The 144,179-nt window shown below is 38.5% G+C and overlaps 1 protein-coding gene across 5 annotated transcripts; it reads right to left on the reverse strand.

The window, feature by feature from the left end:
• Positions 1–432: 432 nt before the first annotated feature.
• On the reverse strand, positions 433–86,412 carry PTPN2 (protein tyrosine phosphatase non-receptor type 2). 5 transcript variants are annotated; one of them, XM_036102772.2, is made up of 11 exons: positions 86,210–86,410; positions 61,719–61,809; positions 38,367–38,467; positions 33,453–33,551; positions 28,596–28,733; positions 21,336–21,545; positions 19,482–19,634; positions 13,263–13,444; positions 8,161–8,262; positions 7,278–7,369; positions 433–802 (listed from the first exon to the last, which is right to left on the reverse strand). In XM_036102772.2, exons 1-10 carry the CDS (start codon positions 86,276–86,278, stop codon positions 7,282–7,284), a joined length of 1,233 nt encoding a protein of 410 aa, XP_035958665.1. In that variant the 5' UTR covers positions 86,279–86,410; the 3' UTR covers positions 433–802; positions 7,278–7,281. The 5 variants fall into 5 exon arrangements, with proteins under 5 accessions (XP_035958665.1, XP_035958666.1, XP_035958664.1 ...); XM_036102773.2 differs by lacking the exon at positions 7,278–7,369 and having other exon boundaries at positions 86,210–86,408; XM_036102771.2 differs by lacking the exons at positions 433–802; positions 7,278–7,369 and having other exon boundaries at positions 7,377–8,262; positions 86,210–86,409.
• Positions 86,413–144,179: the final 57,767 nt, after the last annotated feature.

Consider the following 144,179-nt stretch of genomic DNA (forward strand, 5'->3'; position numbering starts at 1 on the left):
CTTTTCTAAGTAACAAAAGGAATATTATAACTTTTATTTTGTGCTTGCACCTAACCTATTTTGATAGGAAGACTATTTGAGAGGTAACTTAAAAAGATCTTAAAAAGCAAGTGACCAGCGTTTTGAACCAATTTCAATTTAAATGTCAATTGCGGGGGCACCTGGGTGGCTCAGTCGTTAAGCGTCTGCCTTCGGCTCAGGTCACGATCCCAGGGTCCTGGGATCGAGCCCCGCATCGGGCTCCCTGCTCGGCAGGAAGCCTGCTTCTCCCTCTCCCACTCCCCCTGCTGGTGTTCCCTCTCTTGCTGTGTCTTTGTCAAATAAATAAAAAAAAAATGTCAATTGCGAGTTATAAAAAAGTGAGAGTAAACCCTTTAAGGAAACATTATCTGAAGCAGAGCTGTCCTAAGATAATGCACACAAACCAACATAGTCTATTTAATAAAAATATTTAATGCTGCCAAAAAGTATAAAAATACAGTAGGAATGGCAGTACAATACAAAGTAGTATCTCCTAATTTATTTCTTTTACATCTTTCTACATTTCATACATGTATTAAAAAACTTAACAATACATCAAATTAGAGAGTTCTGCAAATTCTTCTGCTGGTGGTGCTCTTCGTTCCCTGGATGTAAAGTTTACTTTGTAAACAGACAAATGTGAGGCAACCTACAGGTTTATCAAGCCTCACTTTAGTTTCCGGAGTGGGCTTCAGGTCTTGCTTTGCACATCAATGGTTCAAAATTTATAGCTGCAGAATATTCTCAAGTCATGAATATTTAGGTGTCTGTCAATCTTGGCCTAAAACATAAAATAAGAAGTCATCTATTCGATTCATATTTACCAAACACACAGACGAACACAGATACACACAAACATAAAAGGACTAACAATGAACTAAAAAGGCAACTAAAAAACATCCCAACATGTCACATTCAACCACACTAAATGCTTCACTGTTATCTTGGTAAATCTGCTTATGTGCTCAATTTTCAAACAGAATTGGTGGTGTGAGGTAGACTCATGTTAAAGCACCATAACTCATATAGCTTTTTCAAGAATTACTAACTATGAATTTCTCAGGTCATCCTGTATTACTTAAGAAATGACCTCCATGTGAGATACTGACAGACAGACAGGTTTAAAAAAAATGTACCCACAACAGTTTTGCAAGATTATATGGTATGTGCTAGACTTACCAATACTTTGGAATTCAATGCAAAAGTCTAATCCAATTTGGACCTCCACTGTATCATACTGCTAAAAATATTAGGAATGTAATGTTTGAACATAAAGTTGGCTTAAATCTTTAAGTCACGGCCTGTTAGCAGCATGCTTTTTTTGTCCTGAAGGATAATACTACTGATTATAGCAACAGAGAACCAAAGTGACATGATTTAAGTTATTATCAATATAAAAAAAAACCACAGACATAAAATAATTGACCGATTTATTGTATTTTAATGTCAAAAAGTAAAGATTAATGAGAACTTAAGCAACAGACAGATGAAATAGCTATTGTAAGGGCAGTTTTTGATAGTATTTCACAATATTTGCAAATAACTGAACTTTTGAGAGGGTATTTCTTTTCTTCCCGACTTCCCTCACTATGACAAAAAAAACCTCAAATCTAAATACTTGTCATTATTGTCTCCACATAGATAGGAATATAAACCACGTCCACACATTTTCCCAAAACGTTTAGTCAAAAACCCTCAAAATACTGTAAACTGGGCTTCTTCCTGACTACTGACTCTTCCTACTGAAGAATAACAATACCAAGCACCTGGTGTTCTGAATAGCCCTATTCCTTTATTGTCCAGCACTGACACAGAAATGTCAAGTCATCAAGAAAACATTCTCATTAGATGTCTGTGAGTCACAAAACCTACCACAGGTGCTTACTGCAGGGTCCTACTGAACCCTATACCATAGTGGATGGAAGTAAGGAAAGGTACTTCTTACTGACTCAGATTGCTGCAAAATATCTATTTCCCACACATTCAGAAAATCTGCTCATCAGAACAAAGTACCTCAATCTAATCAATCAAGGTGAATGAAATAATGGTGTGGTTTAGAGAATATTCTGATGTTCCAGTATTTCTCTGGTTTGGTGGCAGTTCAAACTGTTCTCACAAATTTTTTTGGAGGTAAAAACTTTGATTTGCTTCACTTAAAAAATAAAAAGAGCATTACTTTGGATTTTAACAGGTAAAAGTAGTTGTCTAATTTTTTCCATTTAGACAGTCCATACAAAACAGAGTCCATGTTTCATAATGGAAGCAGCATGAGGTTTGGAGTTACTGGAATTCTACAGACAGGAGTCTGAATTTCAGTTGTCATGTACTAGCTGTGCAATCATGGGGAAGTTACTTATTCTCTGACTTGGTTTTCTTATCTTAAAATAGGGTAAGATATCTAGAAGAGGTGTTAAGCAGATTATATTTAGATTATGTATTAAGCTGCCTGGCAGAACTGCATGTGTCCAACATACACTGTTTACCCCAGCACAGTGTTAGAGATTCACTTATCAAGGATAAACTATTGTGTGTAACAATAACTAAAAGAACCTGACAGCATTTTTAAAAATTCACTTTTTTTTTTTGTAAATATTATTCTGGGGGATAAGAAAATAAAATCACTGGGAGTGTTAACTGTTTTTAAAGAATGTATTTATTTGCAAGACTGAAGACAAATGGGCTTTATTTTAGGAAAAAATATTCACTTGAATCATTTGTTCAACAAGTCAAAATAAAATGGGTTCAAAGACTAAAGTGGAATAATTAGCCATGCTTGCTGCTTTCTCTGGAGAAAGCAGCCTGCACATACTGCCCACTGCCCTTATTCTGGAACAGGGCCAGGTTTACAGACAGAGAATGATTTTCCCAAGCTGGCTCCATACCTGAAGTAATAGAAAGTCAAACTGCATCCAAAGTATTCTTTGCCACCAGATATTCACACTATTTTTTTTTTTTTTACTGAAAAGAATCACAAAACCTTCTGTAAGGTGAGCAAAGCATTGCCTTATAGAGAAAACAAACTTACCTAGTTTCCCTCTCCTGAATTCACCAAACTCAAAATAACTTGTTTTTTCGACAAAATCTATGTCAAATTAGAGCAACAATAAAGAATTGATGCTTTTCTTTAAAAAATGGTCTCCATAAAGAAAAAGAATTCCCATGCAATTCTCCTTATAGCTCCCCAAATACACTATGTAATGAAAAACCAGATTAGTACTGGACTCCATAAGTAAGGTCGCCTCTATATCCTGTAATTTCCATATTCTACTGTACATTATAAAACCAAAACAGAAAGAGTTCAAAAGACTGAACTTTTCATTCTCCCAGTGGACTTTCACAGAGATGGTCAGAGCTCTTTAAAACTTTTTGTCAGGTTGTCACCGATAAAGACAAAGCCTTTCAACCCAAGTAAAAGCTTCTCGTCTGATACACTGCTTCCACTTAGCAATGCTCTGTGATGGAATAAATGACAGTGAGGAAAAAATTCTCCCCAAAGAAGTTTCCAGAATTTAGTAGCCAAAGGAGATAACCATTTCTCTGAAGAGCACCTGTGCAGAATTGGCTGTTCTTGGAGCAATCTGAATGTGGTAAATATTGAGAAAATTCCTGTGGGTAAGGGAAAAATGAGATGGCCAAACTCACACCACTTTCCTAGAAGTCTTCTTTCAAACACTACCCAAGAAAGTGAGGTAGCTTAAAATTCCTAAATTACATTGTCAAATCTGGATGAACAACGAAATGGCTGTATTATGGTGAGTACACGGAATACAGCCTCAGGTGTGCAGTCTCCGGGCTGGGGATTCCTGGGCAGGGCAGGTGCTGTGTGGCTTACACAACCCGAGTGTCTTCCCACGAAGGCATGTCATCACTTATACGTAACATATCCAATGGAACGAGAGACAACTGGAAGTTCTAAAAGAGTCATTCGCTCTTGTAGGGGCTGTTGGTGATATTGTCCTATAAATACTGCTTTGAAAATAAATGTAAGAGAAAAATGGAATCAAATCCAAACAAATGAACTAGGGAAAAAGATCAAAGAAACACGTCAACTCCAGAATAAACCATCCAGGGAATGACCAAGACCTGCATATTAAGTCAGGAGAACTTAGTTTTGTCATGTGGAAGAATATTACCTTCCAAATTTTATTTGTAAGATTTTGTGCCCCTATCCTCTAAGTAAGTCAAGGCCAAATTAAAGGTTTCTTAAAGTAAGAGAGATTTAATTAGCTACTGAGGTAGAAATAAGAACACAGAGCAAACGCACTTAGCTTCAGGCCAGGATCACTGCACCAAGTCTGACCTCAGCTTCCCCCACCCTGGGGTGCAGCAGACTTGGAGACTCACACCCTTGCTCCTTACTCTCCACCCCCCTAACAAACCCACGTGCACCCCTGGACAAAAAAATAAAATGATGCTGACAGAAGGTGTGATTCCTAGACTTCTGCCTGAACGCAGGAAGAAGTGGATGATATACATAATGGCATTAGGCTTATAATAGACTACATTAAAATAAAACCTCTGTAAATTTTGTGTCTGAAAGTCAAAATTAAGGCAGACTAGCTTTTAAAATCTGTACAATAACCGGGCAGGCACTTTGGAGATGCAGGTACTTGTTGAAATAGAGTACACAAAGGTTAATGACAGTATTTCTAATATAATCAGGTTCTGGCCTGTGTCTATTTACACAGAATCTAGTCGGATGTATGTTTCTAAGAGGGAAATGACTTGCAGAGGGTAAGTCTTTCTTTGAGAATAATCTAATTCTAAAATATATTACATACAGGAGACTTTTCAATGATAGCAGCATAAAACAATGTAGAAATGTCCAGTCTCAGGCTGATTATGGCTTAATAATAACAACACCTACCTCAAAAGCTTGTTGTAAGGATTAAATAGGATAATCTATGAAAATGCTTATTAGCACAGCGCCTGGCACATAGTAAATGATCAATAAATGGTAGCAACCACCACTCTGAATTGACACTGAAAGCAAAGGACTTGATATAAAAAGTAGAGGACTGCTCCGTATCATAAACTACTTTTCAAACCAATACATATTTTTTTGATTCATACCATTAATTCTAGTTTATTTAAAATGAAGGGGACAAGCACAAGTATACATAAAATTAAGAGTTACAGTTCCTTCTTATGACATACCTGTTAAGCAGAGCTATTAAAAAAAAAAAAACACTTTATTTCCTTTCTCTTGTTCATTTCTTGGTAGAAATATTAATACACAGTCAGTATTAATTTGAAGATAGAATAGGAAAAGGACAGAGCACATATATAAAATACCCCTGAACATGAGGAATGGTCTTTATATTGTTCTAAAATTCTCTATACACTTTTACAGATTACTTTTTTTTTAACTTGTAAGAATTCAAGAAAAGGTATTATTTTTATTTTATATATGGATAAACTGAAAAATGGAGAATCACATTTGTACATGTTATATATATGCAAGCATAGATAAAAACTGCTAATAAATAGCACAGCATAAAATACTTAGCTAAACTTGGAGACAAATACACAACCAGCTGGTATAGCCAGAGAAGATGGCATTAAATCAAAGACTGCTGTTAGTTTATCAGCAGAGACAGAGATGAACACGAATACACTATATATTAATATAAATACCTTTTCTTAATAAAGCCTCTGGCTTTTTAAAAAATCTTTTCTTCCTTAACCTATTCAAAAAATAATACTACCTCATTAACATCAAACTACACAACTGACTTTTAAAATCTGTTATGTTTAGAAAATATTAGGAAGACCTAAGGATACACAAATTTTGTAAAATATAGAATCTATTGTGGATTGCTAACTCTGTCCTCTGGCTGTTACCTGAGAAGGCAGGAGCCCTTGTCTGTGTCCTTCCCTCTGACTAGCACACCTCATTTAATAAAGGCTCAGGATGATGACCCTGGGCCCACAGCACATTGCCATGTATTTTTAATAATTAGTAATATGGAACCCACCAAAAATACTATTACTGGTAAAAACTTAACACACTATCCTTCAGGATCTGTTTGAAAGGAGGAAAGATGAGTAACCCTTGCAGAAGTTTATCAACAAATGTTTACTTTACTGAATGTAACTGTTAAGATATATTACAACAAACACCACTTGAAGGACAGAAAGCAGACAAAAAGCAAAGCTAAAATCCTGAATCCAGTGAAGCACATTCACCCTGCAAAGGGGCAATGTGCATCATTAACCAGCATTTGTTTCCTGTAAGAAGTCTTTAGCTTTTTGTTTAAGGCAAGGCTATCTTCAATTGGAAATTTAGTATGATCTATCCATATTTGACTTGCAGAGTAATATACTGTGTTTTAGCAAATATAAACCAAAGCAAATTAGAAAGGTTTGAAACCAATTAAGACGGGTCCTGGTACCTGAACACAGGTTTAATGCAGACAGACATTGGGGGGAAAAAAAAAGTCCCTCTTACCTCCTCTCCATTTAAAGGTTACAGGACACAGTAATACTGAATTAGGACACAGGCACAAGTTACGCAAATCTGATTTAATACGTAGTACCACCTACATCCTGCTTTCAGACTTTCCGCATAATTTAACACATTCAAGAAGGCTACTCAAATCAATTCAAAATACCTATCTATACAAATGGTTTTCAAACTGTTCTTAAAAATTGTAACTGTCCCCTTCAAATAATTACACCTCATACACAAATCATACGTAGTATATAAAGTAGATAAAGCAGAGATGGTCTGGTTGAAAGTAAAGACTGGTAGCTTGGAATCCTTCCAACCACCTCTCAGAGACCCCTCAGAAATCCAATGAGCATAGCCTGAAAACCACTGAAATAAGGTGATTTTATTCTATCAGCAATTAAATTTATAACAACTACTTAAAGTTTAAGTTAAATAAGTCAAACACTGAATGGAATGTTGGGATCTGAAGAAGAACTGCACTCAAATGAGAAATTAAGTTCATCAAACAATATGTTTTAAAAATACCCATTAAGAAGTTAAAGGGACAAGGTCAGGTTTGTACATCATCATACTATTTATTGAAGTAGAAAGAACTTGAAAAAATTTTACTTCAAAACTTCAGTCTAGTAAACTGAAATCATGGATAATAAAATGCTGCTCCTTATTTTTATTTCCTAAGTCACCATTTACCCCAATTATAAATTAGGGTAATTACATTGAAATTTTCATGAAAATTAAACAGTATTCATCATGGGCTTTACAGAAACCAATTTCTTTACACAAAGTCTTGACCAAATGTTACCTGACTATGCCAGTAAGGAGAATTTTCCTTCAAAGATATTTTTAGGGAAAATTTTTGTTTCTTTGTTTTTTTTCTTTTTAAAATTGGGAAAACTGTAAAACATAAAAGAAATGCAAATATATAGTAAAAATTGCTTATTCAGAGTTAGTTCTAACTGCTCGTACCAAACTTCTCTTTAGGAAAATGTATTCAGTACAATTGAATCAACACACAATTTATTTTTTTATGGTAACAGGTTTTTCAAATTGAGTTTTTAAAAAGTACATTTAACTACAAAAGTAAGATTAAATAGATACTTATAAAATATATTTACCCTGAAATGGCTAAGAATATAAAATGTCAATGCCCATGTCAACAGTACATTATACATTACACGCATTATTTAAAGGTCATTTTCTTTCCAGTAATAACGTAGATAAAACCACAATATTTATTGCTGTATCAAGTGCAGGTTAAAATCCAGTTGGCCTCCAAAACCAATCCTTATGGTAAAGGACTTCTCAATCTGGTCAGGTGAAATAGTACGCTTAACATGTATGAATACAGTTGCAAAATGTACCAGTTTTCAACAAGCATTCAAGTTTTTATTTCAGATAGCTGTTTACAGTTTGGGGACAGCGCCCTGAGATGTTGGGCTGGGGACTGAATATATCACTTATCTGGTTGGTGTCTATTCTACCGCACTTTCTGGGGTGCGAGGAATTTGCTAACAAACCCTGCGACTAACGCAACACTGTCAGCTCCTAGACCAGCAGCTTGCTGGGCAGAACTGTTTACTTATAGGACATTCTGCTGAAACAACAGTGTCCAGCCAACAAAAGCACCCACCAAAATGAATGACACAAACCCCATCTTAGCGAGAATAGGTTGCCAATATAACCACCTTTTCCTTTTTCGTTCAGTCTCATTTAGCCTCTGTTTCATCTGCTGCACCTTCTGAGCCGTGTTAGCTTTTCTGTCCTCTCTAATTCGTTTCCGTAGAACGCTAGGAAAAAATAAAAACAAATAAAACAAAGTGCATGGCAGGACTTATTACTCTAATACAGAGGACCGAAGCCCAAATACCCACTCCCCAAGCCCCATATTTTTAAACTCATTAAAACACTGGAATAGGGGCGCCTGGGTGGCTCAGTCGTTAAGCGTCTGCCTTCGGCTCAGGTCATGATCCCAGGGTCCTGGGATCGAGCCCCGCATCGGGCTCCCTGCTCCGCGGGAAGCCTGCTTCTCCCTCTCCCACTCCCCCTGCTTGTGTTCCCTCTCTCGCTGTGTCTCTCTCTGTCAAATAAATAAATAAAATCTTTAAAAAAAAAAAAAAAAAACACTGGAATAAAAAAAGAGGGGGACTTTCAATATTCTAAGTGGTCTAGAGATGTACTCTGATAATTCAGCAACAATTTCTGGTACAATATTCTATTAATAAATACTTTTAGCAGGACCTGAAAATAAGCATGGTGCTTTCTTTGTTGAAATGGGAGCTGGTGGCTGTCAGCTTTCTTTCTTGCTAACCAGCTGGAAGAGGTGGGGGACACGAGTCCCTGGCGTCCGAGCCCCTTTCATGTTTACACATGATTTTTCACAAAGGCCACTGGTAAAAGCTATCTACTTAATACTTCCGTAAAGATTCTATCGTGGGATGCCTATTGCTCTGTTTGTCCACGCTTATTTCTATCTTCCATTTTCCTATTCAATACAGAATGTTTGTTCCAGCGGAAGCTCTCCGACTCCCAAGACGCATGGTCCTAGGACACTGTAAAGAAGAATGGCCAGTGATGATGACATGTACACTATTTCTTCCCTTTAAAAAAATTTCACAAAATCCATTACTCTTTTCACTTATTGCCTGTATTACAGCAAAAACCTAACTTTTGCCTCTGAATTAAACATTATCACCATAGCAATTTTTCTAAAGTATAGTTCTCTGGTTTTGTAGCTTGATCAAAAATCTTGAATGCCTTTTCAGTATACTACACATTAAGAGCCAACTTTTCTGCCAGCCAAAATGTTTAACCTGAATCTAGTAATGAGAAACCATCAGAGGAAAGGCAACTGGTATAGCGGCTGCAAAAATGTCAAGGTCAAGGCAAGGAAAAAAAAGAAAGTGGTGAACAATTTCAGATTAACGGAGACTAAAGAATCACATCAACTAAATACGATGCACGATCCTTGATTAGACCTTGGATTATTTCTTTAAATAACTAAAGAGACTGGGATCATGAAAATATTCTGAAATTAGATTATGGTGATGGCTTCACAACTCTGTAAATATACTAAATCCACTGGAGTGTATGCTTTAAATGTGTGAACCTTATAGTACATAAATTATATCTCAAAGTTATTTTTTTAAAAAGCTATAAGGTAGACTTGTTATACAACCAAAGAAATTCGAACACAAACTATATATTAGGTAATTTTATCAATGTTCAACTTCTTTGGACTACTGGAACCTTCAGACACTGCTGGTGGGAATATACAACGATGCAGCTGCTATGTGAAACTGGCAGGTCCTCAAAATGTGAAATTAGGGTTCCCTTACGTCCCAGCAACTGCACTCCTAGGTATATACTCAAGAGAACTGAAAACACATGTTCACACAAACACTATCCAGTGTTCGCCTACTGTGCACAACTTTGTTCTTGCCCAAATGGTTTTTTGCTATTCTCCAAATTTGTTCCCCTCTAAACTAGAAATCTCTCTGGTCCTCTCATTTCAATTGTTCTTCAATTTCTCCCTCTACTCAACCCCTAGAGCCCCTCTGTTCTTACCTTATAGCATTTAATTTACAGTAAATAATTTATGTTGCTAATTTGGGTTCTTATTTTACCCCCTAAATATATTTGCAACTCAGGGACTTTATTTTGCCTATCTCTGTGTGCCCTATGATTTCCAATGTCTTCTTCACTTTATCTATCATATACCCAGGTATCTTTGACTGTCTGAATTCTCTGAATATTTGCTATAATGACTTGCAAAAATTATTACTCAGAATTCACTTTTTGAATTTAAAAATCACTATTAACAAATACATGTGTACCCATCAGTGAAAAAAATTTAAGTTGTATTCAAGTGCAGGCAAAACATATATAAAATATGTAAAAGAATACAGAGCTCCCATCCAAGGGCCCAGCCTTCCACGGGTCCTTGTATTTGCTTCTGTCAGGAGCCTGAAGCCATCAAACAACCAGGTTCCAATTTAGATGGAATCTTTAACAGATTATTTCATTTAAAATTTTCACTGCAATATAGAAGATAATTACAATTTTTATTCAGTGTAGATATTTACCATGTAAACCCAATATGAGCATACCGAGTGTTATGTGATTATGTAATTAGTGCTTTAACTATTACATAGCAGTTTAAGAGGATTTTTTAAAGAGGATTTTTATATTTAGAGAAACTGGTTATGGTTTTGGTTGGGCTGAGAACACAATTTTTCCCATTTAAAATCATTAATGGAAAAAAAATAAAAAATAAATAAAATCATGCAGGGAATAGAGGTTCTTGCTTTCCAAAAACGTACTGTACAGATGTTTTCAGGAATGGAAAGAAAACAAGTACCAAGAGATGTCATTACTTAGTTTAAGAATGCAATTCCAAAGAAATAAAAACTATTCTCAATTTGTGATACAACAGAATCTTTTTTTACCTAGCTGGGCCTAAAGAAATTACGTCCATGTAATCAAAAGCCACAAACAGGCAGGGAAGGACTCCTGTGGACCCCTGCCTACGGAAGACCACATGGAAGTCCTCCCCGTGGCACACACAGCAGGCTACAGCCGATACACGTTTCAACACGCATACCTCACACTACGCAAACACACAGGAGGAGGAGCCAAATGACCTGACTTCTCATTTATCCAAACTGTTCTCCACTCAGGGATCTGGGTTTAAGGACTGCACTACAATTGAGGACACTGGCTTTTAAACTTTGATGGTAAACCTTAACAGCAAGAAATGTCTTACCATCACAACAAAGTAACTGCACACACAGACACGTTTGTACATGTACACAAAGTATATGTCAATACACAGAATTTATATATTATGTATACATATATAAAAATGTTAAAATAGTTATTATCTGTGATACTCTGATCTATTTTTTCTCTAAACTCTAATTTCTATTTTATTGTACTCTATTATTTTTAAAATGCTTTTTTTTATAACTTACTAAATTGATTTCATGACTGAGAATGTGACCAAAATGAAAAAACTGACTTGAAGGATATTTAATAATGAAAGAAAATAAAGTATTGTGTCCTACTCCCTTGAAGCTGAAATTCTTTCAATAAAATTTTGATTTATTTTATTAGCCTCCCTAATGCAAAGCTATTGATCAGTATTAAAATTAGGACTGAAAAATATACTTTTTCACACAGCAATCTTTATTTTATGCTCTTTTACTTTTCTACAACCTGCTCCCTTAATTAGTTCTCTCTGCTTACAATCCTTACTTTCCTATTGGGGCTTTGCCTCCGCTTTCAAGCATGATCTGCTCTCCTCTCTCCTTGGGGGTGGGCTGGGGGGGCCCCAATAAAACCACCTCTGCAATCACACTCTGTAACTTGAGGGTTTTCCTCATCTCCTTGAAACTGAAATTTGGACAATGAGTGGTTGACCTTGTTGGGTCTGTGTCCTTAAAGATTAAAACTCAACACCTCTGAAATACTAAGGACACCAATTCAATAATCAAGCCTATTTTCCATTTAATTATGCACATGGTAGTAGCCAAAACTACAAGAACATTAGGAACCTGAGAATCTCATTACTGAAAAAGATAAGGTAATTTAAAACATGATTTCTTGATTTCAAAGTATTATATTTAAGGTGAAAGAAGGAATAAGCAAATTAATGCTTTAACTTGTAGTCTCAAACCCCTGGAGCCATAAATAAGGAGTAACACTGCTAAGTCATAATAAACTCTTCAGTATAAATACATAATAACACATAAACTATGTATTTATTGCAATGTTACCTTTCTTTTTTTTTTTTTAAGATTTTATTTATTTGTCAGAGAGTGAGAGAGAGAGAGAGAGAGAGAGAGCACACAAGCAGGGGTAGAAGCAGGCTCCCCGCTGAGCAGGGAGCCTCATGCGGGGCTTGATCCCAGGACCCCGGGATCATGACCTGAGCCAAAGGCAAATGCTCAACCGACTGAGCCACCCAGGCAATTTTTATATTGGGGAAATACAGAAGTGAAGTTACTATAATACACAGGAGACCTCAACGATTTTCTTGGTGCCCCAACATCCCAGTGTAACAAATAGGACTAAAACATAAAATGTGCCATTTAAATAAAAAGCGTATTTGACAAAAAGAGAGAAAACATCACTGAGACGTGCTGAAGAGGGGACTTGAACACGCTCATTCACTCACACCTCAGGATACCAGCTTCCTAATGGATGGGAGATAACTAGAGCCTTAGAAATGTAAATGTTTTAATTTAAAAACTTAAAACGTTTATACTTTCATATAGATTCAAAACTCGAAGTATAAAACGTATTTTGTGTAATTTTTTTGAATTTTTTGAAAAAGACTTCTTCCCTTCCAATAATGTAATTAAATTTAAATATTCATTTAAATATTTTATAATTTCATTAAAGGCACATTATCCATTACATTACTATAGCATGAACACTAATACTTGTACAAATGGCAGGTATTCATACCACTTATTTTCTGTATCGTATTATACGTTTTAGCATCTAATTATATTAACTTTACCACTCAAATTAGTATTGAGTTAAACCATTTTCCAACTGGTTTCTGTCTGTAAGTACTGGCTTCTTAATAGGGCTGAAAGCTCTTTGAGATCAATGATCATATAATCATATAATACTTCATCATATAATACTTCAATACCCTTAGATAATAAATGAATAGCTACATTAATTCAATAAACAAAAGGCCTATATTAGTTCATATCCACTGAACTTATTAAAATAAAAAAGTCTCATCTTTTCAAGCATGTAATTGCCATAAGCTTACCTTTCGCTGTTCTCTTCCGTAGTATCCTGCATTTTAGAGGATAGTCCTGTATATCTGTCACCTGTCAGTTTTTCTTCTTCTAGGCCTATCCTATTACCATTGTATTTTTCAGTCATTATTTTGGTTGGTGAATGATCAAAAGCAGGGCATAAGTCTTCCTTAGAAAGTTCTTTCCACCGTTTCTAAGTAGGGAAGAGAAGTGAAAAACAAATGCAAACACTAAAATTTTACTTTTCTTTAAATAAAAAGGATATACAAATTGAAATTATATATTCAACTTTAAGAGAACCCTGTGATGCTAACAGAAGAATGAAAAAGGTATTTTACAAAACCTCTTCTAGATGTGCCTATTTTAAGCTTAAAATTTATTTTATTTTTATTTTTAAGATTTTATTTATTTGACAGAGAGAGAGAGAGAGAATGCGCACGTGCACCTAAGCAGGGGGAGTGGCAGGCAGGGGAGAGGGAGAAGCAGGCTTCCCGCGGAGCAGGGAGCCCTTAGCGGGCAGATCCCAGGACCCTGGGATCATGACCTGAGCCAAAGGCACACTTGCTTAACCGACTGAGCCGCCCAGGCGCCCCATGGTTCCATTTTTAAAAAGGTATTTGTAGAACAGTAGTTAAGATTAAGCTTAAAATTTAAAAACAAAGTATTTAATATGTATGTACATCTCTAGGCAGTTGAATACAATAATCTTAATGAAATTAAAGTGGACTTTAACCTATTGAGACAAAGTATACTAGGACCTCACCAGAATATTAGTCATAATAAATGAGATTTTAGCCAGAGCCAGATTCTGCTGGACTCCTAACCCACAGGTATGTTAACACTGGAAACAGTGACCAAGATGGCACTTGAATGTGATCTGTTGTTCCTCTGTTAGACCAGATTGGTCTAACAGAGGGACAACAGTGAGATCTCCAGGCAGGTCTCTCTGATGCCAGAGGACCTTACTTTGTTTTTTTCCTACCAGCTATGCTAGCAGCTCCAGGTAAGCTAGCCCACCACCAGGTTAGAAAAAACTCTGCTAGCATGCCTAGACTTCAGGAGGCAGGATTTAGACCAAGACGAAGAGAAATTCCATTTCCTTCCTCTAGGAAACAGGCTGTCATCACCTACCTTGAGAGCCTATTGTGATTAATGACATAACAAGCCTAGCATCATATCTGGCAAATGTTAGATTCCTTTGCCCTCACTGCCACCATCCCTAGGGAGAGAGGAAGAGGTGCAAAGTGTATCTGAGCCCCTGGAAGATGAAGGCAGTGACAAAGTGCTAGCCAGAGAGGGAGAAGGCAAGTATAACCTCAACATGAGGGACCTCTAGCTCCTCAATTCTTCAAGAGCTGCAAACACAACCATCCATCTCCCAGCCAATAACAAGAGTAGGAAAGGTGGCAGTGAGAGCCAATGGTTTTGATTATCCACACTGGTGCAAAATGACCTGGTACGGACAGGGGTTACCCTCTTTGAAGATCATACCACAGAAGCAAGGAGTCTAGAACCTAATGAATAAGAGGCTCTATAACTTATTGCCTGAGGATTGTAATGATTTTGAACACAAATGTAACCCTGCAATTTACACTTGTCTGGAACTTAATGAAACACTCTTTCCCTGGAGTTGCTTTGGTACAAAATGGCATTGTTAAAAACAATGCTTGTATATTACTAAAAAAAAAAAAATCTTTGGAAAATTCATTGATACACTGATAAATTAGTTTCTAACTTATTTCATTATCCTACAACAGAGGAATTAAAAAAGAAAAAGGTATTTTACCACACTCCTCCTTTCCCATATATAGCTATTTTACTAAGATGCGTAATTAATGCATCTTTTTTTTATAGTAGTTGATTCACAAAAAAATTCAGAGAATGCAAAATTCTGTAATTTGCTACATTTGGAGGACAGTGAGTAGGACAGTTTGATCAATCTGACTAGAAGATGAAGAACATGTAGAGCTTGACTCTGAGAGATGAAGCCAGAAAGGAAGTGGACCTCAAGGAAAGAAGTCTCTGAACTTATTTTAAGAAACAATCGGATGGAACCCACTTCTCCTGAGCAAGGACCTAAGAGGATGCAAACCATATCCAGAAAGAGTATTTTGTCAATACTTGAGAAAATGCTATAATGGAACATAAGAGTAAGATGTTTTCACTTTAGAGGACTACATCAGTTTTCTTTCTTCCCGTTCAACATTTTTGTTACTCAGTCCAGACAGCATTTTGTACATTGAAGATGTACGTGGGGAAACTTCTCAAGTGCTTACGATACCCACACTGACCTAATGCTTCAGCTGCACCAGCTCTTAATCCTCAGAAGAACCTCAGGAGGCAGGTGCTACTACTGTTATCATCATCATCCCCCTTCTACAGAACAGAAGCAACTCGCCCAGGCTATGCAGCTAATTAACAAAAGGGCCAAAATTTTAATGCTATAATCCCTCATGATTATTTGTATCTCTGAAAAGTTCATCAATTTCAGATACCAGATAGTTTAAGAAAGTACCCAATAAAAACTGTTAAATTGTCTCCGGAATTTAGGTTTGATTTTTTTTTAATTTTGATTCTTCCCTGGGGACCTAGTTATAACAACTTGGCCTTATACTTGGACAGAACTCAACAATGTCAATAAACAAAAGACAATGACAAAAATCACATCTTACTGGACCACTTCCCAGAATATGCAACAAATTCGGAATCTGTCAACAAGAAAAGGACTCAGCAAAAGGGGTAAGGGAGTGGAGGAAAAGGAGATATTTAATGCTAGTGAATTAAAAAAAAAAAAAAAGGCAGTGTCATTTTGCCACGTGTCTGGGCAGCAAACTCACTCAACTTTGCCTTCCCTGTAACCTGCAAGTAAACAGGCAAAGTCGCCTGCCTTGGCTTGTCACTGCTGACTGGGGAAGCCAAGGAATCAATACCACACTCAGCTACAACTTCATTCAAGCTCTCATCTGCAAGCCTGGAGTACAGCCATCTGGACTGAGAGTTTACCTTCCTAAATCTACACTCGTGCTGAACCACACTCCGCACGTCGCACGCTGCTACGAGCCCTGCCCTGCACACCACCTGCAGCCTCATCCATTTCTCACTGAAGAAAGTCCCTCGGAGGAGCACTTTCAGTGATGTCATTAAACTTGAAACCCACTGTAATTACTCTATTAGTAGTGTCAAATTCCCAGGTAGAGATCTTACATCAGTTCTGAATTGCCAATCTAGATATGCTACTCTGTGAGGTTTTCTGTCATCCCGGGTACTGGGATGTGCCGTAAGTGATAATACCAGTAACTGTAACATCTTTTTATGCCCAATCTTGTGCCAAGAAAGATGTGAGGTAAATGATATATTCTCAGAGACAACGAGAAATTACCTGTATTTATCTAGGTAGGTCAAGACCATTGGAAATTTCCAAAACTAAATACACGCTGTATGATTATAAACACATACATGTATTTACTGATTTCAGAAACAATCGCTTTAGATGTATTAACAGCTCTCCTTTATCCTGACAGGTTCTAAATCACTTTATATCTCTATATTTCAGAGATCTTCACAGGAAATTAACATAAAACTATCCAATAATGAAAATACCACTCACATAATATAAATCCAAATTAAGACTGAAGGTGAAGACAGATGTCCCCTTTAGCAAAAAGTACCAGAAACAAAGAAATACGGCTCGGGTGCTGCTGACCAGACCGTTCTCTGAAGATACACAGGTTCAGGAAGCGTGGTATCACCCTCCCACACCCCTGGCCACAGTGCTCACACCAGAAAGAAGCTTCCTTCTTTCTTCTTACAAATAGTAACTTTTCCCAAAATTCCTCGATAAAGAGGAGGAGGTAGACATATGGAGAGAAAGAAGAGTCTTTTCATAAATTGGCTATCCTATCCTTGTATGTCAAAAGAGATACTTTTATGGGTCAGTTATATTCATGCAGTTTGAGGTTTCTACATTAACTTTAGATCTTATGATTTAGGATTTCAGAGAACTTTACTTCTCTTAGATTTTTATTTTAAGCTAAGGTTCTAGAACAGTACTGTCCAGTGACATATAATGGGAACCACATATACAATTTTCAAATGTCTAGTAGTGTTTAAAAAAAAAAAAAGATGAATTTTAACAATATCTTTTATTTAACTCAATATAAAAAATATTGTCATTTGAACATATAATACTTTAAAAATTATTGAGATATTTTATACTTTATCCCCCTGTATTGAATCTTCGAAATCTGGTGTGTATTTTATACTTCAAGCAGATCTCGATTCAGAATAGCCTAATTTCAATTACTCAATTACATGTATGGTTAATGGCTACAGTATTGGATAGCAAAGTTCCAGGCAGAGAAAACTACCTATGTAAAATAAACAAATCCATATATTTACTCATTAATTATCTTTATAATAAAAAAAAAAGTACAGCACCACATAAATTATAGGAACCCTTAGACCATTTCTGTGGAAACCGACTCCTCCAAACAGGTAACAGGCTTTTCTGATCCTGAGTACCTGAAAAACACAGAGACATTTCCAACGTCCTACCTGAAGAAGGGACAGAGAATGCCTTGGGTTTGCATGGAGTGCTGGATGAAGCTACATGGAAACTCTGATGGCTATAACCTACCAGATAAACGGAGACAGAAAAAAACTCTCCCAAGCCACAAACTATACTGCTATAATAATAATAAAGACCACAAAAAAGTATGTTCATAAAATTCATCTCTGTAGTGAAAAAGATCCTCAAAGTAAGTGAGTATATATTCTGAAACTAAGGAAACTTGAAAAAATTTTAAAGTGGAGGGAGGGATACTATCCAAAGGACAGCACACTTTTTCTACAATTAGTCCATAAGAACGTCCAGGAAATAAGCAATAAACAACTAAGGAAGCCACAAGTGTGTGAAAAAAGTTTGGTTTAACTATTTAACTTTTTTCCAACTCCAGATTGGAGTTTTTCAACTCCAAACTGGAGAGAAGTTCACAGAGATTAAAAAAAAAAGAGAGAGAGAGAGACCTTTTCCTAATCTTAAACATTTGAGATAACTTTTACTTCTTCTGAATCACTGGTTCACTGCCAAGCAAACCCAGTGTTACCAAAGTCTGACTTCTGAAGAAGGGTCTCATGTTTTGTGGGCCTAATCGAAATACTGAGTATTTTATGGACTGATGCAATGTTTCTCTTCATTAAAGATTTATTCTGTTTCTTGGTTTGCCTATTTTTTTCCCCTTTGCTTTATTTGTTTTGTTTCTTAAATTCCACATATGAATGAAGTCATATGGTATTTGTCTTTCTCTGACTTATTTTGCTTAGCATTATACTCTCTAGCTCCATCCATCTTGTTGCAAATGGCAAGATCATAAGACTTTAAATTTTACTGATAATAGTTTGTCTTGAATAGTTACAATAATACTAAAGATCAGAACAACAGTTAGCTGAGAAACAGAATTGCTTAAGAATATTTTAATGTCTTTGAAAGTGTAACTTGTATTTAATTCCATTATCACAGATGGTCTGAGTTATAAAAGAAGGCTTATTCAGTGTATTTCTGACTTGCCTCATAATCACAGAAATTAAAGAGCCAGTATATGTGTTCATAAGAGAAATATGAAGAGTTTTGATCTACTTATGTCCAATACTATGTGACCAGATCAGACAAGAAATAGGGGTCTGTTAGTATATAACACAGATTTCTGATAATCAGTCTTTGAACTTAGTTTTTGCAAATGTGGAACAAAAATGTCTTCATGAGAGCATAGCCAGAAACCAGAGAAACAGAACTTTCTACTGGAATTTCGTATGTCTGCCATAAATACTCGAGTTGCTCACTGTTAACAAAATTAAGCATCTATTACATAAACTAAGTATTCTATAATTGCAGGTCAAGTTTTTAATGTGCTAAAATTACCAAAATTCTTTGGTTTATTTTAATGCTTAAATGCTTAAACTAACCTCCTTATATGAAAATTCCACTTTCTTTAATAAAATCTTATTCCCACTAGGGCTTTTGAGTAACAGGCAAGATTTAACATGAGGCTGAGGTATATATGAGGACGTGAGCTTAAACTTCAGAATTTTAAGATGGCCAGCTGGGTTTTCCACATGAATGTCAATATGCTTTTTGGAAGGAAGGGAGAAAACAAGTGCTTCAATGGAGTGCAGCAGTTATTTGATGCTAATCATATATAATACACAGGTATTATTTCCCTAAAAAAGTTTACCTGTATATTTGAATCTCCCTTTATAAATTTTCCTCCTTCTATTATAGTCATATATGAAAATCTGAGTTGATCTGGTGTCTGAATAAGTCCCATTCGATATTTCCTCATATTCAGTAACAGCTGTTTAATGTTAATATCATCTCCTTTTTCCATCTGCAAGAAAGGTAAAAATTATTCAAGCCTTTTGTTGTTAGAGTCCAGGAAAGAGAAGCAATATAGGATAGCTAGCTGCTAAGCATTTTGCAATGTGCAGTGTGTCTCCCCCAAGAACAAGAAGTGACCATGGCTGTTAACTCTTTCTGTACAAAACATCTACCCCAACCCACCACCTTCCGCACACCTCAACTGTTCAAGCAGTAGATGGAGGCCTTTAGCTGATACACAACTGATTCCAAACCAATCACAGTAATCTTATTTACTTTGGCCAGTATTTGTCTAAGGAAGAATTTATGACCAGTTCTGGCTTAATGTAAAGATAAATCCACTGACATTAGTGTTCTGCCTTTTTTTAAAAGGTCTTGACAGAAGTAAACTTGCCCACTGCCCTTCTGCCTTCATGTCTGTGTCCAGCAGCCATCTTTAAAGATGGTGGAGAAGAAAAACGGTAAGAGCCTAGATTCACAATGACACTGTTAAGTCACTGCACCAGCTCCGGACTATCGATCTTGTATTATAACCAGCACAACCCTCACCCCAACTGAAAAAGAAAAAAGTGGAAGTTATGTCTGGCAGGGAATAGGCACAAACACACAACCCAGTTTTTAATAGTCATTCACCATTAAGTGAATAGACAGAATTTTTTTTAAACATGTCAAAGTTCACTTTAATGTAACAATCAGTTTTAAGATTTTATTTATTTGAGAGAGAGAGAGTGAGTGAGTGTGGGGCAGAAGGGGCAGAAGGAGAGGGAGAGAATCTCAAGCAGACTCTGCACTGAGTGCATGACCTAGATCACGACCTGAGCCAAAACCAAGAGTCAGACGCCTAACTGACTGAGCCACTCGGGTGCCCCAACTCAGTTTTCCTTTAATTTTAATTTTAAATTAAGTATGCTCTATGCCTGATATGGGGCTTCAACTCATGACTCCAAGATCAAGAGTTGCACGCTCTACCGACTAAGCCATCCAGGTGCCCTGTAACAATCCAGTTTTTGACTGAAGTATATCACTTAGAGGCAGAGTAGTAAAGTAATACAGTCGGTATATTAAGACTCAACCATTCCTATACTCTAGAGATGCCCTATGCCCCAACTAAGGAAAAATGAACATTCTAAAAAGAAAAGGCACAGGCCTATATCCAGGCTGGGGCTGGAAATGGGTTGGTGAAGAAAGAATACAGCCCTTGGGGGCAGAGATCGGAATCTCAGGGGAATAATAATACTAGTATTTACTGAGTGCTTAGAAAATACCAGGGACTCTTCTAAGTGCTTTGAATGTATTAATTCACTTAATTCTTGAGGAAAATAGTATCATTACCCTTAGTTTAAATAAGGAAACTCAGGGCAAGAGAAATGTAGTGCTTGTTTGAGTTGGAAGGAATTCAATATTATATATCAATTTATATTTGAAAAACAAGGAAGGGGGAAGACCTATTATTTCTGTAAAATAAAGCTACCAGGGGGAAAAAAAAATTCTTCTTGGAGATGTCTAGAATCATCTTGGACAGAGCCCCACCACTCACAAATAAGAGGCAGTTAAAAGGGTCTAAGTGAAATTTTTTAGGTTTTTCTGAAGAAGGCAGAAGTTTAAGTTTGCAAATCACGGTTCTGGGATACAGACATTAGAGCTTACTTCTGCCAGGGGAAAACAATAAAAAATTAAACAAGACTAAAATTAGATCATAAGAAGCACTTACCAGAACAAGACAGGTATCTACTAGAGAAAAGGTGCCTGACCGCCCAATGCCTGCACTACAGTGGATCACTGCAGGCCCGTGTTCAGGATTCAAGGAACCAGACTCTCTCACTTTAAATAAGAAATTGAGAAATGAAGCTGGTGATTCAGGGACTCCAAAATCTGGCCAGGTAGTATAATGAAAGTGAGATATTGTTCTGGTTTCACCACTCTAAAAAGTGAAAATCAAGGGAAAAGTTAGTTCTAATTTCTTTTCTTTGAAAACACTACTTCAGAAAGAATATGTGTTTTGTGTTAATGCTTTTAATCCTTATGGACTTCTGTACCATGATTTTTTATTTGGTTTTTGATAATCACGCAAGTTTGGAGTTCTTCAGGAGAATCCGGAATTTATTTAATAATAGCTAACATTTCTAAAACATTATTTTGCAGGCCTGTCCTAAGCTTTTTATGTATTAACTCAACCCATACAACAATCCTAATAAAACTCCTTTTCCAGATAACAGAGGCCAAAGGTTAAGTAATTTACCCAAGGTGACACTTTGAGACACTAGCAGAGCCTGAATTTGAAGCAGCAGTCTGGGCTCTTAACCACCGACCTACACCATACATGTTGCCAATATTTTAATTCATACATCATGATGAGTGTTCCTTTTGTTTTTCCTATTTATTTATTTTTAAAATATTTTTATTTATTTTTTGACAGAGAGAGAGACAGCGAGACAGGGAACACGAGCAGGGGCAGTGGGAGAGGGAGAAGCAGGCCCCCCCTGCTGAGCAGGGAGCCCAATGCGGGGCTCGATCCCAGGACCCTGGGACCACCACCTGAACTGAAGGCAGATGCTAAACGACTGAGCCGCCCAGGCGCCCTTTTTTTTCCTATTTAAAAAAAAATCCTACCAGTATAATTTTACATTCTTTAATGGTTTCCTTTTTAAGAATGCCCAACATTTTTAGATATAATTTTTCTCATCAGATGAGTTATCTTGTAGATTCTGCTACACAGGCTCAGAGGAGCAACTCAAGAATTAATTTAAAGACACAATCTTTACATTTTTAATTGAAATTGCTCTTCTAATTGCTGCTTTTCCCCGTGGTAATAATTTCCAATCCTAAAACTGTTTATATGACTTTGCTGATGTGCTAAAATGGTTTACCAATATGCTAAATGCTTCCTGTCTCTTAAAGCCTGCCTGGCATTCACTGTCACTTCCTGGATATTCCTGATGAGCTTTATTTCTGACTAACTCATTATGAAAATGTTCCTAAGCTTTTGCCAGCTGCCTTTTGCCCCAAGAAGCACTTTGGTGCCTTCTAGTCTTCATTTTTGTAAACCGAAGCGGTAACCCTCTAACATATCTCTGCACAATTTCTCAGTTTCATTGTAGGATGTTTTTGGAGGGAGAAGCCATACAAGCAACATTAGAAAAAAAAAACAAAAACAAAAGCAAAACACCATGATAATTTTAATGGTTAAAAGCTAAAGATTATTATTACAGCATCCTGCTTTCGGTACAAGTTTTCAAAATTAACTTTCTTTTTTTAAAAATAAACTTTCCCCTTTTTTTAGCAAAAATTAAGACCCCTAAGTCCCAGACTTGTTATATGAGGTATAACACTGATAAAATACAGTGCAGAAATTCTTTTAAAAATTTCAAATTACCTACTTTCAGTGACTAATTTTCTTAAAATTCGCTTTCATAATTCCAAATACACTCTGATCCATAGATTCTCAATATACTGAAGGTACTAGAAAATATAAATCTATTACTAATTAAAATGATCATTGGGATTCCTAAATTTCAGAACATTTCCTTTCAAAATTATAGCTTACTGTATGTAAAAAAAGGGGGGGGGGTTAAATTTATTGTATTTAAAAAGGCACTGAAAACATTCCAAATTAAGAAGGCTAAACTTTAGTTTCTTCTTACAAAACCAGAAATGGACAGGTAAGAACACAGTATCAGCACAGGAATGGGTTAGAGTGGCTGTTCCTGCCATAGCCCAGGGGCATGGAGAACTCAGAAGTCACACCTTCCTTTAAATAGGGTCTAAGATTCCAGTGGGAATGTTTACTCCCTTTGCACCCCCCCCCCCCCCCCCGACAACTGCCGCGCTGTGGTCATTTGCCACCACGCAGTGCTGACCTCGCAGAGCAGGGCCAGGCTTTGCCATGTAAGCCTAAACCAGGTCCCGCGTGGACGTGCTGGAGCTCCCAGGTCTGGGAGGGGTGGTGCCAGGACCTGGCTCACCTGCAAGCTGTGCTCTGCAGGGTACGGCCCAGTCTTCCCATAACGTTGTATACTCACTTATGCTCATTTACTGCATCACCTCCTGGTTTAAACCTAGAGTTAACCCACAATCCTGAGCAACTGCTTGCTTTTTTTTCGCTTGTATGATTTTGGCTCAAGACTAGAAGTCTCTTGATTTTTTTCAAATTCAGGTCACACTGTCTGGGATACTCAAAGCCAGTTCCCAGAAATGTTCACAACTGTTTGTATAATGCAGTCTTCCCCACTAATAGATTTTTGAGAATCAGTCTTTTTCTTCCCCTAACAGGACCAGACTAAAGAACTTCTTAAGAAGTTAACTTTTATTGTGTCCCTACTGAAACAAGATTCAAAATCACAGCTCACAAAAAAATCATACAATTCCCAACAGACCACTTCATGAAGCAATAAGATCCGTATGTTTAAGACTGAGATAGGAAAGAAATGTTTATATGCTTGACTGGACCTCTTCTCCCTCTTTTTCGTGCTGGAAAAAACATGAGGGAAAAAAGGATTGCCAAAGGCTAGAGAGCTAAAACAAAATTCATCTTTATTCCAAACAAGCTCTACATGTAGACTTCACAATTTTTGACAAACCCCTTATTTCAAAACTGGTGGAAGCCCCCTCTCCTTCTCCCAGGTCATCAAGTCACATCAGTCCTCCCAGTTGGCCTCTCCATCCCCTCTCGCTGCTGACCTCACACCCCACGCACACTTGGTTGCATCTGCAATTACATGGCTGTCCCTGACAAATCTTCTTTGTAAAACACTGCATTATGTATACCACACTCTGCACAAAATGTCAGTGGTTCACTCTTCTTTTTAAGGCAAAATCTTATTTACATATTTTGAAGGAGAATTCTACCCTTGAATAAGGATATCTAATTCATTATATATGGAGGCCAGGAAGATGAGCGAAGAACTGAGTAGGTACAAGACCATGGGCCACAGTCAGGCTTATGGCAATTTAAGTGTATGCCACCTAAAGCCATTCAAATTCAAGTTAACTTATTTTATACAGATAAATAAGATTATAAATTTTCTAATTATTACAAAGAAATCTATGCAGCTCTTTAGTGCTAGGCCCAATTATTTTCACACTTCGGGCATTTATAGAAGTACCAAGATTGTATTTTCAAGACTTTCATCATAAGCCCAATTTTGTCATCTGTAAATGGTTAAAAACAGTACTTACCTTATAAGGCTATTGTGAGGAATAAATGAAACAGTGAATGTAAAGTGCCTAACCTATGCCTGCATATGGTAAATACTTACAGATACCTTTTCTGAAACAATTATATACTAATTGACTCTATTGTAGCCCCTAGTAAGCTCCAATCAATTGTAAACTTCTTCACATTTTCAACTGCTTCACTTAGTATTTCCTCTACACGAAGAAGTAGCAGAGTTTGTGAACCCTATCTCCTAAATACAAACTTATATGAGATCTGTAGCTCACCGTAAGTGCCTTAGTTCAGTCCCTCATCAGTTTTTGCCAGGATCATTATATGGTCTGTGTTAAATATTTAGTTACTGTAATTCATTTTGAAAGATGAACAGACCTCACCAGATCAGGAGAGGAGAGTGACAGAAACAGGGAGGCATGGGGCTTGCATTCTAAGCAGAGAGAAAGCAATACACAGAGGTGTGGGCCTCCAAGAATCAACCCATTTGAGAAGTGTAGGACTGTTAGCAAGAACAAACCCTGAGTGCCTAGACAAGAAGGAAGGACCAGTCCGGGCTGGGTCCTGGACGTCTGCATTAGCCACAGAAAGATTTTTTAGAGCAAGGTGGAAGGATTATGCCTTTATTTTAGAATAACCACTCACTCGGTGCAATGGCAGAAGGAAGCACAAAGGTAACAGCTAAGGACTCTACCCATGGGGAGCCAAAAACCTTGTTATGGGAGTCAAAGTACATACATACACAAGTACTAAATAAGCCAGTAAAATGGAAAATTTAAATTATGGAGAGAAGTGTAAGATTACAGCTATTAGGAATGAATGCGTCATAGATGAATTAAGAAAGACCAAAGTAAGAAATGGGTCACAAGGTGGTCCTGAAGGATGTGCAGGATATAAACAGGCAGAGAAGAGAGGATGACACTCCAGGTGGGATAAACTGTTTAAACTATTTTGAATCAAATCCCAGCTGAGCATGGTAATAATTAGGCACTCATCCTGTTTTGGGCAAATCTACAGGGACAGAGAAATAGAAGGCAGCCAGCATTACAATAGTATTCCTGGAACTTGATAAACATAAAGCTGGCCAACAATATTATGGAAAATAGTGAAGGGCAACTAAAAAGAAAATCCTGAAAGACAAATAAGCACTCTAGATGACCTTGTATTTTAAAAGCCCTACAAAACCTTCCCCTTAGCTTAAGCCACGGGGCTGCTTTAAAAGCAGAGATGGAATCTCTTCATTCATGGGCCAAAGTTCAAACTCTTAGTTCTACTGAAGACACTGGAAAGGGCGGCTGCTGTGCAGCTTTACTGCTCCCTTAGACCAGAGGTCTGTAAAAGAGCAGGGCCCACACAAACCACAGCTTAGGCCCTAGACCTGTTACTACAGACAAGTCAGACTCCTTCAGCAGCAAACTGGTTCTCTGCAGCTCAGGGTGAGGTTGGTGACCACTCCTTAACTGCAGCATCACCTTTCTCGCTCCTTTGGTATTTCTTTCTCCCTCAACTTGTTCTTTCTGCAGTCCTTCCCAATTCATTGATATGACAAAGGAAACAGATGCACACAACTAAAGCTACTAATTGGGAATCCTGCATGGAGTCTTAGGCCTGTTACAGCATTAATTCACTTGATCCTTACAGCAACCCTCTGAGGTACGTGTGTCCTTATCCTCATTCTGTAGATGAGTAACTGAGGCACAGAGGGTAAATAGTGGGACCAGTCACACAACCAGGAGGCATACAGTTGGGATTTAAACTCAGGCAATCTGGATCCAGAGTGTAAATACTTAACCAAATACAATTCTGCTTCTCATGCTGAAATGCTACTTTGTTCTTCTAACATTCCTAGTTCTTACTAAAGATTGTAAGGTAGAATGTAAACATATTGTTGCTATTAATTATGGTGTACTCTGAACCCAGGCCAGTAAGAAATCACACAGTTGCTAGCAACTGAAACAGTGGTTGGGCAGTTCGCATGCTTCAACTCAGAAAGATGCTTTAGAACCAAGAATCTTCCTTTACTAGGACAATTAGCACTTTTTTCAAAAGACTTATTAGCCCCATGTCATTCCAAGTCAGGAGATCGGGATTTGAGTTCTGGCCTGTCACTTACTAGCTGAGTAATCTATTTACAGGAAAAATCATATAACCTTAATGGATTTTCGGTTTTTAAAAAATATAGGAAATATTAAAATATTAAGAATATTTATCACATTATAGGAAGACTGTGGGTCAAATTATATGTAAAAGTGCTTTACAAAATGATACAAAACACATTTTATTTTATTATTAAGGTATAATTAACTCTTAATTAGGTAGGATAGGTTTCAGAAACAGGGAAAAACACCTATGCCCTTCTCCATTCCTATCAGTTTTTAGGCCAGAAGCAGATGAGGTACCTGGGATAAATACCAAGAGAAGATGATTCAAAGCATCATGAGAAGTTTATATAAAAGCAGTTCTGTTTCTGGCAAGAAGTACTGCACAATCTAGGATCAAACAGTTGTTGATGTATCTCAGGGCAGCTTAAGACATATGTAAATGGAATAGTTGGTGCAAAAAACTACAAATAAGGGAAATTTATAAATAAATCTAAGTCTTGTATTTCCCAACCTTGAGACTTCTCAGATAACCTAAGAGATCACATAAAAACTTAATTACGGATGTCATGCGAAGCTGGGCCTGGGCCCTCAACAGTACGCACCTGTGCTTACAGTAGGCGGCAAAAAACAGGCGTTTCAAGAGATCAACCTTAAAATGTATTTCTTCGTATCTAAAAGTGTGTGTGTGTGTGTATGCACTTTATATATCCCTTCTCTATAAAACTTATTTGGTCAATGATCCCATGTTAATAATTTATTTCAGTTAATGGTTAACTAAAACAGTATCTCACTATACAGACTAGATACATTCCTGCAATCATTTTTTGGCCAACAAATATTTTCCTATTTTCTAGTTTTCCTAGCTCCTAAGAGCATCCCAGAATCACTCTCATTTCATATTTTCCAGTTATCCTGATTACAACACAAAGAAGGCAAAACAGGTAGGTGGTGAAAAGGGGAGAAATGTCTTGATCCCCAACTTGAAAATAGCAGGTTCACAAATCCACCATGTACATGTATCTCAACCAAGAAATAAGGAACAATGCTTGTATTTCTGGAAAAGATCCGTATGAATGTTCTTGGGACCATATGCTAAATTTATTTCACCATTTTCCCCAATTCAGTAAGGACAAATTTCTCTGTGGTGAATCATCTGAATTAACAACATTCCAGTAAGTTATTTTCTTGACTAGCCTGCCACTCTCAGAAGCACCAAGTGCTGCCATGTTGACTGGGCACCTATTCTACATCAGCTGCTCTGCGCACACATCTTCATTTGATCTCCACATCAGCCCTGAAAGGGCGCTATCACAATCTCTGCTTTCCAGACGAGGAAAGGATGAGGGACGTTGAGGAACAGGTCCCAGGGATATTTCTACTAAACAACAGAGCTGGGATTTGAATTCAGGTTAGCCTGATTATAAAGCTCTCTCTCTCTTCATCCCCAAGTAATCTTAATAAATTATCTTCAATCCTCATATCTCAACCTGAACTTTAAAATCCTTAGTTTCTAGGTTTTCTCAAGAGTCCTCAGAGAGCTACCGCATGTAGGAAACACAATGTAAACACCATGTTTATGACTATATACTATTATAGATACTATCGAAATGTATATGCAGCCCCAAACTTCAAATCTAATGACATAAAATAATTCTGAAAATCAGCAATATATAAAGTCCAATCTTTTAGGCATGAAAAGTCTTACATTGATATTTTCTAACTGCAGTAGATGTACTGTATAATATGACTTCACATCTTCTGACAAAAACTTCACACTGAATCCTGTTTCTTTAAACAGCATCTCTCGATCATCTTTTGTTGGCCAGTACTGTGCACATTTAACCTAAATTTAAGAATATGTAGATATTAGTTCCTAGACATTATGAAACCCTAAAAAGCTGGGAAAGGAAGACAAACCACACACATACACATGCTATATTTTTTTCAAGTACCCAAATCTATGAACAATTGCACTATATCTGATGCTCAATGTATTTTAGTAAGATTGACATTTTATAAAAGGTTTGTAAAATGTTCCTATAACTTATAGTAAAAAAAAAAAGCCATAAACAGATATGTTCATAAAAGTGAATTTGTCATTTCTAAAGCATGATAACCTATATTTTAACATCATACTGGCATTCACTTTACATTTCTAAAATTATCAACCTCTTGTAAGAATCTTTTCTTCAAACAGTATTGAAAAGGCTTCATTTTACAAGAATTTCCTACAAATACCCATGAATCTGCTACCAAATACTATTTATCTAGAAATAACATTGTATATTCACTTACTAAAATTAAGTCAGGGAAATAAATCAGAAGATAAGCCCCCTCTGGGGTGCCTGGGTGGCTCAGTCAGTTAAGCATCTGACTTCGTCAATCAGAGAAAGACAAGCATCATATGATCTCACTGATATGACGAATTTGAGAAACAAGACAGAGGATCATAGGGGGAGGGAGGGAAAAATGAAACAAGATGAAACCAGAGAGGGAGAAAAACCATGAGACTCTTAATCTCACGAAAAAAACTTGAGGGTTGCTGGAGTGGAGGGGGGTGGGAGGGATGGGGTGGCTGGGTGATGGACATTGGGGAGGGTATGTGCTATGGTGGGCGCTGTGAACTGTGTAAGACTGATGAATCACAGACCTGTACCCCTGAAACAAATAATGCATTATATATTAACAAAATTTAATTAGGAGGAAAAAAAAAAGCATCTGACTTTGGCTTGGGTCATGATCTCAGGGTCCTGGGATCGAGCCCCGTGTTGGGCTCCCCACTCAGCGGATTTTCGGTTTTTAAAAAATATAGGAAATACTGAAATATTTAGAATATTTACTCTATCACATTACAGGACTGTGCCTGGGGAGCCTGCTTATCTCTCTCCCTATGCCCCTCCCCCTGCTTATGTGCGCACGCACTCTCTAATAAACAACATCTTTAAAAAAAGAAGAAGAAAAGCCCTCTTTATCTAGAGTTGGTACATTTTGGCAGAACTACTAATATGGAATTCCTATTTGTGACAATAAAAGGATCTTCCCAAAAGCCAAATTATGAGACCAACAGACTGTGGCAAGGTGAAATAAAGAGCCACTTCATTAGGAAAAAAAACACTACAAAAATATCCTTATAAAATATGGTCATTTCTTTTTTTCCAAATCACAAACAGCTACAAATCACAAACAGTAACACCTCCAAACAAATAATTCCTATGAGCTGATACTTCCAAAGGTGCTAAAAGACACTTTAAATATGATACAATAAGTGAAAGAGTATAAAGGAGAATGAGAACAACTCAGAAATGAGGTGATAGGAGACAGAAAAAAATTAGGAATCAAAGAACACACCATTTCAGAAATGAAGACTAAACTAAAAGGAACAGAGGCATGAATAAACACAGCAGATAATAAAAGAAATGGAGTGACAATAGGATTTAAGAGAAAGTGACAAATATAAAAATAAGCAAAGAAAATCTAACGTGAATAGGATCCAAAGAACACTAAAGCATGCAAACAGTAAATATTAACAAGTATAATCAATACATTCTTCTTTAAAAAATCATAAATTGAAAGAGCATACTATGCATCTAGAAAAACTGACCCAGAATGACCAACACTAAGACATATTTTGGTAAAATTAATGGGATTTGAAGAAAAAAAAAGCCTTTGGGTAACCTAGATAAAAAGAACACATGACTTGCAAAGGAAATAAAATCAGATGTCCAATTGACTTTGTCAGTAATCTCTAAAGCCAAAGGGAAATGGAGTAATGTATTTAAGTTGCTCAAAGAAAAGCAAATGTGAGCCAAGATTTTATATCCTGTCAAAGTGACTTTTAAGCATTAAGACAGCAGATTAAACTCTCATCGACAGGTAAGAAATCAGGAACTATAATGCCCATGAGTCCCTTCCTTAGGATGCACTACAGAATGAGATATCTACAGAACTGGAGAGACATCAATAAGACCGACAATGTAAATTAAATATATATTTACATGTAGAACTAAGATTTTACAAGGGATATAAGAGAAAGACTGTAGTTATGTTATATACTCTGACAATGTAGGTAAAGTACAACTTAAAAACAGAAAGAGATGGGAAAAACATAAAAAATTTAAAACTTTTTCAGTAATTATTTTGGTGATGGAGTTGATACTCTTATTATGAGTCATTCTGGTGTATAACATGGGACAAAGTAAATGAGTCATTGTAAGATATTCTTTATCCATTGTGTCTTTGAAAAGCAGGATTCATGGTATGGAAAAAGAAGCCAACAGATATAAGGTAGAATGCATTAAGCCAACCCCCTCAGTTCTAAATTTAAATTGGAAGTATCAGTATGAATCCTTGAAATGTGTTATCTAACACAAACACATTTTTTCCTTAGCTCTGTTCACCAAAAAGCTCTAAAAACAATGATCAACCCAGCATCAGTAAATATCCCTAATTTTTTTTTTAAAGATTTGATGTATCTGTCAGAGAGAGAGAGAGAGAACATGCACAAGCAGGGAGAGTGGCAGGCAGAGGGAGAAGCAGGCTCCCCACTGAGCAAGGAGCCCAATGCAGGACTCAATCCCAGGACCCTGGGATCATGACCTGAGCCAAAGGCAGACGCTTAACCAACTGAGCCACTCAGGCGTCCCAACATCCCTATTTTTATTGTCATGTTGAAATATCACTGCCCAATAAAAGAAACCAAGGTTCCTTAGAGAAATGACTAATTCTATGAAGAAGAGGTTAAGTAGTCATCCCAGATAGTAAGAAAATTATTAAAGACTCTTTGGTTTTATCTCTTGGATTTCTGACTCAGAGCCCAACTTGAAGAGATTCCTGCTAGCCAACAGAGGAATAATTCAACTACTAAGACGGATAATAACTGCAATGGAGTGAAGTACATCAAAGATGTTTAAATCTATGAATTCAGGGGAGTCTGGGTGGCTCAGTCGTTAAGCGTCTGCCTTCAGCTCAGGTCATGATCCCAGGGTCCTGGGATTGAGCCCTGCATCAGACTCCCTGCTCAGTGGGAAGCCTGCTTCTCCCCCTCTCCCACTCCCCGCTTGTGTTCCCTCTCTTGCTGTCTCTCTGTCAAATAAATAAATAAAATCTGAAAAAAAAAAAAATCTATGAGTTCATAATAATCGATCCCCTCCTGCCCCTGCCCCCACACCAAAAAAACCTAACTGGTCACCTGCTGAAGACACTAGGGAATTAACTATTTTGTAAACTCCTTTTCCTATATAAAAGTGGTCAACTAACTAGAAGGGAAGTTTCTTTTCTTTTCTTTGTTTTTTTAAAGATTTACTTATTAGAGAGAGAAAGAGGGGAGGGGAGGCAGAGGGAAACTTAAGCAGAAACTTAAGCAGACTCCATGCTGAGTGCGGAGCCCAACGTGGGGCTTGATCTCACGACCCTGAGATCATGACATAAGCCTAAACCAAGAGTCAGGCACTCCGAAAGTTTCTTTCTATAGAAGTATTCCAACAAAAATTTAAGAAGAAATGGTAAAATTGGAATATCACTATTTTGTAACCTGTAACTAATTAAGGAACTAAGCACTGACCAGCAATGGCTGCTAACGCCGCAAAAAGAAAGATAATCAGACATTATGGGCTTCTTCATAAACAAAACAGTATCACTCATGAAGTAATCTTCCCCAAAATAATTAAACCTGAATCTTTTTAAGCATCTAGATCCAACCACCATAAATATGATTTCTAATTTCTAGTAGCAGTCTTATCTTATTAATATACTAATTATGCTCCAAGAGGAGAGATGAAACTTATAAATCATCTACTTTGCAACGCTGCTCAAATTGTTCAAACAATGTCGTCATCATCACTTAATTTTTAAGTCACACTGGAAGCCATGAAAAAGCCACTGTAAATAATTATGCCAATATTGCTGGACATTCTGGTATGTGAATGCGACTCAGGATTAGAAAGAGAGTAGAATAATTTGCAGCACCATCGAAAGCCACCAAATATGAATTTAGAAAAAAGAATCAGGAATCCGAAGAAGATCTTAGGCTGGAAGAGACCTTACTGACAATACTTTCCAATTTGCTTCTCTGACAGAAAAGGATCTAAAGCTACAAAAGTTAAAAGACTTAACTAATTAGCACTGTGTTTAGACTGTACCTCAAGTTTTATATATTTATACATTCCCAAACTTACTGTCTCGTGACCTAAGAGCCAATAAAAATTCATATAGGTTAACAAAAACCTGTCACTTTAATCCTTTCTAAACTTTTCAAGATTTTGATAATAATTATAAAAATTCTAATAAAGCCTAGGGATTCCAAAGATCTATGTCACCACTGGTCAATATTTGTCTCATTACATTTACATTCTGGAAGGTAGTGGTGTACAACTATTACTTAAATACTTAAGGCAAGAAAGGAAAAGGATATACTACTTCTGGTCAGAAATACCCTGACTACTAGCCTTTAGCAATTCAAGGCCAAAACCAGTAAATGAATGAATATCCCAAAGGAAGTATGAAAACATTCATAAGCTAATGATACAGGCAGTACACTAAGTTGTAAATATTAAGTATTACTCACCGATTCCTTCTCCACAACTCGGTTTAGCATGACAACTGCTTTGGTTTTTTGCTGCCAAACCATGAGCCAGAAATGGCAACCTGTATTAGGAAGTGGGCCCTGTAAGAACAGAGAAGAAAAAGGAGGTAAGAGAAAGGAGATGGAACAAGGTTCAAGGAAAATTCCCTCAAGTATGCTTCCGGTTTAAGAACAATGTATTGAATCATAATAAGTAAATCATGACTTTAAATCCACTTGAGTTAAAAAAATAGGTCTGTACTCGTTGCTTATAAATGATCAAAACTGACTTTTATTGACTTAGGCAGAAAAGGAATCTTTCAGGCTATCAGATGACTTTCAGAGTTGAGGGCTGGAAAGCCAGGCTTCAGTGGGAACCAATGTAAAGGCAAGATTCTGCTCAAAGGAGTCAGCCTGGCACAGTGCTCCTGACGCTGGTACTACTCTCACCTTGCTTTGCTGGCATCGCCAGTGCTAAGGTGGCTACAGCCATCACGCATAACCTTTAAACAAACCGGAGTCAAAACCATGGGCAGGGATAACTGACTGGTCATGTTCCAGCTGCAAAGGAAATCTCTGTCCCTTTCAGCTTCCACAGCAGGAAGAGAGGCCCTGCCTGCCATGGATCCATGGCAGTCCTACAAAAGAGGAAATCGGTGCCGTCACTGACCAACCAACCACCCCAAGTAAATTAGAACAAGATTTCCAGAAAAAGCGGAAATTTCAAAGTGTCTGAACCACTAAGAAGCTGTTAATCTACAAAAACCACAGCATGTGCGACCTCAACAGAGGACTTAAAAGGGGCAATCGTGCATATTACAGTACTGCCATGGGGGAAGAAAAAATCAAATCCAGTTATCTTCACATTTTGCTTGGCGGTAGCACAGGGCAGAAAAAAGGGCAAATAGGAGATGAAAAGGCCATGGTCAAATTATAACTAATGTTAAAGGTGAAAACGAATGAGGCTCTGCTGCAGCTAACGCAAGTCAGCAAGCATTTTCCTCAGAGGACAGAGGGAGAGGCAGCTTCAGGGGCTGGAGGCCAGGTCTCCTGAACTTCAGCTTCCCATGTCAAACAAGGTGATTCACATGGTTTGAGGCTGAAAGCATCTTTTGGGCAATTGTATTCCCTGGTTTGTAGCAGATGTTCTATTAATATTATTTAAATTAATAAACTCTAAGCTTCTAAGTTATAAAAAGGCCAGAAATCGACTTAGAATCCTAAGTAATGACAACCAAATGTTTGAAGATACTGTTCTACTCACTTAATGTATATTATCTATTACTTGATCTACTTCTAAAACAAAACAAAGTGAGAAAATCCCCAGTAAAACGAAAGCCTTTTCTTTCATCTGAAAAAATGGATCTATCAATTCACCAGAAGTCACTCAGCGTGTATACATATGGAAACACAAAACACATTCTGTCAGTGGTTCTAAGGTGGTTGGTGGGGAGGGTATCTCTCAGCTCTTCCACCTACAAGCAACATTAACAAATGTTTTTCCCCCCGAAATGGAGATTTATAGCAAGGACTGATATATTTTTTAAAAAATTCAGAGGAAAAAGGTGACAAAAAGAAGCAACAAAGGACAATTAGAACAGCTAAGGTTTATAAACATTCAGCATCTCTAGTTTTCTCTGTCCTGTAAAATATTCTCAGCCTTCAAAGAGTTTACTAAGAGGCAAGGAGAAGTCCTTGTCCTACTAACTGAAACATATCAAGTGCCACAAGAGTAAGAGGTGAACCATCAGATCTTCGAGAGTAGAAAGGATGCTACAGCACAGCTTTAAAAATGAGGAGGGCACTGATACAGGAAGGCGTTGTAGAAGGACAGGGAGCAAGTCAGGGCCCATTCCAAGCATAAGACAAGGCACATGCAAGTATAGGGTACATCTGGGAGGGACAAAGAAATCAATGAGGGCAAAGTAGAGGTAAATATGCAGTAGGAAATCACACTGTATAGTGTGTGGAGGGTCTTGAATACAGGAAATAGTCACCAAACTTTTTAAGAAGTAAAGCAATATCATCAGATTTGTATGTTAAAAAATAATTCTGAAGGCATTGCTAAAGATGAATTAGGAAGGGAGGGACTGGTAGCAAGGGAACAAAAAGCAACTGCATTAGGATTCGGTAGATGATGAGCATAGCTTTAACCCAGGTGAGAAAAACAGGAAGGAAGCTGGCTTGGTTTAAAAAAAAAAAAAAAAAAGTTAGATGTAGAAAATACAGAATTTGCAATGTAAATGAGTCATCTGGGTAAAAATATCCAGTTAAGACCTGGAAAATATAGGGGGAAAATTCAGGAAAGAATAAAAAGCTAAAGACAGCCTTCTGAGTCCTCTAGCTCTAAATGCAGGGACCTCTGTCAGGACACACAGAGCAGTCCAATAGGGACAGGACACTTAAACACAATTAGTAGGCAATTTCTTTATCATTATGGGATTTACAATATTTTATGAGAGGATTATTATTACTTCTATTACTACTACTAATAAAAAGCAGTAACAAATGCCACAACGAATAATCCATGGAGGGCTTACCACAGTACCAGGAACTGTAAGAGTTTCACTCAGCACTGTTTCACAGATAATATAGGTATACATCTATAATATAAATATATATATATATAGGCTTGGGGAGTTAGGCAGCTTGTCCAAGGTCACACAGCAATCTTATGGTTGTAGAGCTGAATGATTAATAAGAGCATGACCCATGGAGCCAATGGGCTTCAAATTCTGGCTTCAACTCACTTGTTGTATGGGCTTGGTAAAGTTTAATGTACCTGGTCTTTAGCTAATTCCTCGTGCATTAAACCAGGGTGATGACAGTGTTTACCAGAGAGTTATCCTGAGCCTTAAATTATACAAGACACATAAAGTACAGAATAAGGTTACAAAACTGCTAGCTGTTATTAATTTTATTTCCTACTATGATGTAAAGTTCATAACAACAGGGTTTTGCTTAATGTCTATTTAATTTTTAAAAAAATTTTAAGAGGGGGGAGGGGCAGTTGGAGAGGGAAAGAGAGAGAATCTCAAGCAGATTCCACACTCAGCATGGAGCCCGACGTGGAGCTGGAGCTTACAACCCTGAGATCATGACCTGAGCTGAAATCAAGAGTAGGATGCTTAACCGACTGAGCTACTCAGGTGCCCCACTGTCTGTTTTATTTAAACAATGCCTACCACAGAGTAGGTACTCAATAAATCTTTGTCAGATGAATGAATACCCAATGAAGTAGTTGGACCAGGATTTGGGCACAGATGCTGTGAATCCAGTGTCTACATTCTCTTAAGATATAAAGGTTGAACATATGGTTCCAGAGAATTGAAGTCTCGAGTATAGACTGAAAAAGGGGAAATAACTCCTAAACCAGAATCCTGAGAAGTACCTACAAAATTTAGAATTATGAACAAGACTGGGAAAAAAGAAGAGAGCGAGGAAGAAAGGAGTGTGATAAGGGATCTAGGGTAATTATTTTCTCTATTTTTGAACATTATAGATTTTTAAGATAAAAAGTAAATTAAAATTCTAAAAATGAGTTTATTAAAGATGTCCTGAGGGCAACCCTGTTGGGACCCCTCTCACTCGAGAGCTTTTTCTGTATCCTCACTTAATAAACTTCTATCGCTTTACTCACACACACACAAAAATAAATAAATAAGTCATGAACACTCCTAAGAAAAGCTCCAAATATTACAAAAAGGCAGAAAACAACAAATTAAAGTCTAATTATTCCTAATTCTTAGAAATAACCAATATTAATGGTATAGGTGTAATTTATTTAGCCAGTCCCTCACAGATTATTTCTGTCCTATTATTTCTGGTCCTGTGCTATTAAAATTAAGTTGCAACAAACACCCTCACATATATCTTTATGTCTGTACATATTTAACCACTGAGTAACTTTTAAATCTCTGCTATTTTCACTGGTGAAAAGTGATAACTGAACACTGGTTTAAAATTATATTCCCTAATGACTAGAAAAATTGAATATCTTTTCATAGGTGTATTGTATACCTTTATATTTTTCTTTAACTGTGAATTTATGTTCCTTGCCAGTTTTTTTTTTTTACATAGTTTCTCTTTTTCTTTTTTTAACATATAGCAGCTACTTTAAGTAAAATGAAGTAATTATTTTTCATTTCCTGTCAATTAGAAATAGTCTAATAGAAGATCTTTTTACTATATGAAACTGTTGTCTCTTTCAATAACAGGTTATTCTGATCCAAATTTTTAAAAAGCTCAAATATTATGAATATATAGCTTATCTTTTGAATTTCAAAATCATTAACTGGGGGATGTAACAGCACTGCTCATTAAGCCTCTGTCATTTGATAAAGGGCAGCTGGTGTGGATAAACCAAAATAATTTCTATTATCAAAGAATGAAAGAATAGTGCTGGGATATGGGTGTGGCCAATGTGCCAAGAAGCAGTCAGTCAGAATGCCACAAGGAACCCTCATGCTTTCTGGACTCCCAGCCTTACCACCCTCACTCTGAACAAAGGCCAGACATCACTGAAGCATGTTCATATCCTCTGAAAATACGTGCCAGAGAAGGGGGTCGAGAAGGGCCTTCAAAGGGCCTCTGGTTATGATACAGATTATGTGAAGAGAACCTAACAAAGCATTAACAAACATTTTGTATCAATGTAAAGGATGATAATTTGCCTTAAAAGAACTGGTATAAGCCATTTGTTAAAAAATTTTCCTTTTTAAAAATAACTTTAATTTCATATTCACATACAAACCTGCAAAACACTGAAATGTCTACATTTTAGTACATAACAACAGAAAAAACTGAAATGGCATTTCATTTCCAAAAGAAGTAAAGACATCCTTTTAGCTGTGTTTCAAAGCAGACCAACCACAATAACTGCACTGCAAAGCATCTGCTTGACATCACATCACTTGCCTGTGTTAAGATGTAACTCCTTTGCGCCTCTTCTATATCAACTAAACTGGCATTTATATAATCATTTTCAGCATTTTGCAGCTTAACACGACTGTGATCATCTGAAACAGAGAAGGATAAACCATAATTGTCATTTCAAACTTCTCATTTCTTTTTTTACTTTAATATTAATGTTCTAGGTATTTATAAAATGATAGAAGAAACAAAGAAAAATAAATTACCACCACAGAGAGTTGAGTCAAGTCCTGAATTATTCCCTTTTTCAAAGGAAGTATAAAAATGAAATCTTGTTGTTTGTTACTGTAGTATTGCAAATGCTTTTGTTTGTAGTAGGCTAGCTACCGTAACTAGAAAAATTGACCAAAGAGTAAAATATAGTAAAAGGAATAAGGCACCTACCGTCCTAAAAGTAAAAGGATCATTTAGAATCTTGGTGCCTAAGAACTGATAGGTCTATCTACAAAAAACCATGGTAACTACAGTTCATTTTCTTCATTCCTCAACTGACCTGCATTCAACTATATTTAAATAATTTTCAGTACTTATATTTAAATTAAGCTAAAAATTTTAAAATACAGATGGAATACTCTAATTCTTTTTCTTTCTTTTTTTTAAATATATTTTTAAGATTTTATTTATTTATTTGAGAGAGAGAGAGAATGAGAGAGAGAGAGAACACGAGAGGGGGGAGGGTCAGAGGGAGAAGCAGACTCCCCGCTGAGCAGGGAGCCCGATGTGGGACTCGATCCTGGGACTCCAGGATCATGACCTGAGCCGAAGGAAGTTGCTTAAGCAACTGAGCCACCCAGGAGCCCTCTTTTTTTTTTTTTTTAAGTAGGCTCCAACTCACAAACCCAAGATTAAGAGTCGCATGCTCTACTGACTGAACCAGCAGGCACCCTGGAATGTTCTAATTCTTTACAAGACAACTAAAAATGCTTCATTACTTAGATCGTGTTACAACAATATAAATATATCTAGTTTAAATATATTTCTTGCTTTTAAAAGTAAAAATATCACCATATGCAACAACATGGATGACCTACAGGGTATTATACCAATTGAAATAAGTCAGGCAAAAACAAACAAAGACCATATGACTTCACTTATATGTGGAATCTAAAAGAACAAAACAAATAAAAAACAGAAACAGACTCATAAACACAGAGAACAAAACCAGTGGTTGTCAGAGAGGAGGAGGGTGGGGAGATGAGCAAAATAGGTGAAGGGTATTAAGAGTTACAAACTTCCGGTTATAAGTCAGTCCCCTGGATGGAAAGTACAGCACAGGGAATACAGTCGATAATATATATTTTTTAAAGATTGTATTTATTTATTTGACACAGAGTGACACAGCGAGAGAGAGGGAACATAAGCAGGGGGAGTGGGAGAGGGAGAAGCAGGCTTCCTGCTGAGCAGGGAGCCCAATGTGGGGCTTGATCCCCTGACCCTGGGATCATGACCTGAGCCGAAGGCAGACGCTTAACCACTGAGCCACCCAGGCGCCCCTATAGTCAATAATATTGTAATAACTTTCTATGGTAACAGACGGTAATTACACTTATTGGGGTAATAAGCATTTCAGAATGTATATAAATGTTGAATCATTATACTGTACACCTGAAACTAATATAATACTGTAGGTCCACTATACATCAATTATAAAAACAGGCCTCAAAAATTAAGAAAATGTCATGAATCCTACTAAGAAAAACCAAAATACAACCAAAGCATTAAGATATGTAGAGTACCTATAAATCAATAAGAAATGACAGAGACCCCGTTTTTAAAAGTGAACAAGGACAATACACAAAAGACTATTCTCACTATTAATCAAAGAAATACAAATTAAAATGAAAAGATAACTTTTTTTTATTTAAAAATTTTTGGCAAAATTTTTTGTTTGTTTTTAGTTTTTTAAATGATAATGCCCAGTGCTGTCCAGGCCACGTCTAGCCCCTTAGTAAGCACTAGATGAAACTATAAGAGAACTTTTCAGATGCCTGGTTTAGAGTAACAGGTGTAAATCCTTTAAAATCCAAGGTTCCCATTTCTGTGAATGAAACCAATGCATATAGCCAGAGACAGACACAGGGATTAACAGTAACACACAAAAGGGGAAATAACACAAATTTCCAAAATGTCCAACAACAGTTAAATTACAGTATATATGAAAGACGTACTACTTTAATGGAGCCATTAAAAAACATGCTTTAGGGTTAAAAAATGTAAAAATCTCACAGATTTAGAATTTATGCTGATGTAAATATGTAGTCTACAAAACTTTACTTTATATCATTTTGATGGAAAAGGAGAAGTTTTCTCAGAGAGAGAAGGCATGTGCATAATAACAGAGTTAACACAGGCTTAGTATCCTAAATATACAACTGTCAGAAGAATGTAACTGAATTATAAACCAAACACGTCTGATGTTTAACTCTGGAGAATACATTCGATTTAAACTGCTCCCCTGAAGGAAATTTATACTAAATATCCTTTTTCTCTCCACTTTTAAACTTAAAAAACAAAACAAAAAACTGTTTACATTATCTCCATATGAAAGAAAATGTTAAATGGCTACAGTTTCACACATCAATTTATCTGAGATGTTTCTGCTGGACTGAACCCAAGACCTCTGTAAATATTACATGTCATTTGCCAACAGGAAAAACTACGATCTTGTTATAGTAAATCACTTATACTAGTGTTCTCGGAAAGATGATGTCAGCAAGCACTTTTTTTTTAAACAGTCACTTTTTTTTTTTAACAGCTTAATCACCCTTTAACTGTTAAATTGTGTGAGATGGTAAAAAGGTCAGCTATCCAATTAGCAAAACAAAGACCATATATCTTCTAGATAACACTGATATATCAGAATGTCCCCTTTTAGAATGCTACACCATCCCTAAAATTCGCATTCCACTAGAATATAATACCAAAGGAATGTATTTCCTCATGTTGTAATCACAGAAAGAACACAAACCCCAAAGGTTAATCATATCTATTGCACAAGTGAAAAAAGCAATTTGGCCAACAGAAGCAAGAATCCATAAAAACTGGGAAGGTTCCTCTCCAGGGCGCTGGGAATTGAGTTATCTTGCAGGTTGCCATCCAAAGTTCTGGAGGAAATAAGAAATAAACTCAGAGAAAGACCTTCAACAGTTTGTTTTTAAGAGTATTTGACACCCTGCCCTCAGGACCTTGAACTAGAATTCAGTTATTTTCCCTCTAGCTTTAAAATCTACACCAGCTGTCACTCCAATATGTTGAAAACACCGAATCACACGTAAAAGCACAAATACATTTCCTGGAGCCCTAAGGTCTGACCAAAGGGGAGCAGGGTGCTACCTAAAAGACACCCAGGGTCCTGCAGAGTTTGGCGCCAAATGGCGGCCCTGCTACCCTCTCACATTTATTATATATAGTCAACAAAAGCAAAGGAAGACTGAATTTTCTCAGAAAAAACTTTTTTTTTCAATGTTGCTAGCAGATTAAGACTAAAAAAGGAAGGTAATCCTTGGGAAAACTCTAGCAATTTAGAACTGGCTACAAATGTTGGTTGAACCTATATTTTCTCCTCAGGACTAATTAAAAATAAAACTCTGAAATTCACCTACATTATTAGAAATTTATTTTAATTCTTCTGCTTTATTAAGAATATTAATAAAAACTTCAAATCATAATTAACATTCTGATTCCGTAGGAAAAAAAAAGTAAGAGCGTTTCTAGTGTTAAGTAAAACATATCATGTTAAAACTATCTACAAAGATAGTAACTATACAGTACATTTCAGGAAGTGAAACTATCAAAGCCTTTTTATGAGAAATTGTGACTTTATGATTTATATTCTCTAGCAAAGATAACAGACAATGCCTCTTCTCCAATTAAGAATCACTTCATGTGTGGTTTACAATATCTACGAGAGTGGACACAGGTCCCCTCACAACCTGAGAGTCAGAATGTCCCCTTTCTCTGCCCTATTACTATTAGCCCAAAATCTGTGAAGTGTTCTTCCAAACCAAACTTCTGACTTTTGAATTAGTACAAAAAAACAAAAATAAAAACACCAGAAAGTTAAATGCTTTGTCCTCTCCCAGAGTTTATTCGGCCCAGAAACCTCTGAAATGAGATTATCAAATAGAAAGAGTCCTATAACCTGGAGGTTCTAAGTATTAAGCCCCAAAGCCCCCAGTGCTTTATCATCATTCTAAGTTCAGTATATGGTTATCTCCCTCTTTTCTATTTTTTAAAAAAATCCAGCAAAGGGAGAAAAATGAAGACAGTTCAAACTACATTGCATGAGATACAAAAAGCAATCACAGGAATTCTTTTTTTTTTTATTTTTTTTATTGTTATGTTAATCCCCATACATTACATCATTAGTTTTAGGCAATCACAGGAATTCTTAATTCTCAACATCTAATAACACCAAAAGCTGAACAATCAAGAATATATACATTTTAAATGGGGGGCACCATCTGTTCTTAATTCTTGTCTACAAGTGAATGAAGAAATGCAATATCCAATAGAATTGTAGCTTGTAAATTGGATAAAAATTGAGCAAACTTCTGATGAATATTCCCTTCACCTCCCACCCTCAAACAGTAGGTTTTCTGAGAAATGGTTTCATCTGTCAAGAAATGACGCTCTAGCTGTGGCCTGAGCTGACAGTACAGATTAGCTTCCTCTTTCAATGTCACAATAAGCCTTTTTTTTTTTTTTTTAACACCCCTACCCCCTTCACTGGTTCACCTTTTATCATTATTGTAAAAAGATCTCCTTTTCAAAAGTCTTCCAGGTCAAACAGGAAAAAGAATTCACACTCATCATAACCATCCTCCTAGGTTATACCAAGGCAGAGATAAAAAGTCATTATCATCAACTGGGGAAGGAGAAGACCAGCTCCATTAGTACAGCACTGAAAGACTTTCTCCTTCAATTCTCCTGTTCTCAACCAGAGGGAAACGGTACGTTTTCAAATACTGATGTCTATATTTATATGTTACCTCCCTGCAAGAATGCAAAGCATTTCATAGATATGCTGACCCTCTCTGACTCTACAAGTTAAATACCTGAGGCATAAATATTATTAATTTTCTCTCTTGAATCAAGCAATGAGCCAAAAGCAAAGCTAGAACTAAAATCCAAGTCACCATAAAAGCACTACCGTATTAATGAAGAAACACACACCTTAGTAAACACAGTATTAACATTTCAATTGTTTCTTCTGAAAATAAAACTCAATTTGATAACAGTTCCTTTATTAATGACATAACCAACTACGATCACTGTATAGAATTTAGTGGCCTAGGATGTCTGTTATGACACACCTTACTACATTTCTGCAACAATCCTTACAACCCTATGAAGTTGACATTATCATGTTCATTTCACTGACACTCAGGGAATCAAGTCATTACCAAACACACACTAGAGAAGCACAAGAGGAGATTCAAACTAGGTTTATACAACTTAAGAGACTACATATTTCCCACACTACATTGTCTCTGGTATGTCCAAGTTGGTTCCTTTACCATTCTTTCCACACACGCTAAATTCTTCCTGGCATCGCCCTTCACACTGTTCTTTACATCAAGGATGACTTCCATCTTCATCTCTGTCACACAAACTCACTTCCATGAAGATCCATACTATGACTTACCTGCTCTGAACAGCCTCTCTGAAGGAACCCCTACCATGAAGGTCCAGTCTTTACATTTAAATCCTTCAACAATTTTATATACAATTTTCATTCAACAAATATATTTTAGGAGCCAGGCAACAACGACATAAAAATAACATATAATTTATTTAAAGCTTTTTAAAAGAAAAAATTCTAGGGGTGCCTGGGTGGCTCAGTCAGTTGGGTGACTGACTCTTGATCTTGGCTCAGGAGTTCAAGCTCCGCAATGGGCTTAAAAAAATTTTTTTAATTAAAAATTACTTAAAAAAATAAAAATTAAAAAAAGGGAAAAATTCTATTAAGTAGTAATTCCTACTACCATCTTTATTGGACTATGTGTTGTGGGAAGAAAGCTGACCAACTGATGCCTGAGGAGGCCGAGTGAGATGAACAGGCTTCGCTACAAAGATGAAGAAGGAGCACACACACAAAAAGGAGTAAAAGGGAATGGTATATCATGAAAGACTGGCAAATTCAAAAAGGCTGAAGAGGTCCCAAAACATGTTGAGGCCAGACTCTTAAGAGCCTTGTGTGCCGTGCTCCAGGCACAGGCTACGTCGATGAAGCTCTTTAAAGGACTGAGAGAAGCACATTTGATTTCAAGAAAACAACCACCACCACTATGGAGGACAGATTGGAACAAAAGGAAGACAATTTAACACACTGATGCACTAACAGTTTAAAGATTTTATTTATTTATTTGACAGAGACACAGCGAGAGAGGGAACACAAGCAGGGGGAGTGGGAGAGGGAGAAGCAGGCTTCCCACGGAGCAGGGAGCCCAATGCGGGGCTCGATCCCAGGACCCTGGGACCATGACCTGAGCCGAAGGCAGACGCTTAACCACTGAGCTACCCAGGCGCCCCTGCACTAACAGTTTAATCAAAAGATGAGTACAGAACCAAACAGTGGCAGGAATGGAGACAGTTACAAAGAAGCATGTCCCAGGTACACACCATCACCAACTTGCTAACCAAGCAGGTGTTCTAGAAACATCCAGAAGGCTCAATCTTTTTCAAACAATAGGTTGACTATCTGTGACTTCAATCTCTTTCAATCCACCAAGATTTTAAGTTCCTAAACTTGATAGGACAATGTTAATTGATTAAATCTGGCTTCCACACATTTCCAAATTGAAAACAGATCTTTAATCTATCCCTAAGAGTCTCTGCAATGGAAAGAACACCTGGGAAGCATCCTTTTAAAATGTGTAAAATCAATTAATCCACTAATGTACTTTGGAACATGGACATCTTTCCTCTTTAATAGTTTGTATAAAATAAGACATACTAAATTTCAATTTATCAGGAAGCCCCTCACCATTTTCCTTGAAACTCAGAATCTCTGCTTTAAGGAGAGACAGAGCCTAAAACATGGGAGGGTAGAGGGAATTGGGGGTAAAGTACTTTCCTTACATCCAGAAGTCCATGGGACACCACAGAAACAAAGTAGACCAAATATTTACTAAATTCTTTCTATATTCGAGGACTGTTATAGACACTAAGGACCCATCCATACCCTTGTGGAGCTTACCTTCTCAGAAAGGGAGATAGCAATAAGCAAAACAACTAAGTAAATTATATTTTATACAGTAACACATGCTATGGGGGAGGGGGAAAGCAGAGTGAAGGGGAATAGTTGTGCTAGGGAGCAGGGCAGGTTGCAATTCTGCAGGGTGGGCCTCACTGAGACAGTGACATTTAAGCAAAGACTTGGAGGAGGTCAATCATATGACTATTTTGGTTAAGAGTGTTCCAAGCACAGAGTAAATACCTTAAGGTGGGTGTGTGCCTAAATGTCTGAGGGACACAAATAATGGAGCTTCAGCCCAGTGAACAAAGGGAAGCAGCCTGCAATTTAGGTTCAGAGAATCAAGAAAATCTGTACTGATTCATTAGTCTCACCTCGTAAATTCAACTCAGAGAAAGAGTTTGTACTTCCATCTTCTTAGTGTTTACTTGGAAGAGTGTCCTAAACAATTTAGGTTGGCAAGTGTCCAAGCATTGTTTATAAAATAAATTCCAGAAAATTTTCATATTCAAATAATTAAACTATGGTAGAATTTTGTTAGAATGACAAATCACTATTAAACCATTCTGAAATCAACATAGGAGATGAGATTATGTTAGCTGACTTGAAGAGTGACCTAATTCAGCAACAAGAAAGAAAGAGCTCAGACAGCTCCAGAACTTTTTAGTACAGATACCTGGAACTCTGGCACAGATGAAAGAAAACAGGTGAGGGAAGGCTAAGAGGCCTAAAGATGTAGATTCCAAAGTCTGTCCTGGCTCTACCAACCTATGTGACCACAGACAAAGCTGTGATTTATATAGAAGAGTAACCTGCTACTTGAGAAACATTTTTAGCGTCCAAGTTAGTGAGGCACTACACCCTGTGATAACAAGAGGTCACTAAGTCTCAGTTTTCTTGTAAGATGAAATGGCTAGACTGGACCAACCCTTCTTAATTATTTTTAATGAATGACCCTCACTTAATATCCTAAAAGTATTTAATACAAAACTCTTTGAAAAGTCCTATTTCATCTTAAAAATTTATAGGAACTCGGGGTGCCTGGGTGGCTCAGTCGTTAAGCGTCTGCCTTCGGCTCAGGTCATGATCCCAGGGTCCTGGGATCGAGCCCCACACTGGGCTCTCTGCTCAGCGGGAAGCCTGCTTCTCCCTCTCCCACTCTCCCTGCTTGTGTTCCCTCTTTTGCTGTCTCTCTCTCTAATAAATAAATAAAGTCTTCAAAAAAAAATTTATAGGAACTTAAAAATTCAACTTCATTGTGCGTCTGTATTTTAACATATAAGCAATCACACCTTCCCTCCCCACATTCCGAGTATAATCAATGGTCCTGGAAGATGTGCCATGTTTCCCCAGGACGTTAAGCTCCCTCCCTGTACATTTCTGCTCCTCCCTCCAGTCCCCAGTGTTAGTCCTCTACAGCAGAGCTGCCCAAGTGATGAGCTGTGGCTACAGTGGGGGCCCTCCGTTAGAAGGCTACGGTTATGGCAAGATTTTGATCCTCTAAGCCCACGGGGCAGCAGCAGTGCCCACACTTTCAGCCATCTGCAGCCTTCTGTTAGAGTTAAGCTCTCTGTAGCCTGGGACTCTGTCATGTTCACCATGTATTCCCACTGCCTAGCATAGTACCCTTTCCAAGTACCCAATTCAAGATGGCATCAAATTCAGAAACCTGGACAGATGCTGGTATAACCCAGACCAGATGCTGGTATAACTCCAATGTCCTGTTTTACAGGCACCCATTTGTGTGGGTGTGTACAGTTCTATGCCATTTTATCACATGTGGAGATTGTGCAACCACCACCACAATCAAGATAAGTCCTGTTCCATTACCACAAAGATCTCTGTGCAAACCCTCTAGAGTCACACTCTTCCCCCAACCCTGTCCCTAACCCATTAATCTGTTCTCCATCTCTGTAATTTTATCATTTCAAGAATGCTATAAAAATGGAATCATACAATAGGTAACCTTTGAGATTGGATTTTCTGACTCAGCATGAGTCCTCTGAGATCCACCCAACTTGTTGCATGTTGTCAACAGCTCATTTCTTTTTATTGCTGAGTAGTATGCCATGGTATGAATACACCAGTTTGCTAACCACTTACCCGTTGATGGACATTTGGGCTGTTTCCAATTTGGAGCTACTACAAATAAAGCTGCTATAAACATTCATGAATGAATTTCTGTATGGACAGAAGGCTGCAATTCTCTGGGATAAATGCCCAGGAGTGCAAAGGCTGGGTTATATAAGGTATGTTTCGCTTTTCAAGAAAACTGCCAAACAATTTTCCAAAGTGGCCATACATTTTATGTTCTCACTAGCCTTATATGAGATCCAGTTTCTGTATTCTTGGAATATTGTGGCCTCGTTATTTTAGCTGTTCCAGTGGGTATGTAGTGATCCCTCACCAACACGGTTTTAATTTTCATTTCCCTAATGGTTAATGATGTTTCCCTAATAGTTAATGATATTTCCCTAACAGTTAATGATGTTTTTCATATGCTTTCATGCTTATCTGCCATTTGTGTTCATAATCTTTTGCCCATTTCCTAATTGGACTTCTTTTGGTTTTATGGTTTGGTCTTTTACTGTTGAATTTTGAGAGTTCTATATATATTCTAGGTATGAATTCTTTGTGGTTTATATTTTCTCCCAGACTGTCCTTGTCTTTTCATCTTCAACACCCTATCAGGGTCTTTAGCAGAGCAAAAGCTTTTAATTCTGGTTTACTCCAACTTACTGAGTTTTTTCTTTCATGGACTGTGCTTTTGATGTCATCTTAAGAACTCTTGACCTAGCCATAGGTCCTGAATTTTCTGTTTCTTCTAAAAGTTTTACACTTTATATTGAATCTGTGATCCACTTTAATTTTTGTATAAGGAAGTTTAGGTTGAGTTTTGGTTTTGTTTTTCTTTTGCCTGGGGGTGTCCAATTGTTCAAGTAATGAGTGTTGAAAAAAATCATCCTTCTGCCATTTAATTGCTTTGCACCTCTATCAAAAATTAGTTCACCATACTCGCATGAGTCTATTTCTAGGTTCCCTGTTCTATTTTACCAATCTGTGTTTCTATCCCTCTGCCAATACCACATTGTCTTGATACCATAGTTATACAATAAGTCTTCAAATTGGGCAGAATGATTCCTCCTCACCTTCTTCTTTTTTTTTTTTTTTTTTTTTTTTTTTTTTTTTTTTAAGATTTTATTTATTTATTTGAGAGAGAAAGACTGAGAGAGAGAGAGAGCATGAGAGGGGAGAGGGTCGGAAGGGTCAGAGGGAGAAGCAGACTCCCCGCCGAGCAGGGAGCCCGATGCGGGACCCGATCCAGGGACTCCAGGATCATGACCTGAGCTGAAGGCAGTCGCTTAACCAACTGAGCCACCCAGGCGCCCCTCACCTTCTTCTTTTTTGAAATTTAGTTATTTTAGTTCCTTTGTCTTCTCACACTCATTTAAGAGTAAGCTTATTTATAGCTACAAAAAAATCTTCCTGAGATTTTGGTAGGAACTGTGTTAAACTTACAGAAAAATTTGGGGAGAACTGACATCCTTACTATGTTGAGACTTCTAATCCATGAACATGGTATATTTCTCCATTTATTTAGATCATTTTTATTTCTTTTATCAGTGTTTTGTTGTTTTCAATATTCAGGTCTTATACACATTTTGTTAGACTTATTCCAAAATATTTCCTTTTTTAAGAGCAATTATAAAGGACCTTGTATTTTTTTTTAATTATTTATTTGAGAGAGAAAGAGAGAGAGAGAACATGAGCAGGAGGGGCAGAGGGAGAGAGAATCTCAAGTAGACTCGACATTGAGCACGGAGCCTGACACAGGGCTCGATCTCACAACCCTGAGATCACGGCCTGAGCAGAAACCAAGAGTGGGATGCTTAACTGACAGTGCCACCCAGGTCCCCTAAATGACGCTGTATTTTTAATCTTGGTTTCCATGTGTCCATTGCTAGTAATTATAAAGATAATTAATTTCTGTATGCGGATCTTATATACAGCAACCTGGTTTAACTCACTTATTAGTTCCAGGAGACTTCCTGGTAGATTCTTTAGGATTTTCTATGTAGACTATCAGGTCTAGACTTTGTGCAAATAGAGACATTTTTATTTCTTCCTTTCAAATCTGAATGCCTTTTATTTCCTTTTCTTGTCTTCATGTACTGACTAGGATTCAATATCCCCTGCCTTTTTAATAATCTTTTAAAAATTTTTAAGTTGAAATAATTTCAAAACTTACAGAAAAATGCAAGAAAAATACAAATATTTTTTTTCCTAAATCATGACAACAAGTTGCAAACATGGTATCTTATTACGCCTGAATATTTTTGTGTGTATTTTCTACAAAGGACTCAACCCTACTTTACCACAGTATAGCCATCAAAATCATAAAATTAACAGTGATACTTTATTAACCCAGACCCCATTCAAGTTTCACCAAATGTCCCAATAATACCTTTTAAACAAAAGGATCCAATACGGGATCACATGTTACATTTTTTTTTTTTTTAAGATTGTATTTATTTATTGAGAGAGAGAGAGCACGCACATGAGCGCACAAGCATGCACAAGTCGGGGAAGGGTCAGAGGGAGAGAGAGAGAAAATCCCAAGCAGACTCTGCACAGAGTGCAGAGCCTGACGCCAAAGCTTGATCTCACAACCCTGAGATCATGACCTAGGCCAAAACCAAGAGTCCGACGCTTAACCGACTGAGCCACCCAGGTGCCCCAATCACATGTTAGGTTTAGATGTCATATTTCTTTAGTCTCCAACCTAGAACCATTCCTCAGTTTTCCCTTGGGAGGGTTTTTATAACCCTTTGAAGACTACAGAGTGTCAATCCATTTGAGTTGTCTGATATTCTCTACATCTGAGTTCAGGTTGTGCACTTTGGTGAGTTCAGCAGAGTGATGCTCTGTACTCACTGCATTCTATAGGGCAGTTCAGGATTTCAATGTGATGTGTCCCATTATTGGTCATGATTACTTGTTTAAGGTTGGTGTCGGTAAAACTTCTCCTATGCACAGTTACTATTCCCCTCTTATGTTAGTAAGTATTTTACATAAGGGCACTTTAAGATTATGTAAATCTTTTGTTCCTCATCAAAGTTTCACCCACCAAGTTTACCATCTATTTCAACATTTATTACTTGCCATCCTACACTAAGGTAGATCTTTCCTTTCTCCCCATTTATTAATTCATATTTCTTTATATCAGTGTAAACTCAGGGATTCCTATTTTATTCAGCAGGTTATTATTATTATTTCAAATGCTCAAATCACCCCCAGATTTAGCCCATAGGCTTCAAGATGGTTTCTGTGTCCTTCTGACATAGCCTCATCATTTCTTGACCATCCTTACCTTCTGGGACTATAAGACATTCCAGGTTACTCTTATACTTTCCCTGCCCCAGCCCCAGAGTCAGATATTTCTTCAAGGAGCCCTTTTCCTCTTAGTGGAGAATGAAATTTGGATATCAAAAGCTAGGCATGCCCAACGCTAAGAGGGTGTCATTGTTCCCAAGACTTCTCAGTGGTCAGGGCTAGGAAATATAAACATGCGCACACACACACATCTACATTTCTATGTATCTGTATATCCATATTCACTGAAAATGGAGTTCATACACTGATACACTAATTTTAATCTAACATCACAGGGTTCACTCCACCTTTCCTCCACTCTTCAAACATGCCCCACCACCACCACCTAGCATGCCTTCCCCCTTATTTACATGCCTTCCACATGCTGGTCCCCAACCCCAAGGGCTTTTAGACTGAATTATTCAGAGGAGAGAGGGGAGGCTAAATGAGGTCTTTAATACCTCCTTTCCTAGCCTACTATTTGAGATAACAGAAACTATACATAATTTTTTAATATCAATAATGCCCTAACTGAAATATATAAGAAAATAAATGGAAAGTAGTTTATAATAAGATAATATCCATTTTAATATATATCAAGAGTTGAGCAGAAATATACCAGAAGAAAAAAAGTGCCCACAAATTTCCAAAATGTCTCCCAGGGATGGTAAACACCCTTGTTGAGTGTCACTCCTCTACAGAGTAAATGTAATAAACAAAATTATAAGAAGGTAAGATTGTGCCAGAATACAGAAATAAAGTGCTATAGAAGCAAACTAGTAACTTCTAGTGGGTACCTCTCAGAGGAGTGATACCTATGTCTTGTAGACTGAACAAAACTTTACTGGGGGACAGGTGGTCCAGTTTAATAAAAAAAAAAAAAGTGTACCTGTTAAGGAATCAACAGGGTAAGAGGAGAGAAAGGTGAATGGGGGAAGTGAGGAAGGGACAAGGAATGAGGCAATAAGTGAAGCATACAAGAGATATTTCAAAATTATCTAACCAACCCTCTATAATTCAAAAAGTTGGTGACCCGAAATTCACCAACTGTGTTATTCATTCGTTAATTGCAGTTCTATTGTTCAAGCTTAACAGAGGACAATGAGTTCCTTTTGCCATATGAAGTTCAAGTATCTGAAGTCAGGTATCATGTTGTTCAGTTAAAGTCTTCTTCCCCCATCTAATCAATTCTAGCTTCTTCGCTAAGAATTCTATTCTTATTCCTTTGATCCACTCTGGCGCACCAGTGACCTGTAGAAATAAATTATTAAAAGTCCAAAACAGGTGTGCTTGGGTGATTCAGTCTCTTAAGATTCTGCCTTCGGCTCAGGTCATGATCTCAGGGTCCTGGGGCTGAGCCCTGCATCAGGCTCTTCGCTCAGCCGTGAGTCCGCTTCTCCCTCTCCCTCTGTGATCTCTCTTGCTTTCGCTCTCTCTCAAATAAATAAATACAATCTTAAAAAAAAGTCCAAAATAGCTTTGATTTAGACTTGATTAAAATTGAAGATTAAAAACAACAACAACAACAACAACAATACAAAATTGAAGACAGAACCAAAGGTCAAAGTCCTAACAAATAATGAGAAAACCTTTAAGTAAAAAAGCTGACAACGGAATGGATTTGAGAATGTGAAGTGCATTTGGTCTTTATTTTTAAACTTTAGAGGGAATAAGAAAGAATGTTAGCAAATATTTACGTAAGAGTTACTATAAAATTTAAGTTCTATCTATACTTGTTCTGATTACTATTATACAACAACTTTTATCTAAATCTGCTTACTAAGAAAGATGACAAGCCGATTCCTGTCATGTATAAAGGTCTGTTTTAATAATTCAAAGATCTGTTGTCTTATAATTCTGAGACTACCAAAATGTTTCTTCATAATTCTTTGACTTGTCTGCACATTTTCTGGATTATGAAGAAAATTGTATCATCTATAATTGTGATGGTTTTAAACTATGTCCACGGGGTGCCTGGGTGGCTCAGTTGTTAAGCGTCTGCCTTCGGCTCAGGTCCTGATCCCAGGGTCCTGGGATTGAGCCCCACATCGGGCTCCCTGCTCCGTGGGGAGCTTGCTTCTCCCTCTCCCACTCCCCCTGCTTGTGTTCCCTCTCTCGCTGTCTCTCTCTGTCAAATAAATAAATAAATAATAAAACCTTTAAACTATGTCCACAATTCTTTGATAATTCTTCCATCTAATGGTGGAGTATCAGTCCTCTTCCCTAGAACCTGGATGGCCACTGGGGTGCCTGGGTGGCTCAGTCGTTAAGCGTCTGCCTTCAGCTCAGGTCATGATCTCAGGGTCCTGGGATCGAGCCCCGCATCGGGCTCCCTGCTCGGCGGGAAGCCTGCTTCTCCCTCTCCCACTCCCCCTGCTTGTGTTCCCTCTCTCGCTGTGCCTCTCTCTGTCAAATAAATAAAATCTTAAAAAAAAAAAAAAAAAAAAGAACCTGGATGGCCACTAATGAAAAGAATGTGATGGAAGTGATGAGACTTCTAAGTCTAGGTGGTACAAGGCAATGCGGTTTCCAGCTGGCTCTCTCAGAACCCTCACTCCTGAAACCCAGCTACTATTTGCAAGGAAGTCCAGGTCACATGGTCATGCCCCATATAGGTGTTCCAGCTGACCATCCACAACTGAATGAGGAAGGCCTCAAGGTGACTCTAGCCCCAGCTACCATCTGAACTACAACTGCATAAAAAGACTCTGAGCAAGAATCACCTGAGTCCAATTAACCCCCAGATTTGCATAGATGATAAATGACTGCTACTGTTTTAAGCCACTGTTTGGGGGTGGTTTGTTACACAGCACCAGATAAAATAGCAGCTTTCTTTCTTTTTTTTCTAATCTGTATTATTTCTTACTCTTCTTTCAGTAGTGGCTAGGACCTAAAGCATGATGTTAAGTAGAAGTGGTAATAGTGGGCATCCTTGTCTTGTTCTACATTTTTGTTTAAAAAAAAAAAAGGTTTCTAACATGTTATCATTCAGACTTATGTTATTGTAGGCGTCTCTTAGATAGCTTATATTAGGTTACAGAAGTTCCCCTCTCTTTCCAGTTTGCTATGTGTTTTGTTTTTAATCATGAGCAAGCACTGACTTTAAATAATCTTTCTGCATCTACTGAAATATTCATATGACCTTTTCTCCTTTACCTCGTTATTGTGGTGAACCAACATTTTTAAGATTTTCTAATGTTAAAAAAAAAAAAAGATTTTATGTTAAGCCACCCTTATATTCCTAAAATAAACTTACAGACTGCTGTATTCAGTCTGCTAATCTTTACATCTATATTCATGAGGGAGATATGCCTGTAACTTTTATTCTTATTAAACTTTTCAAGTTTGGTTATCAAAGTTCTATAACAAGCTCACAGAAAGAACTGGGGCCTATTCTTAGCACATAAATTTTTATCATTCTGTTTTAATACATTTAAGACAACAGTTTTTCTTTTTTTTAAAGACTTATTTATTTTACAAAGACAGTGCTCCAGCAAGTGGGGGGGAGGGGCAGAGGGAGAGAGAATCCTGAAGCAGACTCCCTGCTGAGCACAGAGCCTGACCTGAGGCTCAATCCCAGGACCCTGAGATCATGACCTGAGCGGAAATCAAGAGTCAGACATTAATCAACTGAGCCACCCAGGCACCCCAAGACAACATATTTTCTTTGCATTACTGTTTTTGCTGCCTTATGAAAGTTCTGATAAATAGTATTTTACGTATTGTCACTTTTAAGAATTTTAAAATTTCCTTTATGATTTCTTCTTGACCCATGAATTACTCAGAAATCTTTAAATCTCCAAATCTTTGTGACTTTTTATCTTTTCATTAATAATCTATAATTTAATTGCATTCTGGTCAAAGAACATGGCCAGTAAGACAGCAATTCTTAAATTGTTAAGATTTACTTTACAGCCAAGTCGATGGTCCATTTTTTATAAATATTCCAAAGTCCTAGCAGAAAATGTATTCCCTAATTGTTGGAATAAGGTTCTATATATTTTTCTTATTAAATTAAGCTTAATTGTGTGGTTAAATCTTCTATACTAATATTCTGTCTTATTAAAAGGCCATGAACATGGACTCGTCTATTTCTTCCTGTAATTCTATTCAATTTTGCTTAATCTATCTTGAGGCTATTTAACTGTTACACAAATGTATTTACTATACAAATCTCAGAGCTAATACTGTCATTTGCATTCAGAGTAGCTATGCCATTTGCTGAGATTTTTTTTTTTAGTAGGTGGGGAGGCGAAGGAGGTCTGGAACTTTACTTTCTCCCCACCTAGTAACTTTTTATTTTTTATTTTTTAAAAGATCTTATATTCATTCATTCATTCATTCGAGAGAGAGAGAGAGAGAGAGAGAATCTCAAACAAACTCCCCACTGAGCAGGGAGCCAGCCCAACAAGGGGCTCAATCTCACGACCCTGAGATCAGGACCCTAAGATCAGGACCTGAGCCAAAATCAAGAGTCGGACGCTTAACCAACTAAGCCACGTAGGTGCCCCCACACCTGGAAACTTTTTCAAAAGTACATTTACTGAAAATCTTGTTTTGTGGCCATAAGGGACTACAGATTATCTAACCTGCCATACTATCAGAATCAAAAGTCTCCGTGTTACTTTCCTTTAAAAACTGACAGTTTCACATGGATGAACCTTGAGGATATTATGCTAAGTGAAATAAGCCAGTCATAGAAAGACAAATACTGTATGATTCTCCTTATATGAAGTATCTAAAGTAATCAAACTCATAAACAGAAAGTAGAATGGTGGTTGCCAGGGGCTGGAGGGAGGGGAAATGGATGTTGTTGTTCAATGGGTACAGAGTTTTAGTCACACGAGATGAAAAGCTCAGTTGTACAATAACATGCATATAGTTAACAATACCGCAGTGTACATCTAAAAATTGTTAAGAGGGTAAATTTATGTTATACAGTGCTTTTTTACCACAATTAAAAAAAAAAAACAAAACTGTTTCAGGGTCAGTGAAAACAAACGACAGTTCACTAAAGACTTGCTGGCACTTCCTTTTAGACCAAACACAGGATTTATAGAATTTCTACCTGTAAAGCAAAAAGTAAGGAAAATTTCAAAATTTAGCAGTAGTCTCTAGTAGTATAATTCTCAAAGAGATCATTAAAATCTTTTACTCTCTCTCTTTTTTTTAAAGATTTTATATATTTATTTGAGAGAGAGACAGAAATAGTGACAGAGAGCATGAGCAGGGAGGAGAGGGAGAAGCAGCCTTCCCGCTAAGCAGGGAGCCCGATGTGGGATTCAATCCCAGGACCCTGGGACCATGACCTGAGCTGAAGGCAGACGCTTAACCGACTGAGCCACCCTAGCGCCCCTACTCTCTTCTCAACCAACCAAGTTCTTGCCTGTCTCTTTCACAACTGTCTCACAGTTAAAACTGAGACAACTGAGGCATCTTTTGGTCATGGCAATTATAGGAAGATTGTGGACTTCTTCAAATTCTATTTCAAAATATCTCTGTTTGATTATGTTTCTCATATTCACACCTCCAAATGTAGTTTCTGTATGTCAATCTTAGGACCGGGGCCAGGCTGGGTATATAAGAATCATGTAAGGAGACTGTTTAAAAACACAGATTTCCAGACCTACTGAATCAAAATCTAGAAAAAATCTGGGACTCATAAAAAAAGTAATAATGTTCAGTTCCCCTTTACCTAGCTGGTTACCATGTATTCTCTTAAAGCTATCCCTAACTTCTTAGGCACAGCTCCACCAATGTACATGGTCCTGTCCCCTGACACATACAGCACAACAGGTCTGTATCTCCCTCACTCCACTGTGAATTATCAGAGGGCAGGGTACATACATTCGTGCTATTCTCAGTGCATAGCCTAGTGTCAGTCAGCTATGTAGCTGGTTTCCAATGCATGTTTTCTGAACCAAACCAACTGTAAAGTATTTTGTATGGAAATACATTTTTAAATTTTATAATGACTATCAATAAGGAAAGGTATATCTGCATAATCCAGGGAGTGTTTTAAAATACACATTCCTGGGCCCGTCTATATTTAACGAGAGTCATCACCTCCATGACCTCCTCCACTGTGTGAGAATAACACCCAAGGGGAAGTAGTGGGGAAGATATTTGGAAGAAGAGGATTTTGACTAATGTGGGTCAGAAAGAGGAAGATGTTCCAAAAAGGGAATGATATATTCAAAGACACTGAGTTATTAGTAACTGGTCACACTGGGGGGTGCCTGGCTGCCTCAGTCGGTAGAGCATGTGATGCTTGATCTCCGGGTTGTGAGTTCAATCAAGCCCCATACTGGGTGTAGAGATTACTTAAAAATAAAATCTAAAAAAAAAAAAAACCTTAGAAACTGGTCACATTGGGAGAACTCTAAGTGTTTCAGTTTTACCAAAATCAATAATTTTGAGTAGGGCACCTGGGTGGCTCAGTCGGTTAAGTGTCTGCCTTCAGCTCAGGTCATGATCCCAGGGTCCTGGGATCGAGTCCCGCATCGGGCTCCCTGCTCAGCGGGAAGCCTGCTGCTCCCTCTGCCTGCCCCTTCCCCTGCTTGTGCTCTATCTCTGACAAATAAAATCTTTAATAATAATAAATTTGTGAGAAAATGGCTAGAAAAAATCTGGAGGTATGTGAAGGGTCGGTCTCCAAAAGGTCTTGTACGATAATGCTACAAAACTAATTTCTCATAAAACTTGTGGAATGCTACTGGAGACTGGAAAACAGACACGCATTTTACAAAGATTATCCTGGATACTGCATGGAGAATGGACTGAAATGGGAACAGAACAGAGACAAGGAGACAAGAGTTTATTGTAATAATCCAGAAAAGGAAGAGCAAGGGCCGGAACCAAGCCAGTACAAACAGTGAAGAAGAGATTTAAAACACATTGTAGGGGCGCCTGGGTGGCTCAGTCGCTTGAGCATTTGACTCTTGATTTTGGCTCAGGTCATGATTTTAGGGTTGTGAGATTGAGCCCTGCATTGGGCTCCATGCCAGGCATGGAGCCTGCTTGGGATTCTCTCTCTCTCTCTCCCTCTCCCTCTGCTCCCCGCCACCCTCCTCCCCCACAGTGCACATGCATGCTCTCTCACTCTCTCTCCCAAAAAAAATTTAAAAAAAAAAATTGTGGAAATGGAATTGTAATTATTTAGTTATCAAGTAGATATGGGAGCTGAATCGGAGAGGAGTCTGAGTTTCTAGCTGCAGCAAATGTATCAATAGTAGTACCATTTATTAATATGGGGAATACAGCAGAAAACGCAGGTCTCAGGGTTGGGACCGATGGACTGTGTGGGGAGGAATGCTAGATCAGTATCTAGACATACTGAGACTGAGGCATTTACAGGACATCCACACAGAGATGAGTGCCTTGCATAAATGGGTCTATAGCTAAGAGACCTAGGCTACAGACGAGATTTAGGGTGACAAGCACACGGTAACCAAACCCACAGAAGATGAGATCATTCAAAGAAGTGTCAGAGTGAGAAGGAGGGGGAGACAGAACCCTGAAGAAGACAGTCAACTGAGGAAGAAAAGCTCTGAAAATGCCTGACCAGCCAGAGGCATAATAGCAAAATAGAAAAAATATGGTGTTAGGGAAGGAAGAGTCAACAATGTCAAAAGTCAGAGGGATAAGAAAAGAAACCAATGGAAAGTTCCTCATTGCATGTGAAAACTAGAAAGCTTGAAAATAGTACTTGATAATAAAAGTTTCAGTGGGGAGGCTAGGGCAGAACCATGGGCTGAAGAATGCACAGGTGATGAGGATGGAGAGACAAATAATACGGTGTCTTTTTTTTGAGACTCTCTGTGCAAACGTGTGCACGTGCTCATGTCCACACAAGTAACAGAGAAGTGGAGCTGAGATGTGATAAGATGGTTGAGATGAGAAGAGGCTGAAGCACATTTACATAATAAGGGAAAGGAGCTACTGGAAAGAGGTTGAAGACAGGAGTAAGAGTGATTATGACAGCGAATGAGGTCCCTGAGGAGGAATGAAGCATCAGGATACAAACCTAGGACAGCAGGGGGAAGGCTTTATTTCCCGGGACTTCAGGAAAAGGTGAGTGAAGACAGAAATAAGTTTCTGGGTGGTAGAACATGAAGTTGAAGAGTTATTTCTGGATTTTTAAAATGTTTCTCTGCAGAATTGAAGGCAGATCACATTCTGTGAGTGGTGGGCGTGGGGGTGTGTGAAAGAGCCGGTTTCCTTTGGGACAAGTCAGAGCAGAGGGGCAGTGGGAGTGACGAAGGGCACAGAGGAGGACAGCGGGGCACCCCAGGCCCAGCCAGTGCCTGAGCCCACCCAAGGCACACACACGAGCCCAAAGGTCACAGAAGCTGAATGACTATCTGACGCTAGGTTTCACAGGGTAGGTAGAATTAAAGAGCCAGAGATTATCTTTCTAACATTAGAACAGCAAGAAATTCATTAAGTAGTAAGTAGGGTGGGGAAGGAAGTAATGTACTATAATAAATGAAAAAGTCAACAAACTAAAGATCCTGATAAAGTCAAAGGGCTGGGAAGACAGAAAGTAGCCCTCAAGGTAGCAGCATTTAAGATTTCAAGTTGAGAGTTGAAGAGATCCAGAACTGTAAGGCCGGGAGGGATCTTAAGGTGGAGCTGTTCCATTGGTCTGTACCCAGACTGGGGTGGAGACCCCATACTCTACCATGTAACAGAGCTGAGCAGAACTGAACAGAGCCACAAACTAGTGCAAGTAACACTGGGGAGATCTGGATGGATCATAACCATGTCCATTTCCTGGTTGCAATTATGCCAAGATGTTACCACTGGGGAAAACCAGGGGAAGGGTATGCAGGATCTCTGAGTGCTATTTCTCACAAATGCATACATAGCTACAATTATCAAAATAATAAGCCTGGGTTTTTGGTTTTTGGTTTTTTTTTTAAATTAGAGGCAACAAAGCAAGGTGTACAACTGGGACACACCGTCTTCAAAACTCATGCTAAACACTAAAGATTAGTGTTCTAGCTCAATGATACTCAACAGAAATTTGGAGAGGGTGAAGGGGCACCTAGATGTTAGAACCACTGCCCATACCCCCATTCCCTGCACACACACCAACACCAGAATTGTTGCCATGGTGAGTCAGGTTTCATTGGAAGTTTGTCATATCTTCAAGTGTCTGCAAGTGAAGAATAGAAAACCACTCTCTGCTGGAGACTTATCTTTACAAACACTATTAATTGGTAAGGAAAACATGTAAGAGAAACATAATAAGTAATTTATAATAAACATGAAATATTTTAAGAGATTACTTCTCATTTGATTTGTCCAAAATCAGCCAATACACTTTTCATGGAAATGTACTTGGTCAACAGAAAGAAGAATGTTTGGTTCCTTTAAGAAAGAAAGTATGGACCTTTTCCCCAGTAGTTAGATTTTCAGTGGCATATTCATACCCTCCTAAGAAGGAGTACAACGTATATAAGGGTATACAATCTTAGCCCTGAGTAGAGTGAGATTGTTCAGCCTACACAGGAGGCCTCAGCACACCAGCACCATACCCTTGTCAACTAGAGGAAAGAACCACAAACAAGCAGGAACCAAAATGTGATAGATTCAGATTTTTTTTAACATCCCTACTAACAAGCAGCCCTAAAGAAAATACCTGTGCCCACTAAAATCAAATATGGGATAACACTGTAGAATAGTAAGGCAGCTTAATTTAGTATTTGAACAAATGGTATCAATCAGAACAAAAAATAAAATCACCTCAGGATAAATACATTTTTAAAACAGTGGTATGACAACTATTCACAGAATTGTGTATATAAATGAGTGTGTACATCAGTATCCAAATGTTCAACCACAAGGGATCTGTTACATAAAAGAATGGCATATCCAAAGCCTCTATCAAAGCCACTAAAAGACTTATGATAGGAAAATGCTTACAATGTATTGTGAGGTGGGAAAAGAGCTACAATTAATATGTGAAGGATTCTAATTTTAAATTTAAAAGAATGTGTATAGGCGCGTCTGGGGGCTCAGTCAGTTAAGCATCTGACTCTTGGTTGACTCTTGGTTTCAGCACAGGTCATGATCTTAGGATCCAGAGATCGAGCCCCACGGTCAGGCTCGGCGCTCAGCATGGAGTTTGCTTGAGACTGTCTCCCTCTCCCTCCACTCCCCCTGCTCGTATGTGCACTCATGCTCGCTCTCAAATAAATAAAATATTTAAAAAATAAAAATAAAAATAAAAATAATGTGTGTATGTTTATTCAGAAAAAATACAAAAAGAATATAACCCTGAAAGTTTCTGTTTTTAAATCATAGGGTTTTTTCCTTTACACATTTCTGTTTTAAAAAGTTTTCTACAGTGAGTACGTACTACTTTTATAATTTGAGGAAAAAAAGCAAATTACACTGATAAATATTTTAATATTTAAAAGGTTACGGAATAATATGAAAATATACATATACAACACATAACACATAAATATGATTACAATTAATTTTAAAGAAAGAAAATTATGCATAAGAAAAAAAGTTAGTAGGAAATACACCAAAATAACAGTGGCTGTGTTTGAAGGATGCAATAATTATGAGCAATTTTCCTTCCTTCAACTATTCTGTGCCTTGAAATTTTTCTTTAAAGAACGTGTATTATGTTAATATGAAGAAAACCACTGTACTTATCAACCCTGATCCCAAACCTTCTTTTTCATTGTATTCTGCCTCCTAAAACAAACCAACAAACACACACATGCACACAAACCCAAAGTACTTACATGGGCTTACATCTCTGTATCTGTTTCGATTTCTGTTTTCTGGAAACTTGGCCACTCTATGAGGATAGTCATGGGACTCATTGCGAATTTCCTTAAAATAACAAAAATATATTTTAATATTCCTCTTAAATTGTATATAGCAAAACAGATACTTTCCCAGCCAGTATAAAGTAACATCAAGCACTGATGAAATGCCAAGTACAACACAAAGCTCATTGTCTACATTATCTCATTCAATTCTTACAACACCAATAGGAAAAACTATCATCCCTGTTTTGTATGTGAGGGATGATAGGCTTTGAGAGATTAAACAATCTGCCAAAGGTCATAATGCTAGTAAGTGGCAGACCTCAGGACTGAACAAGGTCCTTCAGGACAAAGTCTCTGCTCTGGATGTATTTATATGTTGCCATGCAATATTCAACCCCTACAAGCAACCTTAAACATTTTATGTAACACAGAACTAATGCAATGGAGGTATCTAAGGCTAACCACATCATACTCAGATTTCTCACAAAACTCTCAATAACATCTACCTCTCTATTTTGGAGTTTCCCATATTGCTGTTACTTTGAGTCCAGAAATATCCTCAAATTTTATTTCTAGAACCATAAATGCTTAGCAACCACCACTAGGCCAGAAGCTCATTTTAGGACCCTTACAGCTCTCTGTGTTCCACCGTAGAAGAAATTCCATAAGGATATGGCCACACTAAGCCTAGACCTGAATGTGTTTAATTTTACATATAAAATTTATTACTTAACATTTAAAAACTTAATATAATTAATGTGTGGGAAAAGTTGACACCTTTTCATCTTTTCAGCTCATTACATTTGTTATCATATGCTTTCATGGAAAAGTATTTGAAACTGAAAGGTGATATTTCTGTCCAAATTAATATAGGAGGCTGCATAACTTTGATACTAAAACTGAATGAAACATACGAAAATAGAAAATTAGAGGTCAATTTAACTCAAAAACATAGATGCTTCTTTAATTTAAACTACTACTAAAACAAGGACACCTGGGTGGCTCAGTTGGTTAAGTGTCTGCCTTCAGCTCAGGTCATGATCCCAAAATCCTGGGATCCAGTCCCACATTGGGTTCCCTGCTCAGTGGGGAGCCTGCTTCTCCCTCTGCCCCTCCCCCCGCCTGTGCTCTCTCTCTCTCTCTCTCTCTCTCTCTCTCTCTCTCTGGCGTGCGCTCTCTCTCACTAGCACACATTCTCTCTCAAATTTTTTTTTTTAAATTACAAAATAAAAGAATACTAAAACAGTTTTCTGTTAATAGCTTTTCTGTATCAAGCATAGAGAAAACAAATTGGCAAGAATAAAAATTCTACTAACACTATGCAGATGATAGTATTCTCATATATTACTGCAGAATATAAACAGATACAATGTTTGAGAACAATTTAGTAAGATCAGAAATCTGACCCACCAATTTTATCCTCAAGGAATTTGTATCATGTAGCCACACAAAGATTTATGCACAACGATGTTCACTGTACATAAGAGTGAAAAATTAGCAAGAATCTGAGTGAACTGGTGAGATAAATTATAAGGCACCAATGCAGTAGGATACATGGGAACAAGGAAAAAGGACAAGTGCTACATACAGTGATATGAAAAAATTTCAAAGAAACAATGAAATGAACAATTTCACTGCATAGTGAAAAAAAGTACAAAAGAATATGCACTCATGGTGGGGACGGAACAATTCACTCAAACATAAATATGCCTAGAATACAGTGAATAATTCTAGAAGGAGATGAGAAATTAGTAACTTTTGGGGGGAAGGCTGAACATCTAGGGAAGGGTACAGATTTATGTAACTAAAAATTTGTTTTCATTATGAAATATTTCTAACAGAAAAATACAGATAATATCACTCATGTTACCATCAGTTAGATTAAACACTTATTGCCACTTCTGAATATCCACTTCAAATCTTTTATTTTTTTTAATTTATTTATTTTAGAGAGAGAGAGTGCACGCTCAAGTGAGGGAAGTGGGAGAGGGAGAAAGAGAATCTCAAGCAGACTCCACATTAAGCATGGAGCCTTCATGGGGCTCAATCCCACGACCCTGAGATCATGACCTGAGCAGAAATCAAGAGTCAGATGCTCAACCAACTGAGCCACCCAGGTGCCCCCAAATCTCTTTTTTTAGGAAAGGAATAAAACACATCATTGCAGCATTATTTGTAATAGCCAAGATGTGGAAACAACTTAAGTGTCCATTTATAGATGAAAGGATAAAGAAGATGTGATACACACACACACACACACACACACACACTCTCACACATAATTAAAACAACGGAGTACTACTCAGCCATAAACAAGAATGAAACCTTGTCATTTATTACAGCATGGGTGGACCCTGAGGTATGCTAAATGAAATAAATCACAGGAGAAAGACAAACACTGCATGATTCGCACATATGTGAAATCCAAAACAACAAACAAAATCAAAACTCATAGATATAGACAACAAACTAGTGGTTCGGGGGTGGATGAAATGGGTGAAGGAGGCCAACTGCATGGTGATGGATGGTAACTAGCCTTGTGGTGGTGATCACTTTGTCTTGTATACAGATACCAAATTATAAAGCTGTACCCATCAGATGTAGCTACAGGCTTTCCCTACCCCACCCCTCTCTCCTTCTTTCCAAAGTAACCTGTCCTTTTAACTCCTTTTTATTGGACACTTTTTGTGCTACTGGGATTTCAGACCATATATTCATATATTACTTTAAAATAAACTAGCTAAAATTCTAATAAATACTAGTATAATATCAGTCCTAATGCCATATAGTTTTAAAATCACATTGAAAAGTTGTTGCAACCCACAGAATGGGAGAAAATAGTATCTGATAAGGGATTGCTATCCAGATTATATAAAAAAGTCCAATAAAACAATTTTTTTAATGGGCAAAGAGGGTCCTTCTATTACACTAGCCCTTCTTCAATGCTTGTGTTATGCATATACACTTATTTTCCACACTTAAGTCCATCTCTCAGTTGCTGATTCCAATTTTTAGCCTACAGAAATACACTTACTTGTGTTCACTATAACAAGTCATTACTGATGTTGCAAAAAAAAAAAAAATTAAATTGGGTGGAGCATCCCAAGTATAGGGATAGGGAAGAGATTTTAATTTCCAAAACACCATATAACAGCCAAGTTCTTGGGATTAAGAAATACATTCATAACAAATACATTCTGTTTTCTCAATTAATTAAAAAAAAAACCCACATAACTCTGTAAGAGTCCATTCTCTCAAATTTCTAATGTTTGTTCCTCTTTATGTTTCTTTCATTTCAGTGCATTTAGGAAGACCAGAACCCCCAATACCTTTTTTTCCTTCACCGTGCCAGACTAGAGTCAAGCTCAACAAAGAATCCCCAATACTTTAAAAAGCGGCTCCAGAGGTACGTACTAGTTGCCTATCCTAATATCCATTCTTCCTTACTCAAAGTTTCTAATTATTACTTTCTAACTTACAGTTAACTCAACTAAAATCCTGTATTTCCCAGCCTCCCGTACAAGTAAGAACAGTCATGGGACACAGTTCAAGCCAATGAGAAGAAGCAGAAATCACTGCATGGGGTTTCAGGAAAGCTTTTATCAAAAGGGCTGGCTCTGCTGATCTCTGTCCTCACTTCTGCCTGCCCTGGGTACAAGTTTTGATGTTGCGGGTGAGGAGTGGGAATGGGAAGGAGATATCCCATGCCAACAAGGTAAAAAGCACATTCTAAGGAAGGCTAAGCAGAAATAGAGGAAATCGGGTCACTGAGGACATCAGGGAGCCATAGTAACAACTCTGGACTCCCATCTCCAGAACTGTCACTGCAGGAGAAAAATCAGCCTCTATTTGTTAAGTCAGCTACTGCCTGATTTTCTTCCTCATGCAGCTAAATGCAGATCTTGAATACACACAGTATGGCCAAATCTCAACAATAACCAGGTCTGACACTGAATGAGTCATTTTCAAGAATACCCAATACACAAAAATAATTTTATAAGCATTTTGTATAAACAAACACATGGTGTTTCTCAAAATGGGAAGATACGTGTTGAGCTATTTACTAGGTCTGTATTACATTTGGCAGAATCAGCCTCTATTGACATTTGATGCTAAAACATTCCCCTCCTAGAGCAGAGAGAACCCATAAACAGTAGCCCTAAAGACTGTAAGAATGTTTCCTGCCAGCAGCAAAACCTGCAAATCCAAGGTTTCTCAAACTCAGCACTACTGACATTCTTTGTTGGCTGGATAATTCTTTGTTGTGGGGACCGTCTTGTGCCCTGTAGCATGTTTAGCAGCAGCAACGCTGGCCTCTACTCAATAATGTTGTACCATTCCTTCTCCCAGCTGTAACAAACCTCTTTACACATTGCCAAATTTCCATGGACAGCAAACTCCACCACAAATCTATCTCACCAATATCCAGTTGAAAACCACTGTTCTGGGTGCCTGGGTGGCTCAGTTGTTAAGCAACTGCCTTTGGCTGAGGTCATGATCCCGGGGTCCTGGAATCGAGCCCCGGGGCGGGGGGGGGGGGGGGGGCCCGCTCAGCAGGGAGCCTGCTTCTCCCTCTGCCTCTTTCTGTCTCTCATGAATATAAATAAATAAAATCTTAAAAAAAAAAAAAAAGAAAAGAAAACCACTATTCTTTTTTTTTTTAAGATTTATTTATTTGACAGAGAGAGAACACAAGTAGGCAGAGTGGCAGGCAGAGGGAGAGGGAGAAGCAGGCTTTCCGCCGAGCAAGGAGCCGGACGTGGGGCTCGATCCCAAGACCCCAGGATCATGACCCAAGCCGAAGGCAGCTGCTTAACCGACTGAGCCACCCAGGCGCCCCAGAAAACCACTATTCTTATCTAATACCAACTCTTACCTAATTAAAGCTAAATCTAAATGGAAAAGATTGTGTTTATTTAATGAAAAATTTTAAAAATCCAATTTATTTTGATTTTTGCTCAAAAAAGGCTAGGACTAATTGGCTCACTAATTACTTCTCTTTTAGGGGCAATAACCCAAAATGTGGGTAACTCATGTACAAAGATCTCTTTCATAGAGTTATTTATAATGTTGAAAGCTAAAAATAACCTGAATGTCCAATGACAGAAAGACCGGTTGAAAAAACAGTGGTACATCCAATCAATTGAGTATCATGTAGCTGTTTAAAAGCCAGGCACTCATACCATCTCAGCAACAGCATAAACTCATACAGTCTCCTCGAATGATAATACATGATATAAACAAAGGAATAACAAAATCAATAAATGGAACTGAGCCACTATTTGCTATTTGGGAGAAAAATTCATTTAGCTCCTCAGCGTATTTGTAATTTATATACACATGTAGTTGACTATATTAAGATTACCCATCATCTCCTTTTGCAAAGAAGCCTAATTTCTGGAACATAAAATAATCCACTTCAACCAATGGCCTTACAACTTATATCCAGGCAGAAGATTCTAACTTTAGGGGCGCCTGGGTGGCTCAGTTGGTTAAGCGACTGCCTTCGGCTCAGGTCATGATCCTGGAGTCCCTGGATCGAGTCCCACATCGGGCTCCCTGCTCGGCAGGGAGTCTGCTTCTCCCTCTGACCCTCCCCCCTCTCATGTGTTCTCTCTCATTCTCTCTCTCTCAAATAAATAAATAAAAAATCTTTAAAAAAAAGATTCTAACTTTAAATTCTGAACATACTTACTTTCAACACAGCTACTTTCTCTTATTATTTCATCTAATATTTTTATACACATAACATTTAATCTCTTGAAATTTATTTTGACATATGGTTTGAGTAAGGAGCTAAACTGACTCTACTATAGAATTTAATTTGCCAATGCTCAAATAATGCTAGGCTGATCTACAAGAATAAGACACTTTCTTGCTAAACATCTAGCTACTCTTCACTTCATAAACAGCCATGCCTATCCTTGACATATACCCTTGAATGCCATTCACAGCAATGAATAGCAAACTATGGCTCTTATTTTTTTAGAACAGTTGACACACAATGTTACATTAGTTTCAGATGTACAGCTTAGTGACTTGACAAGTATACATCATGCTATGTTCACCATAAGCATAACTACCATCTGTCCCTTTACATTGCTATTACAGTATCACTGACTATATTACTATGGCTCTTATTTTGACAGAAATTGAATGTCAAGGTTTTACAAGCCCCACATGAAACCATTCAGCTCAATAAAAAGTTTATTTTCTTGGACAGAAGACAGTAACATGTTTTGGACAAAAAGGGAAAAAATGGTTTTTAAAAACTATTCATTTTGACCCTGGAACCTCCCCCGCCCGCCCCCGCCCCCCCCCACTCCTGGGTGGGACATGTGTGACATTCTTCCAGGAATCTCCCAACTATCTTAATGTTAATGCCTTGCTAGAGGGGAAAACAACCTTAACTTCACAATGGCAAGGGCTCCAGTATCTTGTAGGTCCTCTTTAGCATATGAAAGTTCTTTTGAAACCTCCCTTTTTCCTTACCTCCCCCAATCCCACAGTATATAATCAGCCACCCCCCACAACCCGTGTTGCAGCTCTTTCTGCCCATGGGTCCTGTCCCCGTGCTTTTGATAAAACCACCATTTTGCACCCCCCCCCAAACAACAACAACAAACAAACCCTATTCATTTTGTAAGATTAATAAGAAATTCTTAAATGTAAGACCAAGCAGCGTTTGCTATTTATATCTACTTATTTCTTCTAGAGAAACTATAAAATAAACCTATTAATCTAACTAAGGTTTAAGTTATAAACTCTTTGGGGAAAAAATTCATTACAGTGCCTATAGTTACTAGAAATGAAATAAGAAAAAATTTTCTGCTACATGTCTTTATGAATGATTTAAGTTACATATTTTAAAATGTAAATATTTAGTTTCAAATGGATGTGCCCATAAAAATGTTAGTCTCCTAAATGGACTGAAAATTTCCTTTACAATTTTGTTAACCCTAACAGGCTAAGATTTCATTCATCTTGCTTTATCTGGTATACTTTTAAAAGTAAAATTTCAAAATAACTAGTAACTTATTTAAATTGTTTTTAAAGATTTTATTTATTTGAGAGAGAGAGACAGAGAACACAGGAGCAGAACTAGGGGTAGAGGGAAGAGGGAGAGACTCTTTAAGCAGGCTCCACGTCCAGCATGGAGCCTGATGCAGGGCTTGATCTCACAACCCTGAGATCATGACCTGAGAGGAAATCAAGTGTCAGACATTTAACTGACTGAGCCACCCAGGTGCCCCAAACCCAACACATTTCTTTTTTTTTTTTTTTTAAAGATTTTATTATTTATTTGACAGAGACAGAGAGAGAGCAAGAGCAGGAACACAAACGGGGGAGTGGAGAGGGAGAAGCAGGCTTCCTGCGGAGCAGGGAGCCCAATGCAGGGCTCGATCCCAGGACCCTGGGATCATCGCCTGAGCCGAAGGCAGATGCTTAACGATTGAGCCACCCAGGCACACCCCCCAACACATTTCCTAAGTTCATTCTTAAGTATTTAAAAAAATTTTGTTATTTTAACTGATCTCAATATGACCACACTTTTTTTCTCCTTTAATCAACGAGGATGAATTACATAGTATTACACTCCCTCATACTGACCATCTTTATAGCCCCAGAATAAATTTGGGAATGGTGTTCTATATCTTTAGATAATATCTAATAATATCATTAGAATTTTAGGACTATAATCATAGGTAAAATTAAACTGCCTATTTGGAAGGGGAAGGGAAGATGCTAAACTCATTTATTTTTACCTTTCCTTTGTATTCAGTCTGTCCTTCTAAAGTTTTATTTCATTTTTTTTGTTTTTCTAGTTTGAATGAAATGCTTAGCCCATTAATATCCTTTTCTTTCTTTCTTGTTTTAAAGACTGGTCAAGGGCGCCTGGGTGACTCAGTTGGTTAAGCAACTGCCTTCGGCTCAGGTCAAGATCCTGGAGTCCCAGGATCGAGTCCCGCATCGGGCTCCCTGCTCGGCAGGGAGTCTGCTTCTCCCTCTGACCTTCCCCCCTCTCATGTGCTCTCTCTCTCTCTCTCTCTCACTCTCTCAAATAAATGAATAAATAAAAAAACCTTTAAAAAAAAAATAAAGACTGGTCAAATCCTGTTAAGTTTAGAAGAGTGTCATCTCATTATTTTCTAGAGTCTCTAAATGGCATATTGATTTCTTCTTTTACCCAAAAATGATTCGTAATGGCTGCTGTTTTCTATATGTTGTGCTTCCTTGTTTCCTTTTCCCCTTGTTTTTTTCTGTATTAATCAAGTTTTCTTTGTTCCTCTTTCCCTCTAATAATTTAGAAGTAAAAGTACCATTCCTATTCTACTGGGGATTAGTCTTAAAATTTTGTAAAAGCATGTTTGAACTTGTGTTTTTCTACTAATGTGAAAGCATCTATCAAGTCCCTACTGGTAGGAATGTCTGCGTGGCTCAGTCGGTTAAGCATCTGCCTTCAGCTCAGATCATGATCCCAGGGTCCTGGGATCGAGTACCGCGTCGGGCTCTCTGCTCAGTGGGGAGTCTGCTTCTCCCTCTCCCTCTGTGCTCTCAAATAAATAAATAAAATCTTAAAAAACAAACAAACAAACAAAAAAACCTACTGGTAAAATCTATGGTACAATTATTATAGGTTTCACTTCCCTCTTCCTACAGCCCAATCCCCCATATTTTCTTGAAATAATCTAGAACTTTGGATCCATATTTTTTACATTTCCAATTATTTCAAAATTAATTTCTTATTGTTTGCACTAAGGTTTACAACAATAATTATAACTATTTAGGTTAACTCTAGATTTTACTTGGCTTCAACTGCCCAAACCTACATTCTATACTGATTTCATTTCTCTCAGCTCATGGGTGACATTTCTCCCTTATCTTCTGGCATCCAGTGTCAGAGTGCGTAACTCTGATGCAAATGTGACTGGTTCTTCTCTAAACATAACTTGTTTTACTACCTTACAGGGCTTTTTCTTTTATCATGAATACTTAGAAAATTCATTATATCACACCTAAGTTTTTATGCTTTTTTAATATATTCTTGGTGAAGACTTTGTGGTCCCCTTTAATCTTGAAATTCAAGGCTTTCTTCAGCTCAGAGACACTTCCATTATTTCTTTGGTCACTGCTTCATCTAAGGGTCCTCTGTTCTCAGAACCACCTAACACAGAGATTTGAGATCTTTATGTGTTTTAAATGTTCTCTCATAATTTTCACTTTAAATATCTTTTTCCCGAATTCGGAGATTTTTCTCACGCTAACCTGGTATTCTGCGTGATCTATTTTGCTAGTGAGTCTTCAATTTTTTTTAACAATTATGTTAAGTTTAAGAGCTCTTTCCTGTTCTTGGTTTATTTTTACAACCTGCTCTTGTTTTGGGAATCTGAATTCCAGTTTTCTCTATTTCTTATACTATTTCACGTGCTCTAATGATCCAATAGTCTCACTTTCTTGAGGTGCTGAATTTTCCGTATGTCTAACTTTGTTCCTCTTCACAGAAAGTGCAGGCACCAACTCTTAACCAAGCTTTTGTGGATGCTCACACTGTTTAGTATCAAAATCCCCTAAGTCTTGGAATTGGAGGAAGCTCATCAAAAGATACAAACTTCCAGTTACAAGATAAATAAGTACTACGGAGGTAATGTACAACATGATGACTATAGCTTAACACTACTGTGTGATACAGAGAAAAGTTACTGAGATTAAATCCTAAAAGTTCTCATCACAAGGAGAAAATTGTTTTCCTTCAGGTCTTTTCTTTTTTTATTCTATTATATGAGAAGATGGATGTTAGCAGAACCTATCTGGTAATCATTTTATAATACATATAAATCAAACCATCATGCTGTATGCCTTAAATGTATACAGTGATGTATATCAATCATTTCTCAATAAAACTGAAAAAAAAATCCTCTAAGTCTCAAATATATGAGTAAGACCCTTCTCTGGTGCCAAATAATAATGTAGATTTTTTTTATCACTGCATTTTGGTCATTTCAATGATAAATAAGAACAACAAAAAAGCCTCTATTGCATGGGATTAAGGACCTGAAAAATTATATCCATTTCTCATGATCTATCACTATTCTTGCTGTCAATGTTTACTGTTATTTGTACAACTGTATCTAACGACCTTCTCTTTTTTGTACTCAGACCTCAGAATTTTCCTTGAGACTATTGTAAGTACCTTAAGAAAAATATGCTCACATTTAAAATAAACACAGATGGGCGCCTTCATGGCTCAGTTGGTTAAGGATCTACCTTTGGCTCAAGTCATGATCCCAGGGACCTGGGATGGAGCCCCACATCGGGCTCCCTACTCAGCAGGGAGCCTGCTTCTCCCTCTCCTGCTCCCCCTGCTTGTGTGCTCTATCAAATAAATACATAAAATCTCAAATAAAATACACACACACACACACATATATTCAAAATAAACATGGAAAGTGGATTTACTTTCACCTGGGGGAGTAAAGAGCACAGTGCATGAATAGACCTAAAAGATGACCAAGAGGGGCACCCTGCTGGTTCAGTTGGTGGAGCATGTGACTCTTGATCTCAGGGTTGGAAGTTCGAGCCCCACACTGGGCGTAGAAGTTACTTAAAATAAAATAAAATCTTAAAAAAAAGAATGACCAGGCGTATGCCAGGTATATAAGTAGAGAATGACAGGTCTAGGCAGACAAAACAGCTTGTGCAAAGTCATTAAGATGTGAAAGTACATAAAAATAAGTAAATGAAAAAAATGAAAGAATGAATATGAAATGAATATGAATGAAATGAAAGAATGAATAACTGATGTCTTGCAAGAAGTATAAGGAACACAAAACTTGTGGTGCACAAGAGATGAAAATGCAAGAAATGAGGATGAACAGGTGTAGAGAGATGAGATTATACAGGCATTTGTTCATGCTTCATTCACTCAATACACATACAGGAATTCTGCAAATTATAAAGATGGTACTCTAAATGGCGGGAAGAGAGAGGGAAGAGGGATGGGATACTCAGCAAACAGTATGATAAAAGCAGGCAGTTATTTAGAAAAAAAAACTGGTCAGGAACAAGACAAGGATTCCCAATTTCACCACTTCTTTTTTTTCAAGATTTTATTTATTTATTTTAAAGATTTTATTTTTAAGTAATCTCCACACCTAACCTGGGGCTCAAACTCACAACCCCAAGAACAAAAATCACATGCTCTACCAAATGAGCCAGCCAGGTACCCCACACTTTCACCACTTCTATTCAACATAGTACTGAAATTTTAGCCAGAGCAACTGGGGGCTATAATAAACAAACAGGCATTCAAATTGGAAAGGAAGTTGTTAAACTATCTTTATTCACAAATGACATGACCTTGTATGTAGAAAATCCTGAAGAACCCACCCACACAAAAAAACCTGTTAGAGCTAATAAATTCAGCAAAGTTGCAAAACACAAAATCAACACACAAAAATCAGTATTTCTATACACTAGCAAAGAATCCCATTTACAACAGAATCAGAAAGAATACTTCAGAATAAACAACCAAAAAGGTGAAAGATTTGTACACTGGAAACTACAAAACACAGCTGAAATTAAAGACAACCTAAATAAATACAAAGAAATCCTGTATTCATGAATTGGAAGATTTAAATACTAAGAATACAAAACTACCTAAAGTGATACACTGATTCAATGTAATCTCTATCAAAATTCCAGTGACAATTTTTGCAGAAATGGAAAACCTCATCCCAATATTTATATAGAATTTCACAGAACCCTGAATAGCCGAAACAATCTTGAAAAAGAGTAACAAAGTTTGGAGGACTCACACTTCCTGATTACAAAACTTACTGCAAAGCTACAGTAATTCTATCAGTGTGGTGTGGTATAGCATAAAAACAGTCACAGAGATTAATGGAATAGAACACAAAGTTCAGAAATAAACTCTCAGATCTATGGTCATTTGATTTTCAATAAGCAAGCAAATTCATTCAATGAATGAATGAATGGTGCTGGGAAAACTGGATATCCACATGCAAAAAAATGAAGCTGACTTTTACCATACAAAAATTAACTAAAACGGGTCAAAGACCAAATGTAAGAGCTAAAACTATAAAACTCTTAGAAGAAAGCATAGGGACTGAAAATCATCATGATCTTGGATTTGGTAACGGTTTCTTAAATTATGACACCAAAAGCACAGGTGACAAAAAAAATACACTGGACTTCATAAAAACTAAAAACTTTTGTTTATCAGATGACAATATACAGTCAAAAGGAAACACACAGGGCGCCTGGGTGGCTCAGTTGGTTAAGCGACTGCCTTCGGCTCAGGTCATGATCCTGGAGTCCCTGGATCGAGTCCCGCATCGGGCTCCCTGCTCAGCAGGGAGTCTGCTTCTCCCTCTGACCCTCCCCCCTCTCATGTGCTCTCTCTCTCAAATAAATAAATAAAATCTTTAAAAAAAAAAAAAAAAAGGAAACACACAGATTGGGAAAAAATATTTGCATATCATATATCTGACAAGGGATTAATAACCACAATATACAAAGAATTCCTACAGTTCAACAACAAAAGGACAAACAACGTAAAAATACGCAGACACTTATTAGAATGGCCAAAATCTGGAACACCAATAACACCAAATGCTGACAAGGGTAATAAAGCACAGTAACTCTCATTCATTGTTGGTGAGAATACAAAATGGTACAGCCACTTTGGAAAACAGTTTGGCGGTTTCTTACAAAACTAAGCATACTCTTACCATATGATCCAGTAATTGCACTCCTTGCTATTTACCCAAAGAAGTTGAAAACTTATGTCCACACAAAAACCGGACACATAGCTTTACGCACAACTGCCAAAACCAGGAAGCAACAAAGATGTCCTTCAGTAGATGAATGGATAAACTATGTTACATCCAGACAATGGAATAATATTCAGTGTTCAAAAGAAATGAGCTATCAAGCCATGAAGACATTTAGGAACCTGAAATGCATATTACTAAGTAAAAGACCCAATCTGAAAAGGCTACTTACTATATGATTCCAACTATAAGACATTTTGGAAAAGGTGAAACTATGTAGACAGTAAAAAGATAAATATGGTTGATGGGGTTGGGGAAGGGGGTAGGGATGAATAGGGAGAACACTGGATTTTTACATATAATGCCATAATGATGGATACATGTACATTTGTCCAAACCCTCAGAATGAACACCACCAAAAATGAACCCCAAGGTAAACTATGGACTTCGGGTATTTACAATATATCAATGTAGGTTTATCAATTGTAACCAACATACCATTGTGGTGGGGGATTTTGAGAATGTGGAAGGCTATGCATGTGTGGGGGCAGAAGATTTATGAGAAATTTCTGCATCTCCCCCTCAATTTTGCTGTGAATCTAAAACTACTCTTAAAAAAATGAAGTACTGGGTGCCTGGGTGGCTCAGCCGGTCAAGTGTCTGCCTTCAGCTCAGGTCATGATCTCAGGGTCCTGGGACTGAGTCCCACATTGGGCTCTCTGCTCTGCAGGGAATCTGCTTCTCCCTCTCACTCTCCCTCTGTACTCTCCCTCTCTCTCTCTCTCAAATAAATAAATAAAATCTTAAAAAAAAAAAAAAAAGTTAAAAAAGTCATCTTAGGAAAAAAAATTGGCAAAGGACTTGAATAGACATTTCTCCCAAGATACACAATTTTAGTCAATAAACACAGGAAAAAGATACTCAACATCCTTAGTCATTACAGAAATGCAAATCTAAACCACTTCATACCTACTACCATGACTATAATTTTAAAAATGGAAAATAACAAGTGTTTGTGAGGATATGAAGAAATTAGAATCCTCAAACACTGCTAGTGGGAACGTAAAATGTTGTAGGCACCACAGAAAACAGTTTAGCAGTTACTCAAAAAGCTAAACATAGAATTACCATATTATCCGGCAACTCCACTTCTAGGTCCAAATCCAAAAAAATTAAAAAACAAGGACTCCAATGGCTATCTGCACAGCAATGTTCACAGCAGAATTATTCACAGTAGTCAAAAGGTGGAAACGACCTAAGTGTCCATTAACAGATGAATGGAGAAACAAAATGTGGTATATACATACAAAAAAATATTAGCCATAAAAAGGAGTGAAGTTGATAACAGGCTATAATACACAGCTCAACCTTGACAACATTATGCTAAGTGTAATAAGCCAGACACAAAGGGACAAACACTGTATAATTCCACTTGTATGAGATATCCAGAATAGGCAAATTCACAGATAGGAAGTAGAGCAGAAGTTACCAGGGGGAGGGGGAAATAAGGAGTTATTGCTTAATGGGTACAGAGTTTCTATTTGGGGTGCTGAAAGGGTTTTGGAAACAGTGGTGATGGTTGCACAACATTATAAATGGAATCAATGACATTGAATTGTACACTTGAAAATGGCTAAAATGGAACATTTTGTTATATATATTTTACCACAAAAAAAGTGGATGCCTACCTCATTCCTTTTATCAGAATAAAGTCCTGGTTGAACAATTATTTAAACATAAAAAAAAACCCACCATAAAAACACTGAAGAAAATTTTTTGTAATCATAGAACAGACAAAGTCTTTCTAGGCCATGGCACAAAAACCCAGAAAAGGCTGATAAGTATGATTTCATAAAAATTTAAAATTTTCTACATGAAAAAACACCATAAACGAGGTCAAAAGGTAACTGACAGACTGAAAATACATTTGCAATACATGACAAAGGTTTAACTTCCTTAATGTGTAAAGAACTCCTATATATCAAAAAGAGAACTACAAATGGCTTTTTAAAAAAAGAGAAGCTGTTCAACTTCACTCATTACAACAAAATTGCAAATTGTAACTACAGTAAGACTATTTTTCACCTCTCAGATAAAGATCAGAAAGTTGGATAGTATAACTGGGTAGAGGTCAAAGAGTATAAGGAAATAAGCACTTTCTTATACCATTGATAGAAGTGTACATTGATACAACTTCTTTGGAAGGTTATTCATTGCAACACTATTTTTAATAGCCAAAGACTAGAAATAACCTACAGATCCATAGATGAATGGTTAAATAACGAATACTATTAAACTGTTAAAATGAACACAGCTAGGTGGAAGGATTTCCGATAAAAGATTAAGTGAAAAAAGCAAGGTGTAGAACAGTGTGCTAATACTTGTTTCATTGGGGTGCAATAGACAGAGGGAGAAAGGGAAGCAGGCAATGATTAAAATATAAATCAATGCAGAAACAGTTCTCACTGGCATGAAGTAACTGCAGTTTTCTAAGGTGACCCCAGCACACCAGCCCTTGACTAGGAACAGAGTGGTACATACTCTGGGAGCCATACAACCTCTGTCTAACCCATCTAAAGAATTTCTGGAAGCACTATTAAGTACAGTTGGCCCTTGAACAAAATGGGTATTTTCTCTTCCTTATGATTTTAATAACATTTTCTCTAGCTTACTTTATTATAAAAATACAGTATATAATACACATAACATATAAAATATGTGTCAATTGACTATGTCTTCCGTACGGCTTCCAGTCAACAGTAGGCTATCAATAGCTAAGTTTTAGGGAGTCAAAAGTTACATGCAGATTTCTGACTGTGCAGGGGGTTCACGCTAACCCTGTATTGTTCAAGGGTCAACTAGAAACTGCAAGAGGGACTGACAGCTTTCAGAGTATAAAACTGTTCAAATACAGCGAAAGAATGAAATAATTCAATATGAGATTTTCTTCAAAGGAATGAAAGCAGTTTGAAACAAAGTTACAAATGAGCAGTGACATAAACCAAATTAAACTGACATAACAAAGAGCATATTAAATCAGACATACTGGTTGCAAAAGGAATAAGAGTACATTAAAACAAACATGAAAATACCACACTTGCCACAGATTGAAGTGTCTAATCTGAAATCAGTTTCTTGACCAGGACTTCTTTCCCAGAGGTCATCAACCCCAACAGTTTGAAATCACATACTAAATTTTAGAGGATTTTATGTATGCAGACATTCCTCTTGTTCATAGGTTTCATTTTAAAGGTGTTTAAAATGTTTAAGATCTTTAAAGATTTATTTATTTGTTTGTTTGAAAGAGAGGGAGAGAGAGAGGGGCAGGCAGAGGGAGAGGGAGAAACAGACTCCCTGCTGAGCAGGGAGCCCACCGTGTGGCTCGATCCCAGGACCCTGAGATCATGACCTGAGCCAAAGGCAAACGCTTAACTGACTGAGCCACCCAGGTGCCCCGATGTTTAAGATCTTTAAAAGCAAGGATTTCACTGTTAAGCCAAAACAACTGCCTGAACATTACTACTACTATACCATAAACAGAACATTAAATTAGAACTACATTAAATACATTTAAAATAGCACTACATTCATTTTTTTTTTTTAAAGATTTTATTTATTTATTTGAGAGAGAGAATGAGATACAGAGAGCATGAGAGGGGGGAGGGTCAGAGGGAGAAGCAGACTCCCCGCTGAGCAGGGAGCCCGATGTGGGACTCGATCCCGGGACTCCGGGATCATGACCTGAGCCGAAGGCAGTCGCTTAACCAACTGAGCCACCCAGGCGCCCAGCACTACATTCATTTTTAACAGCTATTTCAGACAATAGCTAGGCAAGCTAGAACATCATTAATTAGTATTCTACTCAGAACAGTAGAGTCAGAATTTACATTCTTTAAAATTATCCTGCTGAGCCATATTTCTTCCTCAGTTATCAGCCGCTATGTTTTAAATTTTACATGCTAGACTGACATAGTACACAGCTAAGCATGCTACCCAAAATAATGGAGAGTATAATAAAAGTTCTAATATGCCAGTTGGTTTAAACAAGCCCCAAGAGGGGCTCCTGGGTGGCTCAGCTGGTTGAGTGTCTAGCTCTTGACTTCAGCTCAGATCTTGATCTCAGGGCCGTGGGATCAAGCCCCACATCGGGCTCTGTGCTCAGCACGGAGTCTGCTTCTTTCCCTCTCCCTCTGCTCCTCTCCACGCATGCTATCTCATAAATAAATAAATCTTTTTTAAAAAATGAAAAAAAAAATAAACAAGCCCCAACAGCTTACCACCAAGAAACATCAACTTTAACAGAGCACTAAGTGATCAACAGGGAGACAGAATGACGGGAGAAGAGGAGACTGCAAGAGCTGTAACAGGTCTCCAACTGGGAATAGGGAATTATGTGCATAGTAGCAATCTGGGAGATTCCTTGAGTTCTTGGAGATTCTGGTAAAAATCAAGAAATTGAGGGGCGTCTGGGTGGCTCAGTTGGTTGAGCGTCTGAATCTTGATCAGTTCATGATCTCAGGGTTGTAGGGTTGTGAGATGGAGCCCCACACCAGGCTCCGTGCTGGCTGTGGAGCCTGCTTAAGATTCTCTCTCCTGCTACCCCTGCCCCTCCTCAAAAAAGAAAAAAAAAAGAAAGAAATGGAAAAAGGCAAGCTAGAAAGGCAAGAGGACAAACGTGACTGTCTGGATTTCCACAACTGCAGGCAGGTATCAGTAACTACAGAACATACATCAGAGGCAAAACAGAGTTAGAATTTCTAGTTATATATTCTCTATTGGGGCACCATTCCCAAGGCTGCTTTCCCTTAAAGCGGTGGTCCTTACCTATTGAGGAGTCAGAGAGATCCATATGAGAACAAAAGCTATGGAATCACCTAGAAACAAAATACCCAAATACACTCACACATACACACAATTTAGCATACAGTTTCAGGGGGCTTGGAAGTCACTTTCCAGTCTAATCCATGGATCCCATATACTGTTTTAAAGGCCTCCAATCCCAAAATGACCCCACCTATTATAACACATTCTGTTCTCTCCTTGCTATGAAAAATTTAAATGATTCTCTCCGTGTCATTAATCTCAAGTAAATCTTAAGGAGAAAGCAATGTAAGTAGTCACGTTGGCAAACTGGGATAACACAGAAATGAGAATCATAAGGACTAAATTTGGGTCCCATCTGTGTCACTGTTGGATATGGTGGTAACCTTACGTAAGTCCCAACCTCATGTCGAACAGGCATCGCCTCAGCTGTGAATGAGGGGGCTGGAATAAACCAAGGTGCTGACATGTTATTTATTTATTTTTAAGATTTTTATCTCTACACCCAATGTGGGGCTTGAACTCACAACCCTGAGATCAACAGTCACATGCTCCCCAAGCCAGCGAGGCACCCCAAGGTGCTGACATTTTAAAAGGGGAGCAGTATTGGGGTGCCTGGGTGGCTCAGTCATTAAGTGTCTGCCTTCGGCTCAGGTCATGATCCCAGGGTACTGGGATCGAGCCCCGCATCGGGCTCCCTGTTCAGCTGGAAGCCTGCTTCTCCCTCTCCCACTCCCCCTACTTGTGTTCCCTCTCTCACTGTGTCTCTGTCTGTCAAATAAATAAAATCTTTAAAAAAAAATAAAAATAAAAATAAAAAATAAAAAAAATAAAAGGGGAGCAGTATTCTTTTGTTTAGTGAATGTCTCAGAACTACAGGCAAATGGTGGGGAAACAAAGAAAAACAAAGCACCCCTCAAAGAGCTAGACACACAAGTAGACAGTTATAAAACGATGTGATTCATAGTCTAATAAAAGAATATAGAGGGTTCAGGAATCATATAACTTTGCCTAAGAAGACCAGAGGCTAGTCTTGAAGAGGTTTCCTAGGTAGGTAAGGAAGGCACAGAACACATCCAACATATGTAAAGACTGTCCAAAGTGTGAGAAAGCAGGCCATTTTCAAGGAAATTCAAGGAGTCTGTATAGCAAGAGCACATGCAACCATGTGAAACCCCAAACCCTAAGATTAAACAATTGTAGGACAATGTGTAGTACACACTGCAAAGGAAGTTGTTTAGAGTAAGAAAGCTTTGGTTTATCCTATGGCTACCCTCTATAAATGCTAGAAAAATAGACTTCTCTTGATACCCTACTTCTAAAACTTAGCTGACACAAATGGCTCTTATGCTGACAGTATTTGAACTACAAATTTCTAATAAAGAAAAATGACCAGTTAAGAGTTTCATGGTTCCTAAACTCTGATTAGTCAACCAATTCTTTCTGAGCCACCATTTACTAGAAACATTATTCCACGGGTTTTTTTGTGTTGTTTTTTTTTTGCCATTTCCCTACAGTTTTACTCCCTTCCCTGAAAGCTCACAAAACTTCATTCTTTCTCTGCCCTTCTCATGCCCTAGCCTGATTCAGACAGCAATCAGCAGTGACTAAAGGCAAAAAAGCAATCATGAACATTTCTCAAAAAGCAGTTAACCTGAGACTACATTAATGTCATTAGTCAGTCAAACCAAATTAGAATTTTCCAGTAATCTCACTTCTGCCAGTTGTACCCTTTCAAGGCCAGTTCTTCCATCTGTGTGCTCTTGCTCCCATCAGCACCTGCTTTTCGAGGTTTCTGGCACCAACAGTAATCCCTTCTATTTCTTCAACTTCCAACCTCTCTCTTTAGGCTAATCCTCCCTCCCTCCCCCGTGAAAACATATCAAGTCACCCTTCTCTGGTAAGAAGTCATTATTCAACAAATATTTATCATGCACCCACTAAGTGCCTGACACTGCACAAGGCATTGGAACTGCCTGCATGAAGTTCTGATGAGACAGTGCAGAAGATTCATAGTCTGTTCTCCTCTGACCCCATAATTTATTCCCAAGAAACCTCCTATTATCAAAAGCTATGTTATAAAAGCAACTGTTCAAAACTGGATAAAACGGAGTAAGAGGCCAAAGAGTTTCAGACTCAAAATGATCAATTCATTTTTCCTTTCCTGCAAGAATTTCAGTAAGGTATAAAGGAAAAGTTCTCACACCACTAAGCAAGCCCAACTTTTAGTTATAACTAGTTTTTGCCCAAGAGCAAAGCCTTTCTTTTCCTAATCCAATTAGCACTGCCAAAAAAAAAAAACAAAACACAAATATCACCCAATCTTGTGACAAAGCAGAGAGCCCACTTAAGCACTTTTCCCCTACTCAAGTAATAGTGGTTTGGCTTAATGCAAATTTGTGTTCCCTAAATAATCTACTGCGCATTACATCCAACACAATGCTATGAAAGGGGAAGTCGTGGAACACTGTGGAGTATGTAACAGGGGATCATATCCTGCAAGGGAGGGACAGGAAGGCCCCCCACTAAGGAAGTGAGACTTCTGGGAGGAGTAGGAGGTACTTAATGGGGAAAACAGTGGTAGAAGTTGTGCTAAGGCAGAGAGAGCTACAATTATGAAGGCCCTCAGGGAAGAATGGACACATACATTTCAAGGAACAGAACCAGTGGAAAGAGGGAAGAAAGGCATATGGGGAGGCAGACCATGTGTTCTTGTGAGCCACATAAGAATCTGAATTTTACATTATGATCAGTGACAAGACCACTGAAGGTTTTCAGTAAGTAGGGACATAACTGTGCTTCACTTTAACTACCTTCCCCACTCCATCGGTCAAGTTGGCCTTCTTAAAAGAATGGTCTACACTTACCTGGTTGTACTTCTTCCCACCTTCTCTCCTCAATGCCCAGCATCTGACTTCTGTACTCCACTGAAACTGTTCTCGTTAAAGGTATCTGGGAGCACCTGGGTGGCTCAAGTGGGTTAGGCATCAGCTCTTGATTTCGGCTCAGGTCAAGATCTCAGGGTCGTGAGATCAAGCCTCACACTAGGCTTCACACTGGGCATGGAACCTGCTTAAGATTTTCTCTCTCTCTCTCCCCCTCTCCCTCTGCCCTCCTCCCTCCCTCCCTCTTTCTCCTCCTCTCTAAAAACAAACAAAAAAAACCCAAACCAAAAAACCACACACAAAACAAAAAAAACCCAAATAAATAAAAAATAAAGGTATCTGTTGATCATCCACTTAAGTCAATGGGCCCTTTCAGTTTTGACTTTATTTGTCCCATCTACTGCATGTGGCCTCCAGACCATCAATTCCCTTCACACCCACAATCGATTTTCTCCCTACGTTCATGGTTGTTCCTCTCCAGTCTTTTTTGCAAGCTCCTTTCTTTACCTACGCCCTTAGTTGTTGGCCTTCATCATTTCCAAACCCTCCATATTTTCCCTAGATGATCTCATCCACATTTAGGACCTCAAACACCACCTATGCGCTCATGATTTCCAAAGTCCCTATTTACAGCTCAGACCTCCCCTGAAATCCGTATTTATATATTAAACTATTTCCATTTTGACGTCTTACAGGCATCTCAAACTGAACTGAACAGTTTCAAAACCAAACACATCTTATCCCCTTACCACTTCAAATCTGTATCTCCCCTTCATTCCTCCTGCCACTGCCTTAGTTCAGGTCGACACTTCTCTTCAGGTTTATTCCAACAGACTACTTCCCTGTACTACCTGCCTACGGAGAGCCCCATCAATCACACTAGAACGATCTTACTAAAAAGTAAATATAGTAAAGGGATGCCTGGGTGGCTCAGTTGGTTAAGCATCTGCCTTTGGCTCAGGTCATGATACCAGGGTCCTGGTATTGAGTCCCACATTGGGCTCCTTGCTCAGCAGGGAGCCTGCTTCTCCCTCTGCCTGACACTCCCCCTGCTTGTGCACTCGCTCGCTCTAACAAAAAATAAGTAAAACCTTTAAATAATAATAATAAAATTAAATTAAAAATTTTGGGGGGCACCTGGGTGGCTTAGTCATTAAGTGTCTGCCTTCGGCTCATGTCATGATCCCAGGGTCCTGGGATCGAGCCCCACATCAGGCTCTCTGCTCAGCGGGAAGCCTGCTTCTCCCTCTCCCACTCCCCCTGCTTGTGTTCCCTCTCTCACTGTCTCTCTCTGTCAAATACATATATAAAATCTTAAAAAAATAATAATAAATAAATAAATTTTAAAAAGTAAATATAGTATGACCATGGTACTTCCAGGCTTAAAATTCCTCAATGAGTCCTATCAACTAGCTCAATTTCATAGTCTGATCTACAGGCACCTAATAGGCTCTGTCTTACTCTCCAGCCTTATCCCTCCAGCACCTCAACTTCATTCCATACTCCTCATGAGGCTAATCTGTTGGGAGTCCTCTTGGTGTTCTATGCTCTGTGCCTCTGCACATACTCCTTTCTTCTCTGGAACACTAATTCTTTCCCCCTCCCTTATTCTCTTCATCAAGCCAACCTGTCATTTAAGACTTAGGTAAGGCCACACCTCGTGCACCACCAGAACTCCCAGGTGCACCCCTTTGGGTGATTAGACAACACCCTGTGCTTAAAACTAGCTTGTGCATTTCTTACTTTTATGTTTTCATCTTCTTACCCATTTACTACTCCCATCAGGCTGGATCCTCAGGAGCTGGGACTCTAACACTGATACATAATAGATGTGTTAGGAGTGAATGAATGAAAATAGGGAATTGGGACGAGGCCATCAAAAGAACAAGTCCTAGAATTGTGAGCTCCTCAAGAGAAGAAACTTTGCTGCATTCTGTGCGGAATCTCAAAGGCCCAGAGTAGGGACTGGCACACCACTGGTGCTCAGTACATATGTGTAGTATGGCTGAATGTATATTCTAGAGTCAAAGGAAAACCTTTTCCTAGACTTGCTTTCCATTACTAACCTTCTTGGTTTGTGACCCACTTCTATTATAACACCAGTATGTTTTGCATGATTTCTACTGACCAAACTAATGCTCTTCTTTTTCCATTACAAAAAAATAATAAGAGCATTGACTAACCCACTAAGGATTCCTTGGCACGAGTCCATGGAAGGGTTTCCTGAATTCCTTGAAATTGAATGTGAAATTTTCAGTGGATATAATAAAGTGCATTTTGCTGGCGACAGGGATTACAGTTTTCATTAAAATTTCAAAGATATTAATGCTATCCCCACCCCCCAAAAATCAAACTGCTTAACCAAAATGTTAAGCTGAATTAAGTTGTAGCATTCACCTTTCTCTTCTCCAATCTGTATTTTGATATATCACTAGCAACCTGGAGACAGTAGCTTCTGTTTAAACAAATGTACCTGCAGACGACACAGCTCGCTGGCAGGCTCTCACATAAAGATCCCTACTATAATTTGCATTTGAAATTCTCTACAATTAGGAAAGCCATTAGCAGCGTTCTTAAAAGTTAGTACTCTATTCTAACATACTCTACTCATGTGAATCAGGGTATTTATTATACTTCCTGATAATGTGTTCAAGAAAAAAATGTTACATTCTGATCATGACAAAGAAACAATTTTTACTGTCTTTTAATTAAATGAATTTAAATGGGGAGAAACCCAGAATCATCCAGATTTACAGGAAAACTTTTTTTTTTCTTTTTCTGTATAGTGAACCGAACAGCAGAAGCAACATTTAACTCACCACTCAATTTAATCTTGGGAATAATATGCTAATAATTAAGCAGTACAGTACAGGCAACTAAATCATCTTCAAAGAAATAAATTTCTATATGAATTAAGAGTTCTCTAGTTGATGTGAAGAAACCAGTCACAAAATAATTCAACTACACGATTCCATTCATATGAGTTCGATAAAAGGCAAGACTATTGTATGGCAGTAAGACATCAAAACAGCGGTGGTCTATGCGATGGAAGAAGGGGCATGACGGCACCTTCGGGGTAATGGAAAGGTTCGTTATTTTGACCTGGTTGGTGCTTACACAGGTGTTTACATTTAGAAAACTCGCTTAACTCCATACATAAAATCTGTGTATTTTACTGTATGTCAAGTATTCCTCAGTAAAGATTCAAAAGAGAACATCCTTATTCTTTCTTTCAACTAACACAACCAAAGCCAGATATTCTCGCTCCTGGAAGCTGTTTGTGGAGGACGACCCACGCGCTGAGACACTGGGCGCTCTGAAAACATTACGATTACGGATTCGCCGGGAGCTTCCGCCGTCACTACGGTGTAGGCACTGCCATTTCGAGAGGCCCTGGAGCCACCCGTAACACCAAGGCCAGAGCGGGCTGCGCCGTAGTAAACGGGAGCCGCGGCCGGCCTCCGCTCAGCCAGCCACAGAACACCTGGCCAGCGAAAAAGGTATCCGCGGACAGTCAGCCACCAGGGCGTGCGAACTCCCGCCAGGCTGCAGCCGGCTCCCGCCGCTCGCCCGCGCCCCCCCGAGGCCTCACCGCCCTTCTCTCGGTGCCCCCGAGACCTCTCGGACCGCCCGCGGGTATCCCCGGTACCCCCCAACCCGGGTCCCCCCACGCGCGGCGGAGTACGTCCTCGCCCGCCACCAGGCGCCGCTGTGGAGCCGCCTTCCAGAACTAACTCTGCGCTTGCGCTCACGAGGAGCAACCCCCACCCCATCCCCACCCGCCCAAAGTCTTTTTTTCAGAAGGAACCAGAGACTCGGTCGGCGCAGGCGCGCCCCTGACGCGGCCCGCGCGCCGCCACTTCCGCCCCGAGCAGAAGGCGGGGGAGGCGGGAGGGAGCCGGCGGGCGCGAGCCCGGGTCCTCGGTGAGGACTGTGGCTACTGCGCGAGCCCGCGACTCACCAAGTACAGTTCATGCCAGCGATTCTGAGCATCCAACTCCTCAAACTCCCGCTCGACGGTGGCAGACATGGCGGCGGGAGCGAGCTAGCGCGAGCGGAGCCTGCGCCGGCGGAGAGGCTCAGGCCCCGCACGATCCGGGGAGATCGCTGGCGCTGCGGCGCATGCGCGCTCCGCGCCCTGCCCCGCCCCCACGCCGGGCCCGGCCGGCCGCGGGGAAAGTACCTGGAGCGTCGGACGTCAGCGCGCCGACTCGCGCCGCCGGGAGTCGGACTGCGGCGGGGCGGGGCGCTTGGAGGAGGCGTGTCCAGAGGGCGCCCAGGTGGAGAGAGGGCGGGGCCAAGGGGACCACCCAGAGGCCGCTGTCTGAGGTGGTTGGGCGCTAGGTGGCCCCTGGCACGGGGGAGGAGATACAGTACCGCGAGTTTCCCAGGATTGGAGCGGACCAAGAAATTCCCTTGGGAAGACTTTACTTCTTGCTGTCCCTTTTCTCTTTTTCTCTTTAGTCTTAATTTTTTTTAATGCAGTATTTTCGTTTTATTTTAAACGTCATCTAAGTCAGTTTAGAGACCTGTGTCCAATTTTGAAACAAATTTCTCAGCTCCCTCAGAGAGTATAAACCAGCCCTGATGCCAGCTCTTGTATGCCTGAGGGTTTTGTGCCAAATAAGCCACTATAGCAAAAGGAGAGGCAACCTCTTCTGGAGTTATGGAGAATACATGTTGTTAAGTAAATGTCACCAACTTAAAAATCAATGTTACCTATAAAAAAAAAATCTTTACAGCACAAACATGCTGGTTATGGAAATCATATCTCTTCAGATTAAGATAATTCATTGTTGGTAAACCATATGCTTATAGTATCTTGTCACATCATCTTAAGAAATGTGAAGGGTTAGAAAAATTTTAGCGGTGCTACCCAGTATTGACATTTAAATTTTATTTTTCTTTTTAAAGATTTATTTTTTTTCCCAAAGATCTTATTTATTCATTTGAGAGACAGCATGAGCAGGGGGAGCGGCTGAGGGAGAAACAGACTCCCTGCTGAGCAGGGAGCGCAATGTGGGCTTGATCCCAGGACTCTGGTATCATGACCTGAGCTGAAGGCAGAGGCTTAACCGACTGAGCCACCGAGTCACCCCTATTTATTATTTTTGAGGCGGGGGCAGAGGGAGAGAGACAAAATCTCCAGCAGACTCCCTGCTGAGCACAGAGCCCAACTTGGGGCTTGATCCCAAGACCCTGAGATCATGACCTGAGCCAAAATCAAGAGTTGGAGGCTTAACTGACTGAGCCACCCAGCACCTGGATGTTTAAATTTTAATTAAAATTAAATGAAATGACAAAGAGTCACTCCTTGATCAAATTCTACTCAGGTTCCTCTGAGCACTTTTTCAACTAAGCATTGACTTTTGGACTTCCCTGTTTCTCTGCATTGTCTAATTTTAGCAAGAATCTTACCAAGTCAGTTTATCCAGAATCCCCCATTTTCAATATCTGATCGCCCTCAATATTTAAGCAGGTTCCTCATCTCCCACTATCCCCCAGGTGGTATCTGAACACCCTGGCCTGCCTGCAGGAAGAATCCTGTTAGATCAGTTTAGTCAGAATGCCCCTGATGTTTCTGTGTTAAAAACAAGACAAAAGTCCTGAAATGGACTTGCTTGCTAAGCCCCCTGTTACCAAACCTACACTTAATTACTGTTTCAGCTCTCCCAGAAATGGGATCTTAAATGAGTCAATTAGGAGTCACCTTATCAGCACTAGTTAGGTATTCTGTTGATAGACCCCTGCCATCCTCTGAAGGAAAGTAAACTTGCAATAACCAATCTCCTTTTTTGCCTCGTATAAGTAACTTGTTCCTTCCCCCTTCTTGCCTGTAAGTCTTTCAATTTGTACAGCTCCTCAGATCATTTCTGTCTACTAGATTTGATGATGCCTGATTCATGAATCATTGAATAAAGCCAATATTATCTTTAAAATTTACTCAATTGAATTTTGTTTTATAATACCTCTTAGTAATTTTCTATCCACTGACCCCCTCACCTTGCACCTTGACTATAAATTCCCACTTGTCCTGTCTGTATTCAAAGTTGAGCTCAATCCAAGTGTCCATCAACTGATGAATGGATAAAGAAGATGTGGTGTGTGTGTGTATATATATATGTGTGTGTGTGTGTGTACACACACACACACACACACACACACACACACACGGGAATATTACTCAGCCATCAAAAAGAATAAAATCTTGCCATTTGCAGCAACATGGATGGAGCTAGAGTGTGTTATGCTAAATGAAATAAGCCAGTCAGAGAAAGACAAATACCGTATGATTTCACTTATATGTGGAATTTAGGAAACAAAACAGATGATGTTGTGGGAAAGGAAAAAGAGAGAGAGGAGAAGGGGAGGCAAATCATAAGAGACTCTTAACAATAGAGAACAAACAGTGTTGATGTAGAAGGGTGGGTGGCGGATAGGCTAAATGGGTGATGGGTATTAAGGAGGGCACTTGTTATGATGAGCCCTGGGTGCTATATGTAAGTAATGAATCCCTAAATTCTCCTGAAACCAATATTACACTATATATTAACTGGAATTTAAATAAAAATTTGGAAGGAAAAAAAAGAAGTTGAGCTCAATCTCTCCACCACTGCAAAACCCATTGCAGTGGTACCTATCCCTATTACAATAGACCCCCCTCACTGTGACTAAAGTCTTCCTAACTCATCATTTTCAACAAGTATCATGAATAATTTTTTCTTTCACAGAAAGTAAGAATTCAGTTCCTCGGTTGCACTAGCCTCATTTCAAATGCTCAATAGCCACATGTGGCTAGTGGCTAATGTATCACAGAGCACACATATCATCAAAGTTCTATTAGACAGAGCTGTCTGATAGGATTAAAATACATGGGTGAAAAAAAAAGTCCTTATATACATAGTGAAAATTTTTACCAGTGAAGATAGTAAGCTATGGGAGGTAGAAGAAATTGTAGTAACAGAAAATTAAACAGCCAACCAGCCTTTCTCTTTACATAGTGTAATTTACAAATACATGAAACCTCCTCCAGAAATACCCCACAATCTAATGATCCCGGTTTCTGAAGTTCTGTCATGGAAACTGATTATTTATATTAAAGGCATGGTATCTCCTGAGATTGTCGGGAAGGAAAAAGTTTTCCTTCAACCCTTCCAGATTCTTCGGCTGTTTCTAATAATCAAATTAACTTAAAACATTAGCAAGAGAAAAACAAAGTTGATTATATACATATGGGGGCCCTATAAGACTATGATACTTAAGGGTGAGCCTGGCGATTGAGGCTCATGCCATCTTGAGCTAAGGAATAGGATAGGGGTCCAGGCCTTCAAAGAGGAGGAGGGTGAGTCACAGAACAGTAAGAAGAGCAGATATTTGGTAATTAGATGTTTATTCTGCCACACAGAAAAAAAATTATCTCTTGGTAAAAGCTCTCTTTCTGGGCCAAGCCTTCTACCTAAATTCTTTTAGGTAGTTTAAGGAGAGGTAAAAATTTTTCTTGAGTATGCTGGGTCTTGAGTGCCTTCAGCTGAAAATAGTCCACATGTCAAAGTAGCATATTTGGGGGGACTTATTCTGAACCCCTTCCCTCACACATTCAAAATTTCCCCAAGAATTTTCACAGTCTACAAGTTAAGCTCCAGCTCAATGAACCAGGGTCTCAGTCCTGAGAATAGGCTAGTTCAGTTAAACAGTTGTATCTCATTTCAAGAGACAGTGATGCAGGTGGGCTCCCAAAGTTAGGCCTATGGTGCAAGCAATCAAATATTTAATAAGAGGCATTTCTATGGGGAAAAAAAAGAAAAACAAAGGTTAATAATTGGAGCAGATTAGAATCCCAGTTTCTGAATTCTGAAGGCAGCTGGTCAAGATTTCTAGATATCCAGCTTGAAGCATCTTTGGATAGAGTGAGGGCAGGCAATAACAATCTGATAGATTTTCCTGATTTGCAGTTTGAATGTCTCTGGTGGTCTTTCTGAATGACCTACACAGCAGCAGCCATGAAAATTGTCTATACATGAATGATTGTGGTGATTTCTCTGAAGTGTATATCAAGTTGTCCAGCGTTAGTTGGCATGGCTTCGGGAAAAGGGCAGTTTTAGTTCTCAATGAATCCAAATCAAAAGGGTGGGAGAAAATTGGAAATGTTAGTTTGAGGAGTTATAGATGAATTTTGGAGTAAATTAGAAGAATGCAAGATCTAGTCCAGTTTTTGAGAAAACAAAATCTCAAAGACAATTAATAGCGCTAGAATTTTATACCCAAAAAGGTATATTACTGAAACATAATTTTTCCTCTACAATTTTGCTCATTTTTATCAAAGATAACTACAGCAAAACTAATTCATCTGCAAACCAAATCTAATTTCAATAAAGTTGGCCTGATTATTTACGTAAGTGCATCAATGGTAGTGATTAACCATATAGGCTCTTTTAAATCTGCTTGGCTGGAACTTTCCATAAAGAATCTAAGATTGAATTTTTAAAAGCCTCTTGAGGCTAAGAAGCCACACCAAGGACTCACCATTAGACTTTTCCTGAAATACCTATAGATTTGGGTGAATTCCTCTTTTCTCAAGGTCCCCAAAATATCCTGAGTTTCCTGTGCATGCCAGGAAGCAACCTTTCTTACCTGCTGCTGGGAACCCTATAAGTAAGGTACCAGGCCAATTTTTCCAATAGGCTTTATTGGCTCCATAGAGTCAACTTTAGTTCCTTAAAGCTATCTGGTTGTATCTAAATCTATTTATATCTCTCTCAAATATAACATTTAGTTAAAGCTTAGTATTATAACCAATGTTTCCAATTGTGTCCTATTACAAGGAGAACAGATTCTTATTGAACTTATGTCAATAACTATATTGCCATGAAAATAAGAATACTCACTAAGAGTTTCTGAATTCTGGAGGGATCCAGTAGGGAGAAAAACATAAATATTTCAACTCTACTTATAAGGGGATAATTTACCAAATTTCTGTGTCATAGTTAGCTTGAGAGGAAAGATTCCCTTATATCTGGAAAGTACAAATTTTTATATCAGCAATATATTCTTTTTTCTTAAAATTTGTTTATTATTTATTTATTTTTAAGTAATCTCTACACCCAATGTGGAGCTGGCTGGAACTCACAACCTTGAGATCAAGAGTCACATGCTCTGTCCACTGAGCCAGGCAGGCACCTCAAGAATCAGCAATATTTTAAATACAAACTCATAAATAATTATAATTATCCTCCTTAGTTCATGTAGTCCCATGTAATTAATACTTGTTTTGCTTGAATCCAGTTTTTTTTTTTTTCCTGTTAGTTCTGGAAATTCTTACCCAGTTCAGTTTTATAATCTTAAAGTTACCAGAAATCTGTATTAGTCAAAATCCTTTCAATGAATCTCCTTGAAGATGAAACACATTTGCAAAATCATCAGGGTAAAACAATAACTGTCTATAAATAACAAAAAAAATTCAAAATGCCCGTGGTTAAAGATCTGATGAGAGTTCATTATAATGTAATTCACAAGGAAATTGGGTTGTTTTTGTGACATACAACATTTTAAGATCATAATTAGAATTATTATACAACGACACAACAGAATTTCAGGTATATAATTTCTAGAACCCTTATATTAATAATTTTCACCCACACGATATAACGTAAAGAGGTTTATCATCACTTATTTGAAAATGCTTTCCATGTAATTTAACATACCAAATAAGCTTAATTAGTTTAATATCTCTCTTTTATAAGGAGAGATAACAAATCTTTTGAGACGTTCCAGGGATCCTCTGGAATATCTCCTATCTCAAAGTTAGTTCTAAGTCAAAAAGCCTTTGATTAAAATTTGAATTATGGGGATTTGTCAAAAATATCGAAGAGTTTGAAGATTTGATTAAATAGGATCACAGGTCATTATGAAACGATGCTTTATGTATTTAACCACAGTAACAATAAAACATTTTAAAAGCAAATACAGAAGATTACATAGTTGTTAGCAAAACGTAGTACTTTTAATATTGAGAAGATTCAGTTTTTTTAAGTAATCAAAGATCTAATTAGGACAAAATGAGGGGTGCCTGGCTGGATCATTTAGGAGGAGCATGCTACCCTTGATCTTGGGGTCATGAGTTTGAGCCCCACGTTGGGTGCAGAGATTACTTAAATAAATAAATAAACTTTAAAAAAAAGATAAAAGGAAGCAAAGGGCATTGTGTTTTTAAAAATATTTTATTTATTTATTTATTTGAGAGAGAGAGAGAAAATGTTGGTGGGGGGGGGGTGGCAGGCAGAAGGAGAGGGAAAGAGAGAATCCCAAGCATACTCTGTGCTGATCATGGAGCCTCACGAGGGGCTCAATCCCACAACCCCGAGATCATGACCTTAGCTGAAATCAAGAATGGAGGCTTAACTGACTGAGCCACCCAGGCACCCCGGGCACAGGACATGATTTTGATAAAACAGAGAATTTTTGTTTTCTAGGTAGATTACTTTAAGGGCAAAGAGAATCCTTTCACAATCTCTTATTATCAAGAGCAGACCAACAGTCCAAGAAAACTTTGTCCTTTTAACAGAGAAAAAACCAAATTTTAATTGTGCATCACCTTACTTTTGATATTGAACTCATTCACTTAATTAAGTTTACTTCAATCTCAAACAGCCCTGACCATACAAAAAAATAAAAAATTCCTTTCCAAAGATTCCTTTTCCACAAATCTTTTACAATTTTCTTCTTCCTCAATAAAACACACTTAACTTTCCTTGCACACAAAGATGTTTCCCTTGTTGTTTCAGTAGCATTAATCACATATATTAATTAGAATTCTTAACCTTTAGAAACCTTAATTCCTAGTGAAAACTAAAAAGTAAGCAATTGTGAATGTGTCATACCAGCACTCTTTACATTGGCAAATTTATTAATACATTTCATAATTTCTAGAAGCATGTGTGCTTCTTCACAGTATAATATTTCAATGTGACACATGTTTACCAACAGGTCCAAATATCTTTATTTCCTCTGTAACAGTGTTTTTAAAAACCCACAAAATTCAGCTGAGTAAATTTGAAGATGTAATTGGTAAAATCCATGAATCAAACAGAATCCTATCTAGCAAATGTTAAAGAGACCCATGGAGCTGAACAAAATGGAAGACTTTTAGCAGAAGGGCCAGTAATAAATGTTCAATATTTTCTCTTATTTGGAAATTATCTAGATATTTAATGATTATGCATCATCTAATTTAACTTAGCAGAATGTTTTAAGTTACCAAAATGACTAGAGGTAAGTATTTAAGTAGACATACCTTAAAACATAAATATTGCTGACAAGTTCATTTATAAATTTTTATCTTACTTATATCTATTTAATTCACCTTTTCTTAACAACTATGTTTAGATTAGTCATGAAAATTTCATGTGATATTAAACAGCTAAACATCATCTTATTTTTCTTACTGACAAATTCTGTAACAGAGATAATGTGAGCTTATATGACTTTTAGTAAACCTAGGTGGAATAAAAGTATTATATTTAATACTAAAGACACGTCTGTATTAATTAAACCAACAAACTTAATCTTGCTTTTATTTTATTTTGTTTTATTTTTAAGATTTTTATTTATTTATTTGAGAGAGGGAGCACAAGCGGTAGGAAGGGGCAGAGGGAGAAGGAGAAGGAGACTCCCCACTGAGCAGGGAGCCCCACTTGGGGCTCGATCCCAGAACCCTGAGATCATGACCTGAGCCAAAGGCAGATGCTTAACGACTGAGCCACCCAGGTGCCCCTAAACTAGCTTTTATTTACTTAAAATTTTCCTAAATCACCAGAACTCAAGAAACATTTGGGTTAATTTCTATTATATTTCTGAGATTTAGAAATGCTTAATCTTTAAATGCTTAATTTTAAGCCAATTAAATAGATCTCCTTTACAAATTAATTTTAGCAATACCATTCAGGGGCAGAAAAATATCACACATCTAAACATACACACATAGAAATACATAGACATACAGACAGACACATAGCTCATACAGTTAACTAATATCTGTGGAGATTTTTCCTATGCCCAATTTCCAATACTTCCCCTCTCCTCTTTTTTTTTTTCCCTTCTGTTAAGAAACTTCTCTCTAAAGTTTGCACTTCAAAGAATGGCTCGTTGGTTCTTGAGAAAATGGGGGTAGAAAATCTTCATCAAAAAGGCACAAAGAAATAAAAAAATTAAAAAAAAAAGGCACAAAGAAAGTATCCAAGTTCCTCCAATAAAAATGTTGGTTTCTTGAAGACAATACTTAACAAGCCTTTTGAGATAAAGAGGGAGGTTTGGGGAATGGTTAAAAGGGAAGATTGACTGGGTGCCTGGGTGGCTCAGTTGGTTAAACCACTGCCTTCAGCTCAGGTTGTGATCCTGGAGTCCCGGGATCGAGTCCCGCATCGGACTCCCAGGGAGTCTGCTTCTCCCTCTGACCCTGCCCCATCTCATGCTCTCTCTCTCTCTCTATCTCATTCTCTCTCTCAAATAAATAAATAAATAAAATCTTTAAAAAAAAAAAAAAAAAAAGGGAAGATTAACTTTGAATTGTTCCTGGAGCCATGTTTCTAGTTTTGCAAGGATTTGTAAAATAAGGACAGTTGCGTTTAATCCCTCAAGGAATTGGGTTGCAACATAAATGACGTCATAGGTTGATCTGCCCATCTAACTACATTACCCTCAATTTGTTTTTCCCTCTGGGTGTGTAGTTTTACTTTAGCTTAGGGGAGAAGGCCTTTAAAAAAAATTTTTTTTTTTTTTTTTCAGAAAAAAAATTTTCTATCAGCTTCCAATCTGGCCAACTTCTGACTACAGAGCTACATAAAAAAAAAAAAAAAAAAAAAAAAGATAGATAAATAAAAAATTCTTTCAACGGTCTTGTCAGTTTTCAGCCGGGTCAAACAGCAAACATTTTCAGGGTTTAATGCAATCTGCCTTTGTAAAGTCTGTATAAAGTGTTAACAAAGGCTTTCCTTTTGAGTGTGCAATTCAACCTTGAATTGATTCACCTTAGGGGAAAAGTCTCTCTGTCAGCCCCTGAATATTGACCTCCAGCTAATCATTTGTAGAGGGCCTAGGAGAAACTCTGGTCATCTGTTTCCTCCGGAGGGGGGATATTCCAGAGGGTCATCTGGCTGGTCTGATAACTACAGTATAATCATGGGTGGAAGAAACACCCCTTAGCAGCCAAACAAGTTCCTTAAGAGCGGGGTTGTAAGTAGCCATTAATCCTTTTTAAATTCAGTGGGATCCTCTGAAAGTGGGGATCAGGGGTTTTTATAATTTAAAGGATCTGCTGCTGCTCAGGGGACATGAATTCTTTGAGTGAGAGGCTAGGATGTACCTGAAAGGACATTGCATAGGAAGAGCTGAAGCTGGGAGAGCCCAATAACAGAACCAAGCAAAGCGGGCGCTACTGTCCCTCCCAGGTACTTCTGCTCAATCCACTTCCTGACTTTCAGCGTGCACACAAGTAACCTGGATCCCTGGGCCTGGAGACCAGGCCGGAGTGCTCTCTGTAAATCTTGCGGGGAAAGGGAAGTTAAAACAGGCAGATGGGGCTGGATTTTGAGAAGGGACATTTATTTTGGATTTAATTTTTGTTCTAAGTCTAACTTCTGTTCTTTCATCCTTTTAAGGGACTCCCTAAGGCTAGCCCTGGTATTTTTATGTGTCCTCTATTTAATTTGGTCCTTCCATAAGTACCAGTAAGACAGTTGTTTAGGATGAGAGCTCTCTAAAAAAAATGTTTTTCCTTCAGATATAGCCAATTCAAAGGATCCATCGTCTGGCCACTGAAGAGTAGGAGCTCATTAATCTCAATAGCAACTCAAACTAATGAGACTTTTTATGGCTTAACCGAGGATGGAAGAGGCACCACAAGAGAATGCAAAAGATGCAAGCCTCATAAGATCTAAAATATTCACTCCCAGACCTAGACTGAGAAAGCAAAGGACTTCACTGCATAGGCAGTAAGGGTAGTACAGTGGAAACAGTATCTCCAGTTTCCCACAATAACACAAGATTCCTCCAGTCACACCTGCTAATTTGTGACACAAGGCAGGTGCTTCTGGAATGGCACTAATGAGACAATGAAGGTTGAGACAACAAAGGCCCCTTCTATACCGGGATCCCTTATGACCATTTCCCCCGAGAGCTGGCACAGTCGAACAAAGAGAGCACGGCTTGTGACTTCATGTCTGGGAAATCCAGTCTATTCAACTGGTCACTAAGATGCACCCTGGTAGGTGCACCTTCCAGCTGATGGAGACCAGAGAGAATATTCTCACCGGTCCAACAGCCAAGCTCTTAGGACATCGAACAAGACAAAAAAGAAAAGCCCCATCTGTTTTTTACATAGGGGACCCATAGTAAAGTTTGTCTAAACAAATGTCAGTCTAGTGAGAACCATGAACTCACCAGTCTATGAGGCTGGCTTGAACAGCAGGTGTATAGGGCCTATGCCTGCGTTCTGCCTTATGGTTTTTCCTCCCTAAGACAAACAACACAATGGACAGAGACAAAGGAAAACAGCAACCATCTCTGGGAGGAAAAGGATCAATAAAACCAGGAGTGCTCATCACAAATCTTTAGCAGGATCGCTATACCCAAGGAAATAGTTCCACAAATATTTTCTCTTGCTATCTAAATTTAGAAAAATAAAAAGGACTCTCACCACTCTCATTTCCACCTGACTCTATAGGCAAAGATCCAGAAGACTAACAAGGTAAGAATTTTTACCTTCTCTGGCACTTGTCAGAGGCCCCAGGATCTCTCTGCTGCAGCAGAGAGCAGTGTCCAGTCAGCAAAGTACCCTGCCAATTATGCCAACTGTTGGGGAGGAAAAAAATTTTATTATACCCTTATACATTCTTTGGCTGGTCTAATAATCAAGTTAACATAAAACAGATTGACAGGAGAAAAACAAATTTGATTACATACATATGGGAGCCCCATAAGACTATGAGACTCAAGGACAAGCCTGGCGGTTGAGGCTTGCTAAGGAATGGGATAGGAGTCTGGGCTTCAGAGGGGAGGACGTGATTCATAGACAACAAAAAGAGCAGATTTTAAACTGCCATACAGTTTAAAAGTTATCTCCTGGGAATAACTTTCTTTCTGGGGCAGGCCCCCTATCTAAATTATTTTAGGGAGTTCAAGGGAGAGGTAAAAGATTTTCTTGAGTCTGTTGGGTCTTGAGTGCCATCAGCTGAAAATAGTCCACATGCCAAAGTGGCACATTTTGGGGAGACTTGTTCTGAACCTCTTCAGCATCAGTCAGCTCATCAGATTGCTTTCCAACCTGAAAACATATACTGTTCTATGAAGAAAGGCAACCCATTTGCCCATTTAAATCAACTGATTTTCTCCAAGATTGGCATTAGTGGGTGTATTTCCCTAAAAGGAAGAGCATCTTGATTTAAAAGCTACAATTCTGGGGGTGCCTGGGTGGCTCAGTCGGTTTAGCGTCTGTCTTCAGCTCAGATCATGATCCCAGGGTCCTGAAATCGAGCCCCGCATCGGGCTCCCTGCTCAGCAGGGAGCCTGCTTCTCCCTCTCTCTCTGCCTACCATTCCCCCTGCTTCTGCTCGTTCTCTCCCTCTCAAATAAATAAATAACATCTTTAAAAAATAAAAAATAGGGGCACCTGGGTGGCTCAGTTGGTTAAGCATCTGCCTTCGGCTCGGGTCATGATCCCAGGGTCCTGGGATGGAGCCCCACATTGGGCTCCCTGCTCAGGGGGGAGTCTGTTTCTCCCTCTCCCTCTCTCTGTGTGCTCTCTCTCTCTCTCAAATAAAGAAAATCTTAAATAATAATAATAATAATAAATAAATAAAAGCAACAATTCTGTCACCAGATATTTACCACCCCTTTGAGACTCACTTGTTAACTTCCCTGGTTGGGGGAGTAATGCTCGTCCCTGTAACAGTCTGCCTTAGTTTGCTGAGTGCAGCTAAGTTTCTAAGGCAGTGATTCCCACCGCCATTATTTACATCAACTGTGAGCTTGTTAGAAAATCAAATTTCAGTCCCCAGACCGGTCTACTGAATCAAAATATCTGGTGATGGAGTCCAAGAAACTGTTGCTTGTTTTTTTTTTTTCAAACATTTTATTTATTTGTCAGAGAGAGAGAAGAGAGCACAAGCAGGGGGAGTGGGAGAGGGAGAAGCAGGCTCCTCACTGAACAAAGAGCCCTATGTGGGACTCGATATCAGGACCTTGGGATCATGACCTGAGCTGAAGGCAGATGCCCAACTGACAGAGCCACCCAGGTGTCCCCCAAGAAACTGTTTTAACAAGCTCTCCAGGAGATTCTTACACATGTTGAAGCTTGAAAACTATTGCTCTAGAAGAGAGTAACTTGCTTCTAGATATTCTATGTACACAATATGGCTTGCGTTCTCTGGCATACAATGCCCAAGCCAGCTAAGTCCTACCTTGCCAATTCCAAGGGGTGCAAACCTAGACCTTTGCCCAATCTGAAGTTGAAATCAGAAGTTTTCAAGATTTTGGGGGTGCCTGGGTGGCTCAGATGGTTAAGCGTCTGCCTTCGGCTCAGGTCATGATCCCAGGGTCCTGGGATTGAGCCCCACATCGGGCTCCTGGCTCAGCGGGGAGTCTGCTTCTCCCTCTCCCTCTGCCTCTCCCACTGCTCATGCTCTCTCTCTCTCGGTATCTCTGTGTCTCAAATGAATAAATAAAATCTTAAAAAAAAAAAAAAGAAGTTTTCAAGATTTTCAAGTATCAGGTTCACCTTTTGCCTCTAAATTGTTGAAGTCCCCTTGATAATAGCTATACTTTTATGTACATATTTTTATATACTTAAGAAAATACACTGAACAAATCTGATAATTTAGAAATCCTTTTTAAAATAAAAAATTTTTAAAGATTTTATTTATTTATTATGTCAGAGAGAGAGGGAGGGAGCACACAGCAGGGGGAACAGCAGAGGGAGAAGCAGGATCCTTGCTGAGCAAGGAGCCAGACGCAAGACTTGATCCCAGGACCTTGGGATCATGACCTGAGCAGAAGGCAGACGCTTAACCGACTGAACCACCCAGGTGTCCCTAAAATAAATTTTAATTAAAAAAAACCCATGCATATTTTCAAATAAATTTATATACGTATATGAGATATTTATTCATTTTACAGATAATGCTTGATGGATTGTATATTTGAATCCATAGTAATGTCTTGGCCCCTTCAGCTTCTGCTGCCACAGATTGGGAACCACTAATCTAGACCAAAAAAAATGAGGCATAGCAAGAATTTAGAGTCCCTTCTTTCACTGGAATAAGGCCTACCTTCTGAATTTCAGTTTCCTAAGACGTTCCTCTTCCCCAAATTAACATCAGAAATTTATACCCCTTTGAGGGCAAACCTACTTACCACCCTGAGGCTCCTTAGCTAGAACTTCAAAGGGGCAAACATACCAAAATGTAATTCAAAAGCCACTGTGCAGAAGATGTACATTTACAGAGTTGGGCAGACATTTGTTTGTTATGTTACATAGTTTCCAGTGAGAATGGAACTTCAATTAAGTACACACATATTTCTGAAATAAAACTTTTATTGAAATTGATTTTTTTTAATTAAAAAAAAGGTCTAAAATGGAGTCACGTGTACTAGGCCCTATGGCAGCAAATCAAGACCTCATACCCAAACTACTTGCAATTTCAGCCTTTCCCAGGAATGTAACCTCTAATCAACCAATCTGGAATCACCTGGTCAGCCCTAGTGCAGTAACCCACCTGGTAGACCCCTCCTGTCCCCAGTAGGAAGGTGACCTTGTCTGAAACAATCCACTCTGTTAGAATAACTTCCTTGCCCTGCCTCCTTCTGCCTCTAAAAGTCTTCCATTCTGTACAAGCCTTTCTCCTTGCTAATTGGGATGCCACCTGATTCATGAGTTGCTGAATATAGTCAATTAGATCTTCAAATTTACTCAGTTGAATTTCATCTGTTAACAAAATATACATACAGAAATATACGCAAATCATAAATGTGTAACTCAGTTTTTACAAAGTGAACGCAGCTGTATACCAATACTCAGGTTAGGAACAGGAACTCTAGCTGATCTCCAGAAACCCCCTCTAGCTCCATCCTAGATACCACATTAACCCTGGGTAACCAGCACCCTGCCCTTTAATACCACTGATTGGTTTTGCTCTTTTTGTACTTTATTAATTATACAGTGAATACTTATTTGTGTCTAATTTCTTTGGCTCAACATGTTTGTGAGATTCATTCATATTGTTGCATGTAGAAATAGTTCATTTATTCTCATTGCTAAATAGTATTCAATTGTTTGATGCTTCCACAATTTATTTATTTATTTTAAATTTGGTTCTTTTCAATTTGGGGTTATCATGAAGAGTACCATTTGTGTGTGTGTGTGTGTGTGTGTGTGTGTGTGTTTAAGATTTATTTATTTAAGAGAGAGAGAGAGAGCACAAGCAGGAGGGGCAGAGGAAGAGGGAGAGAGAATCACAAGCAGACTCCACCCTGAGCATGGAGCCCGACATGAGGCTCATTCTCAGGACCCCGAGATCATGGCCTGAACCAAAACCAAGAGGTGGATGCTACCAATTGTGCCACCCAGGTGCCCCACAAAGAATACTGTTTTGAATATTCTTGTACTTGTCTTTTGGTGAATATATACATACACTCCTCTCTCTTGGGCACATATCCAGGAGTGGGGTGCTGGATCATAGCGTATGTGTGTGTTCAGCTTTACCATATATTGCTGAACAGATTTGAGTGGTTGTACTCCCCTGAGATTGGACATAGGACAATGATGCCCACCATTATCACTTATGTTCAACATTATAAAGCCATAGCAACAGCTAATAAAAATTAAGAAATGGAATAATGAATGCAAAAGATGAAACGAAGTCAATATTATTACAGCCAATATATTATACAAACAGAAAATCCAAAGTCATCTATAATTAGATTAATAAGTGAATTTAACAATGTCACTGAATAGAAAGTTAATATTTACAAAAATCAATTATAATTTTATCTAACAACAAACAAATAGAAAATACAAAATTTATAATATAAATTATTTGGGGAAAACATTTAACAGAAGATTAACAAAACCTCTAGTCTGAAAACCACAAACTATTACTGAGAGAAACGAAAGAAGAACTACATAAATGGACAAGTCGTGCTGAGTGGGCAAGTACTGACTGCCTCACCTAGGCCTTCCTTCTCTGGGAGAGCCAGGGGTAGAAAGTTAGGTGAGTTCTGTGGGACTTAGCCGGAGCAACTCCATCTTGGGACTAGACCAGAAACTTTATTTTTATTCTTTTAAAGATTTTTTATTTATTTATTTGAGAGAGCAGAACATGAGAGCAGAGGGAGAGTGAGAAGTAGGCTCCCTGCTGAGAGGGGAGACTGACATGGGGCTCGATCCCAGGACCCTGGGATCACAACCTGAGCTGAAGGCAGACACTTAACCGAATGAGCCACCCAGGCGCCCCTAGGCCAGACACTTTAACAGTGGAATTTGAGGGCGCCTGGGTAGCTCAGTTGGTTAAGCGACTGCCTTCGGCTCAGGTCATGATCCTGGAGTCCCTGGATCGAGTCCCACGTCGGGCTCCCTGCTCAGCAGGGAGTCTGCTTCTCCCTCTGACCCTCCCCCCTCTCATGTGCTGTCTCTCTCACTCTCTCTCTCTCAAATAAATAAATAAAATCTTAAAAAAAAAAAAAAAACCAGTGGAATTTGACTGTTTCTAACATTTATATAAAAATGCAAGGGGTCAAAAATAGCCAAAATAATCTTGAGGAAGAGGAAACTGGAGGTTTTGCTCTGTCAGATGTTAATACATATTCTAAAGCTACAATAACTAAAACAGTGCAAAGATAGACAAATAGGATGAAACAGAATAGAATCCAGAAACAAACTCAAGGTTCCAAGAGTGGACAAGAAGAAGAATGGATCTGGAGGACTTCATCCCTCCAGATATCAGGATCTGTTATAAAGACAGTGTGATATTAATGCAAGGGTTGACAAGCTGACCAGTAGAACTAAAAGAAAGTCCAAAAACAGGCTCACACATATACATGTGTGTGTGTGTATGTGTGTGTATTTCACAGAGGCTGACACTGGTACAATGAGGAAATGAAGGTGTCTTCAAATGGTGCTGGTTCCAAAGCAGTAGATACTGTATGTTTCCATTTATATGGAGTACAAACATAGGCAGCAGACATTTAAATGAAGATCATATAAAGTTTGAGAAGAGGCAGCAGAATAGTGCTTACCTATGGGGCAGCCAGGGTGGGATGGAGATCTTGACTGTGAAGGAGCATGAGAGAACCTTCTGGGATTCTGGAAATATTCTATATCTTAATCTGGGTTGCATATAATACAGACATATTTGTGTATCTGTGTTAAAAAGTTTATTGAGCTATAATTTAAAATTTTTGTACTTTATTGTATGCATGCCAACCTCAATAAACATTTAAAAATTTATTTATTTATTATTACTTTTTAAGATTTTATTTATTTATTTGACAGAGAGAGAGAATACAAACAAGGGGAGTGGGAGAGGGAGAAGCAGCCTTCCCGCTGAGCAAGTCCTGGGATCAAGCCTGATGCGGGGCTCGATCCCAGGACCCTGGCATCATGACCTGAGCCGAAGGCAGACGCTTAACAACTGAGCAACCCAGACATCCAACATTTAAAAATTTAAATAAATGAAAGTAAATGATGTTTTCATTTTCTTTGGGTAAATACCAATTTTGGAATTATTGGATCATATGGCATTTCTATTTTTAACTTTTTGAGGAACTTCTTTACTGTTTTCCACAGCGGCTGTACTGATTTATTTACATACCCACAAATGTAAGGGTTCCTTTTTCTCCACATCGTCACCAACACTTGTCATTTCTTGTTTTGTTGAGAAGATACTTTCACCTCTATATTTATTGCAGCATTACTTATAATAGCCAAGTTATGGAAGCAGCCCAAGTGCCCATTTAGAGATGAATGGATAAAGGAAATGTGAGATTATATTCCTATTATATTTTTATTATATATATATTTTCTAGTATTTATATATAATGAAATATAACTCAGCCATAAAAAAGGATGAGATTTTTGTCATTTATGACAGCATGGATGGACCTAGAAGGTTTTATGCTAACTGCCATAAGTCAGACAGAGAAAGACAAATATCATTTGATTTCACTTATATGTGTAATCTAAAAAAACCAAAAGAAATGAATAAACAAACAACAAAATCAGACCTATATATACAGAGAACAAACTGATGGTTGCTAGAGGGGAGCAGGGGCACGGGAAGGGCAAAACACTTGAAGGGGAATGGGAGGTACAGGCCTTCAGTTATGGAATCAATAAGTCAGGGGAATAAAGGGCGCAGCATAGGAAATATAGTGAATGATATTGTAATAGCATTGTATGGTGATAGGTCGTAGCTACACTTGTGGTGGGCATAAATTACAGAGTTCTTGAATCACTATGTTGTATACTTGAAACTAATATGACATTATGTGTCAACCATACTCAAATTTTTACAAAGGTAAATGGTGTTGTTATATTTAGAAACATTTTTAGAAATATATCTAACACGATATTTAATAGGCTTATGTCATCTAGTGAACATAGCAAAAGACTGTACACAGCTTCCAAAGCCACACAATGCACTTTGATTTTCTCAGATTGCCAGTAACCACAATGTATAGATATGAAGCTCAAGGGCTTAAGATGAGGGTTCACTCAATATGACTCCATATTTTGGAGTCATAAACTATATCTGCTGTATAAGTTTGTACCAAATGCAATAATGTTTATATTTATTCAACTTCATGTATAGTCTCCAAAATGGCTTTGGTAAAAGCCCAAATAAGTTATAGCTTTAAAAAAATTTCATCAATAATACAAGAAACAGGGGCGCCTGGGTGGCTCAGTCGTTAAGTGTTTGCCTTCGGCTCAGGTCATGATCCCAGGGTCCTGGGATTGAGCCCTGCATTGGGCTCCCTGCTTGGCAGGAAGCCTGCTTCTCCCTCTCCCAGTCCCCCTGCTTGTGTTCCCTCTCTCACTGTGTCTCTCTCTGTCAAATAAATAAATAAAATCTTAAAAAAAAATTAAAATAAGAAATAATAGGTGTTGGTGAGGATGTGGAGAAAGGGGAACCCTCTTGCACTGTTGGTGGGAATGCAAACTGGTGCAGCCACTCTGGAAAACAGTATGGGGGTTCCTCAAGAAGTTAAAAATAAAACTATCCTGGGGTGTCTGGGTGGCTCAGTCGTTAAGTATCTGCCTTCGGCTCAGGTCATGATCCCAGATCCTGGGATCGAGTCCCACATCAGGCTTCCTGCTCGTCAGGAAGCCTGCTTCTCCCTCTCCCACTCCCCCTGCTTATGTTCCCTCCCTCGCTGTCTCTCGCTGTCAAATAAATAAAATCTTAAAAATAAATAAATAAATAAAATAAAACTATCCTATGATCCAGCAATCACGCTACTGGGTATTTACCCAAAGAACACAAAAATACTAAATCAAAGGGATGCATGCACCCCAATGTTTATTGCAGTGTTATTTACAATAGCCAAATTATGGAAACAGCCCATTCATCACCTGATGAATGAATAAAGATGTGGTGTGTGTGTGTGTGTGTATATATATATATGTATATATAATGGAATATTATTACTCAGTCATAAAAAAGAATGGAATATTATTACTCGGTCATAAAAAAGAATGAAAGAAAAAATAAAATAAAAATAAAAATAAAAAAGAATGAAATCTTATCATTTGCAACGATGTGGATGGGGGCTAGAGAGTATTATGCTAAGTGAAATAAGTCAGTCAAAGACAAATATCATATGATTTCACTCATATGTGGAATTTAAGAAACAAAACAAACAAGCAAAGGAGAACAAAGTGAGAGGCAAACCAAGAAACAGACTCTTAACTATAGAGAACAAACTGATGGTTCCCAGAGGGAAGGGGGGTGGGGAGGATGGGTTAAATAGGGGGTGGGAATTGAGGTGTGTACTTGTTGTGATGAGCACCAGGTGTTGTATGGCAGTGTTGAATCATTATATTATATACCTGAAACTGATATGACCCTGTATGTTAACTATACTGGAATTAGAATTTAAAATTTAAAAATTTTCCAAAATAACTATGTAATCCAACTACACAGCATATGTGGTAGACTTCCAAATGAACTTTTTTATCTCTAAAATCTCCTTTTTTGTCTTCTCTGTGAAAATAGATCTGGGCCCTTTAAACATTTCCCCCCAGTCCAGCTGACACAATGTCAATCTTTGTCAGTAGAGATCAGTGACGAGACATTGCCTCCTAACTCCAGTGTGTTCGCTCTGCGGGCTCCTGTAGCTCAGGAGGCTTCTCCAACACTAAGCTCCTGCAGCACCCTGTTCCTTGGGTGGGTTATGTAGCAGAGTACCTTCTCTGAGACATCTCCCATGAACAGCTTTCCTGTGTCCCCTAGACAGCTGATTTCCAGCAGCCTTCAGAAAGCTGTGTAGTGGGTTGAATTGTGGCCTCCCAAAAATATGTCTCCTCCAAGCCTGTGAGTGTGGCCCTCTGCAGAAAAAGGATCTTTGTGGATGTAATTAAGGTAAGGGTCTCAAAATGAGATCATTCTAGGTTATCTGGGTAGGCCCTAAATCCAATGAAGTGTCCTTAGGAGGGCAAAGAGAGCTTTGAAACGGGAAGCAGCAACGTGCTGATGGAGGTGGAGGTTGGAGCGATGGAGCCACAGGAACACCTGCAGCTAGCGGAGGCAAGGAAAGATCCCCCTGGGGCCTTCAGAAGGAGAACAGCCCCACAGACACCTTGATCTCTGACTTCTGGCCTCCAGAACCGGGAAAGAATGAATTGCTTTTGCCTTTTTAAAAAATTAAAAAAAAATTTTTTTTTTTTAAAGATTTTACTTATTTGACAGAGAGAGATAGCAAGAGCAGGAACACAAGCAGGGGGAGCAGGAGAGGGAGAGGGAGAAGCAGGCTTCCCGCCGAGCAGGGAGCCCGATCCCAGGACTCTGGGATCATGACATGAGCCAAAGGCAGACGCTTAACAACTGAGCCACCCAGGCACCCCACCCTTTTTTTTTAAAGATTTTATTATTATTATTATTATTTATTCATTTGAGAGAGAAGAGAGAGCACAAGCAGAAGGAGAGGCAGAGGGAGAGGGAGAAGCAGAGTCCCCGCTGAGCTGGGAGCCCGGACGTGGGGCTCGATCCCAGGACCTGGAGATCATGACCTGAGCTGAAGGCAGACGCTGAACCATCTGAGCCACCCAGGCGCCCTGAATTGCTATTGTCTTAAGCCCCCCAAGTTCGTGGTGATGTATTTCGGCCCCCAGCTGTACAGAGTTTCCAGCAAGCTCCCCTGCGGCAGCTCCACAGGGACTTCTCTGCCATTCAGTATGTCAGAAGCATGGCTTCTCAAGGAGGTCTGGCTCTCAGCCCCAAGAGGGTGTCTGTGATAGGGGCTGAGTAGAGGGGATGCTCTTCCTTGGACACTATCTCAGCTAGAGGGGTGATGGCTGCTTCTTATACCTACTACTCTTTTTTTTTTTTTAAGATTTTATTTACTTATTTGAGAGAGAGAGAGCAGAAGTGGGGGCTCGGGGAGGGGAGAGGGAGAGGGACAAGCAGACTCCCCGCTGAGCAGAGAGCCCGACATGGGGCTCAATCCCAGGACCCCAAGATCATGACTTGAGCTGAAGACAGACACTTAACCAACTGAGCCACCCTGGTGCCCCATACCTACTACTCTTATATTCTTTAGAGTTGTCTGTACTTTTCTAGTAAATCCTTTGTTACTCCAGCATCCTGTTATAGTTAATAAATCTTTACATTAAATTTTCTCTGTTCAAATTATTGTGTGATCTCTGTCTTCTGATTAGACCCAGACTGATACTCTGAGAAATAAGAAGACTCAAAAAATTATGTTTCTAAATTTAACTTATTTGTTTTTTAAAATATTTTGTTTATTTATTTGACAGAGAGAGAGAGCATGTGCGAGTACAAGCAGGGGGAGAGGCAGAGGGAGAGGGAGAAGCAAGCTCCCCATGAAGCAGGGAGCCTGCCTCAGGGCTCTATCCCAAGACTCCGAGATCAAGACCTGAGCTGAAAGCAGATGCTTAACCGACTGAGCCACCCAGGCATCCCAAAATTTAACTTTTTGAATGAAGTCCACACTTTCTTCTTGATAATTGGATATAATATTTAATTACTGAATAAATGAATGAATGATACACATATCTATGGAATTCACCTACCCTGCCTTATGCACTCCCTACCCTAATAAATAATCATATCAAAAAGGAGGATAAAAACAAAATTAATGAGGCTGAGTCAATTGGATAAGCATATGGAAAAATGAATCTTCACCCTCTACTGCAGACCATTCACAGTAATCAATTCTGATGGACTAGAGAGCTAAATACGGAAAGTAAATAATAAAGATTTGAGGAAAAAAACATATGAAAAAAGACATATTGCAACCTTAATGGGACACAGAAAGCACTAAACATAACAAAGAAAAAATATAAGTTGAGCTACTTTAAATTAAGAACTTCTGTTCAGCAAGAGACAGCATTAAGAAAGGGAAATGGTGACCCGCAGCCTGGAGAAGTGTTGCAACAGATAGATCTAACAGATGACTCAGGTCCAGAATGCATAAAGAGTGGCTACAAATCAGTATGTAAAAGACAATTGAGTAGGAAAATGGACAAGAGATCTGAATAGGCATTTTTGTGAAGAGGATATTCAGATGGCCAATAAACACTTGTAGATGTCACTAGAGAATGCAAAGTAAATTCACAATGACATAACTCCTCACCCCCACCAGAGTGGCAAGAACTAGAGCAACCACAGTTCTTCCACTGGGATGAATAAGTACATTTTGGCTGGGGGGAAGTGAGGTTCTAGCAAGTTGAGCCTCATTGAACCATTCCAGAGGACAAAAGGAGAAGTTGCCTGAGAGGGATAAATATGTAACCTGCCACATCATTTTGCCTTGAGCAGTCTTGGAAGTATGACTAATGGGTGAAGGAAGGCAAAAATTAAGTAACGGTGACCAGGGTTCTAAAAATGGATTCATTTTTTAACACTTTATTACAATCATATTCTTTTGTATGTGCCAGATGGTTCTTAAGTCTCCTTAATTCTTGAAATCTAGGATGTATCCATCAATGTCCTAGGAAGATAGTTGGTACACTCAAAAAGGGTAATTAAAGAGTGTTGAAGGACAGGACAATTCACAAAGTTGTGAACAAGATTAAAGGAAACCAATAAAGCGGGGTGACACACCTTAGGTTAGCAGTGGTGGAGAAATCCTACCATGTATGGTCTGAAGGCACAAAGGAAGGGAGCAGCTACGAAACCCAGAGGGCGGGCACGAGAGGGCTGCCAGATGGGCACAGTGGCTTTCTTTAGAGGAACACAGCCACTGCAATCCAATGACTTCAGCATGAAGACAAACTGTATTAGTCTCCTACTGCTGTTGTAACAAGTTACCACAAACTTTGTAGATTAAAACAAATTTATTATATTGAAGTTCTGGAGTTTGGAGTCTGGAAATGTGTTTTACTGGTCTAAAATCAAAGTGTTGGTGGGGCTGTGTTCCTTCTGGAGACTCAAGGGGAAAATCTGATCCTTGCCTTCTCCAGCTTCTAAAGGCCTCCCTCATTCCTTGGCACATGGCCCCTTCCAATAATGGCATCACTCTGACCTCTGCACCCATTGTCACATCAACTCTTCTATTCTGACCTTTCCCTTCCCTCTTTCATCTTTCAAGGACCCTTGTAATTACATTGGACATGCCCAGGTAATCTCCCCAACTTGAGATCTTTAATTTAACCTCATCTGCAAAGTCCTTTTTGCCAAGGGTTGGAGATTAGGACATGGACATTTTGGGGGACTGTGGTTCTGTCTGCTACACATACCCTGCTTTCTTTCTCCTGACCGTGATATCCTGCTGTGTCTCTCACTGCTGAGAAACAAATAGCCAGAGGCCAGGAAGCCATTGATGTCTATAGAAGTCAACCTCTGGGGCACACAAGGGTGAAGTATGGATCTGCAGTTGCAAATGTAGACTACCTGGCACAAAGGTAATTAAGGATTTTATACATACTGACAAATAATTTCTTTGTTCGGATTAAGAAAATAATATAAGTGCAGCTGGGCCAGAGATGGATGCCAAACTCAAGCTGATCCAATCAGAACCTCTCTCTCAGAAATTTAGAATCAGGCCTATCAGTTTGTCTCCGGAGGTAAATGGAATGAAATACTACACCATTATTATACCATTAAAGGCCAGAGAAGCAGGGAAAGCACGTAGTTAGAAAGAAAGAATGACACACACATATAGAGGGAAGCAGAGATTTTCAAACTCTCAATTTTAGAGTAAGAATAAATATATCTTCAGACATGCTAAAACATATGTATATATGTTATATATGAAAATTAAAAATGATCCAATTATTAACTACAGAAAAAAATTAATGTCCAAATCTATACTATACTGTCTCCTCCTGCTACTATTTAAGTTCAGGTTTCATCATTTTCCTGTTCGTCTCCTGTCTTATCCAATTATATGACATTTCATTTGGATATCCTGAGTGCCAGCATAGTGCCTGGAATATAACAGATGCAGAATATATGTGGTTGAGAGAATGACTGAATGAATCTTTGATGGACATTTAGATTGTTGTCAGTTTTCCTATCATATAAAAATGCTGTAGTATCTTTTTTGGATATAACTCCTCCCTCCTTTTTTAAAGGATTATTTCACTTGAATAAATACTCAGAAGGAAAATTATTGACAAAAAAGTATCACTATTCTCTCCACTTAGATTTTCCCAGAAGCAAGACCTAAGGTGGAGATTTGAGTGTAAGTTGTCCATGTGGGAGGTGATGCCAGGAAACAGTGGTAAGAGTGTGGAAGGGAGGCAAAGCAAGGAAGGAAGCTAATAAAGGGTTTGCTAACAAGCAGTTATCACCATAGGCAACTGGACTTCCGTCCCACTGGGGAACCCTGAGAGGAAGTATGGAGCATGCTGTTGAGTTATCCAAACTGAAGGGCAAGGAAGCTGGGTATTATCTACTAACTCCCCAGTTGTCATGGTTTGAAGTGCCAGGAATGGCCAGCAATCCCTGTACTGATGGATGAAAGATGACTCCAAACTTTTCTGTGAAAGAGAGGAGAAGGCAAGGGGGTCAACGCTCAGAGACGAAGACCCTTTGCTCTTCTTTGCTCCTGCTTTTATTCGCCCTTCAGGATAATCACAAATCCTTATCACTGTTTCTCAAGCACGTGATGTGTGACAAGGGGTCTTACTGAAAGTGGGAGAATCTGTTTATGGGGAAGATACGATATGCTAATCTGCGTGTTCTACGAGTTCTGCTAAACATGGCCTAAGGGACAATGCATGCATCTCTTAGATCACAGGGCAGGTGTTTGGGCTAAGAAGGCTTTGGGGAAGGCAACTCCCCGCAGCATTCCAACGGCAGAGTGGTCAGGCAGGCCTTGGCATTCCGAAGGCCTACACCCTTCTCCGAAAACTTCTGCCCTCAGCGGCCTCCATGTTACATTTTAGCAAGCCAGGTATTATGGATGATTTCATGCTCTACATTAACCCCAACACTGAAGAATGCTTCTAGAGGTTATTAGCTCTCTGGCACTTCCAACCTGCTCTGTGTGTAAGCTGAGTATGTTCCTGCTATAAACCAGAATTCGTATGTTGAAATCCTAACCCCCAGTGTGATGGTTTTAGGAGATGGGGTCTTTGGGGGTGATTAGGTCATGATGGTGGAGTCCTTATGAATGGGATTAGTGCCCTTATAAAAGAGACCACAGAGAGCCCTCTTGATCCTTTTCTACCATGTGAGGACACGTTAAGACAGAAGATGGCCTTCTATGAACCAGATAGCTGTCTCCTCCCAGACACTGCTGGCACCGTGATCTTGGATTTCCCAGCCTCCAGAACTGTGAGAAATAAGTGTTGTTTAAGCCATTCAGTCTATGATATCTTTGTTAAGGCAGACCAAATGGACTAAGACAGTGCCCATGGCCAGAACATCTTTAAGCAAATAGCCTCTGAGAGTGGAGGTGAATGTTGAGGGGATATGGGCAAGGCACTTAGAACATCTACTGAAGATGTTTTTATAGCTTTTGAAATGCACTGCTAAATTGCTTTATGAAATAATAGAACCAATGTATACTACATTCAGAAATCTAAAACTACATGTATGAGTTTACCCACACCCTTACTAACATTAGTAACCATAATTATTCTTAACAAACTTAGGATATTTGAATGCGCTATGTTGTTTTCCTTTTGCTTTCTTTTTATCTGTAATTCTCCCCATTTCCTACCATTTTATGCTTATGTGTAAATTGAGCTGCTTCTAAAGTGAATTACAACTAAATTAATATAAAAATCACAAAGAATTAATGTTGTTGCAAAAACACTTTTATGCCTAGGTGGGACAGAGACTCTAGACAGTTTTAATTAATACATATATATTTTTTTATTAGAAAAATTCACAGGAAATATATTCTTGCTATTGAATACACATTCAAATGCCCAAATCTTATTCAGTGGCACTCAGCATCATAGCAATATGAATTCTATCTCTGAGCACCTTTCACTTCCTGCCCTAGGGTCTCTCTGTTGTTGTAGCATGGCAAACCCTAAAGTACCCACTATTCATCCAAACATACATAACTTAGAAATGCAGGTAAGTTAGCACGAGTGGGGCCACCCCTGACAAATGATGATTTCCTCTTTCATCCCTCAAGCACAACATTCTGAGATATGTTTCTTAAGGTTTCTTATAAGGTGCTGGCAGGAATGGGCACCGTTTGTCCCTAGAGATGGCCAACATGGTAAGGCATTCTCCTCCTATTAGCTTTTTCTCCTTACCTGTTCCACACCCCATCCTACATCATTGCTCTCCAGAAGCACTTTTGCAAGAAATGCACCTGCACGTAAGCCCTTGTCTCAAACTCTGCTTTCAGGATATTCAAGCTAACTCAGAAGTTGCCATAGATAGCAGACTCTCTGGATGGGATTTTGGAGCTGTGTCACACAGGAATACAGACCCCACTCCTGGGGGTAACTGCATACAATAACATCACAATTGCCAAGGATCTCACCTGTGGTGGCTTGGGATGAGGTGCAGGTAGAAGGTGAAACATTGGATTATGTGATAGTTCTAGCCCCTAAATGGTATTGGGGCAAGGGTAATTATAAAGATTTTGGAGGTGGCTGGCCTTTGTCAAATGCTTTGGAAGGCTTCAACAAAGTAAAAGACAGGTTTTGCAAAGAGGCAACCCACAGAATGGGAGAAGATTTTTGCAAATGACACTACAGACAAAGGGCTGATATCCAAGATCTATAAAGAACTTCTCAAACTCAACACCCAAAAAACAAATAATCAAGTCAAAAAATGGGCAGAAGACATAAACAGACACTTCTCCAAAGAAGACATACAAATAGCTAACAGACACATGAAAAAATGTTCATCATCATTAGCCAACAGGGAAATTCAAATCAAAACCACATTGAGATACCACCTTACACCAGTGAGAATGGCAAAAATGGACAGGGAAAGAAACAACAAATGTTGGAGAGGTTGTGGAGAAAGGGGAACCCTCTTACACTGTTGGTGGGAATGCAAGTTAGTACAGCCACTTCGGAAAACAGTGTGGAGGTTCCTCAAAAAATTAAAAATAGAGCTACCCTGTGACCCAGCTATTGAACTACTGGGTATTTACCCCAAAGACACAGATGTAGTGAAAGAAGGGCCATATGCACCCCAATGTTCATAGCAGCAATGTCCGCAATAGCCAAACTGTGGAAAGAGCCGAGATGCCCTTCAACAGATGAATGGATAAAGAAGATGTGGTCCATATACACAATGGAATATTACTCAGCCATCAGAAAGGATGAATACCCAACTTTTGTATTAACATGGATGGGACTGGAGGAGATTATGCTAAGTGAAATAAGTCAAGCAGAGAAAGTCAATTATCATATGGTTTCACTTATTTGTGGAACATAAGGAATAGCATGGAGGACATTAGGAGAAGGAAGGGAAAAATGAAGGGGGTGGGGAATCAGAGGGGGAGATGAACCATGAGAGACTATGGACTCCGAGAAACTGAGGGTTTTAGAGGGGAGGGGGGTTGGGGAATGGGTTAGCCTGGTGATGAGTATTAAGGAGGGCACGTATTGCATGGAGCACTGGGTGTTATATGCAAGTAATGAATCATGGAACACTACATCAAAAACTAACGATGTTCTGTATGGTGACTAACATAACATAATAAAAAAAAAAAAGACAGGTTTTGGTCACCATCATTCAACATGAGTCAGGTTGTAGAATCAAGGGGACCCAATGTGTTCAAGGTGACAGCTTCTTTTTTTTTTTTAAGATTTTTAAAATTTTATTTATTTGACAGAGAGCTAGAGAGAGAACACAAGTAGGCAGAGCAGTAAGCAGAGGGAGAGGGAGAAGCAGGCTCTCCACTGAGCAGGGAGCCCAACGTGGGGCTCAATCCCAGGACCCTGGTATCATGACCTGAGCCAAAAGCAGCCACTTAACCAAGTGAACCACCCAGGCGCCCCAAGGTGACAGCTTCTTAACCACAGATTGTGCTGAATGAAAATCAGGCACAAAACCTTGTTTTAAGGAAAACAGAGATGCAGAGGAGAATAAATGCATAACCATAAAAGATCTCTTCATCAAAATCAAAGCCATTAGAATTCTTGGATGGACAAGCCTGGGGATTTTGTAACTCCAGTGTCTTTTGGAGCCTCCAGGCACCAGATGCACACCTTCATTCTTGCTAGGCTTACCAAAGACCTCACCTGAAGATGTGTCCAAAATGATGCTTCTACTTCTCGAGATTTACCCCTGCCACTACTCATTATCTCTTGACTGATAATCAGGGTTCTCTTTCAGCACAGCTTGAGTGGGGGACAACAGTCCATACTCTAAGAAGAAAGCATATACAAGCAAAAGAATTGTAAGACCTGGCTAATATGCACAAATAGGAAGAAGAAAATGGGCAACAGTAAAGGTGTTGGATGAAGGAGGAGGCAAATATAAGGATGGGTAGAAGAGAATTTTTTTTTTTTGAGAATTTATTGATACAGGAACATACTGATGATTTCAGAGTCCTGGTGAGAGCACCTGAATCCACTTCTACTTCACTGCTGAGATAGCTTCTTGAAGTATGGATAGGATTATGACCTATGATCTACAATGAATGAGGTGATGTTTGAATTTCCTTGGCAGCATTCTAGAAAAACTCAGTGAGGTTGGATGTTAGAATGGATCCATTATGTGAGAGCAGAGAACTCACCACCTGGCTGTTGTTCCTTAGAAGAACTCAGAAGAGGCACCCTTCACAAAGCACAAGGACTACATTGGTGAGGGAGGCATGGGCATCTTGGATAAGCTAGGTAGGACATGAGCTGACCAGTGGGAGATACTGCCAATGGGCTGCCAAGTATCAATGTGGATGGTAGGATTCTGAAATAGCAGAGGGGAGGCGCAGCACAAGAAGGATGAAATTACTGTAATGGGCAGCAAGGGTGCAAAGATCTGTAGTGGAGACTAATAAATAATGGTGCTTTATTCTAGTGGGTGAGCTAGAACGAATATGCCAGCCAACTAAGGTGTGTTTTGACTTGGATAATTTAAAAAAAAGAAAAAATTGAGGGGCGCCTGGGTGGCTCAGTCGTTAAGCATCTGCCTTTGGCTCAGGTCATGATCTCAGCGTCCTGGGATCAAGCCCCACATCGGGCTCCCTGCTTGGCGGGAAGCCTGCTTCTCCCTCTCCCACTCCCCCTGCTTGTGTTCCCTCTCTTGCTGTGTCTCTCTCTGTCAAATAAATAAATAAAATCTTTAAAAAAAAAAAAGAAAAAATTGAGTATTGGAAAGCTGAAGTTTGAAATTAACCACAGCAATGGAAAATCACAATCCCTCATTCAATTTCCAAAGCTAAATCAATTCACAGACCTAAAAGCACATTTATTGACGGGAAGACTGCCAGTTCTCCTTGATGAAGGACTCTGCAACACCACTAAAAGTATAAATGATAAATATTACCCCAATCCTTCCCCAAAGAAACCTACAGCCATTTATCAGGATAACGGTGCCTAAGGAAATGGGTAAAGAATCTGGGTTGATACAGATGCCATAGGACCTGAAGTACCTATGTCCCTCCAGTTAAAGTTGGGGCTTACGAAGGGCAGATGATACATGCAGCTTGATCCAAGTACACCCGACAGTAGATTCACTAGGTCCATGGACCTGCCCTGTGGTTGCTTTCCCACTTCCCACATGCGTAATAGGAATAGATATTTAGTAATTTGCAGAACCCTTACAATGATTTCCTGATATGTAGAATAAGAGAAATGGAGAGAAGTCACTGAAACTGCCCCCAACCCAGCCAAGATAAAAATTAGAAGCAACCCAGGGTGCCTGGGTGGCTCAGTCGGTTAGGCATCTGACTCTTGATTTCAGCTCAGATCATGATCTCAGGGTACTGAGATCGAGCCCCAGGTCAGGCTCCGCACTAGGCATGGAGTCTGCTTAAGAATCTCTCTCTCCCTCTGCCCCCACCACCAATTTGCATGCTCTCTCTCAAAAAAAAAAAAAAAAATTAGAAGGAATTGCAGAGATTAACACCACGATAAGAGGTTTCAAGGACAGAGGGTGGTGGTCCCCATCAATTTACCTGACTGGCCCTTACAAAACTCAGATAGATCATGGCAGAGAAGGGTGGCACACCGCAAACTTAACTAAATAGTAGCCCCAATCACAGGTGCCATGCTCCATGTAGTATGGACTGAACAATCAATCCAGTTTCCAGAACTTGTTATGTGGCTATTGAACTATTAGTATTGTTCTTCTCCATATCCATCAATAAAAAGATCAAAAGTAGTTAGCTCTTCCTTGGAATGAACAGTAATACACATTCAGTTTTGCAGCAGGACTCTTTACTTTGTGTCACAATATAGTCCTCTGGGATCTTGATCAGCTTGGCATCTACGGAATATCACACTGGCTCACTATTTCAGCTGTTCATTCCAAGTAAAAGCTAACTATTTTTGATCCTCTTTATTGATGGCCTCCTCATTTGCATAGATGGTCTTACTTTGGAACATGGGAATCATTGGTGTATGTTTTCTTTTTTTTTTTTTTTAAGATTTTATTCATTTATTTGACAGAGAGAGAGATAGCGAGAGCAGGAACACAAGCAGGGCAAGTGGGAGAGGGAGAAGCAGGCTTCCCGTGGAGCAGAGAGCCCAATGTGGGGCTTGATACCAGGACCCTGGGATCATGACCTGAGCCAAAGGCAGACGCTTAACGACTGAGCCACCCAGGCGCCCCAGCATATGTTTTCTTGGGGCCCCATTGAAATTAGGGCTTCAGTTTCAGTTTTTAAATTGGTAATATTTTATTTTTAAAATTTAGATTAAATATAATATGACATAATATTAATATTTGTTCATTCCAGGTGGTAGCTACATGGGTATTTGCCTTATTATTTTTTTCTTTTTTGATATTTAAGTTGTTTTTTTTTTACCATGGTAAAATACACATAACACAAAATTTACCATTTTTTTTTTTTTTTTTTAAAGATTTTATTTATTTATTTTGACAGAGTGAGAGACACAGCGAGAGAGGGAACACAAGCAGGGGGAGTGGGAGAGGAAGAAGCAGGCTTCCCGCAGAGCAGGGAGCCCGATGCGGGGCTCGATCCCAGGACCCTGGGACCATGACCTGAGCCGAAGGCAGACGCTTAACGACTGAGCCACCCAGGCGCCCACAAAATTTACCATTTTAATGTGTACTATTCAGTGGTGCAATTCCCAATGTTATGCAACCACCACTACTATTCTCAGACTTTTTCATCACCTTGAATGAAAACCCTATACCTTAAATTATTTTTAAAAATAAAAAAATTATGGGGCACCTGGGTGGCTCAGTCGGCTAAACATGTGACTCTTGATTTCAGCTCAGATTATGATCTCAGAGTCCTGAGATCAAGTCCTGTGTTGGGCTCCATGCTCAGCAGGGAGTCTGTGTGTGTCTCTCTCTCTCCCTCCCTCCCTCTCCATTTGCCCTTCCCCCTACTCATGCTCTCTCTCTAAAATAAATACATAAATTAAAAAAAAAAATTTTACAAAGTATAACAGTTAATAATTTTTAAAAACTAAAACCAGAACAGAGTTTTCCTTCAGGGGTGTTAACAGGGTGTCCATCATGATCATGCAATGCTCAACAGAGAAGTACAGTGGGCAAGACCCTCACGATGTGACTCACACTAATTGCCTGAAATCTGAGCCCCTGAATGAATTCCCTCTTCTTTCCATCCCCTCCCTGGCTACTCCACCCATCCTTCAGATCTTGGTTTAGACATTGTTTCCTCTGGGAATTCTTTCCTGTTCCTTAAGACTGAGTTATATTTCCCTCCTTTGTTGTGAGCAGCACAAATGCTACCTCGTAGCATCTATCACTCTTATAAATTCCTGCTTGTTGATCTCATCTCCTAGACTGTCAGCCTCTTGAGGACAGGGGCTGTGTGGAATCCATCTTTACAGTTCCCACCCAGTACAGTTCCCAGCCCTGAGCACATGCTTCATACATTTCTGCTGCATCGCATAGATTCTTGGCCCAGACAGGGTGCTGCAGTGGGAATCTATGCTGGCAGAGGGTATAATGAAGATGCCAATAGGAAATATTCAAGACAACCACCTACTGGAAATTTTATTGTCTTATACTGATTCTCAGGAAAGGAAAGTAAACTCACTTAATTTTAATTAAAAATACAATAGGGGCGCCTGGGTGGCTCAGTCGTTAAGCATCTGCCTTCGGCACAGGTCATGGTCCCAGGGTCCTGGGATCAAGCCCCACATTGGGCTCCCTGCTCGGCGGGAAGCCTGCTTCTCCCTCTCTCACTCCCCCTGCTTGTGTTCCCTCTCTCGCTGTGTCTTTATGTCAAATAAATAAATAAAATCTTTAAAAAAAATAAAAAATAAATTAAAATAAAAATACAATAGCTGATCTTCAGGTGTCATTTTCATTTTAACAGTTCCATTTAAATGTTCCATTACAATTTATTTAATCAGTTCTCTATTGTTGGACGTTTAGATTGTTTCCAACTTTTCACTATTATAAATAACAGTAAAATAAAGAGCATTTTGATGCATGTTGCCAAATTGCCCTCTAGAGACACTATACTAATTCACTTCCCATCAGCAGTGTGTTCTGTGCGACGGAGGCACGTTAGCCTGGAAATACGAATATGCCACAAAAAACCAGCAATACCCCTAAGTTGTGCAGTGTCCCAGACAAATGCACACAACTTGTTTTTTTTTTTTTTAAGATTTTATTTATTTATTCATGAGAGAGAGAGAGAGAGGCAGAGGGAGAAGCAGGCTCCCAAGGAGCAGGGAGCCCAATGCGGGACTCGATCCCAGGACCCTGAGATCATGACCTGAGCCGAAGGCAGACGCTTAACCATCTGAGCCACCCAGGCGCCCGCACACAACTTGTTTTAAAACAAATATACACACAATTTGTTTTAAGAATGTCTTACAAAATTCATAGGACTGTGTGATATATATGGATTTATTGATACAGATTTAGAACAATGAATTGAAAAGGGATATTTCCATATTTATTTATCACTCAGGTGGAAGTTGTGAAGATTCTTTGTGGTGTCCAGGCACCAGCTCTTTCTGTTCTGTATTGTCAAGTCACCATTCTGGCTAGTGTTAAGAGTTCTCATTTTGAGAAAAAGCAGCCATGTGGTCATTACTTGCAATGCCATGGTGCTGGCACCTGTTTGTGTGGAAACAATGGAGACTTTCCTGACTCTGTGGCTCCCTGGAACCATATCTGTGACACTGCTGCGTCATTGTTCAGGACGCTGAGGCATGCTGTCTGCCCGATGCCATAAACACTAGCACCCGTGGACTCTCTCCAAGTTGTTCTCTGTGCTTTGCTGATGTGGCCACCAATGCCAGGATTACCCAGAGAGTGCAGGAAGATGCAAATGAAGGTTCATTTTCCAGTCTCGGTAAGGGTACTGTTTGGAATTTTATAGCATAATGGTAGAACAACAACCTTCCAACCATGTTTTTTCTTTATCCCTTTAGGCTATAGTTGCTGCACTCTCAGAATGTGATCTCTTTCAGTGTTGACCCCACCATGCTTTCCATACTATCACCAGCTGAGGGCAGGCAAGGAGCCCATGGACTGAGCAAGAAGTTCATCCTGAAGGACTTAAGACTGACCGGGTAAAGCAAGATATCATCACATTGATTGAGTATAAGAGAGGACATCAACTGGAAGGTCCTTGTTGGGATCTGAGAGCAAAGGTCGTACAAACTCTCAGAAGAGATGACATATGGCATGGTGTCTGCAGAGGGGCCAAAGTCACAACTTTGGGTACCAGAGGGGATGCATAGGGTAAAGACACCTGCTGCCAGCCCTGCTGCCCTCAGGTGCTGTTGACCACAGGCAACATCCAATCCAGATGCACCATAGGGGTCCACACACGTGGACTATTAGCAACATCATGTGCCAAAGATGATTGAGAGTTACAAAAACCAGTGTGTTAACCCCACTGTTGTGACCCAATCTCTCAAGATTCTGTGAAAGAAAGACTGTACCAGTAAAAAGTTGTGATCTACTCATGTTCCTCCAGGAACTGCCTTTGCCATGAGACCTGGAACTACCCCATCAACAGAGAATCCTCAGTCTTATTGCCCTCCCTCCCTTCCACCCCTGGCTAGCTCATTGCCTGGGGGGAGTATAGAGAGTCAGAGTGTGCACTGAAGAAGAAATATGGGTTCTGAGCTCCTGAGGGATCTGGTCTGGGACCAAGGTGACCACCCAGATGGCCCAGGCTCAGGAGGAGACACAAAATGTTGAGAAAGGCAGTACACAGTGGGCTTCTGGCCCCAGATCCTGAGAACACCACCCATAGCAATAGCTGAATGATTGCTTTTGCAGTGTATTCACAGAGAGTGAAGATTATTTTTGTTGCCATTGTTGGTGGTGAGTCTAATAGCAGTATCAAGCAAATGTGGGAAGTCTTATGCCCTCCAGCCAGGGGCACCCCAGTGTTGTTTCGTCAGATTTTTGGCAAATGTACAGGAATGGTTTATAGCATAAAGGAGGGAAATTATGAGAACACATAGTTCTCATCAACTAAAAATAACTTTTCATGCTTATTATTATTATTATTTTTAGTGATACTCTTTCAGCTATAGATTTGCTTCGTAGGCTGTTGGATCCTTTACTCTCCTTAGCTAAGCTCTGACACTAACTTTTGTTAAAGTGTTATTGCAAGACAGGCTAATGTTTTCATAGAGCTTGCCAAAATAGATAGGAATGACTTAAAAAAAAAAAAAAAAAACAGTTCCAGGAAATATGTAATGACTTTTTTAAAACAAAGAACTCAGAATCTGGAATTGTGAAAAATGCTGTATTGATGCCTCCTATAACATTTTTGGGACCTTTTAAAGCAAAAGTAATAGTTTAATTAACAAAAATACATGGTTTGAAAGACTGTTTGTAGAGTTGTTAAAATATTTTAAAATGGATTTTTGATCTTTTATAGGCTGGTAAGGACTTTCCCTAATATTACAAGAGTGAATGATAATTGTTTCTTCATTGCACAGACTTTAAACTTCAAAAATTTTAGTCCTTAACCATCCTATGTTCTTTAGGCTCTAACATTAGCTTTCAAATGAAAACTTTACATAAGCAGTTCTGCCCTTTTGATTTTCTTCCATGGAAAAAAGAAGAGAAGAAAGAAACGGAGGAGAGAAAGAAGAAAGAAAGAAAGAAGAAAGAAAGAAAGAAAGAAAGAAAGAAAGAAAGAAAGAAAGAAAGAAAGAAAGAAAGAAAGAAAAGAAAGAAAGAAAAAAAGAAAAAAAAAGAAAAAAAAAGGAAGAAAAAAAGAAAGAAAGGAAAGAAAAAGAAAGAGGCAAAGTAGAACATTTTGGATTCACAGTTAATGGACCATCAATCTAATGACACCCATGTTATGCTGCGTTTGAAGGCCATTACCAGCAGATGGTCCTTCAGCCTGAATTCTCAGCAATGCCCCCTTGTTGTATTTCTCTCTGGTCTACACAACTAGGTTGTTGAGGGGCAGGCAGGAATTGATGAGAATTATTTTGGAAAACTGACTTCTCTCATTCAGACATAGCTTTTCCGGAGCAGAGTATTTTCAGAACATTTACTGGCAGCATAACATAGATGATATCACAGAAGTAATTCCCGCACTGCTGAGCTGCCTAATTCCCTAGTTAAACACTGCTCTGATGTCAACAACCTCACGGCCAAGAGGACTGCCAAAGTCATATTGCACTTAAAAAGACTTCTCACCACCCCAGGAATGCCACTTTCCACTAATGTTAATTTCAAATAGTAAGTCATTCTTTTTCCTAATCAATATTTATTTTAATTATATAGATTTAGACATACTTTAGTTGGTTGTAGAGATTTGAAATTTTTAAAAAAGATTTTACTTATTTATTTGAGGAAGAGAGAGAGGGAGAACATGAATGGGGGGAAGGGCAGAGGGAGAGTGAGAAGCAGACTCCCCACTGAGCAGGGAGCCCAACATGGGGCTTGATCCCAGGACCCCGAGATCAAAACCTGAGCCAAAGGCAGACGCTTAACTGACTGAGCCACACAGATACTCCTGAGATTTGAAATTTTAAACAAAAATTGAAAATTTCAAATGATTGAGCCTGATCCTATTACTACACCAACATCATGTAGAGTCAGGGATATGAAAAGACATGAAGTTGTGGGTTCACATGTTTACTATACCTTTGTCCCAGGTAATACATCAGATAAAAATATGGAAGAATCAAGAACATTGGCATTTTGTAGGAATACATACTCCTTGCCCACAGAAAGATACCAAAAAAAGATATCTTATCCTCCTATATTTCTGGTCCCAAGTTTCAACATCTGTAAGATATAAAATGGCATTTTTGTAGATGACCTCTATGGTCCTTATTATTCTAAGAATTCATTGCTTCATGAAAGCAGAGAAGAATTCATGCTTGAGCAAAAGAGAGAATTTAGTGGCCAAGAAAGATTTCTTTCTTTTTCTTTCTTTCTACTTTACTTTCTACTACTTTTACTACTAGTTCACTACTAGTAACAGTCTTGTTCACATTATGTTGTAATACAATCCCAGGATGGGTGAGTAGCTGGACTGAGAAAGTACTCTGCTATTACAAGGTTGAAGCGTACCACTTCAGTTTCAGTTAATCAACTTCCAGAAAGCATCATATTCACATCTTTAGCAATCATAAAACAGAAGGCATCCATGGCTGGAATTTTAAGATGGAGTTAATTTGCGGACTATTTTCAGAGCTTTGGGCAGTGTTCAGGGCACCCACAAGGGATGTTGAGGCATCCAGGACTAGAAATAGCAGAAGGGTGTGTTACAGGAGCCCAGTGGGAGTTGGCCCCATCCCTGGCCACAGCCCACAAGGCTGGGACTGACACTTTTCACCCAGGGAGAACCAATCCACAAGCTCAGCTAAGCCAGTCAGGTATTCTCGAGAAATTGAACTTAATGGCCAGAGATCAAGCCAGTCATATGATGTGAGACCCTTTAGCTATAAGCGCTGGTGGAGCTGCAAGCAGTCAATAAGAGCCATCCCAAAGCAGAAGTTAAGAGAATCACAGAAGAGTTTGGTCCAGAGAGAGAAAGGGATAGATAGAGAGGATGTAGAAATTAAAGACCATGTGGCCCCAGAATCATAGACAGGGAGATGTCTTCTCTGGTATCTTTAAATCCCCAGTGTGGCCCAGCTAAGTTCATTTCAGTTCTTAGTCATCAATGACTCATAGCACTTACACCATTTGGTTACACTGGCTTAGAGCAACCCAAAATTCCCTGAGACACCATTAAAATTCAACAATTCATATTGTTTGTAATGGCTGTACCATAGTCCATTTTATGAAATAAACAAACCATAGTTTATTTATAAATCTCTCATCATTTCCAATATTTTGCATTACAAACATCCTTGTAATCTGAGTACATCTATCATTTTTTTCTAGATGTAAAATCCAAGAAGTGGAATTGCTGGGCTATTTGGATAGTTTGATGTGTACTGTTTATTGCCTTTGGTTCAACTAATTTATACTTGGACAAGCAGTGCATGGCAACCCCTATTTCAACCTATTCTCTAAATACTGTTGTTCGTATTTTTTCATACATGCCAATATATTAGGTTGAAAAGTGTTTCATTGTTAATTTTTATTTTATTGATTGAACTTTTTCTCAAATATTGATGGGCACTTATATTTGTATATGTGTGTCTTGAGTTTATGAACTTTGCTTACTTTCTATTGCTGTAGTCAATTTTTCTTATTGATTTGTGAGAGACTTGAATTAACCCATTGCCTGTTTAAATAGTTTTCTGGTTTATTTTTTGATTTTATAATTTTGTTTGTGGGGCGCCTCAGTGGCTCAGTAGGTTAAGCGGATGCCTTCGGCTCAGGTCGTGATCCCAGGGTCCTGGGATACAGCCCTACATTTCCCTTTCCCTCTGCCCCTCCCCCTGCATTTCTTCCTTTCTTTCTCTTTATCATGAATAAATACAAATCTTTAAAAATAAAAAAATAAAATTTTGTTTGTGTTTTTTGACACACAGAGGTCTTACAATTTTTTTCCTGAAGAGATGGTCCCTCTTCCTCCATAGGCATTGTCATGTCTGGATTTAGTGCCTAGAAATGTTGTAGCCACCTCATGATTTTGAGAACATCTGAGGCCATGTGCTTGTCCTTTGAAGCTGACAGAGTGGAGAGAAAGAAACCTCAGGCCTTGCTAACATTGCTGAGCCACTGGATCAACCAAGGTAGAAACCAGTTACCTCTCGATTTTTTTTTTTCTCTTGCTTTTTTTGTTATGTGAAATACCACATTTCATTTCATCTAAAACACCATTGGTTATAAGATACAACATTATTTTATGTACCACTAAGAAAAGAAAATGGTGCCAATTAAACCACAGCATGCCATCAGTTAGAAGACTTGTCCTGATTTCAGGGATTTTAAAAATGTAAAAGCCTGGATTTTAGAATCGATGAAACATGATCATACATTTCATCATTGTTTCAGTCAAACGAGTCAAGAGATTTCTGTTACTTGCTGTTGTAAGTATCATATCTAATACATCCAAAACTTACCTACTTCTCACAGGTGTACTAGCACATATATATAAAGATATATGACAAGAAAATTCATAGGAACAAAATACTGACAAAATTAAATGTTTATCATTGGGAATAGGTCAAATAAATTATAGAAAAGCATGCAATGAATATTGAGCAGACATTAAAAAAGAGAAAGAAGAAAAGCCAAATATTGCTGTGGAGAACAATTCTCTAAGATTTATTGTGAAGTAAAAATAAAAGCATGCTTTATGTGTTTGAAGAAGTGTGTGTGGTATGCCATCATTTGTGTACATTTATATATTTGAACATAAATATACACTTTTACATACATATATATATTTGTTAATCAGATCTTTGCTTCAAATGGTACTGAAGAAATAGTAAACATGGTTGCTTCTCAGGAAAAAAAACAGGAACTGGGAGATTAGGGAGGGAGAACTTTTTATTATACATACCTTTCTGCTATTTGATTTTTAAAATGTAAGTATGTGTTGTTTATATAAAATTGCGTACATTAAAGAGAAAAGCTCTTGGCTTATATAATATTTTTATTCTGTCATATTACATTTTCATGGTTTTCTTCCAGTTTCAATACTATTCTTTTTCAATCTATAAATGCCCTCAGGACCAGTTTTGGGCCCTCTTTTCATCTCTGTCTACACTTAACCCCTTAGTGATTTCATTTAAATGCCTGTCTGTAAATACTATTTATACTACTAAAATACTATTTATCACTTAAATACTACTTATACTATACACACAAGTTTCCGTCTCCTACCACTGGTTCTCCTCTGGATTCCAGACTCAAATATCCAACTGCCTGGTTGACATCTCCATTCAGTTATCCAAAATGCATCTCAAACTTAACATATCTGAATCAGATAGAATGCTTTGGGTTCCATGTAATGTAATTTGGACTCCAGGATTTGTTGGAAAAGTCCTGTAATATATTGTCGACCAGCAGTAGTTCAATGAGCAGCGTGACCTCACTCTTAGCACTGCCCTCCTGTGAGGCAGGCTCCATCCTCAAGCTGGATTCAAGATGATTGCCACAGTACCAGCCTCCCTTCTCCCTACTACAGTGTCCAGAGGAAGAAAGGACATAGCTTTTATTGGTAGATCCCTCTTAAAAAAAAAACAACTTTGTTCTCATAAAGCCCCCCAAAACTCCTCACCTGAACCCATTCCTAAACCTTCCCACTGGCCAATGAAATGCCTTACAATGATTGGCTTAGGCCAGGACTCTTTAATTAGTCAATAACAAGGAGAGAAGGCAGTTATCCTTAGACCAATTAGGCCAACTCTGGAGAAGAAGGTGAAGCCAGCTTTTCCTGAATCACTTGGGGTATATGAAAAACTGGTAAGTACATGAAAGAAATCAGAATGCTATTAGGCAGGATGAAATGGACACTGACTAAGGCAGTTGACAGTGTCCAAATGAGTTTTTGGGGTTTTTTTACTTTACTTTTTTTTACTTAAATTTTGAATCCATCCACTACTCTCTGTCTCCAGTGATTCTACCAAAACTACCAGCATCACTCACGAGGGTCACTGCAGTAGCCTACTAACTCATCTCCATGCTTGTATTCTTGACCACCTCTATATTCCATTCTCCATGAGAAGCCAGAATGCTCATTTAAATGAAAAATCAGATTCCCTTTTGCAAAATCAACAACTGTTTCTTATTTTATCTGGACTAAAATCCGAATTCCTTATCACAGCCCACAGTGCTCTACAACATGTGATTCTTACTTACTTCTTTAATTGCATCTCATATCACACTTTTTCTCACTAACCAAATTTCAACCCACACTGATTTCCTTACTTTCCTACCACATCCCAAGATCTGTTTTTTTTTTTGCTTCCTACTTACTGGCCTTTGCATTACTATTGCTTGCCAGGAAAGCTCTCCCAGATCATCACAACTTTTGGCTGTCAGACTGATCCTCTCTGCATTGCTTGGTACCAAAATCTGCAAACACATTTCCTGAGATTCCCTTGCCTACTGTGTTTGCCTAGGTTCAGCCAAAGAAGAGCACCTCCAAGAGGTTAAACTTTAGGGGGAAGGGGGAGATTATGGAATTCCCCTCACCTCTCTGTGAGGAAGTATCTTCCCCAGTGATTGCATCATCTCTGTGGTTCCAGCTCTGGCCTGGCAGCCCCTGCCACAGTAATCCTCTGTCTCATTTGCATAGGACTAGGAATGGGTTTCCTTCCTGCTCATCTCTGGGTTGCCTTACCACACCCTGTTTGACTTAATAACTCTTCTGACACCCATATAAATGACCTCTATTTAACTGCCTGGAGTAATTGTTTTGTGTTGGTTTTGTTTCCAGTGTAATTCAGCTGATGCATTTGGCTATATGTTATCATTCAGTTCTGAGCTCAGATGATATCTCTTCAAAAAAATATGTCCTGACCAACCTATGTACAGTAGTGTCCTAGTAACTCTCATTATATCACTCTTTTTACTTTATTGTCTGTTTTCTCCCAATAGAATATAGGCTTTAAGAGAGTACAGACCTCATTCATCTTGTTCAGTGCTGTCTCCCTGTACTTAGAATGGTACCTGGAATATAGTAACACCTCAATAACTATTTGTGGATTAATGAAAGAAAATTTCTAGTACATTTATGATTTTAAGCTTCATGTTTACATTTTAATCCATCTAAAATTTATTTTTGTATAGATGTGAAGTATAGATATAATTTTTGTGTTATATAGCCACTAGCATCAACCCATTTATTGAAAAAGTATTCTTTCTGCACTGTTTCATACTGATCCCTTTATTATATACTGTATCTTTACATATATTTTACCTATATTTGTTACTGGACTTTCTATACCGTTTCATTGTTCAACCCATGCAAGTAATACAATATTTTATATCTTTATAATACACTGTAATAACTGGTGGGCCAAAATCTCCTCTCTTTTTAAAAAAAAACTGTAGCAAATATATAACATTTTTATTGATCTAGATATACTTAAGAATAAAATTTAAAGGCCCACAAAAATTTTATTTGTGTTTGGTTGAAACTGTTTTAAATACATGGATTATTTTGAGGGAAAAATGACTTTACAATATTGAAACTTTCCATATAGAAAAATAGTGTTTCTTTACTTTTTTTCCATTCACTTGTGTATAGTGCAGCACTTCAGTAAAGTTTTAGAACTCCTATTATATAAATCCTTCATAATTTGTCTTCTTAATATTAGCAGTGAACATTTATTGAGTTCTTACTATATGTCAGGAACTGTTCCAACTACTTTAAATATTAATATTATTTAATGCACACAATCATATAGATAGGTACATTTACTACCATTATTCCTAAATAATTTATATTTCATTGTTATGTTGAATGGGATGATATTCTTTTGCATTTTCTAACACTTTATATATAGGAAAGCTATTGATTTTTATAAATTTATCTTGTAACTGGGGCACATCTGGTTTTTAAAAAAATGAGCTACAGTAATTACCAGTTCAAAGTGCACTTAAGAATGCTGCTCTATGATAAATAACATGATTATGCACACCCATATTCACATAGAATTTTTAGTAAACTTTATTTAAGTATTTGTCATTAATCATATTTAACAGTAAGAATTACTACTTTTGGGGCACCTGGGTGGCTCAGTCGATTAAGCATCTGCCTTCAACTCAGGTCATGATCCTGGGATCCTGGGGTCCTGGGATCAAGCTCCGCATCAGGCTCCCTGCTCACCAGGGAGTCTGCTTCTTCTTTCCCTCTGCCCCTCCCCCCTCTTGAACTCTCTCTCTCTCTTGCTCTCTCTTGGGTGCTCTCTCTCTCTCTCTCAAATAAATAAAATCTTTTAAACAGAAAGAATTACTACTATCTAAGTAGATCCCACTATGTGACAAACACTATGCTTGACAACTTATATATATATGATCTCTCTGAATCCCTGGCACAATACTCTATAGTGAGAATTATTATACCCATTTTACAGATGAGAAAAACTGAGACTCAGAGATAGTAAGTAATTTCTCCAAGTTCACATATTTCTACCCTGCTGCTTTAAATGTAACTTATACATATAACAACTGTTTTCATTTTTAAAAGTTAATTATATAAAACTGAGGCACCAGGGTGATTCAGTCAGTTGAGCATCTGACTCTTGGTTTCAGCTCAGGTCATGATCTCGGGGTCCTGGGATGGAACCCCATCTTGGGGTCCATGCTCAGTGGGAAGTCTGCTTGGGATTCTCTCTCCCTCTCCCCCTGCCCCTACCCCCACTCACTCACACACTCTCTCTCTCAAATGAATAAATAAATCTTTTTTTTTTTAAGTTAACTAGATAAAACTACAATTAAATTTTGGTAGTATAAGATAAAAATAAGTGAGAAAAGTCAAATATGGTATGAATTTCTGTAACACTTCACTCTTAAAACTTTTATTTTGGAGTGAGGGTCTTCATCTTTTTATGTAATTTTACTACAGTTTGAGGCAGGGAGATGTGATGTTGTCTGAGGGTGGCTTGATTCCATATCCCAATGAATGTTTTGTTTGATTCTCGAAAAGCTTTAATTTCTCAGTGTAGTGAAAAACAAATTTCAAAAGAAAATTATGTGTAATAAGATACCTAGGAGTAAACTTAACCAAAGAGGTTAAAGACCTATACTCTGAAAACAATAAAACATTGATGAAAGAAACTGAAGAAGATACAAAGAAATGGAAAGACATTCCATGCTCATGGGTTGGAAGAACAAATATTGTTAAAATGTCTATACCACTCAAAGCAATCTACAGATTTAATGCAATCCGTATCAAAATACCAATAGCATTTTTCACAGAACTAGAACAAAAAATCCTAAAATTTATATGGAACCACAAAAGACCCCAAGTAGCCAAAGCAATTCTGAAAAAGAAAAACAAAGCTGGAAGTATCACAATTCCAGGTTTCAGTTATATTACAAGGTGTAGTAGTGAAAACAGTATGGTATTGTCATAAAAATAGACATATAGATCAATGGAACAGAATAAAAAACCCAGAAATAAACCCATGATTATATGGTCAATTAATCTTTGACAAAGGAGGAAAGAATATCCAATGGAAAAAAGAGTGTCTTCAACAAATGTTGTTGGGAAAACTAGTCAGCTACATGCAAAAGAATGAAATTGGACCACTTTCTTACACCATATACAAAAACAAACTCAAAATGGATGAAAGACCTAAATGTGAGAACTGAAATCATAAAAATCCTAGAAGAGAGCACAGGCAGTAATTTTTCTGATATGGGCCATAGTAACATTTTTCTAGATATGTCTCTTGAGGCAAGGGAAACAAAAGCAAAAATGAACTATTGGGACTTCATCAAGATAAAAGGCGTTTGCACAGTGAAGGACACACTCAACAAAACTAAAGGCAGCCTATGGAATGGGAGAAGATATTTGCAAATGACATATTGGATAAAGGGTTAGTAACCAAAATATATAAAGAACTTATAAAACTCAAGGCCCAAAAGACAAATAATCCAATTTAAAAAATGGGCAGAAGACATAAACAGACATTTCTTCAAAGAAGACATACAACAGACACATGAAAAGATGCTCAACATCACTCATCACCAGGGAAATGCAGACCAAAACTGCAATAAGATGTCAAGTCACACCCGTCAGAACAGTTAAAATAAAAAACACAAGGAAAAAAAATGTTAGCGATGAAATGGAGAAAAAGGAACCCTCTTGTACCATTGGTGGGAATACAAACTGGTGCAGCCACTCTGGAAAACAGTATGGAGATTCCTCAAAAAGTTAAAAATAAAACTACCCTAAGATCCAGTAATCACATTACTGGGTATTTACCCCCAAAATACAAAAGCACTAATTCAGAGGAATAAATGTACCCTATGTTTATAAGCAGCATTATTTACAATGACCAGATTATGGATGCAGCCCTGTGTCCATCAGTAGATGAACAGATAAAGAAGATGTGGTGTATATATACAAGGGGATATTATTCAGCCATAAAAAGACTGAAATCTTGCTATTTACAATGACATGGATGGAGCTAGAAAGTATTATGCTAAGCAAAATAAGTCATTCAGGGAAAGATGTACAATATGATTGCACTCATATGTGGAATTTAAGAAACAAAACAAACAAGCAAAGGGGAAAAAAGAGAGAGAGAGGCAAACCAAGAAGCAGACTCTTAACCATGGAGAAAAAAAGGATGGTTTAAATAGGTGATGGGGATTAAGGAGTACACTTGTGATGAGCACTGGGTGATATATGAAAGTGTTGAATCTCTCTATTGTACACCTGAAAGTAATATAACACTGTATGTTACTTATACTGGAATTTCAAATAAAATTTAATTTAATTTAAAAAAAGAGAAAATTATGTGGATCACTCTCCAGCCCCTAAAGTGTTTGCCTTTACTTTTTCAAAGTCTATTTTAAGCTATACAATGGCTTTATTTCAAGCTGTCATACACTTTACCTTTCTCCTTAATTTTTAATTTTGCTCAATTTGAGTTAATTCACTAAAGCCATTATCAGTGCCACTATTAAGTTCTTCCATTCCCTTGAACCTGCCAACACTCAGCAGAAATTCTGTGAGATTGCACTGTTTCTGGTACATAATGCTCAGTGTTTCTTTTTCTCTCCATCTAATCCAACACTCATAGAAATTTTATCGTGAAGAAAATCTATCATTTTATCATCTTGCCTATAATGGAATACTCAACTCCCATTTTTCATAGCATGCCAGGTGTGTAACCAAAAAAATGTCTTTTTCTTCTGCTTAGAAATTATAATCTCGTTCTTTAAGAAAACTCTAGGAGTGCCTGGATGGCTCAGTTGGTTAAGCCTCTGACTCTTGGTTTTGGATCATGTTGTGATCTCAGGGTTGTGGGATCAAGCCCCACGTCAGGCTCCCCACTCAGTAGGGAGTCAGCTGTTCTCCCTCTCCTTCTGCCCCTCCCTCTGCTTGCTCTCTCTCCCTCTCTAAAGTAAATAAATAAATCTTAAAAAAAAAAAAGGAATACTCCATCTCACAGGATTATTTTATGATTTACATAACTTTATGATAGTCTCAACTCAAAGTTGCCCTTAAGGGCAAAATAGAGGTATAACACTACTAATCATTAGGGAAATGCAAATTATAACTATAATGAGACCCTGCCTCACACCCATTAGGGTGGTTACAAATTAAAAAACAGAAGACAAGTATTGGCGGGGATGTGGAGAAATTGGAACTCTTTTGCACTGTTGGTGGCAATGTAAAATTGTGCAGCCACTGTGGGAAACAGTATGGAGGTTCCTCAAAAAATTAAAAATAATATTACCATATGACCCAGAAATTCCACTTCTGGGTATATATGCAAAAGAATTGAAAACAGGGTCTTGAATAGATATTTGTGCACCCATATTCATAGCAGCATTATTTGTAATACTAAAACATGGAAGCAACCCAAGTGTCCATCGACAAATGAGTGGATTACCAAAATGTGGTATATTCATACTATTAAATATTAGTCAGTCCTAAAAAGGAAAGAAATTCTGCAGTATGTTACAATAAGGATGAATCTTGAGTACATAACACTGAGTGAAATAAACCAGTCACAAAAAGTCAAATGCTGTGTGATTCCACTTAGTGAAATAATTAAGTAGTCAAAATCATAAAAACAGAAGGTGTAATTTTGGTTGCCAGGGGCTGGGGAGGAGGGGAGACTGGGGAGTTATTGTTTAATGGGTATAGAGTTTCAGATTTACAAGATGAAAAGAGTTATGGGGTTAGATAGTGGTGATAGTTGCACAAGAATATAAATATATTTAAAACTGCTGACCTGGGGGCACTTAGGTGGCTCAGTCTGTTGAGTGGCTGACTTTAGGTTTCAGCTCAGGTCATAATATCATGGGTCACAGGACTGAGCCCCATGTTGGGCTCCACACTCAGCTGGGAGTCTGCTTGAAGATTTTCTCCCTCTGCCCCTCCTCCCACCCACTCATGCATGTCCTCTCTCTCTCTTTCTCTCTCAAATAAATAAATAAGTCTTAAAAAACAAAAACAAAAACACTAAACTGTTACCTTAAAAATGGTTATGATAAGCAAGCAGAGTGGGGCAGTGGAAGCATGCTGGGCCCATAACCCAGAGGTTGATGGATCGAAAAACGGTTAAGATGGTAAATGTTGTTATGTATATTTTAAAACAATTTAAAAAATTAAAATTAAATATTAAAGTAAAGAATTAGGGTCCATCAGTCATGTAAGTTATTTGACTTTATATAGGAAACATTGATTTTACTGAATTCAGGCAGGCCATTTTGTGTGGATAGAAAGCCTAAATCTAGCCAATGGGATTTCTAATCTGCCTTTGTTGAGAATTAGTTAATAGCCTTCAGCATGATATATGCTTGTAAAATTTATTAGTTTCAGATAAATAAATTTAACTCCTTGGTTTTGGAAATTCACACAAACATTACTAACATAGAGAAAAGGGCAATGAATAAGCTATGGTTTTATAAAATGTTACATTAAAGAATCATTATTTTATGAATTTTTTTTTTAAAGATTTTATTTATTTATTCATGATAGACAGAGAGAGAGAGAGAAACAGAGGGAGAAGCAGGCTCCCAAGGAGCAGGAAGCCGGATGTGGGACTTGATCCCAGGACCCTGGGATCATGACCTGAGCCGAAGGCAGACACTTAACCATCTGAGCCACCCAGGCACCCTATTTTATGAATTTAATGGCTTTTCATACAAGCTCCTGAGATCACTCAGACTCCTTCATAATGAAAGAGGTGTTGTGTCCCTCATTCCCATTTGCAAGCTTTGTGCCAAACTAAATGTTAAGAAGAACTGTAAAGAAAAGTTTCACTGCCAAACCACAAACTATGCTCTGAAAGTGCAAAACAGAAAAGAAGTAAAAAGTCAAACAAAAACAAACAAACTGAGGGTTCTATGAAGCCAGAGTAAACCACAGACCATAGAAAAACACTATCCCTTCCATGGCCTCAATATCATCATAGTAGAGGAGTGTCGTGAGTGGGGATGTTTGGGTCCAGCCAGCTGCCATCTTGGGTTGTTAAGTGGATGCTAAGCGAGGACAGAGTGTATTCATGGCTGTGAGTGGTCTTTGTTGCCTCTCCTCTCCACGTTGGCGCCCAGAGAGTTTCCCTGTTGGCTGTAGTGGTCTCTGTATTGTCGAGAAAGATCATCCAAAGTAACTAACTCCTCAAGAAACTTTGCCAAGGGGCGCCCGGGTGGCTCAGTCGTTAAGCGTCTGCCTTTGGCTCAGGTCATGATCCCAAGGTCCTGGGCTGGAGCCCTGCATCAGGCTCCCTGCTTGGTGGGAAGCCTGCTTCTCCGTTTCCCCCTGCTTGTGTTCCCTCTCTCACTGTGTCTCTCTCTGTCAAATAAATATATAAAATCTTAAAAAAAAAAAAGAAACTTTGTCAAATCACATTCATCAGGCACTTGAGGCATAACAGTTTATTACTTTCCAAGTGGGGAGCATTGATTAGGAAAGGAGGAAAAGACTCCATTTGTACCATCAAGTTCCCCTTTTAGAATAATCCCTTAAACATTTTAATTGCAAAATAGGTAGGTATTTACCAAAAAGCTCCTATAAGCTCATGAAATTCCACATTTTTGCTGCTTAAGAAAAAGATGTTTAACCAAGGGACACTTCCATGAATAATAAATATTTGGGGTTTTTTTTCCTTCTCATTTTTAAAATTTAAATTCAATTAATTAACATATAATGTATTATTAGTTTCAGAGATAGAGGTCAGTGATTCATCAGTCTTATATAATACCTAGTGATCATTACATCACATGCCCTCCTTAATGTCCATCACCCAGTTTACCCACCCTCCCCTCCAGCAACCCTCAGTTTGTTTCCTATAATTAAGAGTCACTTATGGTTTGTCTCCCTCTCTGATTTTGTCTTGCTTTATTTTTGTTCTCTTCCCCTATGATCCTCTGTTTTGTTTCTTAAATTTCATATATGAGTGAGATCATATGATAATTGTCTTTCTCTGATTGACTTATTTCACTTAGCATAATACCCTCTAGTTCCATCCATGTTGATGCAAATGGCAAGATTTCTTTTTTTTTTTTTTTTTTTGATGGCTGAGTGGTACTCCATTGTATATATGTACTACATCTTTTTCCATTCATCTGTCAATGGACATCTGGGCTTTTTCCATAGTTTGGCTATTGTGGACATTGCTGCTATAAACATTGCGGTGCAGGTACCCCTTCGGATTACTACATTTGTATCTTTGGGATAAATACTCAGTAGTGCAATTGCTGGGTCCAAGGTAGCTCTATTTTCAACTTTTTGAGGAACCGCCATACTGTTTTGCAGAGTGGCTGCACCAGCTTGCATTCCCACCAACAGTGTAGGAGGGTTCCCCTTTCTCCTCATCCTTGCCAGCATCTGTTGTTGCCTGACTTGTTAATTTTAGCCATTCTGATTGGTGTGAGGTGATATCTCATTGTGGTTTTGATTTGTATTTCCCCGATGCCAAGTGATATGGAGCATTTTTTCATGTGTCTATTGGCCATTTGTATGTCTTATTTGGAGAAGTATCTGTTCATATCGTTTGCCCATTTCTTGATTGGATTATTTGTTCTTTGGGTGTTGAGTTTGATAAGTTCTTTATAGGTTTTGGATACTAGCCCTTTATCTGATATGTCATTTGCAAATATCTTCTCCCATTCTGTTGGTTGTCTTTTGGTTTTGTCAACTGTTTCCCTTGCTATGCAAAAGCTTTTTATCTTAATGAAGTCCCAATAGTTCATTTTCCCCCTTGTTTCCCTTGCATTTAGAAATGTGTCTAGCAAGCAGTTGCTGCAGCCGAGGTCACAGAGGTTGCTGCCTGTGTTCTCCTCTAGGATTTTGATGGATTCCTGTCTCACGTTTAGGTCTTTCATCCATTTTGAATCTATTTTTGTGTATGGTGTAAGGAAATGGTCCACATTCATTCTTCTGCATGTGGCTGTCCAATTTTCCCAATACCATTTGTTGAAGAGACTCTTTTTTCCATTGGATATTCTTTCCTGCTTTGTCGAAGATTAGTTGACCATGGAGTTGAGGGTTCACTTCTGGATTCTATATTCTGTTCCATTGATCTAGGTATCTGTTTTTGTGCCAGTACCATACTGTCTTGATGATTACAGCCCTGTAATAGGCCTTGAAGTCCAGAATTGTGATGCCTCCAGCTTTGGTTTTCTTTTTCAGCATTCCTTTGGCTATTGGGTTCCATGCAAATTTTAGGATTATTTGTTCTAGCTCTGTGAAAAAAATTTGATGGTATTTTGATAGGGATTGCATTGCATGTATAGATTGCTCTAGGTAGCATAGACATTTTCACAATATTTGTTCTTCCAATCCATGAGCATGGAATGTTTTTCCATCTTTTTGTGTCTTCCTCAATTTCTTTCATGAGTGTTCTGTAGTTCCTAGAGTATAGATCCTTTACCTCTTTTGTTAGGATTATTCCTAGGTATCTTATGGTTTTGGGTGCAATTATAAATGAGATCGACTCCTTGATTTCTCTTTCTTTCATCTCATTGTTAATGTATAGAAATGCAACTGATTTCTGTGCATTGATTTTATATACTGCCACTTTGCTAAATTCCTGTATGCATTCTAGCAATTTTGGGGTGGAGGCTTTTGTGTTTTCCACATAGAGTATCATGTCATCTGTGAAAAGTGAGAGTTTGAATTCTTCTTTGCTGATTCGGATGCTTTTTATTTTTTTTGTTGTTGTTGTCTGATTGCTGTGGCTAGGACTTCTAGTATTATGTTGAACAACAGTGGTAATAGTGGACATCCCTGCCATGTTCCTGACCTTAGGGGAGAGCTCTCAGTTTTTCCCCATTGAGAATGATATTCACTGTGGGCTTTCTGTATATGGCTTTTATGATATTGTGATATGTTCCCTCTATCCCTACACTGTAAAGAGCTTTTATCAAGAAAGGATGCTGACGGTCAAATGCATTTTCTGCATTTATTGAGAGGATGACATAGTTCTTGTCTTTTCTTTTAATAATGTGATGTATCACATTGATTGATTTGTGGATGTTGAAGCAACCTTGCAGCCCAGGAATAAATCCCACTTGTCATGGTGAATAATCCTTTCAATGTACTGTTGGATCCTATTGGCTAGTATCTTATTAAGAATTTTTGCATCCATGTTCATCAGGGATATTGGTCTGTAATTCTCCTTTTTAGTGGGGTCTTTGGTTTTGGGATCAAGGTAATGCTGGCCTCATGAAAGACTGGAAGTTTTCCTTCTATTATTTTTTGAAACAGCTTCAGAAGAATAAGTATTAATTCTTCTTTAAATGTTTGGTAGAATTCCCCTGGGAAGCCATCCGGCCCTGGACTCTTGTTTTTTGGGAGATTTTTGATTACTATTTCAATTTCCTTGCTGGTTATGGGTCTGTTCAGGTTTTCTATTTCTTCCTGGTTCAGTTTTGGTAGTTGATACATCTCTAGGAATGCATCCATTTCTTCCAGATTGCCTAATTTGTTGGCATATAGTTGCTCGTAATATGTTCTTATAATTGTTTGTATTTCTTCGGTGTTAGTTGTGATCTCTCCTCTTTCATTCATGATTTTATTTATTTGGGTCCTTTCTCTTTTCTTTTTTAAGTCTGGCCAGGGGTTTATCAATCTTGTTAATTCTTTCAAAGAACCAGCTCCTAGTTTCGTTGATCTGTTCTACTGTTCTTTTGGTTTCTATTTCATTGATTTCTGCTCTGATCTTTATGATTTCTCTTCTCCTGCTGGGTTTAGGCTTTATTTGCTGTTCTTTCTCCAGCTCCTTTAGGTGTAGGGTTAGGTTGTGCATTTGAGACCTTTCTTGTTTCTTGAGAGAGGCTTGTATTGCTATATATTTCCCTCTTTGCTGCATCCCAAAGGTTTAGAACAGTTATGCTGTCATTTTCATTTGCTTCCATGAATTTTTTTTTTTAGTAAAAGGCAAAAGATTTATGCAGTCTGAAGAGAAACCAGAGTATCCATGAATTTTTTTAAATTATTCTTTAATTTCCTGGTTGACCCATTCCTTCTTTAGTAGGATGCTCTTTAGCCTCCATGGATGAGTTCTGTCCAAATTTCCTCTTTTAATTGAGTTCCATTTTCAAAACATTGTGATCTGAAAATATGCAGGGATTGATCCCAATCTTTTTTTGTACTGGTTGAGACCTGATTTGTGACCCAGTATGTGGTCTATTCTGGAGAGTGTTCCATGTGTACTAGAGAAGAATGTGTATTTTGTTGCTTTGGGATGGAATGTTCTGAATATATCTGTGAAGTCCATCTGGTCCAGTGTGTCATTCAAAGCCCTTGTTTCTTTGTTGATCTTCTGCTTAGATGATCTGTCCATTGCAGCGAATGGGGTGTTAACGTCGCCTACTATTATTGTATTATTATTGATGTGTTTAATTTTGTTTTTAATTGGTTTATATAATTGGCTGCTCCCAGGTTAGGGGCATAAATATTTACAATTGTTCTTGTTGTTGGATAGACCGTTTTAAGTATGTTATAGTGTCCTTCCTCATTAAGAAATTAGTCTAGTTTGTCTAATATAAGGATTGCTACCCCAGCTTATTTTTCATATCCATTAGGATGATAAATGGTTTTCCACCCCCTCACTTTTCATCTGGACATATCTTTGGGTCTAAAATGAGTCTCTTGTAAGCAGCATATTGATGGGTCTTGCTTTTTTATCCAAACTGATACCCTGTGTCTTTTGATTGGGGCATTTGGCCCACTTACGTTCAGAGTAACTATTGAAAGATATGAATTTAGTTTCATTGTATTACCTGTAAAGTCACTTTTTCTGGATATTGTCTCTGTTCCTTTCTGCTCTATGTTACTTTTGGGCTCTCTCTTCAGGTAAAGGATCCCTTTTAACATTTCCTGTAGGGCAGGTTTAGTGATCACAAATTCTTTTAGTTTCTGTTTGTCTGGAAGCTTTTTATCACTCCTATTTTGAATGACATCCTACTTGGATAAAGTATTCTTGGCTGCATAATTTTCTCATTTAGCACCCTGAATATATCATGCCAATCCTTTCTGGCCTCCCAGGTCTCTGTGGAAATGTTTGCTGCTGGTCTAATGTTTCTACCCTTGTAGGTTATGGACCTCTTGTCCTGAGCTGCTTTCAGGATTTTCTCTTTGTCTCTGAGATTTGCAAGTTTCACTCTTATATGTTAGGGTGTTGACCTATTTTTATTGATTTTGAGGGGGCTTCTCTGTGCCTCCTGAACTTGAATGCCTGATTCTTTCCCCAGATTAAGGAAGTTCTCTATTATAATTTGCTCCATTATACTTTCTGCCTCCCTTTCTCTCTTTCCTCTTCTTCTGGGATCCCAATTATTCTAATATTGTTTCACTTTATGATATCACTTATCTCTCAAATTCTCCCCTCATGATCCAGTAGTTGTTCCTCTCTCTTTTTCTCAGCTTCTTTAGTCGCCATCATTTTGTCTTCCATATCACTAATTCTCTCTTCTGCTTCATTTATCCTGGCAGTTAGAGCCTCTATTTTTTTTTAAAGATTTCATTTATTTATTTGTCAGGGAGAGAGAGAGCACAAGCAGGGGGAGCAGCAGGCAGAGGGAGAGGCAGTCTCCCTGCTGAGCAAGGAGCTCAAACAAGAAGCCCAATGTGGGCCTCGATCCCAGGATCCTGGGACCAAGACCTGAGCTGAAGGCACATGCTTAACTGACTGAGCCACTCAGGCATCCCTAGAGCCTCCATTTTTTATTGCATCTCATTCATAGCCTTTTTTATTTTGACTTGATTAGATTTTGGTTCTTTTATATCTCCAGAAAGGGATTCTCTAGTGTCTTCTATGGTCTTCTCAAGCCCAGCTAATATCTCTATAATCATTATTCTGAACTCTAGTTCTGACATCTTTCTTATATCCATAGTGATTAGGTCTCTGGGAGTCAGTATTGCCTCTTATCTCTTTTTTGAGGTGATTTTTCCCTGTTGTCATTCTGTCCAGAGAAGAATAGATGAATGAGAGAATAAAATACTAAAATGGTAAAAACAACCCCAGAGAAATATACACTAAACAAATCAGAAGAGATCTGAAACATAAATAAATAAATAAATAAATATTTTTTAAAAAGAGACAATAAATCAGACAGGTGAACAGAATAGAGGAATTCACTGGATCCTGTGTGTATTTTGGTCTGTTAGAAAACTAGATCCTAAAATTATAAAGAAAGAAAAACTTATATATATACAAAAATGAAACTAAATACAATGAAAGGATAGAATCTAACTGTAAAAATGAAAATTAAAAGACAAAAAAAAAGAGAGAAAAAAGAAAAAAAAGGAAGGTATATGAACAGACAGGTGAACATAACAGCAATATACTATATCTTGAGTGTATTTTGGTTGGTTTGTTAGAAGAAACTATATCTCAAAATTATAAAGAAAGAAAAACTTATATATATACAAAAATAAATTAAACACATTGAAAGGATAGAATGTATTCATAAAGATGAAAATTAAAAAAGATTTAAGCAAAAAGAGTTGATAAAATTAGAAATTAGTTGAAAAGGAAAGAGAAAAAAATTAAAATTGAAAGACTAAAGAAGCATGGGGGAAAAAAAACATGAATTCTATATTCCCCTGGCACTGGAGTTTTGCAGTTCTCATTGATGGGCAAACTCGGTCTTGGCTGGATGTTCTTGCTGATCTTCTCGGGGTGGGGCCTGTTGTGTTGATTCTCAAGTGTCTTTGCCCTGGGCAGAATTGCACCATCCTTGCCAGCGGCCAGGCTAGTAATCTGCTCCAGATTGCTCTATGTGGTTTTTGTTCCCTGAATGCTTTCCACACAGCTTTAGAGGATGAGAATGAAAACGGCAGCCTCTCAATCTTCAGTCCTGGAGCTGAAAGCTTGGGGCTCCACTCCTCAGTGTGCCTGCAGGGAAAAGCAGTCAATCACTCTTGTCTTCCTGTTCAGCCACACTCCGTGCTCACCCAGCCTGTGACCGAGCCTTTCTATCTGAGGCATGTGACCCACATCGAGTCTCCAAACCCTGCAGACTCCTGGGGGGTCTCTCCGGTTCTGATACTTGCTGGGCCCCTGCTTGGAAAGCAGTCACCCAACTGCTTCATGGTTCTCGGTTTATGGCAACTCTGAACTGAGAGCCCACTCCTGGACTTGCTGATTGCAGCTGGCTTCCCTGCTCTGATACCTGGGAACTCTGTCACACTCATGCACCCCCAGTCTTCCTGTGACCCTGGGAATTCTGAGACCACACTGTCCCACCAAGGATCTGCTCCACTTTGCCACCTGAGCTCCTTTCAGGCAGGCATGTCCCTCACCAGAGCAGACTTGTAAAAATTCTGATTTTTGTGTTCTGCTGCATATCACTTTCCAATAGCTGGCTTATGGAGGCTCCCTCCCCGCCGTGGTTTATCTACCCATATATCACCTCGGATTCACTTCTCTACACCTCCTACCTTGCAGAAAGTGGTCGCTTTTCTATTTGTAAATTTGCAGCTATTCTTTTCTTAGATCTCTGTTGAGTTCGCATGTGTTCAGAATGATCTGATAGCTATCTAGCTGAATTTCTGGGACCAGATGAAACTAAGGTCTCCTATTCCTCCGCCATCTTGGACCACATCAATAAATATTTGTTTTCATGACTAGTTTTCATCATTGAAAGGAATGAAGTTTGGCATTAAATAGTTCAGGATCATATTCAAAGATCTACAATAAATCTTCCTGTAATGAGAAGAATTATATCAATAAGCTTAGTAAAGAGGCACGCATTGAAAAAAAATACACATCTAGAAAATAAATTTTTTTAAAAATTCTGACTCAGTATTAAGGAAATATAAACTTTGTTCTTTCAGCTAAAATTAGGTGTAACTCAAAATGTAATAGGGACCTAAAATGAGAAATGAAGAAACGTCACATAGTCCAAAAACAGGTAGGATATTTCAACTGTTGTTGAAAACAAACTTACAGGTGTTTGGTGAAATATTTATCAAATATTTCAAATATTTATATCAAATATTTACCAAATATTTCAAACATATTTATCAAACATTTGGCGGGCCTAGTTGGATTAAGGCATCTTACTCCATCAAATATATTGGTTTACTCCCCTGGTGGGCCAATGTCCATACTCCTATCTCCACTCATCTCTCAAAAGTGAGAGATGAGGCAATAGTGGGGCCAGGTCAGTGAAAACCCATTGCCAAGGACAAAGAAGTAATACATGTAGTTCCAACTGTTCACACAAGTGATGCATATAATCACATTTGCATATGAACAGCAATATTGTTATTGAAAACTAAGTTCCTAGCATTGTATCCTGTTTTGTGGAGAGAAATAAAAAGTCCTGTCTTTCTCTTAAATTGTGGATGGTCTGGCATCAAGTAAATCAAACACAAATGAAACAATATGAGGAGAAACTACAAACCGATGTATCAACAACTGAAAAATGATAGAATGCAAATTCATGAGGATCATAAATCCTTAGAATGTTGGAATACATGGTCCAGTGGTCCAGTTACTTTATTTTCCAGCAAAGCCAACTGAGACCCAGAAAGGGCCAACATGTAACAGCCAGAACTCAAACTCATAGAGATACATAAACAGACGTAGGGAAGTAGGGGAAAAGGCTATTTTAACAGGTATGGTCACCAGCTAGACCCCAAGACCTACTCTTTACTCCCTATCTGCTTTACCCACTGACCTTTGTCCCACATTTTTCCTTAAGCTCTTTCTAGTTTATCTCTTAACTCAGGCAAAAGATGCGACAGGCACAACATCCCGTGATGGAAACTCCTCAAGCAATAACACCTGCCCATACGAAGAGCTCTGGTGGCCCAGACCACCCAGACCAGTTTGAACTCAACCCTGACTCATACCTCCACAGATGGGCCATGCAGTGACCAACATTTACCTTTACCTCCTTACAATACTAAAATCTTCACCCAAGGAGGAGCCTCAGCCTTATTTACATAACATACAATGTATGTATAGGCATGTTTCCTTAAGGTACATGCATGGCCTTTAGGGGATGAGGCAAGGCTTCTCTATCTAAATATTCATCCTAACCCATTCACCCTCTCTCAGGAAGTCATGGCTTTGGAATGCTTCCCTGCAATCTCCTGATTTGCTGAAAATAAAATTTCCTTTGTGCAACAACTCCACCTGGTGTAGTTTCTATCTGAGACTCACCAAGGAGCAAACTCTTGTTAGTTTGTTTATAGTAGCACCAAAAAGCCTTTGGGTAAAGGTGAGACCTAAATGCACAGTCTATAGGAGGAAGCAGAATAGAGTAGCTAGGTGGTCTCTATAAGAAGTTAACAGGAATTTCAAAAATAAAACTTTAATTTTAGAATAGTTTTGGCTTTGCAAAATAATTGGGAGGATAATGCAGAAAGTCCCCACATACCACACCTAACTTTTCCTCTATTATTAACATTTTACATTTGTATTGTGCATTTGTCACAACTAATGAGCCAATATTGACCCATTACTATTAAAGTTCATATTTTACTCAGATTTTCTCCGTTTTGTTAAAAAAAAAAATTCAACTGCGTAAACTCTGAAGATCTTACTGGCTTTATTCGGTGATTTATGAATCAGGCAGCTTCCCACCTTGTAGAAAGCAAAGAGCTCAGAAGAACTGATCAAAATGGAGACTATTATAGGCAGAAGGGGTCAGGGACAAGGAAGGAGAAGATTACCTTATCTTTCTTTGGGGGACAGAAAGGGTCTGTCAGGTGGGTTACCTCACTACTGCTGACCAGGTGATTCTAGATTGACTAGTTACAGGTTGCATTCCTGGGAAGGTTGAAACTGCGATTAGGTCAGTTATTAAGTCTTGGTTTGCTGATGTGGTGCTTAGTGCAAGTGAGTTCAATTTGGGCATGTTGTCTCTCTCTCTCTCTTTTTTTTTAAGATTTTATTTATTTATTTGACGCAAGAGGGAGACAGCAAGAGAAGGAACATAAGCAAGGGGAGTGCGAGAGGGAGAAGCAGACTTCCCGCTGAGCAAGGAGCCCAATTCGGGGCTCGATCCCAGGACCCGGGGATCATGACCTGAGCCGAAGGCAGACGCTTAATGACTGAGCCACCCAGGCGCCCCTCTCTTTTTTTTTTCAAAACAGTTTTTATCTAATATCACTTTTTTGTTCCAGGATCCCATCCAGGAAACTACATTACATTTGGTCATCATGTCTCCTTAAGTTCCTCGACTGTGACAATTTCTCAGACTATATGAGCTTTTGATGATCTTAACAGTTTTGAGGGATACTGATGAGGTATCCCGTAGAATGTCCCTCTCTTGGGGTTTATCTGACATTTTTCTCATGAGTAGACTGGGGTTATGTGTTAGTGGGGTCGAGGGGAAGACCACAGAGGTAAAGTGCCCTTCTCACCACACTGTAACAAAGGAACATGCTGTCAACATGACTTATCACTGTTGATGCTGACCTTGATCACCTGGCTGAGGTCTTGTTTGTCAGGGTTCTCTGCTATTAAATTACTATTTTTCCTCCTGGGTATACTGTACTCTTTTAAAGAAGTCACTATGTGCAGCCCACAATTATGGATTGGAGAGTGATGCTGCATCTCCCTAAGGAGGGGGTACCTACTACATAAATCATTTGGAATTCTTCAGCATGGGAGG

Source organism: Halichoerus grypus, chromosome 13, assembly GCF_964656455.1.
Source record: "Halichoerus grypus chromosome 13, mHalGry1.hap1.1, whole genome shotgun sequence".
Classification (NCBI taxonomy): domain Eukaryota; kingdom Metazoa; phylum Chordata; class Mammalia; order Carnivora; family Phocidae; genus Halichoerus; species Halichoerus grypus.

What these genes read in the sequence shown, in the direction of transcription:
- PTPN2 (XM_036102771.2), bottom strand. Translation starts at nt 86,278, where the DNA reads ATGTCTGCCACCGTCGAGCGGGAGTTTGAGGAGTTGGATGCTCAGAAT. An exon ending in GAGTTGTGGAGAAGGAATCG is followed by an intron (nt 28,734 to 33,452) that starts GTGAGTAATACT and finishes TCTTAAATTTAG; the next exon opens with GTTAAATGTGCACAGTACTG. An exon ending in ACGGAAGAGAACAGCGAAAG is followed by an intron (nt 8,263 to 13,262) that starts GTAAGCTTATGG and finishes ATTTTTTCCTAG; the next exon opens with CGTTCTACGGAAACGAATTA.